Source organism: Melanerpes formicivorus, unplaced genomic scaffold (genome assembly GCF_026170545.1).
Source record: "Melanerpes formicivorus ecotype bairdi unplaced genomic scaffold, bMelFor1.0.p_v2 SCAF_4, whole genome shotgun sequence".
Taxonomy (NCBI): Eukaryota; Metazoa; Chordata; class Aves; order Piciformes; family Picidae; genus Melanerpes; species Melanerpes formicivorus.
In genome coordinates, this window is record NW_027142356.1 from 24,597,032 (window position 1) to 24,714,844 (window position 117,813).

At 54.4% G+C, this 117,813-nt stretch overlaps 6 protein-coding genes and 2 long non-coding RNA genes across 10 annotated transcripts in view; 7 read left to right on the forward strand and 1 right to left on the reverse strand.

Annotated features, from left to right (window-relative positions):
* SH2D4A (SH2 domain containing 4A) overlaps positions 1-5,370 on the reverse strand; it is a 10,765-nt gene extending 5,395 nt beyond the window's left edge. The window contains exons 1-5 of one of the 2 annotated variants that reach the window (XM_068137360.1): positions 5,191-5,370; positions 4,288-4,447; positions 3,046-3,205; positions 550-615; positions 1-48 (exon numbers count right to left, since the gene is read on the reverse strand). The exon at positions 1-48 is cut by the window's left edge and continues 91 nt beyond it. In XM_068137360.1, the coding sequence (XP_067993461.1) occupies positions 1-48; positions 550-615; positions 3,046-3,205; positions 4,288-4,447; positions 5,191-5,365 (609 nt within the window). In that variant the 5' untranslated portion in view covers positions 5,366-5,370. The remainder of the gene's footprint in view (positions 49-549; positions 616-3,045; positions 3,206-4,287; positions 4,448-5,190) is intronic. The other variant, XM_068137361.1, reaches the window with a different exon arrangement.
* Positions 5,371-11,263: 5,893 nt separating this feature from the next.
* Positions 11,264-14,143, forward strand: LOC137440783 (sulfotransferase 1 family member D1-like). Its single transcript, XM_068137355.1, has 7 exons — positions 11,264-11,517; positions 11,593-11,718; positions 11,828-11,925; positions 12,023-12,149; positions 12,249-12,343; positions 13,604-13,784; positions 13,906-14,143. Exons 1-7 carry the CDS (start codon positions 11,373-11,375, stop codon positions 14,016-14,018), a joined length of 885 nt encoding a protein of 294 aa, XP_067993456.1. The 5' UTR covers positions 11,264-11,372; the 3' UTR covers positions 14,019-14,143.
* A 27,204-nt stretch (positions 14,144-41,347) lies between these two features.
* On the forward strand, positions 41,348-50,882 carry LOC137440538 (uncharacterized). Its single transcript, XM_068136754.1, has 20 exons — positions 41,348-41,454; positions 42,547-42,665; positions 42,829-42,960; positions 43,496-43,587; positions 43,676-43,774; positions 44,054-44,178; positions 44,384-44,546; positions 44,633-44,739; positions 44,957-45,045; positions 45,223-45,341; positions 45,505-45,684; positions 45,800-46,042; positions 46,368-46,499; positions 47,448-47,572; positions 48,049-48,162; positions 48,315-48,433; positions 49,432-49,530; positions 50,140-50,287; positions 50,374-50,480; positions 50,800-50,882. Exons 1-19 carry the CDS (start codon positions 41,348-41,350, stop codon positions 50,453-50,455), a joined length of 2,394 nt encoding a protein of 797 aa, XP_067992855.1. The 3' UTR covers positions 50,456-50,480; positions 50,800-50,882.
* Positions 50,883-51,011: 129 nt separating this feature from the next.
* Positions 51,012-58,023, forward strand: LOC137440787 (uncharacterized). Of its 2 annotated transcripts, XR_010987238.1 has the most exons (4): positions 51,012-51,138; positions 51,252-51,411; positions 52,282-52,419; positions 52,609-58,023. It is a non-coding gene; the product is annotated as an uncharacterized lncRNA (long non-coding RNA). The 2 variants fall into 2 exon arrangements; XR_010987237.1 differs by lacking the exons at positions 51,012-51,138; positions 51,252-51,411 and adding an exon at positions 51,710-51,876.
* A 2,308-nt stretch (positions 58,024-60,331) lies between these two features.
* LOC137440540 (uncharacterized) lies at positions 60,332-67,282 on the forward strand. The gene is made up of 18 exons (XM_068136755.1): positions 60,332-60,452; positions 61,331-61,435; positions 61,767-61,858; positions 61,947-62,032; positions 62,307-62,450; positions 62,683-62,845; positions 62,932-63,038; positions 63,255-63,368; positions 63,521-63,639; positions 63,803-63,883; positions 63,933-63,982; positions 64,098-64,340; positions 64,666-64,797; positions 65,746-65,870; positions 66,346-66,459; positions 66,612-66,730; positions 66,894-67,025; positions 67,146-67,282. The coding sequence occupies exons 1-18, from the start codon at positions 60,332-60,334 to the stop codon at positions 67,280-67,282; spliced, it is 2,184 nt and encodes a 727-aa protein (XP_067992856.1).
* A 4,153-nt stretch (positions 67,283-71,435) lies between these two features.
* On the forward strand, positions 71,436-73,525 carry LOC137440788 (sulfotransferase 1C3-like). The gene is made up of 2 exons (XM_068137362.1): positions 71,436-73,166; positions 73,288-73,525. Exons 1-2 carry the CDS (start codon positions 73,049-73,051, stop codon positions 73,398-73,400), a joined length of 231 nt encoding a protein of 76 aa, XP_067993463.1. The 5' UTR covers positions 71,436-73,048; the 3' UTR covers positions 73,401-73,525.
* A 22,146-nt stretch (positions 73,526-95,671) lies between these two features.
* Positions 95,672-96,493, forward strand: LOC137440789 (uncharacterized). The gene is made up of 3 exons (XR_010987239.1): positions 95,672-95,895; positions 95,982-96,088; positions 96,408-96,493. It is a non-coding gene; the product is annotated as an uncharacterized lncRNA (long non-coding RNA).
* An 11,457-nt stretch (positions 96,494-107,950) lies between these two features.
* On the forward strand, positions 107,951-109,257 carry LOC137440541 (PHD finger protein 7-like; the record flags this gene model as incomplete). Its single annotated transcript, XM_068136756.1, has 5 exons — positions 107,951-108,093; positions 108,326-108,488; positions 108,575-108,681; positions 108,898-109,011; positions 109,164-109,257. Coding segments are annotated over exons 1-5 (621 nt in total), but the record flags the coding sequence as incomplete, so codon positions are not given.
* Positions 109,258-117,813: the final 8,556 nt, after the last annotated feature.

Sequence of the window (117,813 nt, forward strand, 5' to 3'; positions counted from 1 at the left end):
GGTGGCTGTGGTCTCTTCTTCTGAATTTCTCCTGTGTGCTTCCTTCATCTATGGAAGAAACAGTATGTTCAGCTTTGTCCCAGGTAGGGGGGTTGGAACTAGATGATCCTTGTGGTCCCTTCCAACCCTGACTGATACTATGATACTATGATACTATGATACTATGATACTATGATACTTGTAACCCTGATTTTTAGCTAGTCTTGAAACACTGAGAACTCCATTCATTGTTGTGAATCTCTACAATTTCAACAACAAAGAGACCCTCTGTCTTTACTACAGCTGACACCAGAGGAAGCAAGGGAAAACAGTCTACCAGAAATCATCAGGAACATCTCCCTGTGCTGCTCCCCACTCTGACAGCCTGGCCTGCCTTGTGTCATCTCCAAATCATCATATCTTACGTGAGGAGTATGGCAATGCTGGATAAAACCAGTCCAAGTGGTAAGAACATTCTTGGGTCAGATGAGGCTCTGAGGCTGCCTAAGACTTTAGGATTAAATCTGGGCCCTACTCAAGGTGCTAGGATTATCCTATGTTACCACTTACCTGTTGGAAGCCACACTTCCTCATGTGGCAGTCTGCCAGCATCTGGTGAACATCTCTGGTTTCCCTCTGGGAGGAAGAAAAGAGGAAAAAAGTGGTGGGAAATAAATGTAGTATTAGGATCATTGCTCTTTTTTTTGGAGCAATAGGTGTTTAATGCAGAAGCAGTGAAGTTACACTAATGTTAAAAAGTTTTCCCAGCCTTTTCTGACAAATACTGTTTTCCCCCCCATCATATTAGAATCATAGAACCATAGAATTGGCTTGGTTAGAAAAAGTCTTTAAGATCATTGAGCCCAACCATTCTCTAACTCTACCAAGTCTGATACTAAACCATATCTCTCTGCCTCTTCGAAATACCTCCAGGGGTGGGGAGCCCTTTCCAGTGTTTGAGACCCCTTTCAGTGGAGAATTGTCTTCTAAGATCCAATCTAAAACTGCCCTGGTACAATTTGAGTCAATTTCTTCTTGTTCCTAGTGAGAAGAGCACAACCTCCACCTCACTGTAACCTCCTTTCAGGGACTTGTAGAGGCCTGTTAGGTCTATATTAGGCCTAATGTGACACAGGGAGAGAATTCAGGAGTGCCAGGACTGTCATAAGCATGCCTTGGTTTGCTAAGTGATGTTCCCAAGTGCTCCCAGGAAGTAGTCCCTTCCCTCCTTCCCTCACTCTGAAGCAGGCCCCTGCAGAACCTGCTATCCATAGCTTTACCTGCCTGTGCTTGTTTGCTGCTGTGGCAGAGGTGCTGCAAACCCCTTCTCGTCAAACTGCATGTCTCATGTTTGCTCTTCCCTGCAAACCAGTCTAGCTACCCTGCCAGCAGCCACTAGTTGAGACCAGCCTTTGAAGGTGAAGTTAGACTTGTCTTTGAGCAAACACCCACCCACCTCCCCAGTGGACCCAGAATGCCCTCCTGGCACAGTGAGGAATGTGCTAACTGTTCTACATTGCTCACCAAGGGCACACTTTGTTTTATCTCCATCACTTACTTGGCTAATATTTAATAGGAACACAGCTTTCCAGTTTCCCTCTCCTTGACAGGAAACTAGGAACTTCAAAAGTGTGTGCATCAGACTGTTTGCTTAGCTCAGCCCCCTGCCCTGCAGCAGGCAAGCTCAATGCCTGCACCCTTCAGGTTCAGTGGGAACTAGACCTGGGAATCCACTTTAACCTTCACTAAAGGGAGGCAAGACCAAGCCCCTCTCCAGGCCTAGAAAAGGCAAAAGGAGTCTTTAGTGTGGGTTCTTCCTTCTAATAGCAAAAGCCCCAGAAACCTGGGGGAAATGAGTATTGATATAATGACAGAAAATAAAAGTGAAGTATACAACCCCCATCTATCTCCATGCACAAGATTTTGAAAGGGAGGTTAATATTTTTTGGGTGGAGGCGGCATTTTGGGGTTGCAGGTGTGTGTGTGGGGGTTACCTTTGGTTTTTTCCCCTTCTTGTTGGCTGTGACTAACAGCTTCCTTTGGGAAAAAAAAATAAACAATGTCCTGTGCAGTTGCTCAACTTCAGCAAACAGTGCTAAGAAAAACACCGTGTGACTCAGAGGCTTCTAATAAAGAAGACAGCCACTCCAAATTCCCCTCAGTATTTTGGTAGTAGTGGGAGAGGCACTTTGCCAAACCCCAGCTTTCAGTTATTGAGTTATTTTATGCTGCAATATGGAGTGACTGTGTAATAAGAGAATAGGCACTTGCACATGTTAGCAGCAAAAGGCTGCTTGAAAACTGCTGAATGAGACTGGACTTCTCCCATTAAATTGCTCTGGTCCTTCTGTTCAGCTTAGGTTGCATGGCTTGCATTTAACTCATCCTTTCTCTGCAAACACCTTTTTGTAGCCAGTTCTAAAGCAAGAATGTATTAACTGCTGGGGAAAATTTATTTTTCTATTGAACCACCACAGCACTTCTGCATTTGGAGCTGTCCTGTACTTGTCAAGGCCATAAGATATTTCTTAGCTATTTCAGAAGAAAAGAAAAACAAAACAAAACAAGTCCAAACCAAACCAACAAACCTCAAACAAAAAAAAAACCACCCATACCAAACCATAATATATACATGTCAGAGGATGCTGGAAAAAATATCTTCACTTACTCTTTTCTACATGTAGATGTCTTCCTTGAGGGCTGTGACCTTGGATGTACAGATCCTACAACAGCCTCCCCAGTCTTGCCCCAAAAGCCATCCAAACCAGCCACAGAACAGGAGGGTAAGTACTGTGACCCTTGCTTTACCCATGGACAATAGAAGCAAAGGAATCCAGAGTAAGTAATCCACCAGTACAGAGCAGATCTATCCCAGCTGAGACCAGCACTGGGACTTCCCCCAAGCTAAGGAAAGATGTAATAGCATGGATTCCTCTCTGGCTACAGGAGAAAAACCTTAACAGTTCACTACCTTTTTTTCTTCTTCAAATTTCTACTTCCAGCAGCCAGGATTTTCTGCACTTCCTACATCCTAAAGTACATTTCCAAGAAAAGAAGGAAAACTACCTTTGCAGGCTCCTGGCTCTTCCCTGGTATAGCAGCAGCAGTTTTTCTCCCACTTTCCATCTTTTCCTCCACTGCACATCCTTTCTTCCCATGAAGATCTGTCTCACCCAGGGCTCCTGGTTGTGGATGCAGAGACCATGTTACAGAAGAGTCAGTCTCTCTGGAATGCAAGCAAGAGAGGACTTAGGAACCCAAGGGATTCACTTTCTGCTCTCTGTGCATCTTGTGAGGCAGCTGCACGTGAGCAGAGCAGTGATGGGATGAAGTGATGTGCACAAAGGCAGCTATCATATCTCCAAACCAGGTAGGTGGAATGGTTAAATTAATGACTTGTGGTGAGTAGCAGCCTCCTGCTGTATAAGGGCACCTGTTGGTGAGTCAGTGCAACTCAAACACCTCACCTGCTGCCCTAACAGAGTCAGCATTTCCTGTGGGCTGCAGAGGTTACTGTGCAGGAGCCACAGCGTGGGAGACTCAGTGAGCTGGGGCATGCTTCAGGCTGGAGCTGGTCTCTGCCACCATTGACAGGCTGGGCTAATGGGCTGAAGTCAAGTGTGTGAGATTCAACAAGGCTGAGTGCTGGGTCACTTAGGTCACAACAACCCCATGAATGTTCCAGGTGATGGAGCATGTCCAGAAAGATGTGGGCAAAGAAGCTGGTGAAGGGTCTGGATAAAAGGTCTGGTGAGGAGTGGCTGAGGAAATTGGGGTTGTTTAGACTGGAGAAAAGGATACTGTGGGGAGACATCATTGCTCTCTACAACTCCCTGGAGGGAGGTTGCAGTGAGGCAGGTGGTCTCTTCTCCCTAGGGACAAGTGATAGGACAAGAGGAAATGGCCTCAAGTTGCACGAGGGGAGGTTTAGGTTGGACACTAAAAGAAACTCCTTGACTAAAAAGGTTCTCAAATACCAGGACAGGCTGCCCAGTGAGGCGGTTGAATCCCCTCTCCTAGAGGTGTTTGAAAGAGGCAGACATGTAATCCTAAGTCATGGTGTAGCACCAGGCTTGGTAGAGCTAGGTACTGGTTGGTCTCGATGATCTCGAAGGTCTTTTCCAACCCAAAGGATTCTATGACTGTGTGTGCTCACAGAAAGCCAGCCTTTGCCTGACCTTTTGCCTACAAGTCCAGTGCAACACTGGTAACCAAAGCCCCTACAGAGAAGACTCCAGCCTCTAGGTCCCTAGAAATGCCTTCTCCACCATGCTTGCCCATGCAGTCCCTGCGATGAAGGGTGCTTACCTGCTCTCTTTGCCTTGCTCCCTTGCTAACCGCTTTGCCCTCTGTGCTTGGATCTCTTCGCAGATGGCCGCGTACGATTTATCTGCAGGATGCTCGCCCATCACCCACACCCAGACGTCGTTGTCGGCACCAAGCTTCCATGTCACCCTCTTCCCATTGGCTGAAAAGGAAGCAGCTCTTTGGGAAAGGCTGCTTGCTTGGCAGCTCCATACCCCGCCACTGTGCCCTCCTGGCAACTAACAACAGGCACCACATGTGGGGACAGTTTGGCTGGGATACCATGCACACCTCCCAGTTTGTTTCACAGTGCTGAAGCCAGCTCAGGTAAGGAGGCATTTCTGCATCTGAGGGCAAGGGAGAAAACTCACCCCTATTTCCTTTCTTGCTTGAATTCCTTGCTACTGCCCTCCCCGAACTATGTGAGGGTGAACTATCTGCAAACAGCACGTGAGGGAGAGATGGGAGAACAGTGCTACCTTCCTGGCATGCTGCATAGTCCTGGCAAGGGAGCTGCAGGTTTAAAGGCACTACAGGAACCCTCCCGCAGATCTGGTGCCCCAGGACAGATGTTCAAGCCCATGTTTATTTTACAGACAGATGCAGAGGCCTCATTTAGTGGGAAACTTAATGAGATGCATCTCCTGGGGGCAAGTAAGCCCTGTCTTCCCAGCTAGGGCAGTTGAGCAATTTGCTCAAGACAGCATGTCTGGGCCAGGAAGTAAGCCATGGTGTGCCTGGCCAAAACTACCCTGTCATAGCTGGGGTAGCTTTGGAAATATAACTCGACATGCCCCTGGGAGAAGAAATGATTCTAAGGACACATTGCTTCTTATTTCTAGGGAGCAGCTGACTTAGCCTGATCTTTGCCAGGGGGAGAAAAGCAGCCACCAGGCAGAGACTCACCTTTCCTCTGTAGCGGTTTCTTTGCCGGAGCCTTGTCCGCAGCAGCTTCTCTTTCCTCCCATCGTCTGATCTGTTCCTGCCTCATCTTAAAGAACAGGATCTGCTTCTGCTCCTCGCTGAGTTCTGCCAGCAGGTCAGGATCGATGTACATGTCTGATAATATCTGTTTCAGCATGGCTGCAGGTTTCAGTTACACACGTTTGTGGTGATGATCTCCAAAGATCAGATCCTCTTCCTGGCTCCAACAAGAAAGAGTCCCTCCCCTGCCTGAGCCTGGAGCAGGAATGCAGGCGTGCCAGGGTAATTATACTTCTGTTCTTTTTTTTTAGCTCAGACTTCCTGTATAGACCAAAAAAAGTAAATAAGTAGCTTAAAACCTACTGTTAAGATTCCTTGAAACAAGAGGTGAGCTCAGCACCCACTCAGCCCCTGCCCACTCTGCAGGGAGCTCTGGAGTGGGGAGGTTGTGTTGATACTCTGATAAACCCAGTTGATAGGATATCAAAAGAGAGCCAGTGCTGCCTGTTACAGTCATCAGAGGTGTGGCTTGGCTGGGCCCAAGCAAACATTCCTGCTGGGCAGGGAATCAATGAACCCATGACTAGACGGTTCCTCCTCCTTCCAAAGAGGAAAACTTTGATGATCAAAAGCCCAGCCTGCCTCCTTTCACCAAAGAAAGGTGGGGAGGACTTCTGGCTCTGCTTTTGAGGTGGCAGTGGGAATTCTGGTGCATTCCCATCCAGCAAAGGCAGCCCCATGGCAAGCCAAGGGAGTGCAAGTAGTGCAGCTGGAATGACAACTTGGATGGTCAGCAGATGAGGAACTGAAGACAGATCCTGGTCTGACACATCTTTCTGATGCACCTTGCCCACGTGGTGAGCCTGTCATGGGAAATCCCTGTCCGACAGGATGAAGAGGATGGGGAGAAGGAGCACCCCTGTTCCTGCCCAGGATGCTGAATCGTGTGTGGTGCATGCCAGCAAGGTACAAACACCCACACAGCTATGCAGCTTTGTGCCTGTGGGTTTACATTTACAGTGTGGGGCTCACTTTAAACCTGGGAGCTCTCCTGGAGCTTGGGAAAATGCCAAAAGAGTAAAGAGAAATTTGGACCTTGAAACCAACTCTTTTTCTTATCTTTGTGTATAAACTCAGGGACATCAATAGATTGGCTGGCAGCACTTTCGATGACACAGGCAGGCTAACAGCCGTGCATGAATTTCAACAGCAGAAGAGAGTGGCTGGCTGGCTAGGGGTGGCAGGGGCTTTCTGGACATAGTCTTGAGAAATGTTGTCACCAGGCTGTGGGGAAATGGAGCTGGTGGGATTATTTGTATGCTGCTTCTGCACAAATCCTGTCCTGCCAGGACATAGCAGAGCAGGTAGAAGGAAGGGGCTGGTGCGATAGCAATGTGAAGGCACGAAAGACACAGATATGGCAGAAGGAACCCGTGCCAGGGTGATGTGGGAGTATGTATTAAATCATTCAGTCAAATCAATTAACCACCCCACAGGAGAGGGGCTGAATCCCTAGGGATCCAGTTGTTGGAAGAAAAGGGTTGGGGGGCACTTTCAGCTTCAGAGCATGACTGCTTGGCTTCTGCCAGCCAAAATAAAATGATTGAAAAAAAATCAAAGAAGCAAGTGGAGGACAAGATAGTGAGCACAACACCGACACTTTTCAAGCAGCACACACAGAGTGTGTTTAATTAATTGGAATGGGGCAGCACGAGAGCACTCTCCATAAAGTCAGACTGGCAAGATAATATTTGCTGCATTGGTCCCTTTCCCCCCATCTCAACCCCATGCCAGGATTAGGGAGGCATCCCACCACTTCTGAACATGGCTTGCCCTAAAACTGCTGGAGATAGAGATGTCCAGAAGCCCAGTGCAGTGAATTCCCCATGCACACTCAGCAGTTAGAGCTTGAAAGGAGCTCGGAACAACAGGAGGAACTGTAAGGAGGGAAACACAGAGCTACTCAAGGACCTCAAAGTATGGTCAGAGTTCCAGCATGGCATTAGCTGCACCAGAAGCCAGGAACAGGAGTCTTGGAACATGGAGTAACCAGGAGTTGGGGTGAGCCCTCTTATTTCTGTTTTGTTTCTCTGGTTATATTTTCCCTATTAATAATGTTAACTTATTTCCAGAAGTATGCAGCTGCTGTTCCAAATCTGCATTGTCTTTTTTTCCTTCTTTTTAACCAAATGCCTTTCTTGATTTAAAAAAAAATAAAAGAGTTTGTTGTTTTTTTTTTTTTGTTGGCAGGTGGTCTCATCTGGGAAAAGTTTTGTGAGTATTCCTTGACAGCAGAATCATTCCAGCTCAGCAGCAAAAAGGGGCTTGGACTGTCCTTAAGCCATAGAGGAGGGTGGTACCTGTAGAGGACAGAGCTTTTTGTGGAGAGGGTGTTGGTGAGCAGTCCCTCAGCACTTGGAGTACCTGATCTGTCTGTTAAACTGCAGAATGGAGGGACACTGCTGGAGGATTGCTGAGTTTCACTGCCTTGTGCTTCAAAGCACTTTGTGAAGCAGAAGCCGTCTGCAAACAGATCAGGGTGTGAGAAGAGCACCTCTAACCATCCATGCAACCCTTAAGCTTTTACTGGTGGTTTTAGTGCTAAGTTCAACACAGGGCATTATGAAGGATACAAATTTGGGGGTAAACTGATGTCTTCAGAAGGTACTTGATGTTGCTTTGATCATTTGGGATATGAGATTCTCTTTATCTGAGCCCAAGGTGGGTTTTATTTGGAGAAATCAATAGGGCTCAATTCTTCATGGATCTGGAACATCAGCTGAAGTGGATGGTAGCTCTGGGCATGGTCTGAGCTTGATGGTGTAGCAGAGATGCCTTCCACAAGCTGTCAGAAATGAATCATGATGCCTAAAATTGCAGGGACTTTTAACAAGAGACTTGTGGCCTGTGGGTAGGTGAAAACCTTTTATGCCCTTCAGGTGAGAAGGTATCATTTGTGGTTTGTGTGGGCCAAATGCCAAGTAGCTTTGTTAAACAGAGGCTACTCTATATCCTGCCTGGGGGTAGATAGAAAGGCCAGGGTGGCCAGGCTCTGTTTTCTGGCTCTGCATCAGCAGGAAGACATTTTACCCAGAAACTCTTCAGGACAATTGCAGTTCACTAGCCAGAGGGGCGCTTGGAAAAGACAACAGCCAACTCCATCCTGTAAGGATGTCCTTGCTACAGCTGAGCAGAGGTTGTATGCAGTTCTGGCTGGCAGAAACCAGCTGGGAGTGCTGAATATGAGCTTGAGACCTGCACCATGCCTCTTCATACATCAATGAGCAGCTTGAATCCACCTCTGCATCACGTCAGCCTTCCTCCTCACCCTCTGGCTGCACAGAAGGTATTGGACATGTCCCAGTGTGGTTTGTGCCAAAGAATTAAAATTTGCAGTAAGCAAAGCTGGGGTGGTTAAGAGGTATTTCCTTCCCCATGTCTCCCACTACTTTGTGGAAGCTGAAGCAAAGCAGAATTACCAAACCCACCTCAAATCAGGGCAGGCAAAGGCAATCGCTTCCCAAACTGTGCTTGCAGTGCATAAGCCTTCACGGGTTAACTGTCACATACTGGTTCACAAAATATTTTTGTCATAAAACATCTGTGCTGGCAGCTGCATCAGCAAAGTTATGACCAAAATATCCATCTGGATTTTGTTCTTTTTATGGTCTTTGTTGGTTGGTGTTTTTTGTTCTGTTTGGGGTTTTTTTTCATGCTCTTCCTGTTCTAAATAGAGGAGTGATTCACTCCTCTTTTTTTTCTGTTTAATTTTGCTTCAGCCTACCTTTCTTTCTTTGTTTGTTTTGTTTCATATGGAAGGAAAACTCCTGGTTCAGTCATAACAGAAAGGAAATGTGACTGCGTAAGCCTGGCTCTCACAACCAGACCTGTTTGAAGCTTATTTAGCATAAACAGATTCTGTATAAGGCTGACATATAACCCCTGAAAGAACAAGCCCAACAAAGTCACCATAACATGGACTACCTTGGAATTACCTATAGCTGAAGTGACTTGCCCTATAGGTCCCTGAGTGTTTTGGTTGTCTTACAGCAGGCACAAGTGAATGGGGATGGCAATAAGGACACAGAATTTGACACAGCAGCAGTTACTCAAACATGGTTTAAGGTCACATAGCTCTACTTTCAATGACCTAGACATCATCTTCCCCTATCAAAATTCACTAGGGAATTATATATTAAAAGGTCAGCATGGTGAAAAGGGAGAGGGATCAGCTACCCAACCAGGCCCAGCTATGATAAATTACAGAATGTGTTGGGTTGGAAGGGCCTCTCAAAGGCCATCTTGTCCAGTCCCCCTGCAACGAGCAGGGACATCTCCAACTTTATCAGGTTGCTCAGAGCCCCATCAAGTTTGACTTCGAATATTTCCAGGGATGGGACCTCAACCATATCCCTGGGCAACCTGTTCCAGTATTTCACCACCCTCACTGTGAAGAGCTTCCTCCTGATGTCCAACCTAAGTCCACCCTCTTCTAGTTTAAAACCATTGCCCCTTGTCCTAAAACCATTGCCCTTTGTTGTAAAAGACACAATTTTTTTTTCTAACCATGAGACCTAATTTAGTCTGTTTGTAGGTTTTGAACAACTTTGAGTGACAAGCTTTGGGATATGTCTTGAAACACAAGCTGCAATGTTGGTATCTGCTGATTGCATTGGACAGCTTTGCCAGGGAAAAGACTATTCTTGCAACAGGGAAGTCATTACAAGTGGCACTAGGCACATGAAGCTGCCATTTATGTTTTCCATGTAGTTATTCATTCTTCTAAGCCCATAGTTGTTCTGTAACTGATGTACTAGAAGGGACAGGGCAAATGAGAAGTGTTGGGCCAGGAGCATCTCTGAGTCTCTCAGTCCTGGCAGGCATAAGGGCTGTGCAGGTAGGACCTGAAGGTAGAATGACAGAATCATTTTGGTTGGAAAAGAGCTTTAAGATCGTCAAGTCCAACCATTCCCTAACTCTACCAAGGCTGGTGCTAAACCATGGCCTCAACACTCACCTTGCTCCAACCTCCTTTCAGTAGAGACACTCTTCTCTAGGCTGAACACCCTCCGGTCCCTCAGCTTCTCCTCATCAGACCTGTTCTCCAGACCCTTCACCAGCTTTGCTGCTCTTCTCTGAACACACTCCAGCATCTCAATGTTCCCCTTCTCCAGCCCCATCCCAGAGCTTTGAGCCCAGCCCCTTGTCACCCCAGGTTCCTGCCCACTAGCTGCAGCCAACCCTTGACCGGAGGACCCCAGGGAGACAGGAATAGGCAGGCAGGGCACAGCTACAGCTGGCTGTTAGCACAGCGGGACTCTCGCCCCGGCTCTGGTCCGAAGCACGTCTGGGACGCCGGTGACCCTTCTGGTCCGGGTGGGAAGACGCGGGAGCAGCATCAGGAGCAGCCTCGGCAGAAGCCAGGCATGGCAGGGAAACAGCTCCAGCACAGACCGCGAGCCCCGAGCCCGGCAGGGCCCTCGGTGGCTTAGAGAGCCGGGACCCGGGACCCTGCTTCCCGCCGACCCTGGCTTCCCGCCCGGGCGAGCGTTTGGAGCCTCGGGGCCGCAGAGCACGCGCGGTAGCTCCTCCTGGCGGCCACACAGCGGCATCGCACCCCTGCTTTCCTTCCTGGTACCAGTGGACCAGTGCCCTTGGGGCACGACCCGCCGGGCCCCCAGCTGTGCCGCAGCCCTCCCGCCCTGACCCTACCGCGTCATCGCTCTCCCTGCCGGCCTGCTCGCTGTCTGCCTACCTGTCAAAAGGCTCCACCTGCCCGTCCCCTACTAGTGATTGGCTGGGTCCTGCAAGGGTGGAGGAGCCAAGGCTCCCGGGAGAGCCGACCGGCACCGAGGGGATGGCGATGGCCCCAGTGACAGAGCTGTCCCTGCGGCTCCAAAACCCCCGTACACTTGCTAAAGGGTCTGACGCAGGAGCAGAGCTGGCGGCAGGAGCCATTCCTGGCTCCTCACGGCCTGCAGCTAGTGTTTGGCCAGCGGCAGACGTCCCTGGCACGGACCCCCCAGCGCTGGCAACACCTCCGCTCACGTGATCCGGGGTGGACTTCGCCTGAGGGGAACGGCACCGCCACGGGAGCCGGCAGGTCCTGAGGTTGGAGCAGCTGTCCAGCAAGGGTGTAGACAAGAGCCACACAGCCCTTGGCCATGGGGGTGGAAAACGTGATCAGGAAGGAGCTGAGCAGCCTCCACGGCATGCCCTTCTATGAGTCTTTCATTGAGGGGTGGCCACAGGTGGAGACGTTCCAAGCCCGGCCAGATGATCTGCTCATTTCCACCTACCCCAAATCAGGTGAGTGGTCCTGAATAAGGGTGCAGGGGACATAGGGTGATGCCAGGTTTTGCAAACACTGTCCCTGTGCTGCAGGCACAACATGGGCAAGTGAGATCCTGGACATGATCTACCAGGACGGTGATGAGAAGAAGTGCCAACGCGATGCTATCTACAACCGGGTGCCCTTTCTGGAAATGAAGGTTCCTGGGGGGCCAAGTGGTGAGTCCCAGCCCAGCTGCCCCCTCTGGGTTGGGTGAGGAGGGGCCTGAGCTGGGGTGGGGGTGAGGGTACTGAGCCTCAGTCCCAGAACAGGCATCCTGTCCCACAGGTGTGGAGCAGCTGGAGAAAACCCCATCCCCACGGCTGGTGAAGACCCATCTCCCTGTTCGGCTCCTCCCGTCCTCCTTCTGGGAAAAGAACTGCAAGGTAACACAGCAGAGGCCTGCAACCTCTCTCCCTCTCCAGGTGGCAGGGAGGGGGCACCACTCTGCTCACCCCCAACCACATCATTGGCTGTCCCCAGGTCATCTATGTGGCTCGCAACCCCAAGGATGTTGTCATCTCCTACTACTACTTCTACCAGATGGCCAAGATACACCCTGACCCTGGCACGCTGAGTGAGTTCCTGGAGAATTTCATGGCTGGCAAAGGTGAGGGCTGAACCCCAGGGTGCCTACCTCAAAACACTGGTGGGGAGGGTCTCCTCCTCCACCGTGTGTTTTGGCTAACCCCTTGACTACATCCGACAGTTGCCTATGGGTCCTGGTATGACCATGTGCGTGACTGGTGGGAGAAGAAGCGGGAGAAGCCAATCCTCTACCTCTTCTATGAGGACATGAAGAAGGTGAGAGTGGGATGGAGGGGAAGGTGTCACAGTTTCCCCCTCACCCCAGCCTTTCTCACAGCCTCCCCTGATAGCGTTCTATGATGCCGTGACTGAGTGGGTAGATGCAGGGAGACCAGTGGATGGAGTCTACCTTGACCTTAGCAAGGCTTTGGACACTGTCTCCCATACCATCCTTGTGAGCAGCTCAGGAAGTGTGGGATAGAAGAACAGTGAGACGGATTAGGAACTGGTTACACAACAGAGTGCAAAGAGTGGTGATCAAGAGTGCCAAGTCCAGCTGGAGAGCTGTAAGTAGTGGAGTCCCCCAGGGATCAGTGCTGGCTCTGGTCCTGTTCAACATCTTTATCAGCGACATTCTCAGCAAGTCTGCTGATGATACCAAACTGGGAGGCTTGGCTGATAGACCTGAAGGCTATGTGGCCATTCAGTGAGACCTAGACAGACTGGCGAGCTGGGCAGAGAGGAACCTAATGAGGTCCAACAAGGATAAGTGCAGAGTCCTGCACCTGGGAGGGAATAATAAACTGCACCAGTGCAGGTGAGGAGGTGATCTGCTGGAGAGCAGCCCCGTGGAGAAGGACCTGGGAGTCCTGGTGGACAACAAGCTATCTATGGGACAGCAAAGTGCCCTTGTGGCCAAGAGGTCACATGGTATCCTGGGGTGCATTAAGAGGAGTGTGTCCAGCAGATCGAGGGAAGTTGTCCTCCTGCTGTACTCTGCCCTAGTGAGGCCACACCTGGAATACTGCACCCAGTTCTGGGCTCCCCAGTTCAAGAGGGACAGGGATCTACTTGAGAGAGTCCAATGAAAGGCTACAAGGATGATTAAGGGACTGGAGCATGTGCCCTGTGAGGAAGGGCAGAGACCTGGGGCTTTTTAGTCTGGAGAGGAGAAGACTGAGAGGGAATCTAATAAATATATATAAATATATGAGGGCTGGGTGTGAGGAAGGAAGGGACAGCCTCTTCTCACTTGTGCCCTGAGATAGGATAAAGGGCAATGGCTGTAAACTACCTCACAGGAAGTTCCACCTCAACATGAGGAAGAACTTCACTGTAAGGGTCACAGAGCACTGGAACAGGCTCCCCAGAGAGGTTGTGGAGTCTCCTTCTCTGTAGACTTTCAAGACCCATCTGGAAGCATTCCTGTGTGACCTACACTAGATTCTATGGTCCTGCTCTGGCAGGGGGTTGGACTCAAAGACCTCCAGAGGTCTCTTCCAACCCCTAACATGCTGTGATCCTGCGACCACATAGGACCCACAGCAGGAGGTGGAGAAGATCCTGCAGTTTCTGGGCAAGGTGGTGTCAAAGGAGACAATGGAGAAGATCCTCCACCACACCTCCTTCCAGCAGATGAAGAAGAACCCTGCAACAAACTACGAGACCATGCCTGCTGCCCTGATGGACCACAGCCTCTCGCCCTTCCTCCGGAAAGGTGGGGTTCAGTCAGTGGTGGAGGGCTTGGGAGGGGTGTCCCTGGGCTGGATGGCAGTCCCCATCTGGGGCAAACATTTAGGGAGCGTCAGGATTTGTCCCTCTTGCTTTCTCACCCCCAGGGGTCTCTGGGGACTGGAAGAACTACTTCACCGTGGCCCAGAACGAGTGCTTCGACAAGCACTACCAGGAGCAAATGGCAGGCTCTGACCTCTGCTTCCAGATGGAGGTGTGAGGAGCTCATACCCCTTCCTGGGAGATCTTCGCTTCTCATTCACCCAGCAGCAGGGCTGGGTCTGGACAGTGTCCTCGCAGCGATTTGCTCTTCCCCATGCAATAAACTCGATAACTGCCAGGCAAGCCATTGTCTTTGAGGTGTCCAAATCCTGGGCAGCAGCCAGAGGCACTCCTGTGCTCAGCAGGCAGTGGATCTTTAGCCAGTGGTGGTTGGGCATTGCCAGCACAAGCGTCCTCCCAAAACCCCCTGCTGACCCCTGACACTTTGGACTGCCCCAGCCCCACCCTACCAAGGCTTCTGGAGGGAGCAAAGGTCAGAAAAGAGTGGAAAAAACCCAAAGGGATGGCAAAGCAACTGCTCCAGCGCAGCTCCTGCCTGCAGGTTGTGGCAGGTTTCTTGACAAAGCGGGTGGTGGCCAGGCTTGCCCCAGGCTCCCTGGCCCAGGTGGAGCTCCCCAGCTCATGCTTTGCAGAACAAAGGTGAAGGGCAACACCTCTCTGGCAACACTGCTGTCCCTGACTGGTGGGAGCTCACTCTGTAACCCCTGATCCAGCTGTGCTGAGCCTTTGCTCTGGACTGCCTGGAGCAAACCGATTCCCAACCCACTGAGGGGCAATGGTGTGCTTTGGACCCCCAAATTCCTCAGTTACATCCCATTTCCATCCTGTTCTTGAGTTTCCAAGACTGCAGCCTTTTGGCAGGGAGGTTGTCTTATCCCCAAAGAGATGCACCTTGGATTTGACTCCTCAAAACCAGGAGCTCTCCCATGGGAATAAGTCCTTCCCATACCTTTACTTCAATGCTGATGGTGATCTCCAGGCTTCCCCTCTCCTGGGCAAGGGTTTGCACACACATCCAGTTTTGCTGGTGTGTGCATGGATGGACGGGCAGGGAGAGCATGTCCTTGACTGCAAAACACCCCAGTATCTAACATGCCATGTCCCACATCACTGAGACCTTGATCCTGGGGCCAAGTCAAGGAGGTTTAGGTTGGAGATTAGGAGCAAATTCTTTGCTGCAAGAGTGGTCAGGCATTGGAACAGGCTGCCCGGGGAGGTGGTGGAGTCACCTGGAGGTGTTAAAAGAAGCATGTGGACGCAGCACTTGGGGACATGTTTTAATGGCCATGTCGGTGTTAGGTTGATGGTCTTGCCCAAAGATCCTAGAAGTCTTTTCCAACCAAAATAACTATGATTCTGTGACATAGCTCTCCCTGGCTGGCTGCCACCTCTCCTGCCCTCCTGGCTCCTGTTCATCCATTGGGGCAGGTAGGGAGGAGCATTATCACCAGTGGCGCCTTCAAACCATTATCCCTGAAAAGTCACCAGCTGCACCCGTGCTTTGCAACCCTGCAACGAAAGCCTGACCCCCACACCCCACTAGCAAGCCCCACGCTGCTGCAAGGAGCTGGGGACATGTGTAGGGGTGACCCTGTGTGGGGACAGGGTGATGTTACTCCCCACCCGGGAACGTGGATTAGGATATACCCCGTGTTTAGGGCGGGAGGAGGAAGCTGCGATTTCCTCCCTATTCCATCTGTGTGCTTTCCCGGGGGGTGCTGAACACCGCCCAGCTCATGACGGGTGCCTGGGAACTGTCCCAGCATGTGCTGCGTCCCCATCCCCGCTCGTCTCTTCCCTCTGCGGCCCCGGGACCTGCCGGCTCCGGCTGTCTTCCCTAGCGATGCCCCTCCCCGGTACCCTGCACTCCCAGGAGCTTCCCCCAGCCGGTGCCTCCATCTTTCCCGCGGGGAGGGAACACAACAAATCCCGCCCCGGTGCCGGGGTCAAGCTGGAAGCGCTCTTTGATACTGGCCACGGCTCGGGACCGAGCAGCAGGTAACGGTCCGAGCCCGGCCCCGGGCTGCCTCCGACCCGTATTCGGAGGGGCTGTAGTGCGGGGAGTGGAGGGTGGGGTGAGTTGTGAAGGCGCTGGGGTTCCCCGCAGGCCGCTGGGAGTAGCGTGCGAGTCCCAGATCCCTGCTCGCGTCCAACAAGGGTAAGTGCAGAGTCCCGCACCAGTGCAGGTTAGGAGGTGATCTGCTGGAGAGCAACCCCTTTCCAAGGTGCAAAGGTCCTTCCAAAAGATCACAGGATTTTAGGGGTTTCAAGGGACCTCTGGAGATCAAGTCCAACTCCTCTGCCAGAACAGAACCATAGACTCTAGCACAGGTCGCACAGGAACACATCCAGATGGGTCTTGAAAGTCTACAGAGAAAGAGACTCTGCAACCTCTCTGGGCAGCCTGTGCCAGTGCTCCATGACTCTTACAGTGAAGAAGCTCTTCCTCGTGTTGAGGTGGAACCTCCCGTGCTGCCATTTATATCCATTGCCCCATGTCCTATCACAGGGCACAAGTGAGAAGAGGCTGTCCCTTCCTGCTTGACACCCACCCCTCATATATTTATAAATATTTATTAAATCCCCTCTCAGTCTTCTCCTCTCCAGACTAAAAGCCCCAGGTCTCTCAGCCTTTCCTCATAAGGCAGTGCTCCAGTCCCTTCATCATCCTTGCAGCCCTTCACTGGACTCCCTCAAGTACATCCCTGTCTCTCTTGAACTGGAGAGTCCAGAATTGGGTGCAATATTCTAGGTGAGGCCTTCACTAGGGCAGAGTAAAGGGGGAGGAGAACCCCCATGGATAACTTATTGTCCACCAGGATTCCAAGGAACTCAAGAAGGTGCTATTTCTATTAGCAGTATTGACAAGCTCAAAGCATTTGCACCTCTTTTTCCATTCCATTAGTTCCTTGGGAAGTCAAATTCAAGTAATTCTCTTTCACTTTCTCATTTTTTTTTTTTTATCCCTAATGCTACCTCTAAGCAGGTCACTTCTCCTTCTTCCTAGATAGCTACTGCAAGGAAGCTACTGAGGAGCAACTATTGAGCTGTAGCTAAAGGAAAGCTATTTAGTACAGTTATGATGACTTCTTGGAAAGCATGAAACTTACTCTGCTGAATGTATCCCAACAGGAAAATGTGACATCCAGCAAGCAAGGGGAGAAAGAAAATAAAGATAAGGCTGATGAAGGGGGATTTATCCAAAGAGTTAAGGTTCTCATTAGGATATTAGGAAGAAGTTCTTTATTATCAGGGTGGTGGAACATGGATGAAAGTGCCTAGGTGAAAGTCTGATCCCTGGAGAGAATCAGGGTCAGGCTTGATGGAGCTCTGATTGACCTGACCTAGTTGGGTATGTACCTTGTTACTCCAGGGGGGTTGGAATAGCTGGCCTTTAAAGATCTCTTCTAACTCAGTGCATTCTATGAATGTATGACTCACCACCTGCATCTCTTCTGAAACACAGAAGCTGTCCATCTGGCTCAGCTTAGACAATCAAAATCCTACCAGAAGCTTCACGGGAAAGCAAGGTGAGACAAGGGCCACTGGTGACACACTGCTTGCCCTTGTATTCCCTCATGGAATGAAGTCACTCAGACTGGGGAGAGGCACAGGCACACACATTCCTCCTTGTTTAAGACAGCCCTTTAGAGTTCCTGGCTTGGTAATTTTCCTTGGAGGTAAAGAGAGTCGTTCCTAGATATCCAATATTTTTGGCTGTGAATGGAAATAAGAAAAGATGAGCACCTTTCTTTGAATTGTGGTGCCTCAGAAGATGTTCTTTGTTCTTCACATCTTGCTAGCAAGAAAAGAAACAGTCAAATGAAGGATAAAAATCTTTCCAACATACCAAAACATAAAGGAAGACTATGCAGGTACAGCTTCTGATAGGAAGGAACTGGGAAGCAAGGGGTGAAAATAAGCACATGCCATATTTTCCTGTATTTTCTGGTGTACACAAGGCCTCAAGTTGTCAGGTAAGCTTTGACTCAATAGTCAGAAATGTGTGGCCTGGTACAAGGCATAGATATGTTCCTGGGTTTCTGTGGTTAATATCCTTTGCCTGTACCTCAAACAGATGACAGCAAGGCCAGCATGGAAGAGTATGAGATGATAGGATCATAGGATGTTAAGGGTTGGAAGACACCTCCAAAGATCACCAAGTCCAATCCCCTTGCCAGAGCAGGACCATAGAATCTAGCACAGGTTGCACAACCGTTCTCTTACTCAACCAAGGCTGGGGCTAAACCATGTCCCTCAGAACCACATCTCTGTATCTTTGAAACACCTCCAGGGATGGGCATTCAGCCACCTCCCTGGGGAGTCTGTTGCAGTCTTTGAGAGCCCTTAGAGTCAAGAAGTTGCTTCTCATAACCAAACTAACACCTGCTCCTGGTGCAACTTGAGGCACTTTCCTCTCCTCCTATCACTTGTTCCTAGGGAGAGGAGACCAACACTACCTGGATCCAACCTCCTTTCAGTAAGTTGTAGAGAGTGAGGTTGTCTCTCCTCAGCCTTCTCTTCTCCAGAGTGAGCAACCCTCAGCTGGTCCTCACCAGACCTGTTCTCCAGACCCTTCACCAGCCTTGTTGCCCTTCTCTGGACCTAATCCAGCACTTCAATGTCATTTTTGCATTGAGGGGCCCAAAACTGAACCCAGAACTCAAGCTATAGCTGCACCAGTGCTCAGTACAGCAGAACAATCCTTTTCCTTGTCATGCTGGTCACAATATTCCTGATACAGGCCATGATATGGATGGCATCTTTGGTCACCTGGACACACACTGGCTCATCATCAACTGCCTGTCAACTACTTTCCTCAGGTCTCTTTACTGGGCAGCTAGTCCAAGCCTGGAGTGGTCATGGGGGTGTTGGGCTTGTTGTATCTCATCCAATTTGCCTTGACCCATTGATCCAACTTATCCAGATCCCTCTGCAGAGCCTTCCTATTCTCAACCAGATCAACACACATCAGCTTAGTGTCATCTGCAAACTTACTGAGGGTGCCTCAATCCTCTCATCCAGATCACAGGCAAAGATACTGAAGAGACCTGGTCCCAGCACCGAGCCCTAGGGGACACTGCTTGTGACCTGCCATCAGCTGGATTTAATTCTGTTCACCACCACCACTCTTTGGTCCCAGCCATCACTGCAGACTGCAGATCCTACTGTGACAAATTGATTATATTCATATTAATAAGAACCTGCTTGGTTTATCTGCCTGTAATTGGCACACTACGAGCCATGACCCATTCCTGCTGTCACTCGCGCTGAATGAACAATGGTAAGAACTTCAAAGGTGAGAAAGTAGAAGCATGACTCTGTTAACATAATCATGAAACTGCACTGGAAATAAGTAAAACAAAATAAAATAGGCAAAACAGTTACTGCTTATGTTGTGTTATTTAATGAGACACTGCAGATTGCAGAGGTTCCTGGAATCAGGTGGACCGTTACTCAACTGAATATGAGCACAGAAAAAACCCTAGCAGCTTATGCAGATGGTAACAGTGCTTTGGAAAGCAAAAGAACAGTTCAGAAGAAATAATTCCTGCACTTGGTTTATCTTTCCTTTTTTTTCTCCCCCTGATCAAGAAAATCAAACAAACATACAAAAACACCTAACCCTAAAAAAGCACAGATTGATGATTGAGCTATTGGAGCAGGTCTAGAGGAGGACATGAAGATGATCAGAGGACTGGAGAGCCTCCCCCATAGAGACAGGCTGGGAGAGTTGGGGCTGTTCATTCTAGAGAAGGCTCTAGAGAGACCTTAGGGAGGCCTTCCAATACCTGAAAGATTCTAGAGGAGAGCTGAGGATAGATATTTTACAAGCAGTTACAGTGGTAGGATGAGGGGGAATGGATTTAAGATACATCCCTGGAGGTGTTTAAGACCAGGCTGGATGAGGCTCTGGCCAGCCTGATCTAGTGTGGGGTGTCCCTGCCCACGGCAGGAGGGTTGGAACTAGATGATCCTTGTGGTCCCTTCCAACCCTGACTGATACTATGATACAAGAGAGGAGATTTAGACTGGAGATTAGGAAGAAATTCTTCACAGTGAGGGAGTGGTTCAAGGCCAGGTTGGATATGGCCTTGAGCAGCCTGGTCTAGTGTCCCTGCTCATGGCTGGGGGATTGAAACTAGATGATCTTTAAAGTTCCTTCCAACCTAAACCATTCCATGATCACAGTGTCTCCTGCCTTTGAGAGTGTGGTGAGCTCAGCAGAATCCAAATAAAGTTCATAGTGCACTTTACAAGGAAGGCAATTTTGATGTCATCATGAACAAAAATCAGACAGGAAAGTTGTCATAATGACTTGAAAGTATGCAGAGACAACACAGAGAAGAGGGAAAGACTTTTGCTGTGCATTCCAGGTCTAATACACATTTCAAGTTGCCTCTGAAAGCCTCTACTTCAGACTATCAGGCAGATAAAGCCAATCTTAACAGCGGGAGCAAGAATTCTACCCAGGCCCCAGTGGTCTAGATGCTTTGTCAGATATGATAAGAAATCAAAGGCAGAGTTCCCCTTTAATTTTCCCCATGAGGTTCTCCAAACGAATATCAGGATTCTGAGGTGAAGGATTTTAATTAAAAAGGAGGACAAATAAAACCCTAACAATTCACCACCACCTGTGTAAAATCTCATTAAAAATATGAGGTCGCCCTTTGTCCCCACTACCTCCTGTCTTCCTTCAGACTCACTGCCAGAGGAGATAAGAAGCATCCCTCAACATTTCTTTCTTTTACATCAAGGTGTAGAATATCTACTCTTCTCCTTCTGCAGACTCAGGAATAGCAAGGTCACAGCCACATGCAAATGTGGCACACAATTAAACACTCAATGACCTTCCAAGAAAAGCTACACCACCATGGTGGTTCACTGATGATCTTCAACAGCAATAGGACAGAGGGGGGTTAGGTTTTCTTCCAATGACACAAGAGCCAAACACAGATGGATTTTATAGAATGCCAGTTGCTAGAGGTGTTGTATCCTCTGACACTCTTTACAAGGACTTGTAGAGATAGGACAAGGGACAATGGCTTTAACCTGGAAGAAGGGAGATTGAGACTGGAAATGAGGAAGAAATTCTTTACAGTGAGTATGGAGAGTCTCTGGAACAGGCTGCTCAGGAAGGTTGTGGATGCTCCCTCCCTGGAAGTGCTCAAGGCATACTGAACAAAGCCTTGAGGAACCTGGTGTAGTGGAATGTGTCCCTGCTCATGTCAGGGGGGTTGGAACTAGATGATGTATAGATTTATAGAACAAGAGCTTGGAAGGAGCCTGAAAGATCATCTAGTCCAACCTTTCAGGGTAAGAATATAGCTTAAATGAGATGGCCCAGCACCCTGACAAGCTGGGTCTTGAAACTGTCTAAAGTAGAAGTCTTTAAGGTCCTTTCCAACTCAAACCATTCTATGAATTTATGATAACATTGTATCACCACATGAGCAATGCCTGGGACTAAGATCCATAGGTAAAACATCACAGAGTCACAGAGTGGTTTGGGTCGCACACCTATAAAGATGTGTAAGAGGTGTGCAGCTGTAGAATGATCTCCCATGGGATTTTCACTGTGCTTTAACCTGAATTCAGCTTTCCAGCGTGACACAAATATTATCAAGCTCTTCTGTAAAAGAGGGATATCAAACTCATGCTCTTGTTATAGCAGACAGAACACAGCCCTTGAGAAACCCCTAGAGTATTTCTATTATAGAACCATAGAATAGTTTTGGCTGGAAAAGACCTTTCAGATCATTGAGTCCAACCATTATTTATCAGAGAGATGTGGTGCTGTGGGACATAGTTTGGCACCACACTTGGTGGAGTTAGATAATGGCTGGGGGTTTGATGAGTTTTAAGGTGTTTTCCAACCAAAAAGATTTTGTGACTCTATGAAGCTGGCCTATTGGTTCTTGCATTGAAAGAAACAGTACTGAACTGATCCCTGTCAGCCTTCCCATACCATTCAGTGTTCTTACCCTCCATCACATTCCCTTGACACCTCTGCCAGCCCACTACCATTCTCTGAATCTTTCCCAAGTTGCACTATATCTTTTTTGAGATCAGGGAAGCAGAACAACACAGTTTTCAGGATGCAAGTAGGTCACAGCTTTGTACAGCACCATGATTTTGTATTCCTTTATATTCTACTTTCAATATTCCCAGTACAGCTGTGCTTTTTAACCTCTGAGCTGATGTATGCAGGGAAATCTCTATCATAAGCACAGGGAAGACAAGAAGAAAAGGGAGACCTTATTACATGGACCAGTACATAGAGGTTGATTAGCAGAAGGATGGAGACTCCCTTTTTACAAGGAGTGCCATGGAAAAGACAAAGGGTGATGAGGACAAGTTACTTCTGGGGAGATTCCCATTGGACTCCAGAAGAAAATATTTCTCCGTGACAACAGTCAGACAGAAGCAGTGGATTCCCCTCCAATGGATAGTTTGAAGACTCAGCTTGGCAGGATGCTGGGCCAGCTCATTTCAACTAGCCTGATACCTAGAAAGGTTGGACCAGTTGGTCCTTGGGATCCCTTCCTACCTGGCATGCTGTGATTCTGTCATCTACCCCCCAGGGACTAATGGCCAGTCCAGAATCCATTACATAACAAGTGAAGCTGGAATTGTTTCCCTCTCATGCATCACTTAGCACTTATCTATCCACAATTTCATCTGCTCATCTATTGCCCAGGCACTGAATCTCATAAGGTCCTTCCATAATGTTTGAGTCAGCCTTCATCTTTACTGTTGTGAATAACATTTACTGGTGGCAATAATTCATGCCCTCAGTAGCAATTCTCCCTTTTCCCAGCTCATTTATTAATACATTGAGAATGAATAGATGAATACAAATGAGGATCAGCACTGATCCCAGCACAAATGCTTTGGAGCTCCACTGGCAATATTTCACTACTGCACAAACAGATCACAGAGTCCTACCCCCGGATTATGCTCTTTAAAAGTTGTGTTTGTCTTGCTTGATTAATGGTCATGGGTGCAAGCCTCCCATGCCATGTCCACCCTGTTTAAAGACTTCAGAATAGAATTGGACTAGAATTAACCAGGTTGGAGAAGACCTTCAAGATCAAGTCCAACCTATCTTGAAGGTCTCTTCCAACCTGGTTTATTCTATGTGTGTATATGTATCCAACACTATCTAATCAACTAAATCATGGCACCAAGCACCCCATCCGGTCTCTTCTTAAGCACCTTTAGTGATGGCGACTCCACCATCTCCCTGGGCAGCACATTCCAATGGCAAATCACTCTTTCTATGAAGAACTTCTTCGTAACATCCAGCCTAAACTTTCCCTGGTGCAGCTTGAGACTGCGTCCTCTTGTTCTGGTGCTGACTGCCTGGGAGAAGAGACCAACCTCCACCTGGCTACAACCTCCCTTCAGGTAGTTGTAGAGAGCAATAAGGTCTCCCCTGAGCCTCCTCTTCTCCAGGCTAAGCAACCCCAACTCCCCCAGCCTCTCCTCATAGGGCTTGTGCTCCAAACCCTTCACCAGCTTTGTTGCCCTTCTCTGGACACGCTCCAGCAAGTCAACATCCTTCCTAAACTGAGGGGCCCAGAACTGGACACAGGACTCAAGGTGTGGCCTAACCAGTGCTGAGTACAGGGGCAGAATGACTTCCTTGCTCCTGCTGCCCACACTATTCCTGATCCAGGCCAGGATGCCATTGGCCTTCTTGGCCACCTGGGCACACTGCTGGCTCAGGGTTGAGACCTTCTTGAAAGCTCTACAAAAGATTTCTCCCTGCCTTCAACTTTCTTCTAAAAGGGACAGAGGAGCTTCCAATCATTGTGTGCAGAAGAAACTACAAATGTTACTTTGGTTATGCAGCTGGTATGGGGTTAAGTTGTTTCCTGAAACAAATCAATTAAACCTAAAACAAGATGTTGTAGCCCCTCCAATAAAAATGTTATTTCACTTAAATCTCTATAAGCCATTTTTGAATAAACAGATTTGATTCATGAATTTGCCTACTGATGTCTCAAAGCACACCCAGAACTTCTTAGAATAAAACAAAACAGAAGCAGGTTTAGGCTGTCTGCAACTTCAAAGACCTGCCTTTTGCTTCAGATGCACAAAATTGCTCCTTGCTCACTGCATGGTGGTTCTAAATATTTCCAAGTGCAGCACCTCACTGGCTGCTGTGCAATAAAAATGAAGAAAGGCTCAGGATAAGCATTTATCTCAAGGACAGTCAAAAGAAGATTCTCATTTATCAAAATGTTGTAGAAACAGACATTGACCAAGACACAAAAAGGCAATAACCAGTCTGACCCTTCTCCTCCTGCTCCTCCACATCAGGAGTGGTGACAGTGGAGCTGGAGTGATACAGAGCTCCAGCTATGTTAAATATCCAGGGTTATGGAAATTTTTCTTACAATCTAGAGTTAGAGTTATGATGCTTAACCTCCTCCTGCTGCCTAAGAGTTGAGTTTATTCTACATAGAAAGCACAGAATCTTTTGTGTCTACCTGACAACATCTGTCTCTACATGAAGCCACACCATTAAACAGAGTGAGAGTCTGACCTCACTCTCCTCTGCCACGAATGTGGAGCCATCTCAAACTAAAGTGCTTTAGCTTCAGCCACAAGAGTACTCAGATAAGAACAAGTAACTCTCTTGCATCAAGCCTGAAGCAAACCCCACTCCTGAATGTTCTCCATGTTCTAGGCAATAACAGCATCAGAAAGACAGATGGTTAGCCACTGCCTTAGGTGACAGTAAGAGCAGCCCATACAGTGCTGTGGCAGCCTGCAGCACACCACATTGCGTTGAGACAGAGGACAGAGAATGATGAACAGGGTGACGTTATGGACAAGAGGTCAGCAGTGCGCCCTCATGGCCAAGAATGCCAGTGGCATCCTGAGGTGCATTAAGAAGAGTGTGGCTAGCAGGTTGAGGGAGGCTCTCCTGCCCCTCTACTCTGCCCTGGTGAGGCTTCATCTAGAATACTGTGCCCAGTTCTGGGGTCCACAGTTTAAAAATGACAAAGAACTACTGGAGAGAATCCAGTGGAGATCTACTAAGATGATCAGGGGACTGGAGTACCTACCCCATGAGAAAAGGCCGAGAGAGCTGGGGTTGTTTCGCCTGAAGAGGAAATGGAGAGGGGATCTCATTGATGCTGATTAATAGCTAAAGGGTGAGTGTCAAGAGGATGGGACCAGACACTTCTTGGTGGAGTCCAGTGACAGGACAAGGAGCAATGGACACAAACTTACCCCCAAGCATGAGCCTAGATATTTCCACATCCATAAATCAAACAGGAAGTTCTGAAACCACCAGATAGCCTGAACAGTGGCAAAGTCCAACAGCTTCTATATTTTTTACTAACATTGGTGCTGGACATTTCACACATCATAAGAAAGCATAACAGAATGGGGCAAATCTGGCTGCCTACATTAAACGGTCCCAGGTAGCAATCTGATTTTCAGAGACAGCACCTACAACTCCCCTGGTTTAAATGGAGGAAGGGCTTGCAGACAAAAGATCCAGAAGCTGGGTAATTTACATTCCTCTACAACTCCCTGAAAGGACATTGGAGTGAGGTGGTGAGCAGTCTCTTTTCCACAGTTTCAGGTGATAGAACAAGAGGAAACAGCCTGAAATTGTGCCAGGGGAGTTTTAGGTTGGAGATTGGGAAAAATTTCTTTGCTTGAAGAGTGTTCAGGCATTGAATCAGGCTGCCCAGGGTGGTGCTGGAGTCACCATCCCCCGAGGTGCTCGAGCAATGTGTGGACTTGGCACTTTGGGACACGGTTTAATGGCCATGATAGTGGTAGGTTGATGGTTGGACTCAGTGATCTTAGAGCTCTTTAAGCTGGAAAAGACCTCTCTGATCCTCTGCTGTGGAGCATGCCCACACACAGATAAAACACGTGCAGACAGCTGCTTCAGCAAAGCACACTGCTCTGACGGCCCATGAAAAATTGACGTGCAGATGCAGACAGAGGCCAGGCCACGTGGGATGCACTCTTCTTGCTTCACAAACCCAGGTCAGCCCTCTGTGAAGAAGATGCAGCAAACCTACATCAACCATCAGAATACAAAACTATGTGCTGTGTCCACACATTTCTCGAACACCTCCAGGGATGGTGACTCCACCACATCCCTAGGCAGCCTGTTCCTATCCCTGTCTGCTCTTGAAGGAAATAAATTTTGCATGTGGGGTCTGTGTGCCTCTGCCAGGAACTGTATTAACTTTAAAAGAAAAGAGAAAATAAGAAAGTACAACAACAGGCCCTCGGCTGCAGGAAACACTTAGCAGACTGAGTGTAACATCAAATGCCTGAAGTGAAAACAGATTTGGGGGATGGTAGCAGCATGTCATCAGGTGTGAGAGTAATTGAGAATGGCTGCATGTGGTGCACAGGGAGGTCTCATATAGTTCTTCCCTTTGCAACCTTTATGTTCATAAGATTCCCTCTCAGTCTTCTTTTTTTCCATACCAAACAGTCCCATGTCTCTCAGCCTTTTCTCATAAGGTTGTGTCAAAGCCAGAATTACTGCTGAGGAAGGAAAACAAAAGAGGTATAGATCAAGAACTGCCTCCATTACTTCAGACAGCACTGGTATTGCCACTTCAGCCAGGATATTCCTCAAAACACATTCTTTACATAAATCCCCATGAGACAGGCTAGAGAACATATTTCCTACCACCCACCAAGAAACCTGGGATGCCCAACAAAACAGGTAAACATTCACAGAAACTATAAAGCACTTGTAACAGAAACCTGGTCAAACTAAACATATCACCTGCTTCCTAGGGCCAGGCAACAGCAGCAGACTTCTGACATGAAAATGTGCAGTTGATTCTCTTAACCATCTCAGGCTGGCAAAGGCTTCAAGGAGCACTCACAGGGCTGAAGCAGGCAAACATAGGGAGAAGCTGAAAGCACCACCATGTTTTCTTCAGCTTGCACCCAGCTGGACTGACCATAGCAGCAAGAGGCACTTTCCTCAGATTGAGCACACCTGGTTGTGGAAGCAAGTGGCACCAATCAGACAGCTGCAGAAGAACTCGCTAACATCACTAGCAGACATTGCTGGGAAAGATTAGAAGTGTTTGCAAAATATTTTACACCTGTGCTTGGGTCTCAACAACCCCATGGACACTTCAGGCTTGGGGCAGAGTGGCTGGGAACTGTCCAGCAGAAAAAGACCTGGGTGTGTTGAACAACAGCTGAAGGTGAGCCAACAGTGTGCCCTGGGCAGCCAAGAAGGAAAACACTATCCTGGCCTGGATCAGCAATAGTGTCACCAGCAGGACCAGGGAAGGCATTGTCCCTTGGTACTCAGCACTGATGAGGCCACACCTTGAGTGCTGTGTTCACTTTTGGGGCCCTTGATACAAAAGGGGCATTGAGGTGCTGGAGCTCTTCCAGAGAAGGGCAACAAAGCTGGTCTTCTGAGGAAGAGCTGAGGGAACTGGGGCTATTTAGTCTGGAGAAGAGGATAGGAAGAGACCTTGCTCTCTACAGCTCCCTGAAAGGAGGTTAGAGCCAGGTAGGGGTTGGTCTCCCTTCCCTAGTAACAAGTGATATGAGGAGAGGAAATATCCTCAAGTTACAGTAGGGGAGGTTGGATATTAGAGAAAACTTGTTGAGTGAAAGGGTTCTCAATGAATGGCACAGGCTGTCCAGGAATGGTTGAATCTCCACCCCTGGAGATGTTTAAAAGAGGCAAAGATGTGGTGCAGAGGGCAAAATCTTAGCACCAGATTATCTTGGTAGAGTTAGAGAATAGTTGGACTCAAGGGTATCATTACAGCTGATACATTTAACACCCTGATTTTAGGCTTTAGCTCCCAATGAGTTGCAGTTGTGCTCAGTCCTAACAATGAAAAGAAGTAGAGAACACAGGCAAGATACAAACAGGCATAGCCTGGGAGCAATCCTGGTCACAGGCAAATAGTGTTTACCTAAGAACCAAAGCAGCATGAGACAAGATGGATAGAAGAACTTCCATGCCAGCCATGCCCCAATGACAAGTTTGAGAATACGTTCCTATGCTTATCAACACATGAGAAAATCTCATTTTGGAAGGAATCTCATGCAGACAGTGAAAAAAAAAATGAGCAAGAAATAGTGAGGCTAAACCATTTCCCCCTTCAGAAACTTCCTTCCCTACCAAACTCCTATGCGACGTGCTTGAAGAAACCCTCTGCCGGTCAGCAAGGAAACATAGCTTCACTGGACACAAACTTCACTCCAAGCCTGCAGATTCTCTTTCTGCATTCCCCAGAGCCCTTAGGACTGCACCTTCTACTACTTCAACAACTAACATCACTAAGTCGTACTGAGTAAAGTAAAATATCCTGCTATTCCGTTAGCAAGTCTCCCTAAGGCCCTCATAGAAAGACCTCATAAAGACCACAAAAATAAGCTTCTCCTGGAGGCAATTCAGTATCTATCCCTTGGTGGTTTGGAACAACCCTTGTAAAAACCTCTGTTGAGCATAACTTAGGAAGATTCATTGCTCTAGACTAAAAGTAGTGTAATAGGTTGAAAAGGACATCAGATCATCTAGTCCAAGATTCATGCTAAAGCAGGAGCACCTGAACAAGAACATGTCCAGGTGGGCCCAGAAGGAGACTTCACAACCTTTCTGGACAGCCTGGTCAAGGGCTCCAGGACTCTCAAGCAAGTTTTCCCTTAAGTTCAAGTGAAACTTTTTGTGTTCCAGTTTGTGCCTGTTGTTCCTTGTCCTATCACTGGGTACCACTGAAAGGAGCCCAGATCCATCCTCCTAACCCCACCCTTTAGTTACTGGTCACCACTGAGAAGATCTCCTCTCAGTCTGCTTTTCTGCAGGCTAATCAGGCCCAGGTCTCTCAGCCTTTCCTCTTAAGAGAGATGCTCCAGTCCCCTCAGCATCCTCGTGTTCTCTCTCCAGTGCTTCCCCATCTCTCCTGAACTGGGGAGACTGTTAAACTGCACACAATACTCCAGGTGTGGCCCAACCAGGGCAGAGTAGAGAGGAAGAACAGACTCCCTCCATCTGCTGGTCAACCTCTTCTTAATGCACCCCATAATACCATTGAATTTCTTGGCCACAAGGGTGTGTTGCTGCCTCCACCAGCACTCCAAGGCCCTTCTCCACAGAGGGGGCTCTGTCACGGGCTTGTGGTGTCATGAAAGTTCCCCTTGACATTTGACTGTGGTTTGGGCAATGGTTACTTAATTGGATTGAAAACAGCAAGGAAACGATCAGCTAAACCCACTTTATTTTGCAGAAGGCAAAAGCATAGTCTCCCAACAAGTCCTGTGACAGTCTGCAATATCACAGAACTCTCACAATAGGCCTTTTTGTATGCTAGAGACACAGTCATAAGACTTAGGAGCTCTTGCAGCCATTCAGCTAATAAAGACTCAGATGACACACTGTGACCGTTTGAGGCTATGCCTTTAAGAAAGGATACTATGGCTGAATGTTTTGTAAACAAAGGACAGGTCTACACTAATTTCATTGGTGGATAGGCAGAGTACTGCCTTAAGTTTTGATTCCCAGTGAGACTAGTCTCAGTCTTGCACTTTTTCCCCCTCCTTTTGCAGGTTACAGCTTCGGGGCTTTTGGCCAGACTGACCTTGGACAGATAAGGCCTCTACTAACATATTCTGCTTTAATCAACAATTGCTCTTTTTCTCTCTTTCTAACCCTCTTTGGGGAAAAAGGGGAGAAAAGAGGGGTACAGGGGGGGAACCCTCCTCAGCAGAGGAGGGAATTTCGTTCCTGTATTACTTTGTTGTATATTTCGGTGTATATATATTGTAAATACTGTAAATTGTGTGTGTATATATATATATCCTGCAGCCCCATTTGTAAATACAACACATTTCCTTTGCTTATCCGGCTGTGGTTTTCTTTCATTTTTTTTCCCCCCTTCACTCACGGGGGGAAAGAAGGCTGAGGCCTTCCCCTCAACCCTCGACACACACTAAGGCTTGGAGTGAGCTAAGCTGAGTAGTCTGAGGCAGTGTAATGCACAGCAAGTCTGCTCCAGGCTGGAGATCACCCCCTTCTTGCACGTGCACTGGGAAGCACAGAGATTCAGCCAGCGCTGCTGAATTCCTTATCAGCAAGAGGAGGTTGTCCTTCCCCCTTGCTTTTGCCTCCTCACGGCTAAACAGAAGCTTTTGCATTCCCATTGTCTCCTGCTTCTGTTATTCCTTACACTGACACAGCTGCAGCCACAGTCTGAGCTGCTGTGGTGCTGCTGTGCTGAAACATTCAGGTCTCAATAAGCAGCAAGTTTGCTTTACCCTAGGAACACAGCTTGGGCAATGTCCTGCTGTGAGCCCGACCAGAACTGAGTCTGGCCAGTGCTGTGACTTCTCAGCTGAGTATCTGCTCAGGGCTGCAATTTCTGCAGCTCAAGGCATCTTTTCCCAGACAGTGGCTGCTTCTAGCAGGGAGAGTGTTCCTGGGGAGAGTAAGTACCAGGGGCTGGGGGGCAGAACAAGGGCACTGCTTCATCTTCTGCACCACCTTGGCAACCCGAAAGTCATAGGCCGCAGCTGTGGGGAGCAGGGGACAAGGCGGGTGTCCCAGTGGACAAGGGAAGGCCAACAGATGTCATCTGCCTGGACTGCTGTAAAGCCAACAGACCCCCACACCATCCTTCTCTCTAAGCTGCAGAGAGATGGGTTTGATGAGTGCCCTGTCCAGCGAGCAAGGAATTGGCTGTGTGATCGCATACAAAGAGGAGCAGCCAACAGCTCCATGTCCAGATGGCGATGGCTGGGGAGTGGTGTCCCTCAAGGGTCTGTACTGGCACCAGTGCGGTTCAAGATCTTCATCAGTGACACAGACAGCAAGACTGAGACACCCTCAGCAAGTTTGCAGGCGATACCAAGCTGAGTGATGTGCTTGCTAAGACTGGAGGATGGCACAGGTGCCATTCAGAGGGACCTGGCCAGGCTGCAGAGGTGAGCTGAGGAGAATCCTGTGAGCTTCCATAAGGAAAAAGGGCAAGGTCCTGCACCTAGGTCGGGGCAACCCTCCATATCAACACAGGCTGGGGAATGATGAGATTGAGAGCAGCCCTGCAGATGAGGACTTGAGGGTACTGGTGGAGCAGAAGCTGTCCAGGAGCCAACAATGCACACTTGCAGCCCAGAAGGCCAGTGGCATCCTGGGCTGCATCATAAGAAGTGTGGCCAGCAGGTTGAGAGAGGTGATTCTGCCACTCTACTCCACCCTGCTGAGACCAGACTTGAGGAAGGGTAGGCATCCATCCTACTGTGCCAGAGCCTTGCACGTCACTAGCTTCCTGCCCTCAAACAGATGCACAGCCCAGCCCATGGCCTCCAAAGCTGTCCCACAGACCCTTGCAGGTATCTTATCCCCCATGGAAGGCTGACACACACTCAGAGGCAGTTGATTGCCATGGGAAAAGGCTGTGCCCACTGCCCCTGCCTGTATCCAGGCAAAGTGCAGGTCATAGATGCTGTTGCCATGGTGCTCGTAGTGACCAGTGGGGCTGAGCACAACACTGGGCTCAGACCGTTGGTCAGTGGGACGTGGTGAGGTGAGGAGGGTAAGGGCAGGGGGACAGGGCTGGCATGGGACTATCAGGGATGAGTGGGCACCACTGCTTGGGGCAGTGGGCATCCGCTGCAGGCCCACCTGTGTTCTGCTTCTCCCTCAGAGTCAGTGGAGAAGTTTGATACAGAGAACACCTGGCAAAACCTGCAGCACCCATTGGTGGTGTGCAGCGTGGGAGAGATGAGTGGTCCTGAAGCCATGGAGCAGGGTGAGAGCAAAGCTTCCCTCCTGAGGCCTGGCAGAGGGGTTGTTGGGGTGGTAAGATTGGGGCTGAGAGTGGTGGTAGGGGCAGGTAGCATCTCCCGAGTCACACCAGGCAGGACCCTTCATTTCCTCAGCAAGTGGGGCCCAGGTGGCACAGTGGGTACCTGCTGAGGCACTCGTGCCTGCATGCCCCCAGCCCTGCCCACCATCCTGCCAGGAAAGGACCCAGCAAGCCCTCTGGGGGCAAGCCCTCAGGCAGCCTTCCCCCAGCCACACAGAGGTGCTCATTGCCACTGCCATTCACTCTCTCCTCTCCAGCATGCCGGCTGTGCCACCGGACAAATATGGACCAGGATATCTATGGGCTTTTGCAGCAGCACCGAGATGTCTGCTTCCATGCTTGCTGCGTGGTGAGTTCCTCAGGGGCTCCCTCCTGCCCTCCCTCAGGCTGTATTTGCCAGACTCTCCTTATCAGCTCCTTCTCTGCCTGCTCTGCAGTACTTTACCAGCAGCCTGACTCCGGTGGCATTCAGAGGGGACATCCCAGTTTTCCGCCTCTCCGCCATCAGACGTGCCATTTGGGAGTCAGCAGAGAGGGTGAGTTCCTGAGAAGAGCAGAGTAATTTGTGGCAGGACAGATTGTCAGGACCTTAGCTGACACCTTCACAAAGAAATCCTAGCCCTTCCAACCAGCTCTGGGAGAAATGTCTTGATCCCAGTGGCTCTACACAGGCTCCCACACAGGAGTCTCCTCTGCCAGGCTGATCTGTGGGGTGTCAGCCAGCACTGGGCACATCCTGCACCCTGCCCGGGGCCATGGGGCTTGCTGTGGAGGTGCTGAAGCTGCTGCTGATGGAGACTGCTGTGCTCTTTCCAGCTCTGCTTTGTCTGTGGTGTGAGCGGGGCCTCCATCACCTGCCAGGAGTCGGGCTGTGAACGCAGCTTCCATCTGCCCTGTGCCACCAGGGGCAGATGTGTCACGCAGTACTTTGAGCAGTACAGGTAAGGGCTGGCGACCCCCACGGGATGAGGCTCCTCTCCTTCAGTCCCCTTCCTGCCAGCCCCAGGCACACCACACACGAAGGCACAGGCAGAGCCAGAGCTGAGCGAGCCCAAGGGCTCCTTCATGCCTCCTCTCCCGTCCTCCTGAGCACCAGTGACGGACCCGACCCTTCCCACCGTGCCCATCTCTGTCCTCCTCACACAGGGCCTTCTGCTCCAGGCACCGCCCACAGCAGGCAGTGCTGAGGGACCCGGAGCCTGACACCGACTGCCTGCTCTGCCTGGAGGATGTGGGGGACAGACAGTCCTACAGAACAATGGTGTGCCCCGTCTGCCAGCATGCCTGGTTCCACAGGGACTGCATCCAGGTAGCAGCAGTTCCCTCAGCCCAGGGGCATGGCAGGTGCTCAGCAGCACTAGGGAGGCACTCATACTCCTCCTGCTTCTCCTGCAGGGCCATGCTCTCCAGGCTGGCATCTCCGCATTTCGGTGCCTGCTCTGCAGGGACAAAGACCAGTTCCAGCAGGAAATGCTGAGGATGGGGATCCGAATCCCCAGGAGGTTGGTTTCTTTCCTTCCCAGCACACAAGACAGGAAGGTGCAAATGCTGTGCCAGGCCAGGGGCTGTCCCTGCAGTCCTGGCCCTCCACTCCGTCCTGAGGCTGGACTTCAGCTACCCAGGGCAGTGGGAAAGAGGGCAGGGTGGGAAGGCAGGGACAGCCTGCATCTGCCTCACCCTAGGGCACCTAGGACTCACCAACCTTCCTTTCTCCATCAGGCCACCACAATGGGAGACTGCCCAGGAATTTGAAGACCTGATGGAGAGGCACAGCCAGTGTGATGCCCAGCACTGCCTGTGCCCAGGGGGTAGGGGGCAGGCAGAGGAAGAGGGGTGAGTTCCCAAAGCTGTCCCCTGGGGCACTTGAGGGGAGCCCTGTCTGGCCCAGGGATTTAAGGGCAAGGAGTGAGAAGGAGAGCTCTGCTGGACAGTCGCCTGCTGCCCTCACTCTGTCCTCACAGCCATGAACCCCTTTGCTTCCCCAGGCCCTGGCAGCTGCTGCTGTGCAGCTCCTGTGCTGCTGAGGGCACCCACCGGTGCTGCTCCCAGCTGGAGGACAGCACGGCCCAGTGGGAGTGCCATGGATGTGCTGGCCCCAGCAACGGTAAGAGGCAGAGGGTGCCCCAGGTGCCAGGCAAGGCCTGGCAGTGAGTGCCCAGGCTGGGCTCCTGAAAGGCCCCCTGCTCAGGAGGGCTGGGGCCCTGCTCTGGACTTTGGTGCTGCAGGCACTGAGCTTGTGCCCTTGACCTTCCTGCTTGCCCTTGCAGCCTCCAGTGCCACCTTGCAGGAGGCTGGTCCCAGCACCCCCAGGCAGCCCACTCAGGCATCCTCCCGTGCCTCTGAGGCTGGTGAGGGCTGCTCCAGCCCTTCTGGGCCCATGCGGCTGCGGGATCGCAGCCGCTTGCAGCGCCGTGCCCAGAATCCCTACAGCCGCCCAGGCAGACGCTGTGAGTAGCACCAAGTGTGCCAGCGCCCAGCGCTGGGAGCAGCACCTCCAGACAGGCAGCGCTGGGCATGGCCCACAGCTCACTGCTGCCTTCCCCTTCCTGCTTCCCCCGACAGCCTCCGCCGCCAGCTCGGAGCTCGCTGCTCCCAGCACAGCCAGCGAGCTGCCCTCGGAGCCTTCCTCCCCCGCCCCAAGCCTGGAGAGCAGCAGCCGCCAAAGCCGCCCTGGGCCCCAGCGGCTGCGGGAAAGGTCCTGCCCGCGCCGCGGGGCACAAGCACCTTACAGGCGGCCCAGCCACCGCCGCAGGAGGAGGTGACATCGCCAGCAGAGTGCTGGAGACCTGTGGCACCAGAGCAGAGGTAAGTGGCCCCTGCATATCCCCCTGCTCCCCGCCAGAGTGAGTGCCCCCCACGGCTGCCCAGCTCCCACTCCCGGAGCACTTCCTCTCCTCACCCAACTGCTGCACAGAGCTGTGACACTCTCCTGGCCCTGCCCTCTCTTCGCTCCGCTTGCAAGTGCGTCCCTCCAGCACAGGCTGCAGACTTCCCGAGGGCCATCCTGGGCAGCTCGCTGCATGGCAGAGCCCCCGAAGCAAGGCCCCGTGGCACTGGGTGTTCATCTTGAGCTGGCACTCTGCAGAGGGCTGCTAAATCCCCTTTCTCCTTTCCTTTTCACTCTCTGCAGCCAGGTGAGGCCACCTCTGGGCAGGAAGAGCACAGGCTGCTGGCAGGGTGCTGCCGGAACCTGTCGTCCTCTCCTTCCATGGAGCAGGAGACAAGGGGCAGGAAGAGAGCCACGGCAGCCAAGAACGTGCAGGTAGGCAGCGGCCAGTGCCTGCCCAGCCCTGGCTCAGGGTGCCAGCTGAGGCTGTCCTGGCAGCCCCCAGCATGCAGACCCTCCGCTCTCCTTCCCTGCTTTTAGCTCCTGCATGGGAGGTTGTGGAGGATCAGGGCCATCTCCCTGAGAGCCTGCTGGAGGCAGAGGCCAGTCCTGCCGGCGTGGACACCGTGGTCAGCCACAGGGCAAGAGGGCGACTGTGCTGGGGGCAGAGAGTCATGGCCTCAGCGGTGACAGGAGGTAGGGACAAGGCACAGTGGGGCTTGGGCTCCTGGCTCTCAGACTGTGCAGTGGGCCGGGGCCAGGGGCTGAGCTGTGCCTCGGCAGCACCCGGCCACGGCAGCCTCAGCACAGGCAGAGAGCAGCGGGTCCTGCCTGAGGGAAAGCACAGAGCCAGGCCTGAGCTGGGTGAGAGCAGCCTGGGGAAGGTGAGGGTGGGGAAGCTGCCCCCACTCCAGCTCAGGGGCAGGTGAGAGGGGGAGGAGGGGGAGGCTTGCAGTGCCAGTGCTGGGTGGGGCTAGGGGCTGCAGCGCGCTGGCTCTGGAGGAGGAGGCAGAGGGATGTCGGGGAGAGAAAGATGCCAGTAGTGAGAGAGATGCCCCTGCCCCAGGTGCTGAAGGGCTGCCTCAGCTCAGCCAAGTCCTGGGAGCGGGAGAGAGCCCTGCGGCTTTGCGTCCGTGTGCTGGGCACTTGCAAGGAGCGGTGAGAGCTCATGGTGAGTAGGGAGCCCTTGCACACCCTGATGCACCCATCATGGAGCAGAAGGAGCCCTGCCCAGCTGGGTACTACGTTCTGGGGCTTCTGAGATGATGGAGCAGCCCTCTCCTGCCCCCTCTGAACGGTCACTGCTCAGAGAGCAGGATGGGGGGCAGAGGCCAGTGGGTGCTGGGGCTGCCTGCCACCTTTTCTTGCTGCTCTTCCCCGCAGAGAGGAGGTCCTCGTCCAGCAGCTGGGCTCCCTGATGGGATGGCTGGGGGCTCGGTCCAGGGACTGCCTGGCCACTTCCTAGCAGGCAGTGTGGCTCTGCCTTGGCTCCTTTCACCAAAGGCAAGGTGAGGAGAACAGGTGCTTCCTGTGTTTTTCAGCCTGATCCTCCCTCCCTTCAGGCCTGGCACCAGCAGGGTCCCAGACAGCCAGGCTCTGTCCCCATCCATGGAGGTTTTTATAAGGGGTTGGCAAGATACGGCTCTGGGCAGCCTGATGTAGTGTGAGGTGTCCCTACCCATGGCAGAGGCATTGGAGCTGTTAACCCTCTGCCTCTCCTGTCATCCTGGGAGGAGTTCTTGTGAGAGGGGATCCGAATCCCCAGGAGGTTGGTTTCTTTTCTTCCCAGTGCACAAGACAGGAAGGTGCAAAGGCTGTGCCAGGCCAGGGGCTGTCCCTGCAGTCCTGGCCCTCCACTGTCCCATGAGCTGGACTTCAGCTACCCAGGGCAGTGGGAAAGAGGGCAGGGTGGGAAGGCAGGGACAGCCTGCATCTGCCTCACCCTAGGGCACCTAGGACTCACCAACCTTCCTTTCTCCATCAGGCCACCACAATGGGAGACTGCCCAGGAATTTGCAGCCCTGATGGAGAGGCACAGCCAGTGTGATGCCCAGCACTGCCTGTGCCCAGGTGGTAGGGGGCAGGCAGAGGAAGAGGGGTGAGTTCCCAAAGCTGTGCCCTGGGGCTCTTGAGGGGAGCCCTGTCTGGCCCAGGGATTTAAGGGCAAGGAGTGAGAAGGAGAGCTCTGCTGGACAGTCGCCTGCTGCCCTCACTCTGTCCTCACAGCCATGAACCCCTTTGCTTCCCCAGGCCCTGGCAGCTGCTGCTGTGCAGCTCCTGTGCTGCTGAGGGCACCCACCGGTGCTGCTCCCAGCTGGAGGACAGCACGGCCCAGTGGGAGTGCCATGGATGTGCTGGCCCCAGCAACGGTAAGAGGCAAAGGGTGCCCCAGGTGCCAGGCAAGGCCTGGCAGTGAGTGCCCAGGCTGGGCTCATGAAAGGCCCCCTGCTCAGGAGGGCTGGGGCCCTGCTCTGGACTTTGGTGCTGCAGGCACTGAGCTTGTGCCCTTGACCTTCCTGCTTGCCCTTGCAGCCTCCAGTGCCGCCTTGCAGGAGGCTGGTCCCAGCACCCCCAGGCAGCCCACTCAGGCATCCTCCCGTGCCTCTGAGGCTGGTGAGGGCTGCTCCAGCCCTTCTGGGCCCATGCGGCTGCGGGATCGACATGGTGAGGAGAGGCCAAGGGAGGGGGACATGGTGACATGGGTCTGTCAGCAATGAGTGGCCATCACAGTTCGTGGCACTGGGCATCTGCTGCAGGCCCACCTGTGTTCTGCTTCTCCCTCAGAGTCAGTGGAGAAGTTTGTCACAGAGAACACCAGGCACAACCTGCAGCACCCATTGGTGGTGTGCAGCAGAGAGACGAGCAGGGTGAGAGCAAAGCTTCCCTCCTGAGGCCTGGCAGAGGGGTTGTTGGGGTGGTAAGATTGGGGCTGAGAGTGGTGGTAGGGGCAGGTAGCATCTCCCCAGTCACACCAGGCAGGACCCCTCATTTCCTCAGCAATTGGGGCCCAGGTGGCACAGTGGGTACCTGCTGGAGCACTCGTGCCTGCATGCCCCCTTCCCCTCCCAGGCCCCCAGCCCTGCCCACCACCCTGCCAGGAAAGGACCCAGCAAGCCCTCTGGGTGCAACCCCTCAGGCAGCCTTCCCCCAGCCCCACAGAGGTGCTCATTCCCACTGCCATTTGCCCTCTCCCCTCCAGCATGCCAGCTGTGCCGCCAGCCAAATGCGGGCGAGAACATCTGTGTTCTTTGGCAGCAGCACCGAGATATCTGCTTCCATGCTTGCTGCGTGGTGAGTTCCTCAGGGGCTCCCTCCTGCTCTCCCTCAGGCTGTCTCTGCCACACTCTCCTCATCAGTTCCTTCTCTGCCTCCTGTGCAGTACTTTGCCAGCAGCCTGACTCCGGTGGCATTAAGTGGATACATCGCAGCCTTTCACCTCTCTGCCATCAGACGTGCCATCCAGCTGTCAGCAGAGAAGGTGAGGACCTGACAAGAGCACAGAGATTTGTCCCAGGAGTGGGTTCAGGACCTTAGCTGACACCTTCACAAAGAAATCCCAGCCCTTCCAACCAGCTCTGGGAGAAAGGTCTTGATCCCAGTGGCTCTACACAGGCTCCCACACAGGAGTCTCCTCTGCCAGGCTGATCTGTGGGGTGTCAGCCAGCACTGGGCACATCCTGCACCCTGCCCGGGGCCATGGGGCTTGCTGTGGAGGTGCTGAAGCTGCTGCTGATGGAGACTGCTGTGCTCTTTCCAGCTCTGCTTTGTCTGTGGTGTGAGCGGGGCCTCCATCACCTGCCAGGAGTCGGGCTGTGAACGCAGCTTCCATCTGCCCTGTGCCACCAGGGGCAGATGTGTCACGCAGTACTTTGAGCAGTACAGGTAAGGGCTGGCGACCCCCACGGGATGAGGCTCCTCTCCTTCAGTCCCCTTCCTGCCAGCCCCAGGCACACCACACACGAAGGCACAGGCAGAGCCAGAGCTGAGCGAGCCCAAGGGCTCCTTCATGCCTCCTCTCCCGTCCTCCTGAGCACCAGTGACGGACCCGACCCTTCCCACCGTGCCCATCTCTGTCCTCCTCACACAGGGCCTTCTGCTCCAGGCACCGCCCACAGCAGGCAGTGCTGAGGGACCCGGAGCCTGACACCGACTGCCTGCTCTGCCTGGAGGATGTGGGGGACAGACAGTCCTACAGAACAATGGTGTGCCCCGTCTGCCAGCATGCCTGGTTCCACAGGGACTGCATCCAGGTAGCAGCAGTTCCCTCAGCCCAGGGGCATGGCAGGTGCTCAGCAGCACTAGGGAGGCACTCATACTCCTCCTGCTTCTCCTGCAGGGCCATGCTCTCCAGGCTGGCATCTCCGCATTTCGGTGCCTGCTCTGCAGGGACAAAGACCAGTTCCAGCAGGAAATGCTGAGGATGGGGATCCGAATCCCCAGGAGGTTGGTTTCTTTCCTTCCCAGCACACAAGACAGGAAGGTGCAAATGCTGTGCCAGGCCAGGGGCTGTCCCTGCAGTCCTGGCCCTCCACTCCGTCCTGAGGCTGGACTTCAGCTACCCAGGGCAGTGGGAAAGAGGGCAGGGTGGGAAGGCAGGGACAGCCTGCATCTGCCTCACCCTAGGGCACCTAGGACTCACCAACCTTCCTTTCTCCATCAGGCCACCACAATGGGAGACTGCCCAGGAATTTGAAGACCTGATGGAGAGGCACAGCCAGTGTGATGCCCAGCACTGCCTGTGCCCAGGGGGTAGGGGGCAGGCAGAGGAAGAGGGGTGAGTTCCCAAAGCTGTCCCCTGGGGCACTTGAGGGGAGCCCTGTCTGGCCCAGGGATTTAAGGGCAAGGAGTGAGAAGGAGAGCTCTGCTGGACAGTCGCCTGCTGCCCTCACTCTGTCCTCACAGCCATGAACCCCTTTGCTTCCCCAGGCCCTGGCAGCTGCTGCTGTGCAGCTCCTGTGCTGCTGAGGGCACCCACCGGTGCTGCTCCCAGCTGGAGGACAGCACGGCCCAGTGGGAGTGCCATGGATGTGCTGGCCCCAGCAACGGTAAGAGGCAGAGGGTGCCCCAGGTGCCAGGCAAGGCCTGGCAGTGAGTGCCCAGGCTGGGCTCCTGAAAGGCCCCCTGCTCAGGAGGGCTGGGGCCCTGCTCTGGACTTTGGTGCTGCAGGCACTGAGCTTGTGCCCTTGACCTTCCTGCTTGCCCTTGCAGCCTCCAGTGCCACCTTGCAGGAGGCTGGTCCCAGCACCCCCAGGCAGCCCACTCAGGCATCCTCCCGTGCCTCTGAGGCTGGTGAGGGCTGCTCCAGCCCTTCTGGGCCCATGCGGCTGCGGGATCGCAGCCGCTTGCAGCGCCGTGCCCAGAATCCCTACAGCCGCCCAGGCAGACGCTGTGAGTAGCACCAAGTGTGCCAGCGCCCAGCGCTGGGAGCAGCACCTCCAGACAGGCAGCGCTGGGCATGGCCCACAGCTCACTGCTGCCTTCCCCTTCCTGCTTCCCCCGACAGCCTCCGCCGCCAGCTCGGAGCTCGCTGCTCCCAGCACAGCCAGCGAGCTGCCCTCGGAGCCTTCCTCCCCCGCCCCAAGCCTGGAGAGCAGCAGCCGCCAAAGCCGCCCTGGGCCCCAGCGGCTGCGGGAAAGGTCCTGCCCGCGCCGCGGGGCACAAGCACCTTACAGGCGGCCCAGCCACCGCCGCAGGAGGAGGTGACATCGCCAGCAGAGTGCTGGAGACCTGTGGCACCAGAGCAGAGGTAAGTGGCCCCTGCATATCCCCCTGCTCCCCGCCAGAGTGAGTGCCCCCCACGGCTGCCCAGCTCCCACTCCCGGAGCACTTCCTCTCCTCACCCAACTGCTGCACAGAGCTGTGACACTCTCCTGGCCCTGCCCTCTCTTCGCTCCGCTTGCAAGTGCGTCCCTCCAGCACAGGCTGCAGACTTCCCGAGGGCCATCCTGGGCAGCTCGCTGCATGGCAGAGCCCCCGAAGCAAGGCCCCGTGGCACTGGGTGTTCATCTTGAGCTGGCACTCTGCAGAGGGCTGCTAAATCCCCTTTCTCCTTTCCTTTTCACTCTCTGCAGCCAGGTGAGGCCACCTCTGGGCAGGAAGAGCACAGGCTGCTGGCAGGGTGCTGCCGGAACCTGTCGTCCTCTCCTTCCATGGAGCAGGAGACAAGGGGCAGGAAGAGAGCCACGGCAGCCAAGAACGTGCAGGTAGGCAGCGGCCAGTGCCTGCCCAGCCCTGGCTCAGGGTGCCAGCTGAGGCTGTCCTGGCAGCCCCCAGCATGCAGACCCTCCGCTCTCCTTCCCTGCTTTTAGCTCCTGCATGGGAGGTTGTGGAGGATCAGGGCCATCTCCCTGAAAGCCTGCTGGAGGCAGAGGCCAGTCCTGCCGGCGTGGACACCGTGGTCAGCCACAGGGCAAGAGGGCGACTGTGCTGGGGGCAGAGAGTCATGGCCTCAGCGGTGACAGGAGGTAGGGACAAGGCACAGTGGGGCTTGGGCTCCTGGCTCTCAGACTGTGCAGTGGGCCGGGGCCAGGGGCTGAGCTGTGCCTCGGCAGCACCCGGCCACGGCAGCCTCAGCACAGGCAGAGAGCAGCGGGTCCTGCCTGAGGGAAAGCAAAGAGCCAGGCCTGAGCTGGGTGAGAGCAGCCTGGGGAAGGTGAGGGTGGGGAAGCTGCCCCCACTCCAGCTCAGGGGCAGGTGAGAGGGGGAGGAGGGGGAGGCTTGCAGTGCCAGTGCTGGGTGGGGCTAGGGGCTGCAGCGCGCTGGCTCTGGAGGAGGAGGCAGAGGGATGTCGGGGAGAGAAAGATGCCAGTAGTGAGAGAGATGCCCCTGCCCCAGGTGCTGAAGGGCTGCCTCAGCTCAGCCAAGTCCTGGGAGCGGGAGAGAGCCCTGCGGCTTTGCGTCCGTGTGCTGGGCACTTGCAAGGAGCGGTGAGAGCTCATGGTGAGTAGGGAGCCCTTGCACACCCTGATGCACCCATCATGGAGCAGAAGGAGCCCTGCCCAGCTGGGTACTACGTTCTGGGGCTTCTGAGATGATGGAGCAGCCCTCTCCTGCCCCCTCTGAACGGTCACTGCTCAGAGAGCAGGATGGGGGGCAGAGGCCAGTGGGTGCTGGGGCTGCCTGCCACCTTTTCTTGCTGCTCTTCCCCGCAGAGAGGAGGTCCTCGTCCAGCAGCTGGGCTCCCTGATGGGATGGCTGGGGGCTCGGTCCAGGGACTGCCTGGCCACTTCCTAGCAGGCAGTGTGGCTCTGCCTTGGCTCCTTTCACCAAAGGCAAGGTGAGGAGAACAGGTGCTTCCTGTGTTTTTCAGCCTGATCCTCCCTCCCTTCAGGCCTGGCACCAGCAGGGTCCCAGACAGCCAGGCTCTGTCCCCATCCATGGAGGTTTTTATAAGGGGTTGGCAAGATACGGCTCTGGGCAGCCTGATGTAGTGTGAGGTGTCCCTACCCATGGCAGAGGCATTGGAGCTGTTAACCCTCTGCCTCTCCTGTCATCCTGGGAGGAGTTCTTGTGAGAGGGGATCCGAATCCCCAGGAGGTTGGTTTCTTTTCTTCCCAGTGCACAAGACAGGAAGGTGCAAAGGCTGTGCCAGGCCAGGGGCTGTCCCTGCAGTCCTGGCCCTCCACTGTCCCATGAGCTGGACTTCAGCTACCCAGGGCAGTGGGAAAGAGGGCAGGGTGGGAAGGCAGGGACAGCCTGCATCTGCCTCACCCTAGGGCACCTAGGACTCACCAACCTTCCTTTCTCCATCAGGCCACCACAATGGGAGACTGCCCAGGAATTTGCAGCCCTGATGGAGAGGCACAGCCAGTGTGATGCCCAGCACTGCCTGTGCCCAGGTGGTAGGGGGCAGGCAGAGGAAGAGGGGTGAGTTCCCAAAGCTGTCCCCTGGGGCACTTGAGGGGAGCCCTGTCTGGCCCAGGGATTTAAGGGCAAGGAGTGAGAAGGAGAGCTCTGCTGGACAGTCGCCTGCTGCCCTCACTCTGTCCTCACAGCCATGAACCCCTTTGCTTCCCCAGGCCCTGGCAGCTGCTGCTGTGCAGCTCCTGTGCTGCTGAGGGCACCCACCGGTGCTGCTCCCAGCTGGAGGACAGCACGGCCCAGTGGGAGTGCCATGGATGTGCTGGCCCCAGCAACGGTAAGAGGCAAAGGGTGCCCCAGGTGCCAGGCAAGGCCTGGCAGTGAGTGCCCAGGCTGGGCTCATGAAAGGCCCCCTGCTCAGGAGGGCTGGGGCCCTGCTCTGGACTTTGGTGCTGCAGGCACTGAGCTTGTGCCCTTGACCTTCCTGCTTGCCCTTGCAGCCTCCAGTGCCGCCTTGCAGGAGGCTGGTCCCAGCACCCCCAGGCAGCCCACTCAGGCATCCTCCCGTGCCTCTGAGGCTGGTGAGGGCTGCTCCAGCCCTTCTGGGCCCATGCGGCTGCGGGATCGACATGGTGAGGAGAGGCCAAGGGAGGGGGACATGGTGACATGGGTCTGTCAGCAATGAGTGGCCATCACAGTTCGTGGCACTGGGCATCTGCTGCAGGCCCACCTGTGTTCTGCTTCTCCCTCAGAGTCAGTGGAGAAGTTTGTCACAGAGAACACCAGGCACAACCTGCAGCACCCATTGGTGGTGTGCAGCAGAGAGACGAGCAGGGTGAGAGCAAAGCTTCCCTCCTGAGGCCTGGCAGAGGGGTTGTTGGGGTGGTAAGATTGGGGCTGAGAGTGGTGGTAGGGGCAGGTAGCATCTCCCCAGTCACACCAGGCAGGACCCCTCATTTCCTCAGCAATTGGGGCCCAGGTGGCACAGTGGGTACCTGCTGGAGCACTCGTGCCTGCATGCCCCCTTCCCCTCCCAGGCCCCCAGCCCTGCCCACCACCCTGCCAGGAAAGGACCCAGCAAGCCCTCTGGGTGCAACCCCTCAGGCAGCCTTCCCCCAGCCCCACAGAGGTGCTCATTCCCACTGCCATTTGCCCTCTCCCCTCCAGCATGCCAGCTGTGCCGCCAGCCAAATGCGGGCGAGAACATCTGTGTTCTTTGGCAGCAGCACCGAGATATCTGCTTCCATGCTTGCTGCGTGGTGAGTTCCTCAGGGGCTCCCTCCTGCTCTCCCTCAGGCTGTCTCTGCCACACTCTCCTCATCAGTTCCTTCTCTGCCTCCTGTGCAGTACTTTGCCAGCAGCCTGACTCCGGTGGCATTCAGTGGATACATCGCAGCCTTTCACCTCTCTGCCATCAGACGTGCCATCCAGCTGTCAGCAGAGAAGGTGAGGACCTGACAAGAGCACAGAGATTTGTCCCAGGAGTGGGTTCAGGACCTTAGCTGACACCTTCACAAAGAAATCCCAGCCCTTCCAACCAGCTCTGGGAGAAAGGTCTTGATCCCAGTGGCTCTACACAGGCTCCCACACAGGAGTCTCCTCTGCCAGGCTGATCTGTGGGGTGTCAGCCAGCACTGGGCACATCCTGCACCCTGCCCGGGGCCATGGGGCTTGCTGTGGAGGTGCTGAAGCTGCTGCTGATGGAGACTGCTGTGCTCTTGCCAGCTCTGCTTTGTCTGTGGTGTGAGCGGGGCCTCCATCACCTGCCAGGAGTCGGGCTGTGAACGCAGCTTCCATCTGCCCTGTGCCACCAGGGGCAGATGTGTCACGCAGTACTTTGAGCAGTACAGGTAAGGGCTGGCGACCCCCACGGGATGAGGCTCCTCTCCTTCAGTCCCCTTCCTGCCAGCCCCAGGCACACCACACACGAAGGCACAGGCAGAGCCAGAGCTGAGCGAGCCCAAGGGCTCCTTCATGCCTCCTCTCCCATCCTCCTGAGCACCAGTGACGGACCCGACCCTTCCCACCGTGCCCATCTCTGTCCTCCTCACACAGGGCCTTCTGCTCCAGGCACCGCCCACAGCAGGCAGTGCTGAGGGACCCTGACCCTGACACCGACTGCCTGCTCTGCCTGGAGGATGTGGGGGACAGACAGTCCTACAGAACCATGGTGTGCCCCGTCTGCCAGCATGCCTGGTTCCACAGGGACTGCATCCAGGTAGCAGCAGTTCCCTCAGCCCAGGGGCATGGCAGGTGCTCAGCAGCACTAGGGAGGCACTCATACTCCTCCTGCTTCTCCTGCAGGGCCATGCTCTCCAGGCTGGCATCTCCGCATTTCGGTGCCTGCTCTGCAGGGACAAAGACCAGTTCCAGCAGGAAATGCTGAGGATGGGGATCCGAATCCCCAGGAGGTTGGTTTCTTTCCTTCCCAGCACACAAGACAGGAAGGTGCAAATGCTGTGCCAGGCCAGGGGCTGTCCCTGCAGTCCTGGCCCTCCACTCCGTCCTGAGGCTGGACTTCAGCTACCCAGGGCAGTGGGAAAGAGGGCAGGGTGGGAAGGCAGGGACAGCCTGCATCTGCCTCACCCTAGGGCACCTAGGACTCACCAACCTTCCTTTCTCCATCAGGCCACCAGAATGGGAGACTGCCCAGGAATTTGAAGACCTGATGGAGAGGCACAGCCAGTGCGATGCCCAGCACTGCCTGTGCCCAGGGGGTAGGGGGCAGGCAGAGGAAGAGGGGTGAGTTCCCAAAGCTATCCCCTGGGGCACTTGAGGGGAGTCCTGTCTGGCCCAGGGATTTAAGGGCAAGGAGTGAGAAGGAGAGCTCTGCTGGACAGTCGCCTGCTGCCCTCACTCTGTCCTCACAGCCATGAACCCCTTTGCTTCCCCAGGCCCTGGCAGCTGCTGCTGTGCAGCTCCTGTGCTGCTGAGGGCACCCACCGGTGCTGCTCCCAGCTGGAGGACAGCACGGCCCAGTGGGAGTGCCATGGATGTGCTGGCCCCAGCAACGGTAAGAGGCAAAGGGTGCCCCAGGTGCCAGGCAAGGCCTGGCAGTGAGTGCCCAGGCTGGGCTCCTGAAAGGCCCCCTGCTCAGGAGGGCTGGGGCCCTGCTCTGGACTTTGGTGCTGCAGGCACTGAGCTTGTGCCCTTGACCTTCCTGCTTGCCCTTGCAGCCTCCAGTGCCACCTTGCAGGAGGCTGGTCCCAGCACCCCCAGGCAGCCCACTCAGGCATCCTCCCGTGCCTCTGAGGCTGGTGAGGGCTGCTCCAGCCCTTCTGGGCCCATGCGGCTGCGGGATCGCAGCCGCTTGCAGCGCCGTGCCCAGAATCCCTACAGCCGCCCAGGCAGACGCTGTGAGTAGCACCAAGTGTGCCAGCGCCCAGCGCTGGGAGCAGCACCTCCAGACAGGCAGCGCTGGGCATGGCCCACAGCTCACTGCTGCCTTCCCCTTCCTGCTTCCCCCGACAGCCTCCGCTGCCAGCTCGGAGCTCGCTGCTCCCAGCACAGCCAGCGAGCTGCCCTCGGAGCCTTCCTCCCCCGCCCCAAGCCTGGAGAGCAGCAGCCGCCAAAGCCGCCCTGGGCCCCAGCGGCTGCGGGAAAGGTCCTGCCCGCGCCGCGGGGCACAAGCACCTTACAGGCGGCCCAGCCACCGCCGCAGGAGGAGGTGACATCGCCAGCAGAGTGCTGGAGACCTGTGGCACCAGAGCAGAGGTAAGTGGCCCCTGCATATCCCCCTGCTCCCCGCCAGAGTGAGTGCCCCCCACGGCTGCCCAGCTCCCACTCGCGGAGCACTTCCTCTCCTCACCCAACTGCTGCACAGAGCTGTGACACTCCCCTGGCCCTGCCCTCTCTTCGCTCCGCTTGCAAGTGCGTCCCTCCAGCACAGGCTGCAGACTTCCCGAGGGCCATCCTGGGCAGCTCGCTGCATGGCAGAGCCCCCGAAGCAAGGCCCCGTGGCACTGGGTGTTCATCTTGAGCTGGCACTCTGCAGAGGGCTGCTAAATCCCCTTTCTCCTTTCCTTTTCACTCTCTGCAGCCAGGTGAGGCCACCTCTGGGCAGGAAGAGCACAGGCTGCTGGCAGGGTGCTGCCGGAACCTGTCGTCCTCTCCTTCCATGGAGCAGGTGACAAGGGGCAGGAAGAGAGCCACGGCAGCCAAGAACGTGCAGGTAGGCAGCGGCCAGTGCCTGCCCAGCCCTGGCTCAGGGTGCCAGCTGAGGCTGTCCTGGCAGCCCCCAGGATGCAGACCCTCGGCTCTCCTTTCCTGCTTTTAGCTCCTGCATGGGAGGTTGTGGAGGATCAGGGCCATCTCCCTGAAAGCCTGCTGGAGGCAGAGGCCAGTCCTGCCGGCGCGGACACCGTGGTCAGCCACAGGGCAAGTGGGCGACTGTGCTGGGGGCAGAGAGTCATGGCCTCAGCGGTGACAGGAGGTAGGGACAAGGCACAGTGGGGCTTGGGCTCCTGGCTCTCAGACTGTGCAGTGGGCCGGGGCCAGGGGCTGAGCTGTGCCTCGGCAGCACCCGGCCACGGCAGCCTCAGCACAGGCAGAGAGCAGCGGGTCCTGCCTGAGGGAAAGCACAGAGCCAGGCCTGAGCTGGGTGAGAGCAGCCTGGGGAAGGTGAGGGTGGGGAAGCTGCCCCCACTCCAGCTCAGGGGCAGGTGAGAGGGGGAGGAGGGGGAGGCTTGCAGTGCCAGTGCTGGGTGGGGCTAGGGGCTGCAGCGCGCTGGCTCTGGAGGAGGAGGCAGAGGGATGTCGGGGAGAGAAAGATGCCAGTAGTGAGAGAGATGCCCCTGCCCCAGGTGCTGAAGGGCTGCCTCACCTCAGCCAAGTCCTGGGAGCGGGAGAGAGCCCTGCGGCTTTGCGTCCGTGTGCTGGGCACTTGCAAGGAGCGGTGAGAGCTCATGGTGAGTAGGGAGCCCTTGCACACCCTGATGCACCCATCATGGAGCAGAAGGAGCCCTGCCCAGCTGGGTACTACGTTCTGGGGCTTCTGAGATGATGGAGCAGCCCTCTCCTACCCCCTCTGAACGGTCACTGCTCAGAGAGCAGGATGGGGGGCAGAGGCCAGTGGGTGCTGGGGCTGCCTGCCACCTTTTCTTGCTGCTCTTCCCCGCAGAGAGGAGGTCCTCGTCCAGCAGCTGGGCTCCCTGATGGGATGGCTGGGGGCTCGGTCCAGGGACTGCCTGGCCACTTCCTAGCAGGCAGTGTGGCTCTGCCTTGGCTCCTTTCACCAAAGGCAAGGTGAGGAGAACAGGTGCTTCCTGTGTTTTTCAGCCTGATCCTCCCTCCCTTCAGGCCTGGCACCAGCAGGGTCCCAGACAGCCAGGCTCTGTCCCCATCCCTGGAAGTTTTTTTAAGGGGTTGGCTAGATACGGCTCTGGGCAGCCTGATGTAGTGTGAGGTGTCCCTACCCATGGCAGAGGCATTGGAGCTGTTAACCCTCTGCCTCTCCTGTCATCCTGGGAGGAGTTCTTGTGAGAGGGGATCCGAATCCCCAGGAGGTTGGTTTCTTTTCTTCCCAGTGCACAAGACAGGAAGGTGCAAAGGCTGTGCCAGGCCAGGGGCTGTCCCTGCAGTCCTGGCCCTCCACTGTCCCATGAGCTGGACTTCAGCTACCCAGGGCAGTGGGAAAGAGGGCAGGGTGGGAAGGCAGGGACAGCCTGCATCTGCCTCACCCTAGGGCACCTAGGACTCACCAACCTTCTTTTCTCCATCAGGCCACCACAATGGGAGACTGCCCAGGAATTTGCAGCCCTGATGGAGAGGCACAGCCAGTGTGATGCCCAGCACTGCCTGTGCCCAGGGGGTAGGGGGCAGGCAGAGGAGGAGGGGTGAGTTCCCAAAGCTGTCCCCTGGGGCTCTTGAGGGGAGCCCTGTCTGGCCCAGGGCTTGAAGAGCAAGGAGTGAGAAGGAGAGCTCTGCTGGACAGTCGCCTGCTGCCCTCACTCTGTCCTCACAGCCATGAACCCCTTTGCTTCCCCAGGCCCTGGCAGCTGCTGCTGTGCAGCTCCTGTGCTGCTGAGGGCACCCACCGGTGCTGCTCCCAGCTGGAGGACAGCACGGCCCAGTGGGAGTGCCATGGATGTGCTGGCCCCAGCAACGGTAAGAGGCAAAGGGTGCCCCAGGTGCCAGGCAAGGCCTGGCAGTGAGTGCCCAGCCTGGGCTCCTGAAAGGCCCCCTGCTCAGGAGGGCTGGGGCCCTGCTCTGGACTTTGGTGCTGCAGGCACTGAGCTTGTGCCCTTGACCTTCCTGCTTGCCCTTGCAGCCTTGCAGGAGGCTGGTCCCAGCACCCCCAGGCAGCCCACTCAGGCATCCTCCCGTGCCTCTAAGGCTGCTAAGGGCTGCTCCATCCCTTGTGGGCCCATGCGGCTGCGGGATCGACATGGTGAGGAGAGGCCAAGGGAGGGGGACATGGTGACATGGGTCTGTCAGCAATGAGTGGCCATCACAGTTCGTGGCACTGGGCATCTGCTGCAGGCCCACCTGTGTTCTGCTTCTCCCTCAGAGTCAGTGGAGAAGTTTGTCACAGAGAACACCCAGCACAACCTGCAGCACCCATTGGTGGTGTGCAGCAGAGAGACGAGCAGGGTGAGAGCAAAGCTTCCCTCCTGAGGCCTGGCAGAGGGGTTGTTGGGGTGGTAAGATTGGGGCTGAGAGTGGTGGTAGGGGCAGGTAGCATCTCCCCACTCACACCAGGCAGGACCCCTCATTTCCTCAGCAATTGGGGCCCAGGTGGCACAGTGGGTACCTGCTGGAGCGCTCGTGCCTGCATGCCCCCTTCCCCTCCCAGGCCCCCAGCCCTGCTCACCACCCTGCCAGGAAAGGACCCAGCAAGCCCTCTGGGTGCAACCCCTCAGGCAGCCTTCCCCCAGCCCCACAGAGGTGCTCATTCCCACTGCCATTTGCCCTCTCCCCTCCAGCATGCCAGCTGTGCCGCCAGCCAAATGCGGGCAAGAACATCTGTGGGCTTTGGCAGCAGCACCGAGATATCTGCCTCCATGCTTGCTGCGTGGTGAGTTCCTCAGGGGCTCCCTCCTGCTCTCCCTCAGGCTGTCTCTGCCACACTCTCCTCATCAGTTCCTTCTCTGCCTCCTGTGCAGTACTTTGCCAGCAGCCTGACTCCGGTGGCATTCAGTGGATACATCACAGCCTTTCACCTCTCTGCCATCAGACGTGCCATCCAGCTGTCAGCAGAGAAGGTGAGGACCTGACAAGAGCACAGAGATTTGTCCCAGGAGTGGGTTCAGGACCTTAGCTGACACCTTCACAAAGAAATCCTAGCCCTTCCAACCAGCTCTGGGAGAAAGGTCTTGATCCCAGTGGCTCCACAGATGCTCCCACACAGGAGTTTCCTCTGCCAGGCTGATCTGTGGGGTGTCAGCCAGCACTGGGCACATCCTGCACCCTGCCCGGGGCCATGGGGCTTGCTGTGGAGGTGCTGAAGCTGCTGCTGATGGAGACTGCTGTGCTCTTGCCAGCTCTGCTTTGTCTGTGGTGTGAGCGGGGCCTCCATCACCTGCCAGGAGTGGGGCTGTGAACGCAGCTTCCATCTGCCCTGTGCCACCAGGGGCAGATGTGTCACGCAGTACTTTGAGCAGTACAGGTAAGGGCTGGCGACCCTCATGGGGGGAGGCTCCTCTCCTTCAGTCCCCTTCCTGCCAGCCCCAGGCACACCATACACGAAGGCACAGGCAGAGCCAGAGCTGAGCGAGCCCAAGGGCTCCTTCATGCCTCCTCTCCCATCCTCCTGAGCACCAGTGACGGACCCGACCCTTCCCACTGTGCCCATCTCTGTCCTCCTCACACAGGGCCTTCTGCTCCAGCCACTGCCCACGGCAGGCAGTACAGAAGGACCCTGACCCTGACACTGACTGCCTGCTCTGCCTGGAGGATGTGGGGGACAGACAGTCCTACAGAACCATGGTGTGCCCCGTGTTCCACAGGGACTGCATCCAGGTAGCAGCTGTTCCCTCAGCCCAGGGGCATGGCAGGTGCTCAGCAGCACTAGGGCCTCACTGTTCCTCCTGCTGCTTCTCCTGCAGGGCCATGCTCTCCAGGCTGGCACCTCTGCATTTCGGTGCCTGCTCTGCAGGGACAAAGACCAGTTCCAGCAGGAAATGCTGAGGATGGGGATCCAAATCCCCAGGAGGTTGGTTTCTTTCCTTCCCAGCACACAAGACAGGAAGGTGCAAAGGCTGTGCTAGGCTGGGGGCTGTCCCTGCAGTCCTGGCCCTCCACTGTCCCATGAGGCTGGACTTCAGGTACACAGGGGAGTGGGAAAGAGCAAAGAGCTATGTCTGACATGAGGCAGGCTCAGGCAGGCTGGAAGGGGTGAGGTTTGCAGCTGGATCTGGCCTTGGAGCCAAGGGAGCAGTTACTGCTGCTGCTGTGAGCGCCACTGCCTGGGACCTGACGGAGGAGGGGGCAAGGGTGCACCAAGCGTTTCTTTCCCCTCTTCTTCCCTTCAGCTACCACACATCGTGAGCCCCCTTAGGAAGTGCTTGCAGCAGAGCACTCCAGGCCCTCCCTGCCCCGAGCTGTGTTTCTCCTCGCCCTGTTTCAAGAGGAGCCCTGCTCAGCAGTTTCCTCCAGAAAGGGCTGCCCGTGGACAGCTCCAGGCACTGTCTGCTTCCCCCCGGAGTCAGCGAGAGAGTCTGCAGCTTGCTCGCCCTGGAGAAGCAGAGCTTTTCTTCCTGCCTGAAGGCTCCTGAGTGTGGCCAGATTGCCTGCTTGTGCCTGTGCCCTGAGCGGGCTGTTGAAAGTCCCTCTGCGGATGAGAAGGTCTGAGGGCACTGCAGGAATACAAGGTACTGGAAGGGGGATAGTGGGTGGAAGAAGATGATCTTTAAGGTCCCCTTGAAGCCAAAGCACCTTCTGGTTCTACGCTATGGGCTGAGGGTGTCCATCTCTTTCATTGCAGTGCCGGGGAAGCTGTGGTAGAGCCTGGGAAGAAGCATCCTTGGTGTTCCCATCCTGAGGTGTTTGGCAGAGAAACTCAGCTGAGCGGGAAACGGCCGCCTGAGGCCTGGCTCCTCCACGTGTGACCAGCACAAGTGTCAGCCTGCTCTGGAGACTCTGCTGTGGGTACCATCAGTGGCAGACATGTCTCTGCAGCTCTGCATCTGCTTTTTACACCTTCTGTGGGAGCCTGTGCAGACTGCCAGGGTGCAGGACTGGGCTGGCCTCGAGGGGTGTGGGAAGCTGGGGCAGTTGTGTGCTGCTGAGCCACGAGGCTGTGGCTGAAGTGGCAGAAACTGCAGATGGTGACTCTGCCACAGGCAGGCCCCTGGGGAAAGCAGGCTGGAAGGAAAAGGCTTTGCCTGAACAGGGGGTTCTTGGTCATGTTACCCTGCAGAGCAGGCATGCCGTCTCCCAGGGGTTTGTCCTGAGCAGCATGGAGGAGCTCAGGCTTCTGCTGCCCCTCCTCCTTGCCAGCCTCCTGAAGTGGCTCTGTGAAATGCTGGGCACGGAGAGGGTGCTTCCCCTGCGAGCAGCTGCAGACAACTGTTCCTTGAAGGCCAGCTCCTTGAGGAGAAGCCATGCAGGCAAGTTCCATGAAGCTGATCAGGGGCTGGAGCCACCTCTCCTAGGAGAAGCACTCTCTTGAGCTGGGGGTGTTCATCCTGGAGAAGGCTCCTAGGAGACCTTAGAGCAGCTCTTCAATAATGAAATCGGGCTTACAAGGCAGGAGAGGGCAAAACAGGACAAGCACTGATGGTTTTCAACTAAAGGAGGGAGATTTTGATGAGAGGTGACAGAGAAATGCTTCCCTGTGAGAGTGCTGAGCCACTGGACCAGGTGGCCCAGAGAAGCGGGAAGTGTTTGAGGCCAGGTTGGACAGGGCTTGGAGGCATCAGTTCAGGGGTGTTTAGCTCTGCTAAAGAGAAGCATTTCTTGGCTGGTTCTGTCTGAACACGTTTGGATTTGTTTGTCTGTGTGTCTTTTGCCAGGGTTGTCCTCTCAGCTCTAGACCTGGTGCTGGACAAGTGCATGGAGCAGAAATGGATGTGGCTGCGCATGAACTGAGCAGCCTGGGCTGGCCTGGAAAACCCCCTGGCTCCTCCTGAGGGGATGCATCTCCTCTGCTGGTAAGAGCCCCAAGGGACACTTCCAGCCAGCTCCTGTGGGACTGTGCCCAGGGCAATGGCTGCCAGAACCTTTCTGGCTGCCTGGGAGGCCTGGTGAGCTGCAGAAGAGGGTCTGCATCAGCACAGGTGAAGTTTGGAGAGCAGGCTTCCTGGGTAACTGTGTCTCCCCTTCTTGTCTCTGCTACGCAGTGTCCTGCTCCAGGCTGGGCTCCTCTCCTGTCTCCTGATGCCAGCCCAAATCAGCCTTGCCAGGGCAGTTGAGAGTCTGGAGGCCAAAAGCAGGCCAAGCAGGCAGGCATGTGCTGCGCAGCTCTCCATGCCAGCCAGCTGCACCCATCACAGAGCCTCTGCATCGTGCAGCTCATCCTGATTGTAACCTGCAGACAGTAAGACATGATCCAAGGTCAGCATCGTGGTAGGAAGAGCCTTGTTACACAGCGTGGGATTCAAAACCAGGCTTTGACACATCAGCCTCATTGACCTGGGTGCCAAAAGCTCTCGAGAGGCCATTAGCAAAGCTCACCTCCTTCTGCCAGCAAATCCAATGGGCTAGAGAACATCAACCAAACCAGCTTTTTAGAAGACTTCAGTGGTAGACCTTCTGGCTCTATTCCAGCTGAGTATGGAGCTACAGAGCCCAGGCAAGGGCTGAGAAGCCCCACCAGCCAATTCCCTCCAGTGCCTGCACTCAGCAGGACATTCTGTGGTGGAGAGTGTCCCTGTGGCTAGATGGGCTCAGTTCTCCTGGCTGCGCTCCCTCCCAGCTTCCTGTGCTCCTGCACACCAGCAAACTGTGGGCAGCTAAAAAGTCCTGGATTCCTTTCAGCATCTAAACCCATCAGCATCTTCTCAGCACTCATCTCAGCCTGAACCCTAACGGCACCATTCCAGCCCTGTGAGCCACCGAGGGGTCAGGAAAATGAGCTGTGTCCCTGCCCATGCCAGGGCAAGGGGCACAAGCAGCTGGAGACAGCATGCTGCTCACAAGGACTTTGTTCTGCAGGGCTGCTCTTTCTCACACTACTGGTAGATTTTGATAGCCCAGTTTAAAGCTGTTCCTTGGATTGGAAAGGGTTTCCTGATCCCTCACCTTGGTCTGTACCACCAGGAGCACTCCTAGAGCAGCTGGCCCATGCCAGTGAACCTGAGGCAGACAGGAGCTAGGACTGCAGGGGGAACTGGTCTGTCTAAGGCAAGAGAAAGAGAGTGCCCTGGGCAGCAGTGAGAGGGAAGGACCTTTACTGCTCCCCTAGGCTGGAGCCAGTGTCACTGAGAGCGGCGTGACGTGGATGGAGCTGCACACGGGCCTGGAATCGCGGGCAGAGAATGAAACCTCTTGCTTGGCAGTGTGAACCTGCTGAGCTCCTGACATGGAGAACAGTGAGAGTGTGGGGGGAAAAATGGTCAGAGGGGCAAAACTGGGAGGGCTTCAGCTGGGCTGGAGCTGAGCGAGCGAGGGCTGGCAGGAGGCACCAGGAGGGGTCCTGCAGAAGTGTGTGCAGGTGAGGCTTCAGTCTTCTTCTGCCTCAGTCTTCACTGCTAAGCACTTGAGCCACACCCTGCAAGACACAGAGGGCAATGGCTGGGTCTGGGAGAGTGAAGAACCACCCACAGTAAGATCTGCTCAGGACTGGGAAGACCGAGAGAATCTGAAGGTGCATAGGTCTATGGGACCTGATGAGATACAGGTCTATGGGACCTGATGAGATACAGGTCCATGGGTGCTGAAGGAACTGGGGGCTGAGGCTGCTAGGCCGCTAGCAATCATACTGGAGAAGCCCTGTCAGTCTGGAGAAGTTCCCACAGATTGGGAAAGGAGAAACATAACCTGCAGTGTTGAAAAGAGAAGCAGGAAAGCCGAGGGAACTACAGCCCTGTCAGTCTCACCTCTGTGCCAGGCACCATCATGGAGCAGATCCTCCTGGTAACTGCTGAGAGCCATCGAAAATAACAAGGGGATTGGTGACAGCCAGGATGGCTTCACAAAGGGCAAATTGTGCCTGACAAACCTGGTGGCTTCCTAGGACAGAGCTGCAGCTCTGGTCGATAGGGGAAGAGCAACTGACATCATCTACCTGGACCTGTGCAAGGCATCTGACACTGTCCCACACAACATCCTTGTCTCTAAGGTGGAGAGACATAGACTTGATGGATGGAGCACCCAGTGGATAAGGAACTGGCTAGATGGCTGCACTCAAAAGAGTTGTCACCAATGGCTGAAGGTGCAGGTAGCACTCAGTGACAAGAGGAGCTCCCCAGGGATCTGCTCTGGGTCCAGAGGAGGGCCACAAGCATGATCCAAGGAATGGAGAACCTCTACTATGAGCACAGGCTGAGGGAGCAGGGGCTGTCCATCATGGAGAAGAGATGACTCTGGGGAGACCTAATAGCTGCCTTTCAGTGCTCCAGGGGATCCTACTGGAAAGCTGGAGATGGACTTTTCATTGGGGTGTCTAGCAGCAGGACAAGGGGGAATGGTTTGAAGCTGAGGGAGAGCAGGTTTGGACTGGATCTTTACAGACTGGCTCTCAGTATGAGGGTGGTGAGGCTCTGGAGCAGGTTGCCCAGAGAGGTTGTGGATGCCTCCACTCTGGAGATGTTCAAGGCCAGGTTGGATGAGGCCCTGAGCAACCTGGTAGAGTTGAGAGGCATCCCTGCCCATGGCAGGGAGGTTGGGGGAGATGACCTTTTGAGGTCCCTTCAAATCTAAGCCATTCTGTGATTCAGACAGGGGTCTCCTCCAGCCCCTCCTCCCCCCCCCCATCATGTTCCAGATGACACCATGGGTGGCATGAGTTTGCTTCCTGGGAGTTGCACAGAGCTGCTGCCCTTGGGGGGCTCGAGCACTCCCAGAACACTTGGGTTCTGCAGCCCACCCCATGCCTCAGTTTCCCCTGCAGGGTCACATCTTCATGACCCTCAGTGTTTCTGAACTGGGGTCCACGGGGCCCCTGCAATCTCAACCCCACCAGCTGTACTAGGGCTGTTTGCCCCCCAGCCCCTAAATGCTCAGTGGGGTTTGGAGCTGGATAGCCCACAGGCCCAGCTCACCTCCCAGCTCCTCCCTGGGGGACTAAAGGGGGGGACCAAAGAGGACCCCAGAACCCTGTCCCCACTCCCTCTCTGGGTCTCTGGCAGCAGGCAGCTGCCACCACCCATCCCTGCTCCTCTGCTGCCCTCCCAGATTTTCCCTCCTGGGGAGAAAAATGTTGCAAGATGGAAGTCAAATTTCACTCTGCAGAGGAAAATCACTTGCTAGGAGTGTGCAGTGACCTCCAAAGAAGATGATCTCAGCCCCAAAACACAGCTTCCTTTGGGGAGAGAATTCAGCTGCTCTGGGCTGGGCTCTTTCCCTTTTCAGGAAGGTCAGGACTTGCCTTGCAGAGTCCATGTAGCCTGGAAAATGTCCCCGTTCCCAATACCAAAAAAGGTGAGGGTGCTCCAGGACAGAAGCACACCAGAGGGAGAGAGGCAGGAATAGATGCAGAAGAAGGTGAAATGGGAGGTGATGAAGCACCAACAAGCTGTTTCATGGCAACAGATGATGAGCTGTAGAGGAAACTCTGGGCACTGCAAGATGGTTGCAGAAATCCTATGCACTGCTACCAGAAGGCCTCCTGGAAAACTTTTCTTAGGGACAGCAATGTGCCCTAGTGGCCAAGAAGGCCAATGGTATCCTGGGGTGTATTAGAAGGGCTGCGGTGAGTAGGTCAAGAGAGGTTCTCCTACCTGTCTACTCTGCCCTGGTGAGGCCACATCTGGAGTACTGTGTCCAGTTCTGGGCTCCTCACTTCAGGGAACTGCTTGAAAGCGTCCAGCCCAGAGCCACAAAGATGCTGGAGGGAGTGGAGCATCTCCCTTCTGAGGAAAGGCTGAGGGAGCTGGGGCTCTTTAGCTTGGAGGAGACCGAGGGGTGACCTCATTCATGTGTGTAAAGATGTGAAGGGCAGTGTCTGTGATACTCAGAAGAAGTTTTGGCTGTTGTTTTGTAAGTGGTGGTGGTAATGCTAGATTTATGTGTTAGATACACTGCCTCCAGGAAAGGGAACTTTTCTGTGTGTTGGATTGTTGGCAAAGCAGAGAGCTACAAAACACGTGGGAAAGTAGGCAGCAGGGACTAAATGAGCAAGCTGCATGTTAGAGCTTTCTCTTTCTCTACAGTGAGCCCTCACTACTCAATCAGTTGGCAAAGACAAGGACACATGGAGTCACGGGGAAAGATTTTGTGTTACAGCATCAGACTGTTTTCACCTAGGCACAGATGAGCGCCCAGTGCCTCTGCATTCCCTTTGTCTTCCGGAAGGCCTCCCAAGGTACAAGCAGCGCTAGTTTACACTGCTTGTGAGAGAAGGTTTGCCAGGGAAGGTGTCAGAAAAAAAGGTCCCTCCACTATAACTCTTCAACCTGTTCAAATGTGAGCCTGTGCAAGGACTGTAGTAGTTGCCTGCCTTCAACAGGACATACAATAAAAGCTCTTCTGGTATGTGGAGTGGGGAGGCAGTTCTTGGCAAGCAAAGATCTCTGTTGTTCACCAAGTCGTGAGACTACCTTGATTACCTTGAACCTAATAAAGGACTGAGAGTGGATGCACAGATTAAACAAGGAGGTTTTCATCGTATTGTTTAAGTGAATCCTCTCTCAAAAAACAATCAACCGCCACCAACGTGGTTATTTCTTCTGAGTGATCCAGCTCTAACAAAGGGGCTGCACTAGATGATCTTCAGAGGTCACTTCCAACAGCCACTGGTCTGTGATTCTGTGTGTGAAACTTTTTCCATGTGGCTCTGCACCATTAAATATGCCTGCAATGGCTATTTTCCACCTCTCCTTTAAGAAATGTTCCATTTTTTCGCTAAAACTAACTGTTTAGGATTAAGAAATGAAGACGTGAGTTGCAGTCCATGGTCTCTCTTTTCAGGCTTGGTGGAGGAAGCCCAATTCATAAGAATGTGCTCTTAGTTTTGACTTGGTTAATTCAAACCACAGGACTTGCTGGGTACAACGATGGAAGTGTTCAAACACCAAGCACATATGGGACTGGTGCAATGCAAACAAAAAAACGTGAAGGCAGAAGAGCATGTTTGAGCTTTTCATGATGAAAATATTGCCCTGTAACTGTTGAGAGAAGTGGGGCGCTAGACTGCTCTGAACTGATAAAGATACAGCCGTAAATGGGAACACCCATTCTTCTGAAAGATGCACTGAAAAGAGCATTTAGTTTGGACAATAACACATGAGATATGTGCATGTTCATGTTAACTTTTTCATCAGCCAACACCCCAAAGTCCTTCTCTACTGTTCTGTCAGCTGAAGCCCTGAGACAGCCAAACCACTAATATAGGAAACCTGCTTTAACATTCCATTGCTCATGATCAATCTTCCCCTTCCTATCCCCTCTTCCCACCAGGAGCAACATTCCCACCACAAGTAATCAACACAAGGCTTGCCTCTCCCAGTAGTCCAAGAGGCTTTTACGCTCTTAAACCGTTCAGTATCACAAGTTAAAGAAGAATCACCAGATGAGGTTTTACACTAGAGCAGGGTAGATTTAGACTGAACATGAGGAATAAGTTTACTCTGAGGCTGGTGGATGACTGGAGGCATTCGAGGTCATGCTTGATGGATCTCTGAGCAACCCGATCTAGTTGGGGCTGTCCCTGCTTCCTTCAGGAGGACTGGACTACATGACCTTTAGAGGTCCCTTCCAAGCCAATGCATTCTATGATTGTAGGCTATGATGGAAAGGGGACAAGGAGCCCTAATGAGTATTTGAGAAAAGCTGTAGGCTTATGGGGATCCTGATAAAGTTCAGATTCCTCCATCCATCATTCTCAGAAACAGAACATCCTCCTTATCTCTCTACCTACAAACACACAGAGGGTTCCTTGGAGAGACTTCAACAGTTTCCATTCATACAGAGCTCTATACCTCCTTGCTTGTTCCTATCACAGGAATAACCGCAGGGCTTGTTCCAGGATTCCACTTCCTCCTGCATCTGTTCTTTGCATCATCTTATTAGACAGGGATTAAATGTCTACACCTGAGCATGCAGTGCCTCCATTTCCTAGTCCAGACAGCACCTACTTAGTTAACCTCATCTCCTTCACACTTCATTTTGCTAAGGAGCACCCAGCCCTTTCCATGGAGTCAGCATTTTCAAATATGAGTACACAAATGGCTAGCAAGTGGCAGGCAGCAGCCATCTTGCAGAAGACAGGGCATAAATTCTGGCCAGACGAAAAGAGACTGCAATTGTAGCTAGATGACACGTAAGCATTTCAGAATAGTTTTCAGCAATGGTTGTGCTAGGCACAGCCATGTGACTGATGTCATATTTCCCAGATACGGAGAAATCCAGAAAGACTGAGCAATTCAAGCAGCGCTCTGAATCGTGGTGAGGACAGAGAGAAGAGTGGGGTTTGCATGGCACAGAGCCTTCTCCCTAAAGAAAATGCTCAGGCTGCTGAAAGACACAGAAGTGCAAGGTTCTGCAACTGATTTGGTGCAATCCCACGCACAAATACAGGCTGGGCAAGGAGTGGCTCAAGAGTAATGGCAAGGAGTGGCTCAAGAGTAATCTCAAGGAGGACTTGGGGGTGTCAGCTGATGACAAACTCACCATGAGCTGGCAAAGGTCACTGGCAGTCCAGAAGGCAGCTACGTGTTGGGCTGCATCCCAAGCAGTGAGAGCAGCAGGATGAGGGAGGTGATTCTGGCCCTGTACTCTTGACAACTGTACAGCCTGACATTAAGCGGACAAAGCGAAAACAAATCTAGTTCTGCCAGAGCGTGAAAAGTGTGTTAATATTACCCTCCTTAACACTGATGCACATAAAAAGAATGGTAGGGGTTGGATGGGACCTCCAGAGACCGTTGAGTCCAAGAGACCTGCCAAACCAGAACCACCTAGGGAAGGTCACAAAGGGAAAAATCCAAAAGGGTCTTGAAAGCCTGCAGGGAAGCAGATTCCACAACCTCTCTGGGCAGCCTGCTCCAGGGATCCAGCACCCTCACAACAAAGAATTTTTTTCCTCATGTTGAGGTCAAACTCCAGAACACAGAATACAACAAGCTCCCAACAAGTCCTGTGTCAGCCTACAACAAGACAGGAAATCTCACAATAGGTCTTTTTTTGTGTGGAAGAGAGACAATCATAAGACTTAGGAGCTCTTGCAGCCATTCAGCTAATAAAGACTCAGATGACACACTAAGGCTTGGAGTGAGCTAAGCTGAGTAGTCTGAGGCAGTGTAATGCACAGCAAGTCTGCTCCAGGCTGGAGATCACCCCCTTCTTGCACGTGCACTGGGAAGCGCAGAGATTCAGCCAGCGCTGCTGAATTCCTTATCAGCAAGAGGAGGTTGTCCTTCCCCCTTGCTTTTGCCTCCTCACGGCTAAACAGAAGCTTTTGCATTCCCATTGTCTCCTGCTTCTGTTATTCCTTACACTGACACAGCTGCAGCCACAGTCTGAGCTGCTGTGGTGCTGCTGTGCTGAAACATTCAGGTCTCAATAAGCAGCAAGTTTGCTTTACCCTAGGAACACAGCTTGGGCAATGTGCTGCTGTGAGCCCGACCAGAACTGAGTCTGGCCAGTGCTGTGACTTCTCGGCTGAGTATCTGCTCAGGGCTGCAATTTCTGCAGCTCAAGGCATCTCTTCCCAGACAGTGGCTGCTTCTAGCAGGGAGAGTGTTCCTGGGGAGAGTAAGTACCAGGGGCTGGGGGGCAGAACAAGGGCACTGCTTCATCTTCTGCACCACCTTGGCAACCCGAAAGTAATAGGCCGCAGCTGTGGGGAGCAGGGGACAAGGCGGGTGTCCCAGTGGACAAGGGAAGGCCAACAGATGTCATCTGCCTGGACTGCTGTAAAGCCAACAGACCCCCACACCATCCTTCTCTCTAAGCTGCAGAGAGATGGGTTTGATGAGTGCCCTGTCCAGCGAGCAAGGAATTGGCTGTGTGATCGCATACAAAGAGGAGCAGCCAACAGCTCCATGTCCAGATGGCGATGGCTGGGGAGTGGTGTCCCTCAAGGGTCTGTACTGGCACCAGTGCAGTTCAAGATCTTCATTAGTGACACAGACAGCAAGACTGAGACAAGTTTGCAGGCGATACCAAGCTGAGTGATGTGCTTGCTAAGACTGAAGGATGGCACAGGTGCCATTCAGAGGGACCTGGCCAGGCTGCAGAGGTGAGCTGAGGAGAATCCTGTGAGCTTCCATAAGGAAAAAGGGCAAGGTCCTGCTCCTAGGTCGGGGCAACCCTCCATATCAACACAGGCTGGGGAATGATGAGATTGAGAGCAGCCCTGCAGATGAGGACTTGAGGGTACTGGCGGACCAGAAGGTGTCCAGGAGCCAACAACACACACTTGCAGCCCAGAAGGCCAGTGGCATCCTGGGCTGCATCATAAGAAGTGTGGCCAGCAGGTTGAGAGAGGTGATTCTGCCACTCTACTCCACCCTGCTGAGACCAGACTTGAGGAAGGATAGGCATCCATCCTACTGTGCCAGAGCCTTACACGTCACTAGCTTCCTGCCCTCAAACAGATGCACAGCCCAGCCCATGGCCTCCAAAGCTGTCCCACAGACCCTTGCAGGTATCTTATCCCCCATGGAAGGCTGACACACACTCAGAGGCAGTTGATTGCCATGGGAAAAGGCTGTGCCCACTGCCCCTGCCTGTATCCAGGCAAAGTGCAGGTCATAGATGCTGTTGCCATGGTGCTCGTAGTGACCAGTGGGGCTGAGCACAGCACTGGGCTCAGACCGTTGGTCAGTGGGACGTGGTGAGGTGAGGAGGGTAAGGGCAGGGGGACAGGGCTGGCATGGGGCTATCAGGGATGAGTGGGCACCACAGCTTGGGGCAGTGGGCATCCGCTGCAGGCCCACCTGTGTTCTGCTTCTCCCTCAGAGTCAGTGGAGAAGTTTGATACAGAGAACACCTGGCAAAACCTGCAGCACCCATTGGTGGTGTGCAGCGTGGGAGAGATGAGTGGTCCTGAAGCCATGGAGCAGGGTGAGAGCAAAGCTTCCCTCCTGAGGCCTGGCAGAGGGGTTGTTGGGGTGGTAAGATTGGGGCTGAGAGTGGTGGTAGGGGCAGGTAGCATCTCCCGAGTCACACCAGGCAGGACCCTTCATTTCCTCAGCAAGTGGGGCCCAGGTGGCACAGTGGGTACCTGCTGGGGCATCCGTGCCTGCATGCCCCTTCCCCTCCCAGGCCCCCAGCCCTGCCCACCACCCTGCCAGGAAAGGACCGAGCAAGCCCTCTGGGTGTAACCCCTCAGGCAGCTTTCCCCCAGCCCCACAGAGGTGCTCATTCCCCCTGCCATTTGCCCTCTCCCCTCCAGCATGCTGGCTGTGCCACCGGACAAATATGGACCAGGATATCTATGGGCTTTTGCAGCACCACCAAGATGTCTTATTCCATGCTTACTGCGTGGTGAGTTCTTCAGGGGCTCCCTCCTGCTCTCCCTCAAGCTGTCTCTGCCACACTCTCCTCATCAGTTCCTTCTCTGCCTGCTCTACAGCGCTTTACCAGCGGCCTGACTCCAGTGGCATTCATTGGAGAGATCCCAGCCTTCCGCCTCTCCGCCATCAGACGTGCCATTTGGCAGTCAGCAGAGAAGGTGAGGACCTGACAAGAACAAAGAGATTTGTACGAGGAGAGGTTTCCAGGACCTTAGCTGACACCTTCACAAAGAAATCCCAGCCCTTCAAACCAGCTCTGGGAGAAATGTCTTGATCCCAGTGGCTCTACACAGGCTCCCACACAGGAGTCTCCTCTGCCAGGCTGATCTGTGGGGTGTCAGCCAGCACTGGGCACATACTGCACCCTGCCCGGGGCCGTGGGGCTTGCTGTGGAGGTGCTGAAGCTGCTGCTGATGGAGGCTGCTGTGCTCTTTCCAGCTCTGCTTTGTCTGTGGCGGGAGCGGGGCCTCCATCACCTGCCAGGAGTCGGGCTGTGAACGCAGCTTCCATCTGCCCTGTGCCACCAGGGGCAGATGTGTCACGCAGTACTTTGATCAGTACAGGTAAGGGCTGGCGACCCCCACTGGGGGGAGGCTCCTCTCCTTCAGTCCCCTTCCAAACAGCCCCAGACACACCACACAAGAAGCCGTTGGGACCGTTCCCACCGGCCAGGCATAGGCAGAGCCAGCGCTGAGCGAGCCCAAGGGCTCCTTCATGCCTCCTCTCCCGTCCTCCTGAGCACCAGTGACGGACCCGACCCTTCCCACCGTGCCCATCTCTGTCCTCCTCACACAGGGCCTTCTGCTCCAGGCACCGCCCACAGCAGGCAGTGCTGAGGGACCCGGAGCCTGACACAGACTGCCTGCTCTGCCTGGAGGATGTGGGGGACAGACAGTCCTACAGAACCATGGTGTGCCCCGTCTGCCAGCATGCCTGGTTCCACAGGGACTGCATCCAGGTAGCAGCTGTTCCCTCAGCCCAGGGGCACGGCAGGTGCTCAGCAGCACTAGGGCTGCACTCATACTCCTCCTGCTTCTCCTGCAGGGCCATGCTCTCCAGGCTGGCACCTCTGCATTTCGGTGCCTGCTCTGCAGGGACAAAGACCAGTTCCAGCAGGAAATGCTGAGGATGGGGATCCGAATCCCCAGGAGGTTGGTTTCTTTCCTTCCCAGCACACAAGACAGGAAGGTGCAAATGCTGTGCCAGGCCAGGGGCTGTCCCTGCAGTCCTGGCCCTCCACTGTCCCATGAGCTGGACTTCAGCTACCCAGGGCAGTGGGAAAGAGGGCAGGGGGGGAAGGCAGGGACAGCCTGCATCTGCCTCACCCTAGGGCACCTAGGACTCACCAACCTTCCTTTCTCCATCAGGCCACCAGAATGGGAGACTGCCCAGGAATTTGCAGCCCTGATGGAGAGGCACAACCAGTGTGATGCCCAGCACTGCCTGTGCCCAGGGGGTAGGGGGCAGGCAGAGGAAGAGGGGTGAGTTCCCAAAGCTGTCCCCTGGGGCACTTGAGGGGAGCCCTGTCTGGCCCAGGGCTTGAAGAGCAAGGAGTGAGAAGGAGAGCTCTGCTGGACAGTCGCCTGCTGCCCTCACTCTGTCCTCACAGCCATGAACCCCTTTGCTTCCCCAGGCCCTGGCAGCTGCTGCTGTGCAGCTCCTGTGCTGCTGAGGGCACCCACCGGCGCTGCTCCCAGCTGGAGGACAGCACGGCCCAGTGGGAGTGCCATGGATGTGCTGGCCCCAGCAACGGTAAGAGGCAAAGGGTGCCCCAGGTGCCAGGCAAGGCCTGGCAGTGAGTGCCCAGGCTGGGCTCCTGAAAGGCCCCCTGCTCAGGAGGGCTGGGGCCCTGCTCTGGACTTTGGGGCTGCAGGCACTGAGCTTGTGCCCTTGACCTTCCTGCTTGCCCTTGCAGCCTCCAGTGCCACCTTGCAGGAGGCTGGTCCCAGCACCCCCAGGCAGCCCACTCAGGCATCCTCCCGTGCCTCTGAGGCTGGTGAGGGCTGCTCCAGCCCTTCTGGGCCCATGCGGCTGCGGGATCGCAGCCGCTTGCAGCGCCGTGCCCAGAATCCCTACAGCCGCCCAGGCAGACGCTGTGAGTAGCACCAAGTGTGCCAGCGCCCAGCGCTGGGAGCAGCACCTCCAGACAGGCAGCGCTGGGCATGGCCCACAGCTCACTGCTGCCTTCCCCTTCCTGCTTCCCCCGACAGCCTCCGCTGCCAGCTCGGAGCTCGCTGCTCCCAGCACAGCCAGCGAGCTGCCCTCGGAGCCTTCCTCCCCCGCCCCAAGCCTGGAGAGCAGCAGCCGCCAAAGCCGCCCTGGGCCCCAGCGGCTGCGGGAAAGGTCCTGCCCGCGCCGCGGGGCACAAGCACCTTACAGGCGGCCCAGCCACCGCCGCAGGAGGAGGTGACATCGCCAGCAGAGTGCTGGAGACCTGTGGCACCAGAGCAGAGGTAAGTGGCCCCTGCATATCCCCCTGCTCCCCGCCAGAGTGAGTGCCCCCCACGGCTGCCCAGCTCCCACTCGCGGAGCACTTCCTCTCCTCACCCAACTGCTGCACAGAGCTGTGACACTCCCCTGGCCCTGCCCTCTCTTCGCTCCGCTTGCAAGTGCGTCCCTCCAGCACAGGCTGCAGACTTCCCGAGGGCCATCCTGGGCAGCTCGCTGCATGGCAGAGCCCCCGAAGCAAGGCCCCGTGGCACTGGGTGTTCATCTTGAGCTGGCACTCTGCAGAGGGCTGCTAAATCCCCTTTCTCCTTTCCTTTTCACTCTCTGCAGCCAGGTGAGGCCACCTCTGGGCAGGAAGAGCACAGGCTGCTGGCAGGGTGCTGCCGGAACCTGTCGTCCTCTCCTTCCATGGAGCAGGTGACAAGGGGCAGGAAGAGAGCCACGGCAGCCAAGAACGTGCAGGTAGGCAGCGGCCAGTGCCTGCCCAGCCCTGGCTCAGGGTGCCAGCTGAGGCTGTCCTGGCAGCCCCCAGGATGCAGACCCTCGGCTCTCCTTCCCTGCTTTTAGCTCCTGCATGGGAGGTTGTGGAGGATCAGGGCCATCTCCCTGAAAGCCTGCTGGAGGCAGAGGCCAGTCCTGCCGGCGTGGACACCGTGGTCAGCCACAGGGCAAGAGGGCGACTGCGCTGGGGGCAGAGAGTCATGGCCTCAGCGGTGACAGGAGGTAGGGACAAGGCACAGTGGGGCTTGGGCTCCTGGCTCTCAGACTGTGCAGTGGGCCGGGGCCAGGGGCTGAGCTGTGCCTCGGCAGCACCCGGCCATGGCAGTCTCAGCACAGTCAGAGAGCAGAGGGTCCTGCCTGAGGGAAAGCACAGAGCCAGGCCTGAGCTGGGTGAGAGCAGCCTGGGGAAGGTCAGGGTGGGGAAGCTGCCCCCACTCCAGCTCAGGGGCAGGTGAGAGGGGGAGGAGGGGGAGGCTTGCAGTGCCAGTGCTGGGTGGGGCTAGGGGCTGCAGCGCGCTGGCTCTGGAGGAGGAGGCAGAGGGATGTCGGGGAGAGAAAGATGCCAGTAGTGAGAGAGATGCCCCTGCCCCAGGTGCTGAAGGGCTGCCTCACCTCAGCCAAGTCCTGGGAGCGGGAGAGAGCCCTGCGGCTTTGCGTCCGTGTGCTGGGCACTTGCAAGGAGCGGTGAGAGCTCATGGTGAGTAGGGAGCCCTTGCACACCCTGATGCACCCATCATGGAGCAGAAGGAGCCCTGCCCAGCTGGGTACTACGTTCTGGGGCTTCTGAGATGATGGAGCAGCCCTCTCCTACCCCCTCTGAACGGTCACTGCTCAGAGAGCAGGATGGGGGGCAGAGGCCAGTGGGTGCTGGGGCTGCCTGCCACCTTTTCTTGCTGCTCTTCCCCGCAGAGAGGAGGTCCTCGTCCAGCAGCTGGGCTCCCTGATGGGATGGCTGGGGGCTCGGTCCAGGGACTGCCTGGCCACTTCCTAGCAGGCAGTGTGGCTCTGCCTTGGCTCCTTTCACCAAAGGCAAGGTGAGGAGAACAGGTGCTTCCTGTGTTTTTCAGCCTGATCCTCCCTCCCTTCAGGCCTGGCACCAGCAGGGTCCCAGACAGCCAGGCTCTGTCCCCATCCCTGGAGGTTTTTTTAAGGGGTTGGCTAGATATGGCTCTGGGCAGCCTGATGTAGTTTGAGGTGTCTCTACCCATGGCAGAGGCATTGGAGCTGTTAACCCTCTGCCTCTCCTTTCATCCTGGGAGGAGTTCTTGTGAGAGGGAAGCTGAATCCCCAGGAGGTTGGTTTCTTTCCTTCCCAACACACAAGACAGGAAGGTGCAAAGGCTGTGCCAGGCCAGGGGCTGTCCCTGCAGTCCTGGCCCTCCACTGTCCCATGAGCTGGACTTCAGCTACCCAGGGCAGTGGGAAAGAGGGCAGGGGGGAAGGCAGGGACAGCCTGCATCTGCCTCACCATAGGGCACCTAGGACTCACCAACCTTCCTTTCTCCATCAGGCCACCAGAATGGGAGACTGCCCAGGAATTTGCAGCCCTGATGGAGAGGCACAGCCAGTGTGATGCCCAGCACTGCCTGTGCCCAGGGGGTAGGGGGCAGGCAGAGGAAGAGGGGTGAGTTCCCAAAGCTGTCCCCTGGGGCACTTGAGGGGAGCCCTGTCTGGCCCAGGGATTTAAGGGCAAGGAGTGAGAAGGAGAGCTCTGCTGGACAGTCGCCTGCTGCCCTCACTCTGTCCTCACAGCCATGAACCCCTTTGCTTCCCCAGGCCCTGGCAGCTGCTGCTGTGCAGCTCCTGTGCTGCTGAGGGCACCCACCGGTGCTGCTCCCAGCTGGAGGACAGCACGGCCCAGTGGGAGTGCCATGGATGTGCTGGCCCCAGCAACGGTAAGAGGCAAAGGGTGCCCCAGGTGCCAGGCAAGGCCTGGCAGTGAGTGCCCAGGCTGGGCTCATGAAAGGCCCCCTGCTCAGGAGGGCTGGGGCCCTGCTCTGGACTTTGGTGCTGCAGGCACTGAGCTTGTGCCCTTGACCTTCCTGCTTGCCCTTGCAGCCTCCAGTGCCGCCTTGCAGGAGGCTGGTCCCAGCACCCCCAGGCAGCCCACTCAGGCATCCTCCCGTGCCTCTGAGGCTGGTGAGGGCTGCTCCAGCCCTTGTGGGCCCATGCGGCTGCGGGATCGACATGGTGAGGAGAGGCCAAGGGAGGGGGACATGGTGACATGGGGCTGTCAGCAATGGGTGGCCATCACAGTTCGTGGCACTGGGCATCTGCTGCAGGCCCACCTGTGTTCTGCTTCTCCCTCAGAGTCAGTGGAGAAGTTTGTCACAGAGAACACCCAGCACAACCTGCAGCACCCATTGGTGGTGTGCAGCAGAGAGACGAGCAGGGTGAGAGCAAAGCTTCCCTCCTGTGGCCTGACAGAGGGGTTGTTGGGGTGGTAATATTGGGGCTGAGAGTGGTGGTAGGGGCAGGTAGTATCTCCCCAGTCACACCAGGCAGGACCCCTCATTTCCTCAGCAATTGGGGCCCAGGTGGCACAGTGGGTACCTGCTGGAGCACTCGTGCCTGCATGCCCCCTTCCCCTCCCAGGCCCCCAGCCCTGCCCATCACCCAGCCAGGAAAGTTCACAGCAAGCCCTCTGAGGGCAACCCCTCAGGCAGCCTTCCCCCAGCCCCACAGAGGTGCTCATTCCCACTGCCATTTGCCCTCTCCCCTCCAGCATGCCAGCTGTGCTGCCAGGCAAATGCAGATGAGAACATCTGTGGGCTTAGCAGCACCAAGTTGTCTGCTTCCATGCTTGCTGTGTGGTGAGTTCTTCAGGGGCTCCCTCCTGCTCTCCCTCAAGCTGTCTCTGCCACACTCAGTTCCTTCTCTGCCTGCTCTACAGTGCTTTACCAGCGGCCTGACTCCAGTGGCATTCATTGGAGAGATCCCAGCCTTCCGCCTCTCCGCCATCAGCTCTCAGCAGAGCAGAGCAGGTGAGTTCCTGACAAGAGCACAGAGATTTGGACCAGGAATCGTGTCCAGGACCTTAGCTGACACCTTCACAAAGAAATCCCAGCCCTTCCAACCAGCTCTGGGAGAAAGGTCTTGATCCCACTTGCTCTACACTGGCTCCCACACAGGAGTCTCCTCTGCCAGGCTGATCTGTGGGGTGTCAGCCAGCACTGGGCACATCCTGCACCCTGCCCTGGCCGTGGGGCTAGCTGTGGAGGTGCTGAAGCTGCTGCTGATGGAGACTGCTGTGCTCTTTCCAGCTCTGCTTTGTCTGTGGTGTGAGCGGGGCCTCCATCACCTGCCAGGAGTCGGGCTGTGAACGCAGCTTCCATCTGCCCTGTGCCACCAGGGGCAGATGTGTCACGCAGTACTTTGAGCAGTACAGGTAAGGGCTGGCAACCCCCACGGGGGGAGGCTCCTCTCCTTCAGTCCTCTTCCTGCCAGCCCCAGGCACACCACACACGAAGGCACAGGCAGAGCCAGAGCTGAGCGAGCCCAAGGGCTCCTTCATGCCTCCTCTCCCATCCTCCTGAGCACCAGTGACGGACCCGACCCTTCCCACTGTGCCCATCTCTGTCCTCCTCACACAGGGCCTTCTGCTCCAGCCACTGCCCACGGCAGGCAGTACAGAAGGACCCTGACCCTGACACCGACTGCCTGCTCTGCCTGGAGGATGTGGGGGACAGACAGTCCTACAGAACCATGGTGTGCCCCGTGTTCCACAGGGACTGCATCCAGGTAGCAGCTGTTCCCTCAGCCCAGGGGCATGGCAGGTGCTCAGCAGCACTAGGGCCTCACTGTTCCTCCTGCTGCTTCTCCTGCAGGGCCATGCTCTCCAGGCTGGCACCTCTGCATTTTGGTGCCTGCTCTGCAGGGACAAAGACCAGTTCCAGCAGGAAATGCTGAGGATGGGGATCCAGATCCCCAGGAGGTTGGTTTCTTTCCTTCCCAGCACACAAGACAGGAAGGTGCAAAGGCTGTGCCAGGCCGGGGGCTGTCCCTGCAGTCCTGGCCCTCCACTGTCCCATGAGGCTGGACTTCAGCTACACAGGGGAGTGGGAAAGAGCAAAGAGCTATGTCTGACATGAGGCAGGCTCAGGCAGGCTGGAAGGGGTGAGGTTTGCAGCTGGATCTGGCCTTGGAGCCAAGGGAGCAGTTACTGCTGCTGCTGTGAGCGCCACTGCCTGGGACCTGACGGAGGAGGGGGCAAGGGTGCACCAAGCGTTTCTTTCCCCTCTTCTTCCCTTCAGCTACCACACATCGTGAGCCCCCTTCAGAAGTGCTTGCAGCAGAGCACTCCAGGCCCTCCCTGCCCCGAGCTGTGTTTCTCCTCGCCCTGTTTCAGCGGGAGCCCTGCTCAGCAGTTTCCTCCAGAAAGGGCTGCCCGTGGACAGCTCCAGGCACTGTCTGCTTCCCCCCGGAGTCAGTGAGAGAGTCTGCAGCTTGCTCGCCCTGGAGAAGCAGAGCTTTTCTTCCTGGCTGAAGGCTCCTGAGTGTGGCCAGATTGCCTGCTTGTGCCTGTGCCCTGAGCGGGCTGTTGAAAGTCCCTCTGCGGATGAGAAGGTCTGAGGGCACTGCAGGAATACAAGGTACTGGAAGGGGGATAGTGGGTGGAAGAAGATGATCTTTAAGGTCCCCTTGAAGCCAAAGCACCTTCTGGTTCTACGCTATGGGCTGAGGGTGTCCATCTCTTTCATTGCAGTGCCGGTGAAGCTGTGGTAGAGCCTGGGAAGAAGCATCCTTGGTGTTCCCATCCTGAGGTGTTTGGCAGAGAAACTCAGCTGAGCGGGAAACGGCCGCCTGAGGCCTGGCTCCTCCACGTGTGACCAGCACAAGTGTCAGCCTGCTCTGGAGACTCTGCTGTGGGTACCATCAGTGGCAGACATGTCTCTGCAGCTCTGCATCTGCTTTTTACACCTTCTGTGGGAGCCTGTGCAGACTGCCAGGGTGCAGGACTGGGCTGGCCTCGAGGGGTGTGGGAAGCTGGGGCAGTTGTGTGCTGCTGAGCCACGAGGCTGTGGCTGAAGTGGCAGAAACTGCAGATGGTGACTCTGCCGCAGGCAGGCCCCTGGGGAAAGCAGGCTTTGCCTGAACAGGGGGTTCTTGGTCATGTTACCCTGCAGAGCAGGCATGCCGTCTCCCAGGGGTTTGTCCTGAGCAGCATGGAGGAGCTCAGGCTTCTGCTGCCCCTCCTCCTTGCCAGCCTCCTGAAGTGGCTCTGTGAAATGCTGGGCACGGAGAGGGTGCTTCCCCTGCGAGCAGCTGCAGACAACTGTTCCTTGAAGGCCAGCTCCTTGAGGAGAAGCCATGCAGGCAAGTTCCATGAAGCTGATCAGGGGCTGGAGCCACCTCTCCTAGGAGAAGCACTCTCTTGAGCTGGGGGTGTTCATCCTGGAGAAGGCTCCTAGGAGACCTTAGAGCAGCTCTTCAATAATGAAATCGGGCTTACAAGGCAGGAGAGGGCAAGACAGGACAAGCACTGATGGTTTTCAACTAAAGGAGGGAGATTTTGATGAGAGGTGACAGAGAAATGCTTCCCTGTGAGAGTGCTGAGCCACTGGACCAGGTGGCCCAGAGAAGCGGGAAGTGTTTGAGGCCAGGTTGGACAGGGCTTGGAGGCATCAGTTCAGGGGTGTTTAGCTCTGCTAAAGAGAAGCATTTCTTGGCTGGTTCTGTCTGAACACGTTTGGATTTGTTTGTCTGTGTGTCTTTTGCCAGGGTTGTCCTCTCAGCTCTAGACCTGGTGCTGGACAAGTGCATGGAGCAGAAATGGATGTGGCTGCACATGAACTGAGCAGCCTGGGCTGGCCTGGAAAACCCCCTGGCTCCTCCTGAGGGGATGCATCCCCTCTGCTGGTAAGAGCCCCAAGGGACACTTCCAGCCAGCTCCTGTGGGACTGTGCCCAGGGCAATGGCTGCCAGAATCTTTCTGGCTGCCTGGGAGGCCTGGTGAGCTGCAGAAGAGGGTCTGCATCAGCACAGGTGAAGTTTGGAGAGCAGGCTTCCTGGGTAACTGTGTCTCCCCTTCTTGTCTCTGCTACGCAGTGTCCTGCTCCAGGCTGGGCTCCTCTCCTGTCTCCTGATGCCAGCCCAAATCAGCCTTGCCAGGGCAGTTGAGAGTCTGGAGGCCAAAAGCAGGCCAAGCAGGCAGGCATGTGCTGCGCAGCTCCCCATGCCAGCCAGCTGCACCCATTACAGAGCCTCTGCATCGTGCAGCTCATCCTGATTGTAACCTGCAGACAGTAAGACATGATCCAAGGTCAGCATCGTGGTAGGAAGAGCCTTGTTACACAGCGTGGGATTCAAAACCAGGCTTTGACACATCAGCCTCATTGACCTGGGTGCCAAAAGCTCTCGAGAGGCCATTAGCAAAGCTCACCTCCTTCTGCCAGCAAATCCAATGGGCTAGAGAACATCAACCAAACCAGCTTTTTAGAAGACTTCAGTGGTAGACCTTCTAGCTCTATTCCAGCTGAGTATGGAGCTACAGAGCCCAGGCAAGGGCTGAGAAGCCCCACCAGCCAATTCCCTCCAGTGCCTGCACTCAGCAGGACATTCTGTGGTGGAGAGTGTCCCTGTGACTAGATGAGCTCAGTTCTCCTGGCTGCGCTCCCTCCCAGCTTCCTGTGCTCTTGCACACCAGCAAACTGTGGGCAGCTAAAAAGTCCTGGATTCCTTTCAGCATCTAAACCCATCAGCATCTTCTCAGCACTCATCTCAGCCTGAACCCTAACGGCACCATTCCAGCCCTGTGAGCCACCGAGGGGTCAGGAAAATGAGCTGTGTCCCTGCCCGTGCCAGGGCAAGGGGCACAAGCAGCTGGAGACAGCATGCTGCTCACAAGGACTTTGTTCTGCAGGGCTGCTCTTTCTCACACTACTGGTAGATTTTGATAGCCCAGTTTAAAGCTGTTCCTTGGATTGGAAAGGGTTTCCTGATCCCTCACCTTGGTCTGTACCACCAGGAGCGCTCCTAGAGCAGCTGGCCCATGCCAGTGAACCTGAGGCAGACAGGAGCTAGGACTGCAGGGGGAACTGGTCTGTCTAAGGCAAGAGAAAGAGAGTGCCCTGGGCAGCAGTGAGAGGGAAGGACCTTCACTGTTCCCCTAGGCTGGAGCCAGCGTCACTGAGAGCGGCGTGGCGTGGATGGAGCTGCACACGGGCCTGGAATCGCGGGCAGAGAATGAAACCTCTTGCTTGGCAGTGTGAACCTGCTGAGCTCCTGACATGGAGAACAGTGAGAGTGTGGGGGGAAAAATGGTCAGAGGGGCAAAACTGGGAGGGCTTCAGCTGGGCTGGAGCTGAGCGAGCGAGGGCTGGCAGGAGGCACCAGGAGGGGTCCTGCAGTAGTGTGTGCAGGTGAGGCTTCAGTCTTCTTTTGCCTCAGTCTTCACTGCTAAGCCTTCTGCTTAGGCCAGCTCCTTGAGGAGAAGCCATGCAGGAAAGTTCCATGAAGCTGATCAGAGAAGGACCTGGGAGTCCTGGTGGACAACCAGCTATCCATGGGACAGCAAAGTGCCCTTGTGGCCAAGAGGTCACATGGTATCCTGGGGTGCATTAAGAGGAGTGTGTCCAGCAGATCGAGGGAAGTTGTCCTCCTGCTGTACTCTGCCCTAGTGAGGCCACACCTGGAATACTGCATCCAGTTCTGGGCTCCCCAGTTCAAGAGGGACAGGGATCTACTTGAGAGAGTCCAATGAAAGGCTACAAGGATGATTAAGGGACTGGAGCATGTGATCTGTGAGGAAAGGCAGAGACCTGGGGCTTTTTAGTCTGGAGAGGAGAAGACTGAGAGGGAATCTAATAAGTATATATAAGTATATGAGGGCTGGGTGTGAGGAAGGAAGGGACAGCCTCTTCTCACTTGTGCCCTGAGATAGGACAAAGGGCAATGGTTGTAACCTACCTCACAGGAAGTTCCACCTCAACATGAGGAAGAATTTCACTGTAAGGGTCACAGAGCACTGGAACAGGCTCCCCAGAGAGGTTGTGGAGTCTCCTTCTCTGGAGACTTTCAAGACCCATCTGGAAGCATTCCTGTGTGACCTACACTAGATTCTATGGTCCTGCTCTGGCAGGGGGTTGGACTCAAAGACCTCCAGAGGTCTCTTCCAACCCCTAACATGCTGTGATCCTGCGACCACATAGGACCCACAGCGGGAGGTGGAGAAGATCCTGCAGTTTCTGGGCAAGGTGGTGTCAAAGGAGACAATGGAGAAGATCCTCCACCACACCTCCTTCCAGCAGATGAAGAAGAACCCTGCAACAACCTATGAGACCATGCCGGCTGCCCTGATGGACCACAGCCTCTCGCCCTTCCTCCGGAAAGGTGGGGTTCAGTCAGTGGTGGAGGGCTTGGGAGGGGTGTCCCTGGGCTGGATGGCAGTCCCCATCTGGGGCAAACATTTAGGGAGCGTCAGGATTTGTCCCTCTTGCTTTCTCACCCCCAGGGGTCTCTGGGGACTGGAAGAACTACTTCACCGTGGCCCAGAACGAGTGCTTCGACAAGCACTACCAGGAGCAAATGGCAGGCTCTGACCTCTGCTTCCAGATGGAGGTGTGAGGAGCTCATACCCCTTCCTGGGAGATCTTCGCTTCTCATTCACCCAGCAGCAGGGCTGGGTCTGGACAGTGTCCTCACAGTGATTTGCTCTTCCCCATGCAATAAACTCGATAACTGCCAGGCAAGCCATTGTCTTTGAGGTGTCCAAATCCTGGGCAGCAGCCAGAGGCACTCCTGTGCTCAGCAGGCAGTGGATCTTTAGCCAGTGGTGGTTGGGCATTGCCAGCGCAAGCGTCCTCCCAAAACCCCCTGCTGACCCCTGACACTTTGGACTGCCCCAGCCCCACCCTACCAAGGCTTCTGGAGGGAGCAAAGGTCAGAAAAGAGTGGAAAAAACCCAAAGGGATGGCAAAGCAACTGCTCCAGCGCAGCTCCTGCCTGCAGGTTGTGGCAGGTTTCTTGACAAAGCGGGTGGTGGCCAGGCTTGCCCCAGGCTCCCTGGCCCAGGTGGAGCTCCCCAGCTCATGCTTTGCAGAACAAAGGTGAAGGGCAACACCTCTCTGGCAACACTGCTGTCCCTGACTGGTGGGAGCTCACTCTGTAACCCCTGATCCAGCTGTGCTGAGCCTTTGCTCTGGACTGCCTGGAGCAAACCGATTCCCAACCCACTGAGGGGCAATGGTGTGCTTTGGACCCCCAAATTCCTCAGTTACATCCCATTTCCATCCTGTTCTTGAGTTTCCAAGACTGCAGCCTTTTGGCAGGGAGGTTGTCTTATCCCCAAAGAGATGCACCTTGGATTTGACTCCTCAAAACCAGGAGCTCTCCCATGGGAATAAGTCCTTCCCACACCTTTACTTCAATGCTGATGGTGATCTCCAGGCTTCCCCTCTCCTGGGCAAGGGTTTGCACACACATCCAGTTTTGCTGGTGTGTGCATGGATGGACAGGCAGGGAGAGCATGTCCTTGACTGCAAAACACCCCAGTATCTAACATGCCATGTCCCACATCACTGAGACCTTGATCCTGGGGCCAAGTCAAGGAGGTTTAGGTTGGAGATTAGGAGCAAATTCTTTGCTGCAAGAGTGGTCAGGCATTGGAACAGGCTGCCCGGGGAGGTGGTGGAGTCACCTGGAGGTGTTAAAAGAAGCATGTGGACGCAGCACTTGGGGACATGTTTTAATGGCCATGTCGGTGTTAGGTTGATGGTCTTGCCCAAAGATCCTAGAAGTCTTTTCCAACCAAAATAACTATGATTCTGTGACATAGCTCTCCCTGGCTGGCTGCCACCTCTCCTGCCCTCCTGGCTCCTGTTCATCCATTGGGGCAGGTAGGGAGGAGCATTATCACCAGTGGCGCCTTCAAACCATTATCCCTGAAAAGTCACCAGCTGCACCCGTGCTTTGCAACCCTGCAACGAAAGCCTGACCCCCACACCCCACTAGCAAGCCCCACGCTGCTGCAAGGAGCTGGGGACATGTGTAGGGGTGACCCTGTGTGGGGACAGGGTGATGTTACTCCCCACCCGGGAACGTGGATTAGGATATACCCCGTGTTTAGGGCGGGAGGAGGAAGCTGCGATTTCCTCCCTATTCCATCTGTGTGCTTTCCCGGGGGGTGCTGAACACCGCCCAGCTCATGACGGGTGCCTGGGAACTGTCCCAGCATGTGCTGCGTCCCCATCCCCGCTCGTCTCTTCCCTCTGCGGCCCCGGGACCTGCCGGCTCCGGCTGTCTTCCCTAGCGATGCCCCTCCCCGGTACCCTGCACTCCCAGGAGCTTCCCCCAGCCGGTGCCTCCATCTTTCCCGCGGGGAGGGAACACAACAAATCCCGCCCCGGTGCCGGGGTCAAGCTGGAAGCGCTCTTTGATACTGGCCACGGCTCGGGACCGAGCAGCAGGTAACGGTCCGAGCCCGGCCCCGGGCTGCCTCCGACCCGTATTCGGAGGGGCTGTAGTGCGGGGAGTGGAGGGTGGGGTGAGTTGTGGAGGCGCTGGGGTTCCCCGCAGGCCGCTGGGAGTAGCGTGCGAGTCCCAGATCCCTGCTCGCGTCCAACAAGGGTAAGTGCAGAGTCCCGCACCAGTGCAGGTTAGGAGGTGATCTGCTGGAGAGCAACCCCTTTCCAAGGTGCAAAGGTCCTTCCAAAAGATCACAGGATTTTAGGGGTTTCAAGGGACCTCTGGAGATCAAGTCCAACTCCTCTGCCAGAACAGAACCATAGACTCTAGCACAGGTCGCACAGGAACACATCCAGATGGGTCTTGAAAGTCTACAGAGAAAGAGACTCCGCAACCTCTCTGGGCAGCCTGTGCCAGTGCTCCATGACTCTTACAGTGAAGAAGCTCTTCCTCGTGTTGAGGTGGAACCTCCCGTGCTGCCATTTATATCCATTGCCCCATGTCCTATCACAGGGCACAAGTGAGAAGAGGCTGTCCCTTCCTGCTTGACACCCACCCCTCATATATTTATAAATATTTATTAAATCCCCTCTCAGTCTTCTCCTCTCCAGACTAAAAGCCCCAGGTCTCTCAGCCTTTCCTCATAAGGCAGTGCTCCAGTCCCTTCATCATCCTTGCAGCCCTTCACTGGACTCCCTCAAGTACATCCCTGTCTCTCTTGAACTGGGGAGCCCAGAACTGGATGCAGTATTCCAGGTGTGGCCTCACTAGGGCAGAGTAAAGGGGGAGGAGAACCCCCATGGATAACTTATTGTCCACCAGGATTCCAAGGTCCTTCTCTATGGAGCTGCTCTCTAGCAGATCGCTTCCTAACCTGTACTGGCACAGTTTATCATATCTTTCCCAGGTGCAGGACTCTGCACTTCTCCTTGTTGAATCTCATTAGGTGCCTCTCTGCCCAGCTCCCCAGTCTGTCCAGGTCTCACTGAATAGCCACACAGCCTTCAGGTGAATCAGCCAAGCCTCCCAGTTTGGTATCATCAGCAAACTTGCTGAGCAGACACTGTCCCATCATCAATGTCACTGATAAAGATGTTCAACAGGACTGTCAGTATCCTCAAACTGGAAATCCCTCAACTGGAAATCCATAAAAGCAGCGAGCAACTTTGAAACCCTTGTTTTGTTGAAACCCTTCAGAAAATACAGGATAATTAATAAAGAAAAGTTTACTTCATGTTTTACACCATTATATTCTTGTACAAGGCTGTCAGATGAAGTTAAAGACTCGAAATAGCAGATTGGGAGCCAGTTTTGAAGAAGAGGTAACCTGCATGTTTTTGATACACAGTATGAAGAGAGCGGACATTCATGAGATTACATTTTAAGCCAATATTTATTTCTGCTCTTCAGTGACATGCAGAAAGCACAGTATGTCTATCACCTTACTCTTGATGGCCCACAGACTGGTGTGCATGCTCAGCTTCCAGCAAGCAGCTCCCACACTCATCACCACAGTGAAGTGCCTGCAGGATGGAGTCCAAGATCTCCAAGGACACAGAATAACTGAAAGAAGAGCTGCAGAAGGAGTGATGAGTAACTTTTCAAATTAGCCTTCTTGTAGCTAATGACTCCAACTGCTGTACAGCACATTCAGCTCAAGCAGGAACTCAAGAAGGTGCTATTTCTATTAGCAGTATTGAGGTGCTATTTCTATTAGCAGTATTGACAAGCTCAAAGCATTTGCACCTCTTTTTCCATTCCATTAGTTCCTTGGGAAGTCAAATTCAAGTAATTCTCTTTCACTTTCTCTTTTTTTTTTTTTGATCCCTAATGCTACCTCTAAGCAGGTCACTTCTCCTTCTTCCTAGCTAGCTACTGCAAGGAAGCTACTGAGGAGCAACTATCGAGCTGTAGCTAAAGGAAAGCTATTTAGTACAGTTATGATGACTTTTTGGAAAGCATGAAACTTACTCTGCTGAATGTATCCCAACAGGAAAATGTGACATCCAGCAAGCAAGGGGAGAAAGAAAATAAAGATAAGGCTGATGAAGGGGGATTTATCCAAAGAGTTAAGGTTCTCATTAGGGTATTAGGAAGAAGTTCTTTATTATCAGGGTGGTGGAACATGGATGAAAGTGCCTAGGTGAAAGTCTGATCCCTGGAGAGAATCAGGGTCAGGCTTGATGGAGCTCTGATTGACCTGACCTAGTTGGGTATGTACCTTGTTACTCCAGGGGGGTTGGAATAGCTGGCCTTTAAAGATCTCTTCTAACTCAGTGCATTCTATGAATGTATGACTCACCACCTGCATCTCTTCTGAAACACAGAAGCTGTCCATCTGGCTCAGCTTAGACAATCAAAATCCTACCAGAAGCTTCACGGGAAAGCAAGGTGAGACAAGGGCCACTGGTGACACACTGCTTGCCCTTGTATTCCCTCATGGAATGAAGTCACTCAGACTGGGGAGAGGCACAGGCACACACATTCCTCCTTGTTTAAGACATAGCCCTTTAGAGTTCCTGGCTTGGTAATTTTCCTTGGAGGTAAAGAGAGTCGTTCCTAGATATCCAATATTTTTGGCTGTGAATGGAAATAAGAAAAGATGAGCACCTTTCTTTGAATTGTGGTGCCTCAGAAGATGTTCTTTGTTCTTCACATCTTGCTAGCAAGAAAAGAAACAGTCAAATGAAGGATAAAAATCTTTCCAACATACCAAAACATAAAGGAAGACTGTGCAGGTACAGCTTCTGATAGGAAGGAACTGGGAAGCAAGGGGTGAAAATAAGCACATGCCATATTTTCCTGTATTTTCTGGTGTACACAAGGCCTCAAGTTGTCAGGTAAGCTTTGACTCAATAGTCAGAAATGTGTGGCCTGGTACAAGGCATAGATATATTCCTGGGTTTCTGTGGTTAATATCCTTTGCCTGTACCTCAAACAGATGACAGCAAGGCCAGCATGGAAGAGTATGAGATGATAGGATCATAGGATGTTAAGGGTTGGAAGACACCTCCAAAGATCACCAAGTCCAATCCCCTTGCCAGAGCAGGACCATAGAATCTAGCACAGGTTGCACAACCGTTCTCTTACTCAACCAAGGCTGGGGCTAAACCATGTCCCTCAGAACCACATCTCTGTATCTTTGAAACACCTCCAGGGATGGGCATTCAGCCACCTCCCTGGGGAGTCTGTTGCAGTCTTTGAGAGCCCTTATAGTCAAGAAGTTGCTTCTCATAACCAAACTAACACCTGCTCCTGGTGCAACTTGAGGCACTTTCCTCTCCTCCTATCACTTGTTCCTAGGGAGAGGAGACCAACACTACCTGGATCCAACCTCCTTTCAGTAAGTTGTAGAGAGTGAGGTTGTCTCTCCTCAGCCTTCTCTTCTCCAGAGTGAGCAACCCTCAGCTGGTCCTCACCAGACCTGTTCTCCAGACCCTTCACCAGCCTTGTTGCGCTTCTCTGGACCTAATCCAGCACTTCAATGTCATTTTTGCATTCAGGGGCCCAAAACTGAACCCAGAACTCAAGCTGTAGCTGCACCAGTGCTCAGTACAGCAGAACAATCCTTCTCCTTGTCATGCTGGTCACAATATTCCTGATACAGGCCATGATATGGATGGCATCTTTGGTCACCTGGACACACGCTGGCTCATCATCAACTGCCTGTCAACCACTTTCCCCACGTCTCTCTTTACTGGGCAGCTAGTCCAAGCCTGGAGTGGTCATGGGGTTGTTGGGCTTGTTGTATCTCATCCAATTTGCCTTGACCCATTGATCCAGCTTATCCAGATCCCTCTGCAGAGCCTTCCTATTCTCAACCAGATCAACACACATCAGCTTAGTGTCATCTGCAAACTTACTGAGGGTGCCTCAATCCTCTCATCCAGATCACAGACAAAGATACTGAAGAGAACTGGTCCCAGCACTGAGCCCTAGGGGACGCTACTTGTGATCAGCCATCAGCTGGACTTAATTCTGTTCACCACCACCACTCTTTGGTGCCAGCCATCACTGCAGACTGCAGATCCTACTGTGACAAATTGATTATATTCATATTAATAAGAACCTGCTTGGTTTATCTGCCTGTAATTGGCACACTACGAGCCATGACCCATTCCTGCTGTCACTCACGCTGAATGAACAATGGTAAGAACTTCAAAGGTGAGAAAGTAGAAGCATGACTCTGTTAACATAATCATGAAACTGCACTGGAAATAAGTAAAACAAAATAAAATAGGCAAAACAGTTACTGCTTATGTTGTGTTATTTAATGAGACACTGCAGATTGCAGAGGTTCCTGGAATCAGGTGGACCGTTACTCAACTGAATATGAGCACAGGAAAAACCCTAGCAGCTTGTGCAGATGGTAACAGTGCTTTGGAAAGCAAAAGAACAGTTCAGAAGAAATAATTCCTGCACTTGGTTTATCTTTCCTTTTTTTTCTCCCCCTGATCAAGAAAATCAAACAAACATACAAAAACACCTAACCCTAAAAAAGCACAGATTGATGATTGAGCTATTGGAGCAGGTCTAGAGGAGGACATGAAGATGATCAGAGGACTGGAGAGCCTCCCCCATAGAGACAGGCTGGGAGAGTTGGGGCTGTTCATTCTAGAGAAGGCTCTAGAGAGACCTTAGGGAGGCCTTCCAATACCTGAAAGATTCTAGAGGAGAGCTGAGGATAGATATTTTACAAGCAGTTACAGTGGTAGGATGAGGGGGAATGGATTTAAGATACATCCCTGGAGGTGTTTAAGACCAGGCTGGATGAGGCTCTGGCCAGCCTGATCTAGTGTGGGGTGTCCCTGCCCACGGCAGGAGGGTTGGAACTAGATGATCCTTGTGGTCCCTTCCAACCCTGACTGATACTATGATACAAGGGAGGAGATTTAGACTGAAGATTAGGAAGAAATTCTTCACAGTGAGGGAGTGGTTCAAGGCCAGGTTGGATATGGCCTTGAGCAGCCTGGTCTAGTGTCCCTGCTCATGGCTGGGGGATTGAAACTAGATGATCTTTAAAGTTCCTTCCAACCTAAACCATTCCATGATCACAGTGTCTCCTGCCTTTGAGAGTGTAGTGAGCTCAGCAGAATCCAAACAAAGTTCATAGTGCACTTTACAAGGAAGGCAATTTTGATGTCATCATGAACAAAAATCAGACAGGAAAGTTGTCATAATGACTTGAAAGTATGCAGAGACAACACAGAGAAGAGGGAAAGACTTTTGCTGTGCATTCCAGGTCTAATACACATTTCAAGTTGCCTCTGAAAGCCTCTACTTCAGACTATCAGGCAGATAAAGCCAATCTTAACAGCGGGAGCAAGAATTCTACCCAGGCCCCAGTGGTCTAGATGCTTTGTCAGATATGATAAGAAATCAAAGGCAGAGTTCCCCTTTAATTTTCCCCATGAGGTTCTCCAAACGAATATCAGGATTCTGAGGTGAAGGATTTTAATTAAAAAGGAGGACAAATAAAACCCTAACAATTCACCACCACCTGTGTAAAATCTCATTAAAAATATGAGGTCGCCCTTTGTCCCCACTACCTCCTGTCTTCCTTCAGACTCACTGCCAGAGGAGATAAGAAGCATCCCTCAACATTTCTTTCTTTTACATCAAGGTGTAGAATATCTACTCTGCTCCTTCTGCAGACTCAGGAATAGCAAGGTCACAGCCACATGCAAATGTGGCACACAATTAAACACTCAATGACCTTCCAAGAAAAGCTACACCACCATGGTGGTTCACTGATGATCTTCAACAGCAATAGGACAGAGGGGGGTTAGGTTTTCTTCCAATGACACAAGAGCCAAACACAGATGGATTTTATAGAATGCCAGTTGCTAGAGGTGTTGTATCCTCTGACACTCTTTACAAGGACTTGTAGAGATAGGACAAGGGACAATGGCTTTAACCTGGAAGAAGGGAGATTGAGACTGGAAATGAGGAAGAAATTCTTTACAGTGAGTATGGAGAGTCTCTGGAACAGATTGCTCAGGAAGGTTGTGGATGCTCCCTCCCTGGAAGTGCTCAAGGCATACTGAACAAAGCCTTGAGGAACCTGGTGTAGTGGAATGTGTCCCTGCTCATGTCAGGGGGGTTGGAACTAGATGATGTATAGATTTATAGAACAAGAGCTTGGAAGGAGCCTGAAAGATCATCTAGTCCAACCTTTCAGGGTAAGAATATAGCTTAAATGAGATGGCCCAGCACCCTGACAAGCTGGGTCTTGAAACTGTCTAAAGTAGAAGTCTTTAAGGTCCTTTCCAACTCAAACCATTCTATGAATTTATGATAACATTGTATCACCACATGAGCAATGCCTGGGACTAAGATCCATAGGTAAAACATCACTGAGTCACAGAGTGGTTTGGGTCGCACACCTATAAAGATGTGTAAGAGGTGTGCAGCTGTAGAATGATCTCCCATGGGATTTTCACTGTGCTTTAACCTGAATTCAGCTTTCCAGCGTGACACAAATATTATCAAGCTCTTCTGTAAAAGAGGGATATCAAACTCATGCTCTTGTTATAGCAGACAGAACACAGCCCTTGAGAAACCCCTAGAGTATTTCTATTATAGAACCATAGAATAGTTTTGGCTGGAAAAGACCTTTCAGATCATTGAGTCCAACCATTATTTATCAGAGAGATGTGGTGCTGTGGGACATGGTTTGGCACCACACTTGGTGGAGTTAGATAATGGCTGGGGGTTTGATGAGTTTTAAGGTGTTTTCCAACCAAAAAGATTTTGTGACTCTATGAAGCTGGCCTATTGGTTCTTGCATTGAAAGAAACAGTACTGAACTGATCCCTGTCAGCCTTCCCATACCATTCAGTGTTCTTACCCTCCATCACATTCCCTTGACACCTCTGCCAGCCCACTACCATTCTCTGAATCTTTCCCAAGTTGCACTATATCTTTTTTGAGATCAGGGGAGCAGAACAACACAGTTTTCAGGATGCAAGTAGGTCACAGCTTTGTACAGCACCATGATTTTGTATTCCTTTATATTCTACTTTCAATATTCCCAGTACAGCTGTGCTTTTTAACCTCTGAGCTGATGTATGCAGGGAAATCTCTATCATAAGCACAGGGAAGACAAGAAGAAAAGGGAGACCTTATTACATGGACCAGTACATAGAGGTTGATTAGCAGAAGGATGGAGACTCCCTTTTTACAAGGAGTGCCATGGAAAAGACAAAGGGTGATGAGGACAAGTTACTTCTGGGGAGATTCCCATTGGACTCCAGAAGAAAATATTTCTCCGTGACAACAGTCAGACAGAAGCAGTGGATTCCCCTCCAATGGATAGTTTGAAGACTCAGCTTGGCAGGATGCTGGGCCAGCTCATTTCAACTAGCCTGATACCTAGAAAGGTTGGACCAGTTGGTCCTTGGGATCCCTCCCTACCTGGCATGCTGTGATTCTGTCATCTACCCCCCAGGGACTAATGGCCAGTCCAGAATCCATTACATAACAAGTGAAGCTGGAATTGTTTCCCTCTCATGCATCACTTAGCACTTATCTATCCACAATTTCATCTGCTCATCTATTGCCCAGGCACTGAATCTCATAAGGTCCTTCCATAATGTTTGAGTCAGCCTTCATCTTTACTGTTGTGAATAACATTTACTGGTGGCAATAATTCATGCCCTCAGTAGCAATTCTCCCTTTTCCCAGCTCATTTATTAATACATTGAGAATGAATAGATGAATACAAATGAGGATCAGCACTGATCCTAGCACAAATGCTTTGGAGCTCCACTGGCAATATTTCACTACTGCACAAACAGATCACAGAGTCCTACCCCCGGATTATGCTCTTTAAAAGTTGTGTTTGTCTTGCTTGATTAATGGTCATGGGTGCAAGCCTCCCATGCCATGTCCACCCTGTTTAAAGACTTCAGAATAGAATTGGACTAGAATTAACCAGGTTGGAGAAGACCTTCAAGATCAAGTCCAACCTATCTTGAAGGTCTCTTTCAACCTGGTTTATTCTATGTGTGTATATGTATCCAACACTATCTAATCAACTAAATCATGGCACCAAGCACCCCATCCAGTCTCTTCTTAAGCACCTTTAGTGATGGCGACTCCACCATCTCCCTGGGCAGCACATTCCAATGGCAAATCACTCTTTCTATGAAGAACTTCTTCCTAACATCCAGCCTAAACCTTCCCAGGTGCAGCTTGAGACTGTGTCCTCTTGTTCTGGTGCTGACTGCCTGGGAGAAGGGACCAACCTCCACCTGGCTACAACCTCCCTTCAGGTAGTTGTAGACAGCAATAAGGTCTCCCCTGAGCCTCCTCTTCTCCAGGCTAAGCAACCCCAACTCCCCCAGCCTCTCCTCATAGGGCTTGTGCTCCAAACCCTTCACCAGCTTTGTTGTCCTTCTCTGGACACGCTCCAGCAAGTCAACATCCTTCCTAAACTGAGGGGCCCAGAACTGGACACAGGACTCAAGGTGTGGCCTAACCAGTGCTGAGTACAGGGGCAGAATGACTTCCTTGCTCCTGCTGCCCACACTATTCCTGATCCAGGCCAGGATGCCATTGGCCTTCTTGGCCACCTGGGCACACTGCTGGCTCAGGGTTGAGACCTTCTTGAAAGCTCTACAAAAGATTTCTCCCTGCCTTCAACTTTCTTCTAAAAGGGACAGAGGAGCTTCCAATCATTGTGTGCAGAAGAAACTACAAATGTTACTTTGGTTATGCAGCTGGTATGGGGTTAAGTTGTTTTCTGAAACAAATCAATTAAACCTAAAACAAGATGTTGTAGCCCCTCCAATAAAAATGTTATTTCACTTAAATCTCTATAAGCCATTTTTGAATAAACAGATTTCATTCATGAATTTGCCTACTGATGTCTCAAAGCACACCCAGAACTTCTTAGAATAAAACAAAACAGAAGCAGGTTTAGGCTGTCTGCAACTTCAAAGACCTGCCTTTTGCTTCAGATGCACAAAATTGCTCCTTGCTCACTGCATGGTGGTTCTAAATATTTCCAAGTGCAGCACCTCACTGGCTGCGGTGCAATAAAAATGAAGAAAGGCTCAGGATAAGCATTTATCTCAAGGACAGTCAAAAGAAGATTCTCATTTATCAAAATGTTGTAGAAACAGACATTGACCAAGACACAAAAAGGCAATAACCAGTCTGACCCTTCTCCTCCTGCTCCTCCACATCAGGAGTGGTGACAGTGGAGCTGGAGTGATACAGAGCTCCAGCTATGTTAAATATCCAGGGTTATGGAAATTTTTCTTACAATCTAGAGTTAGAGTTATGATGCTTAACCTCCTCCTGCTGCCTAAGAGTTGAGTTTATTCTACATAGAAAGCACAGAATCTTTTGTGTCTACCTGACAACATCTGTCTCTACATGAAGCCACACCATTAAACAGAGTGAGAGTCTGACCTCACTCTCCTCTGCCACGAATGTGGAGCCATCTCAAACTAAAGTGCTTTAGCTTCAGCCACAAGAGTACTCAGATAAGAACAAGTAACTCTCTTGCATCAAGCCTGAAGCAAACCCCACTCCTGAATGTTCTCCATGTTCTAGGCAATAACAGCATCAGAAAGACAGATGGTTAGCCACTGCCTTGGGTGACAGTAAGAGCAGCCCATACAGTGCTGTGGCAGCCTGCAGCACACCACATTGCGTTGAGACAGAGGACAGAGAACGATGAACAGGGTGACGTTATGGACAAGAGGTCAGCAGTGCGCCCTCATGGCCAAGAATGCCAGTGGCATCTTGAGGTGCATTAAGAAGAGTGTGGCTAGCAGGTTGAGGGAGGCTCTCCTGCCCCTCTACTCTGCCCTGGTGAGGCTTCATCTAGAATACTGTGCCCAGTTCTGGGGTCCACAGTTTAAAAATGACAAAGAACTACTGGAGAGAATCCAGTGGAGATCTACTAAGATGATCAGGGGACTGGAGTACCTACCCCATGAGAAAAGGCCGAGAGAGCTGGGGTTGTTTAGCCTGAAGAGGAAATGGAGAGGGGATCTCATTGATGCTGATTAATAGCTAAAGGGTGAGTGTCAAAAGGATGGGACCAGACACTTCTTGGTGGAGTCCAGTGACAGGACAAGGAGCAATGGACACAAACTTACCCCCAAGCATGAGCCTAGATATTTCCACATCCATAAATCGAACAGGAAGTTCTGAAACCACCAGATAGCCTGAACAGTGGCAAAGTCCAACAGCTTCTATATTTTTTACTAACATTGGTGCTGGACATTTCACACATCATAAGAAAGCATAACAGAATGGGGCAAATCTGGCTGCCTACATTAAACAGTGCCAGGTAGCAATCTGATTTTCAGAGACAGCACCTACAACTCCCCTGGTTTAAATGGAGGAAGGGCTTGCAGACACAAAAGATCCAGAAGCTGGGTAATTTACATTCCTCTACAACTCCCTGAAAGGACATTGGAGTGAGGTGGTGAGCAGTCTCTTTTCCACAGTTTCAGGTGATAGAACAAGAGGAAACAGCCTGAAATTGTGCCAGGGGAGTTTTAGGTTGGAGATTGGGAAAAATTTCTTTGCTTGAAGAGTGTTCAGGCATTGAATCAGGCTGCCCAGGGTGGTGCTGGAGTCACCATCCCCCGAGGTGCTCGAGCAATGTGTGGACTTGGCACTTTGGGACACGGTTTAATGGCCATGATAGTGGTAGGTTGATGGTTGGACTCAGTGATCTTAGAGCTCTTTAAGCTGGAAAAGACCTCTCTGATCCTCTGCTGTGGAGCATGCCCACACACAGATAAAACACGTGCAGACAGCTGCTTCAGCAAAGCACACTGCTCTGACGGCCCATGAAAAATTGACGTGCAGATGCAGACAGAGGCCAGGCCACGTGGGATGCACTCTTCTTGCTTCACAAACCCAGGTCAGCCCTCTGTGAAGAAGATGCAGCAAACCTACATCAACCATCAGAATACAAAACTATGTGCTGTGTCCACACATTTCTCGAACACCTCCAGGGATGGTGACTCCACCACATCCCTAGGCAGCCTGTTCCTATCCCTGTCTGCTCTTGAAGGAAATAAATTTTGCATGTGGGGTCTGTGTGCCTCTGCCAGGAACTGTATTAACTTTAAAAGAAAAGAGAAAATAAGAAAGTACAACAACAGGCCCTCGGCTGCAGGAAACACTTAGCAGACTGAGTGTAACATCAAATGCCTGAAGTGAAAACAGATTTGGGGGATGGTAGCAGCATGTCATCAGGTGTGAGAGTAATTGAGAATGGCTGCATGTGGTGCACAGGGAGGTCTCATATAGTTCTTCCCTTTGCAACCTTTATGTTCATAAGATTCCCTCTCAGTCTTCTTTTTTTCCATACCAAACAGTCCCATGTCTCTCAGCCTTTTCTCATAAGGTTGTGTCAAAGCCAGAATTACTGCTGAGGAAGGAAAACAAAAGAGGTATAGATCAAGAACTGCCTCCATTACTTCAGACAGCACTGGTATTGCCACTTCAGCCAGGATATTCCTCAAAACACATTCTTTACATAAATCCCCATGAGACAGGCTAGAGAACATATTTCCTACCACCCACCAAGAAACTTGGGATGCCCAACAAAACAGGTAAACATTCACAGAAACTATAAAGCACTTGTAACAGAAACCTGGTCAAACTAAACATATCACCTGCTTCCTAGGGCCAGGCAACAGCAGCAGACTTCTGACATGAAAATGTGCAGTTGATTCTCTTAACCATCTCAGGCTAGCAAAGGCTTCAAGGAGCACTCACAGGGCTGAAGCAGGCAAACATAGGGAGAAGCTGAAAGCACCACCATGTTTTCTTCAGCTTGCACCCAGCTGGACTGACCATAGCAGCAAGAGGCACTTTCCTCAGATTGAGCACACCTGGTTGTGGAAGCAAGTGGCACCAATCAGACAGCTGCAGAAGAACTCGCTAACATCACTAGCAGACCTTGCTGGGAAAGATTAGAAGTGTTTGCAAAATATTTTACACCTGTGCTTGGGTCTCAACAACCCCATGGACACTTCAGGCTTGGGGCAGAGTGGCTGGAAACTGTCCAGCAGAAAAAGACCTGGGTGTGTTGAACAACAGCTGAAGGTGAGCCAACAGTGTGCCCTGGGCAGCCAAGAAGGAAAACACTATCCTGGCCTGGATCAGCAATAGTGTCACCAGCAGGACCAGGGAAGGCATTGTCCCTTGGTACTCAGCACTGATGAGGCCACACCTTGAGTGCTGTGTTCACTTTTGGGGCCCTTGATACAAAAGGGGCATTGAGGTGCTGGAGCTCTTCCAGAGAAGGGCAACAAAGCTGGTCTTCTGAGGAAGAGCTGAGGGAACTGGGGCTATTTAGTCTGGAGAAGAGGATAGGAAGAGACCTTGCTCTCTACAGCTCCCTGAAAGGAGGTTAGAGCCAGGTAGGGGTTGGTCTCCCTTCCCTAGTAACAAGTGATATGAGGAGAGGAAATATCCTCAAGTTACAGTAGGGGAGGTTGGATATTAGAGAAAACTTGTTGAGTGAAAGGGTTCTCAACGAATGGCACAGGCTGTCCAGGAATGTTTGAATCTCCACCCCTGGAGATGTTTAAAAGAGGCAAAGATGTGGTGCAGAGGGCAAAAGCTTAGCACCAGATTATCTTGGTAGAGTTAGAGAATAGTTGGACTCAAGGGTATCATTACAGCTGATACATTTAACACCCTGATTTTAGGCTTTAGCTCCCAATGAGTTGCAGTTGTGCTCAGTCCTAACAATGAAAAGAAGTAGAGAACACAGGCAAGATACAAACAGGCATAGCCTGGGAGCAATCCTGGTCACAGGCAAATAGTGTTTACCTAAGAACCAAAGCAGCATGAGACAAGATGGATAGAAGAACTTCCATGCCAGCCATGCCCCAATGACAAGTTTGAGAATACGTTCCTATGCTTATCAACACATGAGAAAATCTCATTTTGGAAGGAATCTCATGCAGACAGTGGAAAAAAATGAGCAAGAAATAGTGAGGCTAAACCGTTTTCCCCCTTCAGAAACTTCCTTCGCTACCAAACTCCTATGCGAAGTGCTTGAAGAAACCCTCTGCCAGTCAGCAAGGAAACATAGCTTCACTGGACACAAACTTCACTCCAAGCCTGCAGATTCTCTTTCTGCATTCCCCAGAGCCCTTAGGAATGCACCTTCTACTACTTCAACAACTAACATCACTAAGTCGTACTGAGTAAAGTAAAATATCCTGCTATTCCATTAGCAAGTCTCCCTAAGGCCCTCATAGAAAGAACTCATAAAGACCACACAAATAAGCTTCTCCTGGAGGCAATTCAGTATCTATCCCTTGGTGGTTTGGAACAACCCTTGTAAAAATCTCTGTTGAGCATAACTTAGGAAGATTCATTGCTTTAGACTAAAAGTAGTGTAATAGGTTGAAAAGGACATCAGATCATCTAGTCCAAGATTCATGCTAAAGCAGGAGCACCTGAACAAGAACATGTCCAGGTGGGCCCAGAAGGAGACTTCACAACCTTTCTGGACAGCCTGGTCAAGGGCTCCAGGACTCTCAAGCAAGTTTTCCCTTAAGTTCAAGTGAAACTTTTTGTGTTCCAGTTTGTGCCTGTTGTTCCTTGTCCTATCACTGGGTACCACTGAAAGGAGCCCAGATCCATCCTCCTAACCCCACCCTTTAGTTACTGGTCACCACTGAGAAGATGTCCTCTCAGTCTGCTTTTCTGCAGGCTAATCAGGCCCAGGTCTCTCAGCCTTTCCTCTTAAGAGAGATGCTCCAGTCCCCTCAGCATCCTCGTGTTCTCTCTCCAGTGCTTCCCCATCTCTCCTGAACTGGGGAGACTGTTAAACTGCACACAATACTCCAGGTGTGGCCCAACCAGGGCAGAGTAGAGAGGAAGAACAGACTCCCTCCATCTGCTGGTCAACCTCTTCTTAATGCACCCCATAATACCATTGAATTTCTTGGCCACAAGGGTGTGTTGCTGCCTCCACCAGCACTCCAAGGTCCTTCTCCACAGAGGGGGCTTGTGGTGTCATGAAAGTTCCCTTTGACATTTGACTGTGGTTTGGGCAATGGTTACTTAATTGGATTGAAAACAGCAAGGAAACGATCAGCTAAACCCACTTTATTTTGCAGAAGGCAAAAGCATAGTCTCCCAACAAGTCCTGTGTCAGCCTGCAATATCACAGAACTCTCACAATAGGCCTTTTTGTATGCTAGAGACACAGTCATAAGACTTAGGAGCTCTTGCAGCCATTCAGCTAATAAAGACTCAGATGACACACTGTGACCGTTTGAGGCTATGCCTTTAAGAAAGGATACTATGGCTGAATGTTTTGTAAACAAAGGACAGGTCTACACTAATTTCATTGGTGGATAGGCAGAGTACTGCCTTAAGTTTTGATTCCCAGTGAGACTAGTCTCAGTCTTGCACTTTTTCCCCCTCCTTTTGCAGGTTACAGCTTCGGGGCTTTTGGCCAGACTGACCTTGGACAGATAAGGCCTCTACTAACATATTCTGCTTTAATCAACAATTGCTCTTTTTCTCTCTTTCTAACCCTCTTTGGGGAAAAAGGGGAGAAAAGAGGGGTACAGGGGGGGAACCCTCCTCAGCAGAGGAGGGAATTTCGTTCCTGTATTACTTTGTTGTATATTTCGGTGTATATATATTGTAAATACTGTAAATTGTGTGTGTATATATATATATCCTGCAGCCCCATTTGTAAATACAACACATTTCCTTTGCTTATCCGGCTGTGGTTTTCTTTCATTTTTTTTCCCCCTTTCACTCACGGCGGGAAAGAAGGCTGAGGCCTTCCCCTCAACCCTCGACACACACTAAGGCTTGGAGTGAGCTAAGCTGAGTAGTCTCAGGCAGTGTAATGCACAGCAAGTCTGCTCCAGGCTGGAGATCACCCCCTTCTTGCACGTGCACTGGGAAGCGCAGAGATTCAGCCAGCGCTGCTGAATTCCTTATCAGCAAGAGGAGGTTGTCCTTCCCCCTTGCTTTTGCCTCCTCACGGCTAAACAGAAGCTTTTGCATTCCCATTGTCTCCTGCTTCTGTTATTCCTTACACTGACACAGCTGCAGCCACAGTCTGAGCTGCTGTGGTGCTGCTGTGCTGAAACATTCAGGTCTCAATCAGCAGCAAGTTTGCTTTACCCTAGGAACACAGCTTGGGCAATGTCCTGCTGTGAGCCCGACCAGAACTGAGTCTGGCCAGTGCTGTGACTTCTCGGCTGAGTATCTGCTCAGGGCTGCAATTTCTGCAGCTCAAGGCATCTTTTCCCAGACAGTGGCTGCTTCTAGCAGGGAGAGTGTTCCTGGGGAGAGTAAGTACCAGGGGCTGGGGGGCAGAACAAGGGCACTGCTTCATCTTCTGCACCACCTTGGCAACCCGAAAGTAATAGACCGCAGCTGTGGGGAGCAGGGGACAAGGCGGGTGTCCCAGTGGACAAGGGAAGGCCAACAGATGTCATCTGCCTGGACTGCTGTAAAGCCAACAGACCCCCACACCATCCTTCTCTCTAAGCTGCAGAGAGATGGGTTTGATGAGTGCCCTGTCCGGCGAGCAAGGAATTGGCTGTGTGATCGCATACAAAGAGGAGCAGCCAACAGCTCCATGTCCAGATGGCGATGGCTGGGGAGTGGTGTCCCTCAAGGGTCTGTACTGGCACCAGTGCGGTTCAAGATCTTCATCAGTGACACAGACAGCAAGACTGAGACAAGTTTGCAGGCGATACCAAGCTGAGTGATGTGCTTGCTAAGACTGAAGGATGGCACAGGTGCCATTCAGAGGGACCTGGCCAGGCTGCAGAGGTGAGCTGAGGAGAATCCTGTGAGCTTCCATAAGGAAAAAGGGCAAGGTCCTGCTCCTAGGTCGGGGCAACCCTCCATATCACCACAGGCTGGGGAATGATGAGATTGAGAGCAGCCCTGCAGATGAGGACTTGAGGGTACTGGCGGACCAGAAGGTGTCCAGGAGCCAACAACACACACTTGCAGCCCAGAAGGCCAGTGGCATCCTGGGCTGCATCATAAGAAGTGTGGCCAGCAGGTTGAGAGAGGTGATTCTGCCACTCTACTCCACCCTGCTGAGACCAGACTTGAGGAAGGATAGGCATCCGTCCTACTGTGCCAGAGCCTTGCACGTCACTAGCTTCCTGCCCTCAAACAGATGCACAGCCCAGCCCATGGCCTCCAAAGCTGTCCCACAGACCCTTGCAGGTATCTTATCCCCCATGGAAGGCTGACACACACTCAGAGGCAGTTGATTGCCATGGGAAAAGGCTGTGCCCACTGCCCCTGCCTGTATCCAGGCAAAGTGCAGGTCATAGATGCTGTTGCCATGGTGCTCGTAGTGACCAGTGGGGCTGAGCACAACACTGGGCTCAGACCGTTGGTCAGTGGGACGTGGTGAGGTGAGGAGGGTAAGGGCAGGGGGACAGGACTGATATGGGGCTATCAGGGATGAGTGGGCACCACAGCTTGGGGCAGTGGGCATCCGCTGCAGGCCCACCTGTGTTCTGCTTCTCCCTCAGAGTCAGTGGAGAAGTTTGATACAGAGAACACCTGGCAAAACCTGCAGCACCCATTGGTGGTGTGCAGCGTGGGAGAGATGAGTGGTCCTGAAGCCATGGAGCAGGGTGAGAGCAAAGCTTCCCTCCTGAGGCCTAGCAGAGGGGTTGTTGGGGTGGTAAGATTGGGGCTGAGAGTGGTGGTAGGGGCAGGTAGCATCTCCCGAGTCACACCAGGCAGGACCCTTCATTTCCTCAGCAAGTGGGGCCCAGGTGGCACAGTGGGTACCTGCTGAGGCACTCGTGCCTGCATGCCCCCAGCCCTGCCCACCATCCTGCCAGGAAAGGACCCAGCAAGCCCTCTGGGGGCAAGCCCTCAGGCAGCCTTCCCCCAGCCCCACAGAGGTGCTCATTCCCACTGCCATTCACTCTCTCCTCTCCAGCATGCCGGCTGTGCCACCGGACAAATATGGACCAGGATATCTATGGGCTTTTGCAGCAGCACCGAGATGTCTGCTTCCATGCTTGCTGCGTGGTGAGTTCCTCAGGGGCTCCCTCCTGCCCTCCCTCAGGCTGTCTTTGCCAGACTCTCCTTATCAGCTCCTTCTCTGCCTGCTCTGCAGTACTTTACCAGCAGCCTGACTCCGGTGGCATTCAGAGGGGACATCCCAGTTTTCCGCCTCTCCGCCATCAGACGTGCCATTTGGGAGTCAGCAGAGAGGGTGAGTTCCTGAGAAGAGCAGAATAATTTGTGGCAGGACAGATTGTCAGGACCTTAGCTGACACCTTCACAAAGAAATCCTAGCCCTTCCAACCAGCTCTGGGAGAAAGGTCTTGATCCCAGTGGCTCTACACAGGCTCCCACACAGGAGTCTCCTCTGCCAGACTGATCTGTGGGGTGTCAGCCAGCACTGGGCACATCCTGCACCCTGCCCGGGGCCATGGGGCTTGCTGTGGAGGTGCTGAAGCTGCTGCTGATGGAGACTGCTGTGCTCTTTCCAGCTCTGCTTTGTCTGTGGTGTGAGCGGGGCCTCCATCACCTGCCAGGAGTCGGGCTGTGAACGCAGCTTCCATCTGCCCTGTGCCACCAGGGGCAGATGTGTCACGCAGTACTTTGAGCAGTACAGGTAAGGGCTGGCGACCACTACGGGATGAGGCTCCTCTCCTTCAGTCCCCTTCCAAACAGCCCCAGACACACCACACACGAAGGCACAGGCAGAGCCAGAGCTGAGCGAGCCCAAGGGCTCCTTCATGCCTCCTCTCCCATCCTCCTGAGCACCAGTGACGGACCCGACCCTTCCCACCGTGCCCATCTCTGTCCTCCTCGCACAGGGCCTTCTGCTCCAGGCACCGCCCACAGCAGGCAGTGCTGAGGGACCCGGAGCCTGACACCGACTGCCTGCTCTGCCTGGAGGATGTGGGGGACAGACAGTCCTACAGAACAATGGTGTGCCCCGTCTGCCAGCATGCCTGGTTCCACAGGGACTGCATCCAGGTAGCAGCAGTTCCCTCAGCCCAGGGGCATGGCAGGTGCTCAGCAGCACTAGGGAGGCACTCATACTCCTCCTGCTTCTCCTGCAGGGCCATGCTCTCCAGGCTGGCATCTCCGCATTTCGGTGCCTGCTCTGCAGGGACAGAGACCAGTTCCAGCAGGAAATGCTGAGGATGGGGATCCGAATCCCCAGGAGGTTGGTTTCTTTCCTTCCCAGCACACAAGACAGGAAGGTGCAAATGCTGTGCCAGGCCAGGGGCTGTCCCTGCAGTCCTGGCCCTCCACTCCGTCCTGAGGCTGGACTTCAGCTACCCAGGGCAGTGGGAAAGAGGGCAGGGGGGGAAGGCAGGGACAGCCTGCATCTGCCTCACCCTAGGGCACCTAGGACTCACCAACCTTCTTTTCTCCATCAGGCCACCACAATGGGAGACTGCCCAGGAATTTGCAGCCCTGATGGAGAGGCACAACCAGTGCGATGCCCAGCACTGCCTGTGCCCAGGGGGTAGGGGGCAGGCAGAGGAGGAGGGGTGAGTTCCCAAAGCTGTCCCCTGGGGCTCTTGAGGGGAGCCCTGTCTGGCCCAGGGATTTAAGGGCAAGGAGTGAGAAGGAGAGCTGTGCTGGACAGTCGCCTGCTGCCCTCACTCTGTCCTCACAGCCATGAACCCCTTTGCTTCCCCAGGCCCTGGCAGCTGCTGCTGTGCAGCTCCTGTGCTGCTGAGGGCACCCACCGGTGCTGCTCCCAGCTGGAGGACAGCACGGCCCAGTGGGAGTGCCATGGATGTGCTGGCCCCAGCAACGGTAAGAGGCAAAGGGTGCCCCAGGTGCCAGGCAAGGCCTGGCAGTGAGTGCCCAGGCTGGGCTCATGAAAGGCCCCCTGCTCAGGAGGGCTGGGGCCCTGCTCTGGACTTTGGTGCTGCAGGCACTGAGCTTGTGCCCTTGACCTTCCTGCTTGCCCTTGCAGCCTCCAGTGCCGCCTTGCAGGAGGCTGGTCCCAGCACCCCCAGGCAGCCCACTCAGGCATCCTCCCGTGCCTCTGAGGCTGCTGAGGGCTGCTCCAGCCCTTCTGGGCCCATGCGGCTGCGGGATCGACATGGTGAGGAGAGGCCAAGGGAGGGGGACATGGTGACATGGGGCTGTCAGCAATGAGTGGCCATCACAGTTCGTGGCACTGGGCATCTGCTGCAGGCCCACCTGTGTTCTGCTTCTCCCTCAGAGTCAGTGGAGAAGTTTGTCACAGAGAACACCCAGCACAACCTGCAGCACCCATTGGTGGTGTGCAGCAGAGAGACGAGCAGGGTGAGAGCAAAGCTTCCCTCCTGAGGCCTGGCAGAGGGGTTGTTGGGGTGGTAAGATTGGGGCTGAGAGTGGTGGTAGGGGCAGGTAGTATCTCCCCAGTCACACCAGGCAGGACCCCTCCTGTCCTCAGCAAGTGGGGCCCAGGTGGCACAGTGGGTACCTGCTGGAGCACTCGTGCCTGCATGCCCCCTTCCCCTCCCAGGCCCCCAGCCCTGCCCACCACCCAGCCAGGAAAGTTCACAGCAAGCCCTCTGAGGGCAATCCCTCAGGCAGCTTTCCCCCAGCCCCATAGAGGTGCTCATTCCCACTGCCATTTGCCCTCTCCCCTCCAGCATGCCAGCTGTGCCGCCAGGCAAATGCAGACAAGAACATCTGTGGGCTTTGGCAGCAGAACCGAGATGTCTGCTTCCATGCTTGCTGTGGGGTGAGTTCTTCAGGGGCTCCCTCCTGCTCTCCCTCAATCTGTCTCTGCCACACTCTCATCATCAGTTCCTTCTCTGCCTGCTCTACAGCGCTTTACCAGCGGCCTGACTCCAGTGGCATTCATTGGAGAGATCCCAGCCTTCCGCCTCTCCGCCATCAGACGTGCCATTTGGCAGTCAGCAGAGAAGGTGAGGACCTGACAAGAACAAAGAGATTTGTACGAGGAGAGGTTTCCAGGACCTTAGCTGACACCTTCACAAAGAAATCCTAGCCCTTCCAACCAGCTCTGGGAGAAAGGTCTTGATCCCAGTGGCTCTACACAGGCTCCCACACAGGAGTCTCTTCTGCCAGGCTGATCTGTGGGGTGTCAGCCAGCACTGGGCACATCCTGCACCCTGCCCGGGGCCGTGGGGCTAGCTGTGGAGGTGCTGAAGCTGCTGCTGATGGAGGCTGCTGTGCTCTTTCCAGCTCTGCTTTGTCTGTGGCGGGAGCGGGGCCTCCATCACCTGCCAGGAGTGGGGCTGTGAACGCAGCTTCCATCTGCCCTGTGCCACCAGGGGCAGATGTGTCACGCAGTACTTTGAGCAGTACAGGTACGGGCTGGCGACCCTCATGGGGGGAGGCTCCTCTCCTTCAGTCCCCTTCCAAACAGCCCCAGACACACCACACAAGAAGGCACAGGCAGAGCCAGAGCTGAGCGAGCCCAAGGGCTCCTTCATGCCTCCTCTCCCATCCTCCTGAGCACCAGTGACGGACCCGACCCTTCCCACCGTGCCCATCTCTGTCCTCCTCACACAGGGCCTTCTGCTCCAGCCACTGCCCACGGCAGGCAGTACAGAAGGACCCTGACCCTGACACCGACTGCCTGCTCTGCCTGGAGGATGTGGGGGACAGACAGTCCTACAGAACCATGGTGTGCCCCGTGTTCCACAGGGACTGCATCCAGGTAGCAGCTGTTCCCTCAGCCCAGGGGCATGGCAGGTGCTCAGCAGCACTAGGGCCTCACTGTTCCTCCTGCTGCTTCTCCTGCAGGGCCATGCTCTCCAGGCTGGCACCTCTGCATTTCAGTGCCTGCTCTGCAGGGACAAAGACCAGTTCCAGCAGGAAATGCTGAGGATGGGGATCCGAATCCCCAGGAGGTCGGTTTCTTTCCTTCCCAGCACACAAGACAGGAAGGTGCAAAGGCTGTGCTAGGCCGGGGGCTGTCCCTGCAGTCCTGGCCCTCCACTGTCCCATGAGGCTGGACTTCAGCGACACAGGGGAGTGGGAAAGAGCAAAGAGCTATGTCTGACATGAGGCAGGCTCAGGCAGGCTGGAAGGGGTGAGGTTTGCAGCTGGATCTGGCCTTGGAGCCAAGGGAGCAGTTACTGCTGCTGCTGTGAGCGCCACTGCCTGGGCCCTGACGGAGGAGGGGGCAAGGGTGCACCAAGCGTTTCTTTCCCCTCTTCTTCCCTTCAGCTACCACACATCATGAGCCCCCTTCAGAACTGCTTGCAGCAGAGCACTCCAGGCCCTCCCTGCCCCGTGCTGTGTTTCTCCTCGCCCTGTTTCAGCGGGAGCCCTGCTCAGCAATTTCCTCCAGAAAGGGCTGCCCGTGGACAGCTCCATGCCCTGTCTGCTTCCCCCCGGAGTCAGCGAGAGAGTCTGCAGCTTGCTTGCCCTGGAGAAGCAGAGCTTTTCTTCCTGCCTGAAGGCTCCTGAGTCTGGCCAGATTGCCTGCTTGTGCCTGTGCCCTGAGCGGGCTGTTGAAAGTCCCTCTGCGGATGAGAAGGTCTGAGGGCACTGCAGGAATACAAGGTACTGGAAGGGGGATAGTGGGTGGAAGAAGATGATCTTTAAGGTCCCCTTGAAGCCAAAGCACCTTCTGGTTCTACGCTATGGGCTGAGGGTGTCCATCTCTTTCATTGCAGTGCCGGTGAAGCTGTGGTAGAGCCTGGGAAGAAGCATCCTTGGTGTTCCCATCCTGAGGTGTTTGGCAGAGAAACTCAGCTGAGCGGGAAACGGCCGCCTGAGGCCTGGCTCCTCCACGTGTGACCAGCACAGCTGTCAGCCTGCTCTGGAGACTCTGCTGTGGGTACCATCAGTGGCAGACATGTCTCTGCAGCTCTGCATCTGCTTTTTACACCTTCTGTGGGAGCCTGTGCAGACTGCCAGGGTGCAGGACTGGGCTGGCCTCGAGGGGTGTGGGAAGCTGGGGCAGTTGTGTGCTGCTGAGCCACGAGGCTGTGGCTGAAGTGGCAGAAACTGCAGATGGTGACTCTGCCACAGGCAGGCCCCTGGGGAAAGCAGGCTGGAGGGAAAAGGCTTTGCCTGAACAGGGGGTTCTTGGTCATGTTTCCCTGCAGAACAGGCATGCCGTCTCCCAGGGGTTTGTCCTGAGCAGCATGGAGGAGCTCAGGCTTCTGCTGCCCCTCCTCCTTGCCAGCCTCCTGAAGTGGCTCTGTGAAATGCTGGGCACGGAGAGGGTGCTTCCCCTGCGAGCAGCTGCAGACAACTGTTCCTTGAAGGCCAGCTCCTTGAGGAGAAGCCATGCAGGCAAGTTCCATGAAGCTGATCAGGGGCTGGAGCCACCTCTCCTAGGAGAAGCACTCTCTTGAGCTGGGGGTGTTCATCCTGGAGAAGGCTCCTAGGAGACCTTAGAGCAGCTCTTCAATAATGAAATCGGGCTTACAAGGCAGGAGAGGGCAAGACAGGACAAGCACTGATGGTTTTCAACTAAAGGAGGGAGATTTTGAGGAGAGGTGACAGAGAAATGCTTCCCTGTGAGAGTGCTGAGCCATTGGACCAGGTGGCCCAGAGAAGCGGCAAGTGTTTGAGGCCAGGTTGGACAGGGCTTGGAGGCATCAGTTCAGGGGTGTTTAGCTCTGCTAAAGAGAAGCATTTCTTGGCTGGTTCTGTCTGAACACGTTTGGATTTGTTTGTCTGTGTGTCTTTTGCCAGGGTTGTCCTCTCAGCTCTAGAGCTGGTGCTGGACAAGTGCATGGAGCAGAAATGGATGTGGCTGCGCATGAACTGAGCAGCCTGGGCTGGCCTGGAAAACCCCCTGGCTCCTCCTGAGGGGATGCATCTCCTCTGCTGGTAAGAGCCCCAAGGGACACTTCCAGCCAGCTCCTGTGGGACTGTGCCCAGGGCAATGGCTGCCAGAACCTTTCTGGCTGCCTGGGAGGCCTGGTGAGCTGCAGAAGAGGGTCTGCATCAGCACAGGTGAAGTTTGGAGAGCAGGCTTCCTGGGTAACTGTGTCTCCCCTTCTTGTCTCTGCTACGCAGTGTCCTGCTCCAGGCTGGGCTCCTCTCCTGTCTCCTGATGCCAGCCCAAATCAGCCTTGCCAGGGCAGTTGAGAGTCTGGAGGCCAAAAGCAGGCAGGCATGTGCTGAGCAGCTCTCCATGCCAGCCAGCTGCACCCATCACAGAGCCTCTGCATCGTGCAGCTCATCCTGATTGTAACCTGCAGACAGTAAGACATGATCCAAGGTCAGCATCGTGGTAGGAAGAGCCTTGTTACACAGCATGGGATTCAAAACCAGGCTTTGACACATCAGCCTCATTGACCTGGGTGCCAAAAGCTCTCGAGAGGCCATTAGCAAAGCTCACCTCCTTCTGCCAGCAAATCCAATGGGCTAGAGAACATCAACCAAACCAGCTTTTTAGAAGACTTCAGTGGTAGACCTTCTGGCTCTATTCCAGCAGAGTATGGAGCTACAGAGCCCAGGCAAGGGCTGAGAAGCCCCACCAGCCAATTCCCTCCAGTGCCTGCACTCAGCAGGACATTCTGTGGTGGAGAGTGTCCCTGTGGCTAGATGGGCTCAGTTCTCCTGGCTGCGCTCCCTCCCAGCTTCCTGTGCTCCTGCACACCAGCAAACTGTGGGCAGCTAAAAAGTCCTGGATTCCTTTCAGCATCTAAACCCATCAGCATCTTCTCAGCACTCATCTCAGCCTGAACCCTAACGGCACCATTCCAGCCCTGTGAGCCACCGAGGGGTCAGGAAAATGAGCTGTGTCCCTGCCCGTGCCAGGGCAAGGGGCACAAGCAGCTGGAGACAGCATGCTGCTCACAAGGACTTTGTTCTGCAGGGCTGCTCTTTCTCACACTACTGGTAGATTTTGATAGCCCAGTTTAAAGCTGTTCCTTGGATTGGAAAGGGTTTCCTGATCCCTCACCTTGGTCTGTACCACCAGGAGCGCTCCTAGAGCAGCTGGCCCATGCCAGTGAACCTGAGGCAGACAGGAGCTAGGACTGCAGGGGGAACTGGTCTGTCTAAGGCAAGAGAAAGAGAGTGCCCTGGGCAGCAGTGAGAGGGAAGGACCTTTACTGCTCCCCTAGGCTGGAGCCAGCGTCACTGAGAGCGGCGTGGCGTGGATGGAGCTGCACACGGGCCTGGAATCGCGGGCAGAGAATGAAACCTCTTGCTTGGCAGTGTGAACCTGCTGAGCTGCTGACATGGAGAACAGTGAGAGTGTGGGGGGAAAAATGGTCAGAGGGGCAAAACTGGGAGGGCTTCAGCTGGGCTGGAGCTGAGCGAGCGAGGGCTGGCAGGAGGCACCAGGAGGGGTCCTGCAGAAGTGTGTGCAGGTGAGGCTTCAGTCTTCTTCTGCCTCAGTCTTCACTGCTAAGCACTTGAGCCACACCCTGCAAGACACAGAGGGCAATGGCTGGGTCTGGGAGAGTGAAGAACCACCCACAGTAAGATCTGCTCAGGACTGGGAAGACCGAGAGAATCTGAAGGTGCATAGGTCCATGGGACCTGATGTGATACAGGTCCATGGGTGCTGAAGGAACTGGGGGCTGAGGCTGCTAGGCCGCTAGCAATCATACTGGAGAAGCCCTGTCAGTCTGGAGAAGTTCCCACAGATTGGGAAAGGAGAAACATAACCTGCATTGTTGAAAAGAGAAGCAGGAAAGCCGAGGGAGCTACAGCCCTGTCAGTCTCACCTCTGTGCCAGGCACCATCATGGAGCAGATCCTCCTGGTAACTGCTGAGAGCCATCGAAAATAACAAGGGGATTGGTGACAGCCAGGATGGCTTCACAAAGGGCAAATTGTGCCTGACAAACCTGGTGGCTTCCTAGGACAGAGCTGCAGCTCTGGTCGATAGGGGAAGAGCAACTGACATCATCTACCTGGACCTGTGCAAGGCATCTGACACTGTCCCACACAACATCCTTGTCTCTAAGGTGGAGAGACATAGACTTGATGGATGGAGCACCCAGTGGATAAGGAACTGGCTAGATGGCTGCACTCAAAAGAGTTGTCACCAATGGCTGAAGGTGCAGGTAGCACTCAGTGACAAGAGGAGCTCCCCAGGGATCTGCTCTGGGTCCAGAGGAGGGCCACAAGCATGATCCAAGGAATGGAGAACCTCTACTATGAGCACAGGCTGAGGGAGCAGGGGCTGTCCATCATGGAGAAGAGATGACTCTGGGGAGACCTAATAGCTGCCTTTCAGTGCTCCAGGGGATCCTACTGGAAAGCTGGAGATGGACTTTTCATTGGGGTGTCTAGCAGCAGGACAAGGGGGAATGGTTTGAAGCTGAGGGAGAGCAGGTTTGGACTGGATCTTTACAGACTGGCTCTCAGTATGAGGGTGGTGAGGCTCTGGAGCAGGTTGCCCAGAGAGGTTGTGGATGCCTCCACTCTGGAGATGTTCAAGGCCAGGTTGGATGAGGCCCTGAGCAACCTGGTAGAGTTGAGAGGCATCCCTGCCCATGGCAGGGAGGTTGGGGGAGATGACCTTTTGAGGTCCCTTCAAATCTAAGCCATTCTGTGATTCAGACAGGGGTCTCCTCCAGCCCCTCCTCCCCCCCCCCCCCCATCATGTTCCAGATGACACCATGGGTGGCATGAGTTTGCTTCCTGGGAGTTGCACAGAGCTGCTGCCCTTGGGGGGCTCGAGCACTCCCAGAACACTTGGGTTCTGCAGCCCACCCCATGCCTCAGTTTCCCCTGCAGGGTCACATCTTCATGACCCTCAGTGTTTCTGAACTGGGGTCCACGGGGCCCCTGCAATCTCAACCCCACCAGCTGTACTAGGGCTGTTTGCCCCCCAGCCCCTAAATGCTCAGTGGGGTTTGGAGCTGGATAGCCCACAGGCCCAGCTCACCTCCCAGCTCCTCCCTGGGGGACCAAAGGAGGACCCCAGAACCCTGTCCCCACTCCCTCTCTGGGTCTCTGGCAGCAGGCAGCTGCCACCACCCATCCCTGCTCCTCTGCTGCCCTCCCAGATTTTCCCTCCTGGGGAGAAAAATGTTGCAAGATGGAAGTCAAATTTCACTCTGCAGAGGAAAATCGCTTGCTAGGAGTGTGCAGTGACCTCCAAAGAAGATGATCTCAGCCCCAAAACACAGCTTCCTTTGGGGAGAGAATTCAGCTGCTCTGGGCTGGGCTCTTTCCCTTTTCAGGAAGGTCAGGACTTGCCTTGCAGAGTCCATGTAGCCTGGAAAATGTCCCCGTTCCCAATACCAAAAAAGGTGAGGGTGCTCCAGGACAGAAGCACACCAGAGGGAGAGAGGCAGGAATAGATGCAGAAGAAGGTGAAATGGGAGGTGATGAAGCACCAACAAGCTGTTTCATGGCAACAGATGATGAGCTGTAGAGGAAACTCTGGGCACTGCAAGATGGTTGCAGAAATCCTATGCACTGCTACCAGAAGGCCTCCTGGAAACTTTTCTTCGGGACAGCAATGTGCCCTAGTGGCCAAGAAGGCCAATGGTATCCTGGGGTGTATTAGAAGGGCTGCGGTGAGTAGGTCAAGAGAGGTTCTCCTACCTGTCTACTCTGCCCTGGTGAGGCCACATCTGGAGTATTGTGTCCAGTTCTGGGCTCCTCACTTCAGGGAACTGCTTGAAAGCATCCAGCCCAGAGCCACAAAGATGCTGAAGGGAGTGGAGCATCTCCCTTCTGAGGAAAGGCTGAGGGAGCTGGGGCTCTTTAGCTTGGAGGAGACCGAGGGGTGACCTCATTCATGTGTGTAAAGATGTGAAGGGCAGTGTCTGTGATACTCAGAAGAAGTTTTGGCTGCTGTTTTGTAAGTGGTGGTGGTAATGCTAGATTTATGTGTTAGATACACTGCCTCCAGGAAAGGGAACTTTTCTGTGTGTTGGATTGTTGGCAAAGCAGAGAGCTACAAAACACGTGGGAAAGTAGGCAGCAGGGACTAAATGAGCAAGCTGCATGTTAGAGCTTTCTCTTTCTCTACAGTGAGCCCTCACTACTCAATCAGTTGGCAAAGACAAGGACACATGAAGTCACGGGGAAAGATTTTGTGTTACAGCATCAGACTGTTTTCACCTAGGCACAGATGAGCGCCCAGAGCCTCTGCATTCCCTTTGTCTTCCGGAAGGCCTCCCAAGGTACAAGCAGCGCTAGTTTACACTGCTTGTGAGAGAAGGTTTGCCAGGGAAGGTGTCAGAGAAACAAGTCCCTCCACTATAACTCTTCAACCTGTTCAAATGTGAGCCTGTGCAAGGACTGTAGTAGTTGCCTGCCTTCAACAGGACATACAATAAAAGCTCTTCTGGTATGTGGAGTGGGGAGGCAGTTCTTGGCAAGCAAAGATCTCTGTTGTTCACCAAGTCGTGAGACTACCTTGATTACCTTGAACCTAATAAAGGACTGAGAGTGGATGCACAGATTAAACAAGGAGGTTTTCATCGTATTGTTTAAGTGAATCCTCTCTCAAAAAACAATCAACCGCCACCAACGTGGTTATTTCTTCTGAGTGATCCAGCTCTAACAAAGGGGCTGCACTAGATGATCTTCAGAGGTCACTTCCAACAGCCACTGGTCTGTGATTCTGTGTGTGAAACTTTTTCCATGTGGCTCTGCACCATTAAATATGCCTGCAATGGCTATTTTCCACCTCTCCTTTAAGAAATGTTCCATTTTTTCGCTAAAACTAACTGTTTAGGATTAAGAAATGAAGACGTGAGTTGCAGTCCATGGTCTCTCTTTTCAGGCTTGGTGGAGGAAGCCCAATTCATAAGAATGTGCTCTTAGTTTTGACTTGGTTAATTCAAACCACAGGACTTGCTGGGTACAACGATGGAAGTGTTCAAACACCAAGCACATATGGGACTGGTGCAATGCAAACAAAAAAACGTGAAGGCAGAAGAGCATGTTTGAGCTTTTCATGATGAAAATATTGCCCTGTAACTGTTGAGAGAAGTGGGGCGCTAGACTGCTCTGAACTGATAAAGATACAGCCGTAAATGGGAACACCCATTCTTCTGAAAGATGCACTGAAAAGAGCATTTAGTTTGGACAATAACACATGAGATATGTGCATGTTCATGTTAACTTTTTCATCAGCCAACACCCCAAAGTCCTTCTCTACTGTTCTGTCAGCTGAAGCCCTGAGACAGCCAAACCACTAATATAGGAAACCTGCTTTAACATTCCATTGCTCATGATCAATCTTCCCCTTCCTATCCCCTCTTCCCACCAGGAGCAACATTCCCACCACAAGTAATCAACACAAGGCTTGCCTCTCCCAGTAGTCCAAGAGGCTTTTACGCTCTTAAACCGTTCAGTATCACAAGTTAAAGAAGAATCACCAGATGAGGTTTTACACTAGAGCAGGGTAGATTTAGACTGAACATGAGGAATAAGTTTACTCTGAGGCTGGTGGATGACTGGAGGCATTCGAGGTCATGCTTGATGGATCTCTGAGCAACCCGATCTAGTTGGGGCTGTCCCTGCTTCCTTCAGGAGGACTGGACTACATGACCTTTAGAGGTCCCTTCCAAGCCAATGCATTCTATGATTGTAGGCTATGATGGAAAGGGGACAAGGAGCCCTAATGAGTATTTGAGAAAAGCTGTAGGCTTATGGGGATCCTGATAAAGTTCAGATTCCTCCATCCATCATTCTCAGAAACAGAACATCCTCCTTATCTCTCTACCTACAAACACACAGAGGGTTCCTTGGAGAGACTTCAACAGTTTCCATTCATACAGAGCTCTATACCTCCTTGCTTGTTCCTATCACAGGAATAACCGCAGGGCTTGTTCCAGGATTCCACTTCCTCCTGCATCTGTTCTTTGCATCATCTTATTAGACAGGGATTAAATGTCTACACCTGAGCATGCAGTGCCTCCATTTCCTAGTCCAGACAGCACCTACTTAGTTAACCTCATCTCCTTCACACTTCATTTTGCTAAGGAGCACCCAGCCCTTTCCATGGAGTCAGCATTTTCAAATATGAGTACACAAATGGCTAGCAAGTGGCAGGCAGCAGCCATCTTGCAGAAGACAGGGCATAAATTCTGGCCAGACGAAAAGAGACTGCAATTGTAGCTAGATGACACGTAAGCATTTCAGAATAGTTTTCAGCAATGGTTGTGCTAGGCACAGCCATGTGACTGATGTCATATTTCCCAGATACGGAGAAATCCAGAAAGACTGAGCAATTCAAGCAGCGCTCTGAATCGTGGTGAGGACAGAGAGAAGAGTGGGGTTTGCATGGCACAGAGCCTTCTCCCTAAAGAAAATGCTCAGGCTGCTGAAAGACACAGAAGTGCAAGGTTCTGCAACTGATTTGGTGCAATCCCACGCACAAATACAGGCTGGGCAAGGAGTGGCTCAAGAGTAATGGCAAGGAGTGGCTCAAGAGTAATCTCAAGGAGGACTTGGGGGTGTCAGCTGATGACAAACTCACCATGAGCTGGCAAAGGTCACTGGCAGTCCAGAAGGCAGCTACGTGTTGGGCTGCATCCCAAGCAGTGAGAGCAGCAGGATGAGGGAGGTGATTCTGGCCCTGTACTCTTGACAACTGTACAGCCTGACATTAAGCGGACAAAGCGAAAACAAATCTAGTTCTGCCAGAGCGTGAAAAGTGTGTTAATATTACCCTCCTTAACACTGATGCACATAAAAAGAATGGTAGGGGTTGGATGGGACCTCCAGAGACCGTTGAGTCCAAGAGACCTGCCAAACCAGAACCACCTAGGGAAGGTCACAAAGGGAAAAATCCAAAAGGGTCTTGAAAGCCTGCAGGGAAGCAGATTCCACAACCTCTCTGGGCAGCCTGCTCCAGGGATCCAGCACCCTCACAACAAAGAATTTTTTTCCTCATGTTGAGGTCAAACTCCAGAACACAGAATACAACAAGCTCCCAACAAGTCCTGTGTCAGCCTACAACAAGACAGGAAATCTCACAATAGGTCTTTTTTTGTGTGGAAGAGAGACAATCATAAGACTTAGGAGCTCTTGCAGCCATTCAGCTAATAAAGACTCAGATGACACACTAAGGCTTGGAGTGAGCTAAGCTGAGTAGTCTGAGGCAGTGTAATGCACAGCAAGTCTGCTCCAGGCTGGAGATCACCCCCTTCTTGCACGTGCACTGGGAAGCGCAGAGATTCAGCCAGCGCTGCTGAATTCCTTATCAGCAAGAGGAGGTTGTCCTTCCCCCTTGCTTTTGCCTCCTCACGGCTAAACAGAAGCTTTTGCATTCCCATTGTCTCCTGCTTCTGTTATTCCTTACACTGACACAGCTGCAGCCACAGTCTGAGCTGCTGTGGTGCTGCTGTGCTGAAACATTCAGGTCTCAATAAGCAGCAAGTTTGCTTTACCCTAGGAACACAGCTTGGGCAATGTGCTGCTGTGAGCCCGACCAGAACTGAGTCTGGCCAGTGCTGTGACTTCTCGGCTGAGTATCTGCTCAGGGCTGCAATTTCTGCAGCTCAAGGCATCTTTTCTCAGACAGTGGCTGCTTCTAGCAGGGAGAGTGTTCCTGGGGAGAGTAAGTACCAGGGGCTGGGGGGCAGAACAAGGGCACTGCTTCATCTTCTGCACCACCTTGGCAACCCGAAAGTCATAGGCCGCAGCTGTGGGGAGCAGGGGACAAGGCGGGTGTCCCAGTGGACAAGGGAAGGCCAACAGATGTCATCTGCCTGGACTGCTGTAAAGCCAACAGACCCCCACACCATCCTTCTCTCTAAGCTGCAGAGAGATGGGTTTGATGAGTGCCCTGTCCAGCGAGCAAGGAATTGGCTGTGTGATCGCATACAAAGAGGAGCAGCCAACAGCTCCATGTCCAGATGGCGATGGCTGGGGAGTGGTGTCCCTCAAGGGTCTGTACTGGCACCAGTGCGGTTCAAGATCTTCATCAGTGACACAGACAGCAAGACTGAGACACCCTCAGCAAGTTTGCAGGCGATACCAAGCTGAGTGATGTGCTTGCTAAGACTGGAGGATGGCACAGGTGCCATTCAGAGGGACCTGGCCAGGCTGCAGAGGTGAGCTGAGGAGAATCCTGTGAGCTTCCATAAGGAAAAAGGGCAAGGTCCTGCACCTAGGTCGGGGCAACCCTCCATATCACCACAGGCTGGGGAATGATGAGATTGAGAGCAGCCCTGCAGATGAGGACTTGAGGGTACTGGTGGAGCAGAAGCTGTCCAGGAGCCAACAATGCACACTTGCAGCCCAGAAGGCCAGTGGCATCCTGGGCTGCATCATAAGAAGTGTGGCCAGCAGGTTGAGAGAGGTGATTCTGCCACTCTACTCCACCCTGCTGAGACCAGACTTGAGGAAGGATAGGCATCCGTCCTACTGTGCCAGAGCCTTGCACGTCACTAGCTTCCTGCCCTCAAACAGATGCACAGCCCAGCCCATGGCCTCCAAAGCTGTCCCACAGACCCTTGCAGGTATCTTATCCCCCATGGAAGGCTGACACACACTCAGAGGCAGTTGATTGCCATGGGAAAAGGCTGTGCCCACTGCCCCTGCCTGTATCCAGGCAAAGTGCAGGTCATAGATGCTGTTGCCATGGGAAAATGCTGAGCCCACTGCCCCTGCCTGTATCGAGGCAAAGTGCAGGTCATAGATGCTGTTGCCATGGTGCTCGTAGTGACCAGTGGGGCTGAGCACAGCACTGGGCTCAGACCGTTGGTCAGTGGGACGTGGTGAAGTGAGGAGGGTAAGGGCAGGGGGACAGGGCTGGCATGGGGCTGTCAGGGATGAGTGGACACCACAGCTTGGGGCAGTGGGCATCCGCTGCAGGCCCACCTGTGTTCTGCTTCTCCCTCAGAGTCAGTGGAGAAGTTTGTTAGAGAGAACACCTGGCAAAACCTGCAGCACCCATTGGTGGTGTGCAGCGTGGGAGACATGAGTGGTCCTGAAGCCATGGAGCAGGGTGAGAGCAAAGCTTCCCTCCTGAGGCCTGGCAGAGGGGTTGTTGGGGTGGTAAGATTGGGGCTGAGAGTGGTGGTAGGGGCAGGTAGTATCTCCCCAGTCACACCGGGCAGGACCCTTCATTTCCTCAGCAAGTGGGGCCCAGGTGGCACAGTGGGTACCTGCTGGGGCATCCGTGCCTGCATGCCCCTTCCCATCCCAGGCCCCCAGCCCTGCCCACCACCCTGCCAGGAAAGGACCGAGCAAGCCCTCTGGGTGTAACCCCTCAGGCAGCTTTCCCCCAGCCCCACAGAGGTGCTCATTCCCACTGCCATTTGCCCTCTCCCCTCCAGCATGCTGGCTGTGCCACCGGACAAATATGGACCAGGATATCTATGGGCTTTTGCAGCACCACCAAGATGTCTTATTCCATGCTTACTGCGTGGTGAGTTCTTCAGGGGCTCCCTCCTGCTCTCCCTCAAGCTGTCTCTGCCACACTCTCCTCATCAGTTCCTTCTCTGCCTGCTCTACAGCGCTTTACCAGCGGCCTGACTCCAGTGGCATTCATTGGAGAGATCCCAGCCTTCCGCCTCTCCGCCATCAGACGTGCCATTTGGCAGTCAGCAGAGAAGGTGAGGACCTGACAAGAACAAAGAGATTTGTACGAGGAGAGGTTTCCAGGACCTTAGCTGACACCTTCACAAAGAAATCCTAGCCCTTCCAACCAGCTCTGGGAGAAAGGTCTTGATCCCAGTGGCTCTACACAGGCTCCCACACAGGAGTCTCCGCTGCCAGGCTGACCTGTGGGGTGTCAGCCAGCACTGGGCACATCCTGCACCCTGCCCGGGGCCGTGGGGCTTGCTGTGGAGGTGCTGAAGCTGCTGCTGATGGAGAATGCTGTACTCTTTCCAGCTCTGCTTTGTCTGTGGCGGGAGCGGGGCCTCCATCACCTGCCAGGAGTCGGGCTGTGAACGCAGCTTCCATCTGCCCTGTGCCACCAGGGGCAGATGTGTCACGCAGTACTTTGAGCAGTACAGGTAAGGGCTGGCGACCCCCACTGGGGGGAGGCTCCTCTCCTTCAGTCCCCTTCCAAACAGCCCCAGGCACACCACACAAGAAGCCGTTGGGACCGTTCCCACCGGCCAGGCACAGGCAGAGCCAGAGCTGAGCGAGCCCAAGGGCTCCTTCATGCCTCCTCTCCCGTCCTCCTGAGCACCAGTGACGGACCCGACCCTTCCCACCGTGCCCATCTCTGTCCTCCTCGCACAGGGCCTTCTGCTCCAGGCACCGCCCACAGCAGGCAGTGCTGAGGGACCCGGAGCCTGACACCGACTGCCTGCTCTGCCTGGAGGATGTGGGGGACAGACAGTCCTACAGAACCATGGTGTGCCCCGTCTGCCAGCATGCCTGGTTCCACAGGGACTGCATCCAGGTAGCAGCTGTTCCCTCAGCCCAGGGGCATGGCAGGTGCTCAGCAGCACTAGGGCTGCACTCATAGTATTCCTGTTTCTCCTGCAGGGCCATGCTCTCCAGGCTGGCACCTCCGCATTTCGGTGCCTGCTCTGCAGGGACAAAGACCAGTTCCAGCAGGAAATGCTGAGGATGGGGATCCGAATCCCCAGGAGGTTGGTTTCTTTCCTTCCCAACACACAAGACAGGAAGGTGCAAAGGCTGTGCCAGGCCAGGGGCTGTCCCTGCAGTCCTGGCCCTCCACTGTCCCATGAGCTGGACTTCAGCTACCCAGGGCAGTGGGAAAGAGGGCAGGGGGGGAAGGCAGGGACAGCCTGCATCTGCCTCACCCTAGGGCACCTAGGACTCACCAACCTTCCTTTCTCCATCAGGCCACCAGAATGGGAGACGGCCCAGGAATTTGCAGCCCTGATGGAGAGGCACAGCCAGTGTGATGCCCAGCACTGCCTGTGCCCAGGGGGTAGGGGGCAGGCAGAGGAAGAGGGGTGAGTTCCCAAAGCTGTCCCCTGGGGCACTTGAGGGGAGCCCTGTCTGGCCCAGGGATTTAAGGGCAAGGAGTGAGAAGGAGAGCTCTGCTGGACAGTCGCCTGCTGCCCTCACTCTGTCCTCACAGCCATGAACCCCTTTGCTTCCCCAGGCCCTGGCAGCTGCTGCTGTGCAGCTCCTGTGCTGCTGAGGGCACCCACCGGTGCTGCTCCCAGCTGGAGGACAGCACGGCCCAGTGGGAGTGCCATGGATGTGCTGGCCCCAGCAACGGTAAGAGGCAAAGGGTGCCCCAGGTGCCAGGCAAGGCCTGGCAGTGAGTGCCCAGGCTGGGCTCCTGAAAGGCCCCCTGCTCAGGAGGGCTGGGGCCCTGCTCTGGACTTTGGTGCTGCAGGCACTGAGCTTGTGCCCTTGACCTTCCTGCTTGCCCTTGCAGCCTCCAGTGCCACCTTGCAGGAGGCTGGTCCCAGCACCCCCAGGCAGCCCACTCAGGCATCCTCCCGTGCCTCTGAGGCTGCTGAGGGCTGCTCCAGCCCTTCTGGGCCCATGCGGCTGCGGGATCGCAGCCGCTTGCAGCGCCGTGCCCAGAATCCCTACAGCCGCCCAGGCAGACGCTGTGAGTAGCACCAAGTGTGCCAGCGCCCAGCGCTGGGAGCAGCACCTCCAGACAGGCAGCGCTGGGCATGGCCCACAGCTCACTGCTGCCTTCCCCTTCCTGCTTCCCCCGACAGCCTCCGCTGCCAGCTCGGAGCTCGCTGCTCCCAGCACAGCCAGCGAGCTGCCCTCGGAGCCTTCCTCCCCCGCCCCAAGCCTGGAGAGCAGCAGCCGCCAAAGCCGCCCTGGGCCCCAGCGGCTGCGGGAAAGGTCCTGCCCGCGCCGCGGGGCACAAGCACCTTACAGGCGGCCCAGCCACCGCCGCAGGAGGAGGTGACATCGCCAGCAGAGTGCTGGAGACCTGTGGCACCAGAGCAGAGGTAAGTGGCCCCTGCATATCCCCCTGCTCCCCGCCAGAGTGAGTGCCCCCCACGGCTGCCCAGCTCCCACTCCCGGAGCACTTCCTCTCCTCACCCAACTGCTGCACAGAGCTGTGACACTCCCCTGGCCCTGCCCTCTCTTCGCTCCGCTTGCAAGTGCGTCCCTCCAGCACAGGCTGCAGACTTCCCGAGGGCCATCCTGGGCAGCTCGCTGCATGGCAGAGCCCCCGAAGCAAGGCCCCGTGGCACTGGGTGTTCATCTTGAGCTGGCACTCTGCAGAGGGCTGCTAAATCCCCTTTCTCCTTTCCTTTTCACTCTCTGCAGCCAGGTGAGGCCACCTCTGGGCAGGAAGAGCACAGGCTGCTGGCAGGGTGCTGCCGGAACCTGTCGCCCTCTCCTTCCATGGAGCAGGTGACAAGGGGCAGGAAGAGAGCCACGGCAGCCAAGAACGTGCAGGTAGGCAGCGGCCAGTGCCTGCCCAGCCCTGGCTCAGGGTGCCAGCTGAGGCTGTCCTGGCAGCCCCCAGGATGCAGACCCTCCCCTCTCCTTCCCTGCTTTTAGCTCCTGCATGGGAGGTTGTGGAGGATCAGGGCCATCTCCCTGAGAGCCTGCTGGAGGCAGAGGCCAGTCCTGCCGGCGCGGACACCGTGGTCAGCCACAGGGCAAGAGGGCGACTGCGCTGGGGGCAGAGAGTCATGGCCTCAGCGGTGACAGGAGGTAGGGACAAGGCACAGTGGGGCTTGGGCTCCTGGCTCTCAGACTGTGCAGTGGGCCGGGGCCAGGGGCTGAGCTGTGCCTCGGCAGCACCCGGCCACGGCAGCCTCAGCACAGGCAGAGAGCAGCGGGTCCTGCCTGAGGGAAAGCACAGAGCCAGGCCTGAGCTGGGTGAGAGCAGCCTGGGGAAGGTCAGGGTGGGGAAGCTGCCCCCACTCCAGCTCAGGGGCAGGTGAGAGGGGGAGGAGGGGGAGGCTTGCAGTGCCAGTGCTGGGTGGGGCTAGGGGCTGCAGCGCGCTGGCTCTGGAGGAGGAGGCAGAGGGATGTCGGGGAGAGAAAGATGCCAGTAGTGAGAGAGATGCCCCTGCCCCAGGTGCTGAAGGGCTGCCTCACCTCAGCCAAGTCCTGGGAGCGGGAGAGAGCCCTGCGGCTTTGCGTCCGTGTGCTGGGCACTTGCAAGGAGCGGTGAGAGCTCATGGTGAGTAGGGAGCCCTTGCACACCCTGATGCACCCATCATGGAGCAGAAGGAGCCCTGCCCAGCTGGGTACTACGTTCTGGGGCTTCTGAGATGATGGAGCAGCCCTCTCCTGCCCCCTCTGAACGGTCACTGCTCAGAGAGCAGGATGGGGGCAGAGGCCAGTGGGTGCTGGGGCTGCCTGCCACCTTTTCTTGCTGCTCTTCCCCGCAGAGAGGAGGTCCTCGTCCAGCAGCTGGGCTCCCTGATGGGATGGCTGGGGGCTCGGTCCAGGGACTGCCTGGCCACTTCCTAGCAGGCAGTGTGGCTCTGCCTTGGCTCCTTTCACCAAAGGCAAGGTGAGGAGAACAGGTGCTTCCTGTGTTTTTCAGCCTGATCCTCCATCCCTTCAGGCCTGGCACCAGCAGGGTCTCAGACAGCCAGGCTCTGTCCCCATCCCTGGAGGTTTTTATAAGGGGTTGGCAAGATGTGGCTCTGGGCAGCCTGATGTAGTGTGAGGTGTCCCTACCCATGGCAGAGGCATTGGAGCTGTTAACCCTCTGCCTCTCCTGTCATCCTGGGAGGAGTTCTTGTGAGAGGGGAGCTGAATCCCCAGGAGGTTGGTTTCTTTTCTTCCCAACACACAAGACAGGAAGGTGCAAAGGCTGTGCCAGGCCAGGGGCTGTCCCTGCAGTCCTGGCCCTCCACTGTCCCATGAGCTGGACTTCAGCTACCCAGGGCAGTGGGAAAGAGGGCAGGGGGGGAAGGCAGGGACAGCCTGCATCTGCCTCACCCTAGGGCACCTAGGACTCACCAACCTTCCTTTCTCCATCAGGCCACCAGAATGGGAGACGGCCCAGGAATTTGCAGCCCTGATGGAGAGGCACAGCCAGTGTGATGCCCAGCACTGCCTGTGCCCAGGGGGTAGGGGGCAGGCAGAGGAAGAGGGGTGAGTTCCCAAAGCTGTCCCCTGGGGCACTTGAGGGGAGCCCTGTCTGGCCCAGGGCTTGAAGAGCAAGGAGTGAGAAGGAGAGCTCTGCTGGACAGTTGCCTGCTGCCCTCACTCTGTCCTCACAGCCATGAACCCCTTTGCTTCCCCAGGCCCTGGCAGCTGCTGCTGTGCAGCTCCTGTGCTGCTGAGGGCACCCACCGGCGCTGCTCCCAGCTGGAGGACAGCACGGCCCAGTGGGAGTGCCATGGATGTGCTGGCCCCAGCAACGGTAAGAGGCAAAGGGTGCCCCAGGTGCCAGGCAAGGCCTGGCAGTGAGTGCCCAGGCTGGGCTCCTGAAAGGCCCCCTGCTCAGGAGGGCTGGGGCCCTGCTCTGGACTTTGGGGCTGCAGGCACTGAGCTTGTGCCCTTGACCTTCCTGCTTGCCCTTGCAGCCTCCAGTGCCGCCTTGCAGGAGGCTGGTCCCAGCACCCCCAGGCAGCCCACTCAGGCATCCTCCCGTGCCTCTGAGGCTGCTGAGGGCTGCTCCAGCCCTTCTGGGCCCATGCGGCTGCGGGATCGTCATGGTGAGGAGAGGCCAAGGGAGGGGGGCATGGTGACATGGGGCTGTCAGCAATGGGTGGCCATCACAGTTCGTGGCACTGGGCATCTGCTGCAGGCCCACCTGTGTTCTGCTTCTCTCTCAGAGTCAGTGGAGAAGTTTGTCACAGAGAACACCCAGCACAACCTGCAGCACCCATTGGTGGTGTGCAGCAGAGAGACGAGCAGGGTGAGAGCAAAGCTTCCCTCCTGAGGCCTGGCAGAGGGGTTGTTGGGGTGGTAAGATTGGGGCTGAGAGTGGTGGTAGGGGCAGGTAGTATCTCCCCAGTCACACCAGGCAGGACCCCTCCTGTCCTCAGCAAGTGGGGCCCAGGTGGCACAGTGGGTACCTGCTGGAGCACTCGTGCCTGCATGCCCCCTTCCCCTCCTAGGCCCCCAGCCCTGCCCACCACCCAGCCAGGAAAGTTCACAGCAAGCCCTCTGAGGGCAATCCCTCAGGCAGCCTTCCCCCAGCCCCACAGAGGTGCTCATTCCCACTGCCATTTGCCCTCTCCCCTCCAGCATGCCAGCTGTGCCGCCAGCCAAATGCAGACGAGAACATCTGTGGGCTTTGGCAGCAGCACCGAGATATCTGCCTCCATGCTTGCTGTGTGGTGAGTTCTTCAGGGGCTCCCTCCTGCTCTCCCTCAGGCTGTCTCTGCCACACTCTCCTCATTAGTTCCTTCTCTGCCTCCTGTGCAGTACTTTGCCAGCAGCCTGACTCTGGTGGCATTCAGTGGATACATCGCAGCCTTTCACCTCTCTGCCATCAGACGTGCCATCCAGCTGTCAGCAGAGAAGGTGAGGACCTGACAAGAGCACAGAGATTTGTCCCAGGAGAGGTTTCAGGACCTTAGCTGACACCTTCACAAAGAAATCCCAGCCCTTCGAACCAGCTCTGGGAGAAAGGTCTTGATCCCAGTGGCTCTACACAGGCTCCCACACAGGAGTCTCCTCTGCCAGGCTGATCTGTGGGGTGTCAGCCAGCACTGGGCACATCCTGCACCCTGCCCGGGGCCGTGGGGCTTGCTGTGGAGGTGCTGAAGCTGCTGCTGATGGAGGCTGCTGTGCTCTTTCCAGCTCTGCTTTGTCTGTGGTGTGAGCGGAGCCTCCATCACCTGCCAGGAGTGGGGCTGTGAACGCAGCTTCCATCTGCCCTGTGCCACCAGGGGCAGATGTGTCATGCAGTACTTTGATTAGTGCAGGTAAGGGCTGGCGATCCTCATGGGGGGAGGCTCCTCTCCTTCAGTCCCCTTCCAAACAGCCCCAGACACACCACACACGAAGGCACAGGCAGAGCCAGAGCTGAGCGAGCCCAAGGGCTCCTTCATGCCTCCTCTCCCATCCTCCTGAGCACCAGTGACGGACCCGACCCTTCCCACCGTGCCCATCTCTGTCCTCCTCACACAGGGCCTTCTGCTCCAGGCACCGCCCACAGCAGGCAGTGCTGAGGGACCCGGAGCCTGACACCGACTGCCTGCTCTGCCTGGAGGATGTGGGGGACAGACAGTCCTACAGAACCATGGTGTGCCCCGTGTTCCACAGGGACTGCATCCAGGTAGCAGCTGTTCCCTCAGCCCAGGGGCATGGCAGGTGCTCAGCAGCACTAGGGCCTCACTGTTCCTCCTGCTGCTTCTCCTGCAGGGCCATGCTCTCCAGGCTGGCACCTCTGCATTTCAGTGCCTGCTCTGCAGGGACAAAGACCAGTTCCAGCAGGAAATGCTGAGGATGGGGATCCGAATCCCCAGGAGGTCGGTTTCTTTCCTTCCCAGCACACAAGACAGGAAGGTGCAAAGGCTGTGCTAGGCCGGGGGCTGTCCCTGCAGTCCTGGCCCTCCACTGTCCCATGAGGCTGGACTTCAGCTACACAGGGGAGTGGGAAAGAGCAAAGAGCTATGTCTGACACGAGGCAGGCTCAGGCAGGCTGGAAGGGGTGAGGTTTGCAGCTGGATCTGGCCTTGGAGCCAAGGGAGCAGTTACTGCTGCTGCTGTGAGCGCCACTGCCTGGGACCTGACGGAGGAGGGGGCAAGGGTGCACCAAGCGTTTCTTTCCCCTCTTCTTCCCTTCAGCTACCACACATCATGAGCCCCCTTCAGAACTGCTTGCAGCAGAGCACTCCAGGCCCTCCCTGACCCGTGCTGTGTTTCTACTCGCCCTGTTTCAGCGGGAGCCCTGCTCAGCAGTTTCCTCCAGAAAGGGCTGCCCGTGGACAGCTCCAGGCACTGTCTGCTTCCCCCCGGAGTCAGCGAGAGAGTCTGCAGCTTGCTCGCCCTGGAGAAGCAGAGCTTTTCTTCCTGCCTGAAGGCTCCTGAGTGTGGCCAGATTGCCTGCTTGTGCCTGTGCCCTGAGCGGGCTGTTGAAAGTCCCTCTGCGGATGAGAAGGTCTGAGGGCACTGCAGGAATACAAGGTACTGGAAGGGGGATAGTGGGTGGAAGAAGATGATCTTTAAGGTCCCCTTGAAGCCAAAGCACCTTCTGGTTCTACGCTATGGGCTGAGGGTGTCCATCTCTTTCATTGCAGTGCCGGTGAAGCTGTGGTAGAGCCTGGGAAGAAGCATCCTTGGTGTTCCCATCCTGAGGTGTTTGGCAGAGAAACTCAGCTGAGCGGGAAACGGCCGCCTGAGGCCTGGCTCCTCCACGTGTGACCAGCACAACTGTCAGCCTGCTCTGGAGACTCTGCTGTGGGTACCATCAGTGGCAGACATGTCTCTGCAGCTCTGCATCTGCTTTTTACACCTTCTGTGGGAGCCTGTGCAGACTGCCAGGGTGCAGGACTGGGCTGGCCTCGAGGGGTGTGGGAAGCTGGGGCAGTTGTGTGCTGCTGAGCCACGAGGCCTTGGCTGAAGTGGCAGAAACTGCAGATGGTGACTCTGCCGCAGGCAGGCCCCTGGGGAAAGCAGGCTGGAAGGAAAAGGCTTTGCCTGAACAGGGGGTTCTTGGTCATGTTACCCTGCAGAACAGGCATGCCGTCTCCCAGGGGTTTGTCCTGAGCAGCATGGAGGAGCTCAGGCTTCTGCTGCCCCTCCTCCTTGCCAGCCTCCTGAAGTGGCTCTGTGAAATGCTGGGCACGGAGAGGGTGCTTCCCCTGCGAGCAGCTGCAGACAACTGTTCCTTGAAGGCCAGCTCCTTGAGGAGAAGCCATGCAGGCAAGTTCCATGAAGCTGATCAGGGGCTGGAGCCACCTCTCCTAGGAGAAGCACTCTCTTGAGCTGGGGTGTTCATCCTGGAGAAGGCTCCTAGGAGACCTTAGAGCAGCTCTTCAATAATGAAATCGGGCTTACAAGGCAGGAGAGGGCAAGACAGGACAAGCACTGATGGTTTTCAACTAAAGGAGGGAGATTTTGATGAGACGTGACAGAGAAATGCTTCCCTGTGAGAGTGCTGAGCCACTGGACCAGGTGGCCCAGAGAAGCGGGAAGTGTTTGAGGCCAGGTTGGACAGGGCTTGGAGGCATCAGTTCAGGGGTGTTTAGCTCTGCTAAAGAGAAGCATTTCTTGGCTGGTTCTGTCTGAACACGTTTGGATTTGTTTGTCTGTGTGTCTTTTGCCAGGGTTGTCCTCTCAGCTCTAGAGCTGGTGCTGGACAAGTGCATGGAGCAGAAATGGATGTGGCTGCGCATGAACTGAGCAGCCTGGGCTGGCCTGGAAAACCCCCTGGCTCCTCCTGAGGGGATGCATCTCCTCTGCTGGTAAGAGCCCCAAGGGACACTTCCAGCCATCTCCTGTGGGACTGTGCCCAGGGCAATGGCTGCCAGAACCTTTCTGGCTGCCTGGGAGGCCTGGTGAGCTGCAGAAGAGGGTCTGCATCAGCACAGGTGAAGTTTGGAGAGCAGGCTTCCTGGGTAACTGTGTCTCCCTTTCTTGTCTCTGCTACGCAGTGTCCTGCTCCAGGCTGGGCTCCTCTCCTGTCTCCTGATGCCAGCCCAAATCAGCCTTGCCAGGGCAGTTGAGAGTCTGGAGGCCAAAAGCAGGCCAAGCAGGCAGGCATGTGCTGCGCAGCTCCCCATGCCAGCCAGCTGCACCCATCACAGAGCCTCTGCATCGTGCAGCTCATCCTGATTGTAACCTGCAGACAGTAAGACATGATCCAAGGTCAGCATCGTGGTAGGAAGAGCCTTGTTACACAGCGTGGGATTCAAAACCAGGCTTTGACACATCAGCCTCATTGACCTGGGTGCCAAAAGCTCTCGAGAGGCCATTAGCAAAGCTCACCTCCTTCTGCCAGCAAATCCAATGGGCTAGAGAACATCAACCAAACCAGCTTTTTAGAAGACTTCAGTGGTAGACCTTCTGGCTCTATTCCAGCTGAGTATGGAGCTACAGAGCCCAGGCAAGGGCTGAGAAGCCCCACCAGCCAATTCCCTCCAGTGCCTGCACTCAGCAGGACATTCTGTGGTGGAGAGTGTCCCTGTGGCTAGATGGGCTCAGTTCTCCTGGCTGCGCTCCCTCCCAGCTTCCTGTGCTCCTGCACACCAGCAAACTGTGGGCAGCTAAAAAGTCCTGGATTCCTTTCAGCATCTAAACCCATCAGCATCTTCTCAGCACTCATCTCAGCCTGAACCCTAACGGCACCATTCCAGCCCTGTGAGCCACCGAGGGGTCAGGAAAATGAGCTGTGTCCCTGCCCATACCAGGGCAAGGGGCACAAGCAGCTGGAGACAGCATGCTGCTCACAAGGACTTTGTTCTGCAGGGCTGCTCTTTCTCACACTACTGGTAGATTTTGATAGCCCAGTTTAAAGCTGTTCCTTGGATTGGAAAGGGTTTCCTGATCCCTCACCTTGGTCTGTACCACCAGGAGCGCTCCTAGAGCAGCTGGCCCATGCCAGTGAACCTGAGGCAGACAGGAGCTAGGACTGCAGGGGGAACTGGTCTGTCTAAGGCAAGAGAAAGAGAGTGCCCTGGGCAACAGTGAGAGGGAAGGACCTTTACTGCTCCCCTAGGCTGGAGCCAGCGTCACTGAGAGCGGCGTGGCGTGGATGGAGCTGCACACGGGCCTGGAATCGCGGGCAGAGAATGAAACCTCTTGCTTGGCAGTGTGAACCTGCTGAGCTGCTGACATGGAGAACAGTGAGAGTGTGGGGGGAAAAATGGTCAGAGGGGCAAAACTGGGAGGGCTTCAGCTGGGCTGGA

What these genes read in the sequence shown, in the direction of transcription:
- LOC137440538 (XM_068136754.1), top strand. Translation starts at nt 41,348, where the DNA reads ATGCCCCTGCCCCAGGTGCTGAAGGGCTGCCTCAGCTCAGCCAAGTCC. An exon ending in GCTTCCATGCTTGCTGCGTG is followed by an intron (nt 43,588 to 43,675) that starts GTGAGTTCCTCA and finishes CCTCCTGTGCAG; the next exon opens with TACTTTGCCAGCAGCCTGAC. An exon ending in CAGCCGCCCAGGCAGACGCT is followed by an intron (nt 45,685 to 45,799) that starts GTGAGTAGCACC and finishes TTCCCCCGACAG; the next exon opens with CCTCCGCTGCCAGCTCGGAG.
- LOC137440788 (XM_068137362.1), top strand. Translation starts at nt 73,049, where the DNA reads ATGGAGAAGATCCTCCACCACACCTCCTTCCAGCAGATGAAGAAGAAC. An exon ending in CTCGCCCTTCCTCCGGAAAG is followed by an intron (nt 73,167 to 73,287) that starts GTGGGGTTCAGT and finishes TCTCACCCCCAG; the next exon opens with GGGTCTCTGGGGACTGGAAG.
- LOC137440783 (XM_068137355.1), top strand. Translation starts at nt 11,373, where the DNA reads ATGGGGGTGGAAAACGTGATCAGGAAGGAGCTGAGCAGCCTCCACGGC. An exon ending in GGTTCCTGGGGGGCCAAGTG is followed by an intron (nt 11,719 to 11,827) that starts GTGAGTCCCAGC and finishes CCTGTCCCACAG; the next exon opens with GTGTGGAGCAGCTGGAGAAA. An exon ending in TCTGGGAAAAGAACTGCAAG is followed by an intron (nt 11,926 to 12,022) that starts GTAACACAGCAG and finishes GGCTGTCCCCAG; the next exon opens with GTCATCTATGTGGCTCGCAA.
- LOC137440540 (XM_068136755.1), top strand. Translation starts at nt 60,332, where the DNA reads ATGGGTTTGATGAGTGCCCTGTCCAGCGAGCAAGGAATTGGCTGTGTG. An exon ending in TATTCCATGCTTACTGCGTG is followed by an intron (nt 61,859 to 61,946) that starts GTGAGTTCTTCA and finishes CCTGCTCTACAG; the next exon opens with CGCTTTACCAGCGGCCTGAC. An exon ending in ATCAGACGTGCCATTTGGCA is followed by an intron (nt 62,033 to 62,306) that starts GTCAGCAGAGAA and finishes CTGCTGATGGAG; the next exon opens with GCTGCTGTGCTCTTTCCAGC.